Source organism: Gasterosteus aculeatus, chromosome 4 (genome assembly GCF_964276395.1).
Source record: "Gasterosteus aculeatus chromosome 4, fGasAcu3.hap1.1, whole genome shotgun sequence".
Lineage (NCBI taxonomy): Eukaryota > Metazoa > Chordata > Actinopteri > Perciformes > Gasterosteidae > Gasterosteus > Gasterosteus aculeatus.
Genome location: NC_135691.1, coordinates 23,209,585 through 23,331,480, shown reverse-complemented (window position 1 = coordinate 23,331,480; position 121,896 = coordinate 23,209,585). Strand labels below are relative to the sequence as shown.

The 121,896-nt window shown below is 43.0% G+C and overlaps 3 protein-coding genes and 1 long non-coding RNA gene across 13 annotated transcripts; 2 read left to right on the top strand and 2 right to left on the bottom strand.

Moving 5' to 3' along the window:
* Positions 1-1,559: 1,559 nt before the first annotated feature.
* Positions 1,560-42,631, top strand: lmo3 (LIM domain only 3). Of its 6 annotated transcripts, none has more exons than XM_040174608.2 (5): positions 1,560-2,166; positions 3,706-3,772; positions 6,685-6,898; positions 31,686-31,811; positions 40,180-42,631. In XM_040174608.2, the coding sequence occupies exons 3-5, from the start codon at positions 6,693-6,695 to the stop codon at positions 40,283-40,285; spliced, it is 438 nt and encodes a 145-aa protein (XP_040030542.1). In that variant the 5' UTR covers positions 1,560-2,166; positions 3,706-3,772; positions 6,685-6,692; the 3' UTR covers positions 40,286-42,631. The 6 variants fall into 6 exon arrangements, 5 of the variants coding, with proteins under 5 accessions (XP_040030542.1, XP_040030544.1, XP_040030543.1 ...); XM_040174610.2 differs by lacking the exon at positions 1,560-2,166 and adding an exon at positions 3,246-3,462; XR_013467407.1 differs by lacking the exons at positions 1,560-2,166; positions 3,706-3,772 and adding exons at positions 3,860-4,314; positions 39,499-39,599.
* A 435-nt stretch (positions 42,632-43,066) lies between these two features.
* LOC144406210 (uncharacterized) lies at positions 43,067-58,664 on the top strand. Of its 3 annotated transcripts, XR_013467410.1 has the most exons (5): positions 43,067-57,685; positions 57,823-57,884; positions 57,986-58,063; positions 58,166-58,280; positions 58,375-58,664. It is a non-coding gene; the product is annotated as an uncharacterized LOC144406210 (long non-coding RNA). The 3 variants fall into 3 exon arrangements; XR_013467409.1 differs by having other exon boundaries at positions 43,071-57,884; XR_013467408.1 differs by having other exon boundaries at positions 43,073-58,063.
* LOC120817967 (uncharacterized) lies at positions 52,853-101,428 on the bottom strand. Of its 3 annotated transcripts, XM_078101393.1 has the most exons (5): positions 100,481-101,428; positions 99,561-99,594; positions 99,332-99,449; positions 70,201-70,347; positions 52,853-69,541 (listed from the first exon to the last, which is right to left on the bottom strand). In XM_078101393.1, the coding sequence occupies exon 5, from the start codon at positions 68,614-68,616 to the stop codon at positions 68,053-68,055; it is 564 nt and encodes a 187-aa protein (XP_077957519.1). In that variant the 5' UTR covers positions 68,617-69,541; positions 70,201-70,347; positions 99,332-99,449; positions 99,561-99,594; positions 100,481-101,428; the 3' UTR covers positions 52,853-68,052. The 3 variants fall into 3 exon arrangements, with proteins under 3 accessions (XP_077957519.1, XP_077957518.1, XP_077957516.1); XM_078101392.1 differs by lacking the exon at positions 99,561-99,594; XM_078101390.1 differs by lacking the exons at positions 52,853-69,541; positions 70,201-70,347; positions 99,561-99,594 and adding an exon at positions 77,400-80,239.
* Positions 101,429-101,574: 146 nt separating this feature from the next.
* On the bottom strand, positions 101,575-103,885 carry mgst1.2 (microsomal glutathione S-transferase 1.2). Its single transcript, XM_040174665.2, has 4 exons — positions 103,795-103,885; positions 103,390-103,522; positions 103,092-103,183; positions 101,575-101,984 (listed from the first exon to the last, which is right to left on the bottom strand). The coding sequence occupies exons 2-4, from the start codon at positions 103,504-103,506 to the stop codon at positions 101,738-101,740; spliced, it is 456 nt and encodes a 151-aa protein (XP_040030599.1). The 5' UTR covers positions 103,507-103,522; positions 103,795-103,885; the 3' UTR covers positions 101,575-101,737.
* Between the last annotated feature and the right edge of the window lie 18,011 nt (positions 103,886-121,896).

Genomic DNA, 121,896 nt, shown 5'->3' with positions numbered 1-121,896 from the left:
ATAAGAAGGGTCAATACTCTTTGGCCAAGCTATTCTTTAGATTTGGACGGCTCCCTTCTGACCCATTACTGAAGGTGATTCTTCATATTTCTTTTCGGAAAGATGACTGTGGAACTTAGCTCTACCACCTCTCTTTCTGCCAAAAGACAAAATTGGCCTTCGGGGGAGAAGAAAAGTTGTCATTCAAATTACGTATCCCTTGACCCCACTTGAAGGTCGTATACTGGCGGCAATTACCGACTGTGACTTTAAGGAGAGGCGCTGCTGGTCGTTAGTGTAGACAGTCCCCTGACTTATCCCCCTAGGGGGGAAGAGTGTGTGTGTGTCTGTGTGTGTGCATGAGGTGCTGGAGGACCAAAGTGCAGCATCCAATCCTTAAGCTCCTGGTCAGCCTTTGGGGCTCCACAGGAGAGAATGACAGCAGATAGGTGCTGAAGTGTCTTCAAGTAAATGTCAAAACCCTCGGTGAGAAAATTTTGTGGAAGGACAGCCATCTAAAACATCCCTGATGAGACAGACCGTTCACATCTGCTAATCATGACAGGATGATATCAACACGACCACAGCCAGAAGTTGTTTCAGCTGTTTGAAACACCTGCTGCCTGTCTTTTGTTTCCCTTGAATCCTTTGTCATTTTTCTCATGTTTTAAATGAGTGGGGGAGTGTCAAACTGCACACTGAAAAGTTTAAATGACAAGAGAGAATGCACAGAAATGCTGAGCATGGGAAGAGTAAACACATACACTGTACTTATTTGCATTGTAATCATGTAAAAATCAATGGTAGACGTAACTATAGTCTATAGTGGTTTAATATACATACTGCCGCACCACATCAAAGTAGGACGTTCCGATTGCGTTTTCGTGTTGTTATGTTTACTCTATGTTTTTGGATATTTGGAATTTTTCACATTGCACACCTTAAATGACATATCCCCATCCGATGGTTTATTTTAAATCTTACTGACATGTATGTTGTTATTCTTTAGTGAGTTTTCCCAACAAAGAGCCATTACTCTATAAATTAAAGGAAATACTTCATATCCCATCACAAATATTCGTTTTTTATACAACACTGGGAAAATTGTAAAAGGGTGACATTACTATCTCCCAAAGTGCTTTTTGTTTTAGCACTCTGGCTAATCAGATGGGTGATATAAGTGGCACTGATTGACTTCACAAAAGTCACTATTACCCCCCCTCTCTCTATTCAAAGTTGCCATCAGAGGAATATTTAAGAAAAAAAGATTCTCCCCTAACAGAAGTGCTAACTTACCTTCACCCCCCACCCCCCCTTTCCTCTCGGTTTTTCCTCTCCTTCGCTCTCTCTCTCTCTTTCTCTCTCTCGGGGCGGGGAGAGGCGATGGAGAAAAGAATGAGTGAGCTCTGTCAATTGTAGAGCGAGCGAGAGAGAGAAAGAGAGAGAGCACTGCTGAGTCTGACTACACTACAAAGGTTAGCAGATCTGACTGTCAATAGTATCTTGTGGGTGGGAGGGGGGCGGACTTGGGGGCGAGGTGGGGGTAGTTGGGGGGCGGTCGCTTTGAGAGAAAGAGATACTTTGATATTTCGGAATGTTAGAAGGGTGAATGTGGAGAACTGGAGGTTGGGGATCTAATTACCGGGCCATAATTGGGGACTGGGGAATAGGTTGCCGTCCTCTCAACTCGCTGCAGATCAATTATGTTAAGAGAACATCTGTAAGTAGAGCTTAATGAGGTCCATTAGAGCAACATGCGCTGCCTTCCCTAACGGTGCTTGTCAGCCTCTTGGATGAGCTGGAGTGTGCGGCTGACTGGGGACCTGGTGGAGGGGCTTAAATAGGAGAGAGGCTCCGCTTACTGGCGGTTCTTTCTTCTTCCCTGCCAGAGAAGCCAGAGAGAAGCGCCGACGGACAGGGGCGAGGAAGCAGCGAAATAGGGGGAGAGTGAAAGAGAGACGACCTGTGAGCCGGGTGCAGGACGCACAGAGAGCCGCTGGGTTGGGAGCCGAGTTTTAGGTACGTCTGAGAACTTGAGAACCTGTCACCAAGTTTTCTCTTAGACAGGCGGGAGTTGCGCGTATCTCTGAGGGAAAAAGTTGCCTCGTGGACACTTTGGGTCAAAGACGAGCGCTGCTGCAGCGACCCACTGGCCGCTCTGTTTTGGGCATCTCTGGACTGCTAAAGGTACGTGTTCTGTTCGGTTGTGTGCTTCTGGGCTGGGTTGATAACACATAAACACAATGTTAGGTAATACTACATAACTTATCCTCCGCTCGGTCGTAACACGCGAGCTGGTAAGCAGGTGCCCGTTTCCTTTGGAGGCCTACAGCGCGTGTCCCTCCATCCTGCACCGCTGCCTTCTGTCTCCATCTTCCATTCACTCGGGAGGACGAGTAACGGATCAGAAGGGCACCGCGAGAGCGGTGGCCCACACTCCACACACACGCACGTACGGGCGCGCTGCGGGAAAATTGCATGATTACCGAGATAGGCCGCCTTGAAATAATTCAATCCATGACAAAACCTAATTACTGGCAGGTAATACCCTGTCAGCTTTAATGCATCGCATCATTCATAATGGTGCAGAGAGCATTTTATGACCCATCTCATTATCGCTTCGTTTTAGGCTGGAGTCGCATGCCAACTATTGACTTGTCTCCTCCTACCACAGCTCCCATCCAAGATTATTTAACAGACTAACTTCCACTTGTCAAGGCCGCGTCTTTGGGCGCTGAATGGTGCCAGAGATGTATTCGGTATCTGTGTGTGTGAGCGAGAGAGAGTATGTTTGTCGGTGTACGTGTGTTTGTCTGCCAGAGTGCAATAACAAGGCACAAATAATAATCCCATCCTCGAATACCAGACACATTGAAGTAGAGGCTGTACAGTGGAGATCGGCGGCGGCGGCACTCGGGACCTAACATGACCTGAGATTGATGGATTAATTGATTGATTCAATTATCCATGTTGTATATGTGATCTGGTTTTCTGATTATCTGAACAACTTTTGCAACTATTCGTTTTATTATTACAAAGTACGGACCGATTTGTTGTAAGGTGCATTATAGAGCTCCCAATAAACTAGACAGTTGTCTCTGATTTAGCTTTTTCAAATCAAACAAAGTGTGCGTGAGTGTACTGTGTGCGCGTCCTTCTGTGTCACTTCAATACTGTCAGGATTGCAATTGTTAAAACTCTCAACAACCACGGCCTTGTGAGGACGCACGTCGGCAGGTGTCACAATGACTCTCCCAATCACGGGTCTTTGAACGCAGCATGCTGCACCGCCACCATTAGTGACCAAACTTGTTTTGCCCGGTCGGTGTATCACAGAATGAGCGCCGCGCGCACCGAAAGTTCCGAGATCGAACGTAGATGGGCGGAAATGGGCGTTCCGGGGGCGCGCACGCCTCTCCGTCAGATCGAGGAGCGCTTTGTAAGAAGTCAGCGACCTTATCGCGGCGGTGGAATGTTTCTCCGGTGAGGGGTTGTTTTTTTTGGAGATAATAAAGCTCGACTCGACGTACGTCTCTCGCCACTCTCGCTGATACATTGAGGACGCCCGCCGGCCTGAGCCCCTCGCGCACTATTTGTGCACGCTCACACTGCTTGAGCACCTGTAGCTGGTGTACAGCCTCCGATCCACGTGGACCTCATCCTCGCTCCTTGAGAGCGCTGTCAACTTGGTAAAGTTCTTCTCTTGTTTATTTGTGTCCTGTTCAGAGGAGGATCTGTAGCTGAATCCGCCGCTGGAGTTCAGTCGGGATTTCCTCTTAACTTCTTGAGAAAGGTGAGTAAGAATTTGAAACGCTCACCTTTTGCTCGTGGTTTGAATGTTCTCCATCACCAAAACCAAGCTGGAATTATTTCAGTTTCCACGCAGGGCTTGGCTATTTGAACAATCAAAGAGGAACAGTAGATCGAGGGAGCCGTTCGGAGTCCTAAGCGCTGATTAGCGGTGCACTCCGCGGGACAAGAGGAGGTGCGCGGACCGGGAGAAGCGTCTCTCCCCACAAGTACATCTCCGCGCGGCGATGTGAAAAACGTGCACCCACACGCTGCGTGAAAGCTTGCTGGAGCTCATCACATCCGCCTGCATATTGCCACCCCCCACCCTCCCCCCCGACCTCCCCCTTCGCACGCCCTCCCTCCTCTCCTTTACCCACCGCCTTCCTTTTCCATTCCCATTCCTCGCTGGTCGCCGTGTCGGATCGTTCCCTCTAACAAAGCGCCCCCCGATCCTAGCCTGCCTGCAGACAGCAGCTCCCCGGACCTGGCGTGGTGAGGCGCCTCAGCGGGCTCAACAAATGCAGAAAAGGGAGAAAAGTTTCGGTAAGGACGCGTACTTTGCGCTTTGGCTTGTGTGTAAAACGGCACGTTTGGCGTGCTTCGCGTGTGCGTGTGGTGTTTTGGTGTGCGCTGCGGCGTCGCAAGTTGCAGCATCGCTCTGCGTCGTGCGCGACGCGTCCGCGTCCGACCCGCCGTCGTTCTAAACCCAACCGACCCTCCGAGTTATTCGGCGGATGTCCCTTTCATCAGGACGTCACGGAGACGTGCTCGGATGTCGTGTCTGTTGATCGCCCGGCTGCTTGTCACAGCCGCATGGTAAATTTAGTCTCCGTTATTGGCCTTTTACCAGCTATCCGCTACCATGGCAACAGTAATTAAACTGTGAAATGTCAGCATCTTCTTGGACTGAGATAGCAGCTCTTTTCCGCGCCGCTCGCCGTCCTCTTCCATCCGGCTCGGGTGATGATGCGTGTGGCCGCGTACGCGCGGCAACAGCAGCCGCCTTCAAGTCCACAATGAGGGAGAGAAGAGGAGATTGGGGATACGAGCCGGCGCACAAACACTACAGATATCATTAGGGCTGCGAGCAGCTGTGATCCCCTTCCACTCACGGACAAAATGAGGCTTTTGTTCGGCACTTCCCCTCGGCAAGCCGAAAAGCGAAGTGGTCAAATTCCTGCCTTGCTTCTTCTTCTAACCCCTCCGGGTTGATTGCACAGTAAAAAGAATGAAGGGTGAGTCGAAACTCTCTCTCTCTCTCTCCTTTGGTTTGGTAATGAGCAGCGGGGACTTTGTAGTGTTAACGAGGCCCGGGCGGATCAGTGCCGCTCAACGTACGCGCGGCCACGCTCCCAAATCCAGCCAATTAACAAATCAACAGCCAAGCGAGCTGCTCCCACTGTGGCCCGTTTGATACGCCTCTGCAGATGATTTATCTAAAATGGGTGACAGGTGAGACCAATCATCTTGATGTGTAGTGATACTTTATTCAAGGACCATAAAGTGTTTTGAATGCCAATGAGTTCTATTTAATGCAACTGGGTTAGTTTGGAAACATGTGTTCTAGTGTTAACGCTGTGTGTATTTACAACATTTGAATACAGTAAACTTCAGGATGACCCTGGTGAAGCATCAGTCATCCCGCGTTGTCAGCGCAGACTGTAGCACACACGGTCATGACAGCTGACAGGATTTGTACATTTTTGATGGCACAACTTTTCTTCCCAATAACTGTTGTGACATCAATGCAATCAAATGGTTTCCCTCTAGTTAGAGAGGCATGAACAAATCCCCGAAAAAGTACACCACAACAAAACATCCTTTACAAACGGTCCGCCGTAATGATTTCATTGACACTAAACATGTTTTCTACTTTGAAATGGCATGTGCAGAGATTTTTTTTTAGTTGAAATGGTTAAATAGAAAAAATGCAGAAAAAATGAATACAACTAAGATGTTGTGTTGAATGGGGCACAAAAGGGAGTGGGGGTGAGCCTCTCCTCAGGGAATGATAGGAGAATACTAATTCCTGCCCGGTGGAGGCCACATTATCCCCCAAACCCCTCCCTTCTTGCCCCCCAATGGGCCAACAAAGGCTCTCCACGGTCAGCTCAGGCCAAACAATACAGGCTGCTGCAAAGCTCTCGCCTGTAACCACACCCCGTTAAACACAGAGGAGGTCAAAGTAAAAAAGCAAAAGAGAAAAGGTGTCCTGGCATGGATGTGAAACAGTGTCTTTGTGTCTGTGTGGGCTCACAGCGCCGAGGCAGGACAGCTGCTATTGCTGGTTTGTTGTCATCTTACTGGTGACTTCTTCGTCTGGCTTTCTACGGCTTGCTGTTGTTTTATAGGGACTAGGACTTTCCTTTAACACCTGCTGCTAAACACGTTTTGTATAGTGTTGCTTGAATACCACTTTAAATCACAAATAATAATGGTACCTTCCATGACCAACGGGGTAAAGGAAATGATAAAAAAGCTGAAAATGTTTGAAAAGCACAATTTCCTACTATTAGTGTGTACTGTACGGGGGGAAAAAGTCTTTTTTGTTTTTGTTTTTCGGTCCTCCCAAGAAGACTGGCCTCATCACACGCAAAGTGGTTATATTTTTACAACTCTTTGTACAGTCCACCAATATCTCTAGAGTCTGCTAACATTTTGAGTATACTTTCTTTTGTTTCAAACTATCTGATCTGATGGTGTGAGACCCCACTGAATGAGTTGGAGTAGTACAAAATACATAGTGTGTATGAAACATAATTGTCTGTGTGGCAATTCAGGTTCAAATCTGTGTTTATGGATAACAAAAAGAGATTGTCCATGAACTCGTGTTTATTATTTCATTTGAAGTTGGTGCTAAATACGTGAATATTGTTCTTGCTTTATAGTATACTCGTTGTGTGCTTCTCCCAGGTATACAAATGCTCTCCGTCCAGCCGGACACCAAGCCAAAAGGCTGTGCCGGCTGCAACCGGAAGATCAAGGACCGTTACCTGCTGAAGGCCCTTGATAAGTACTGGCACGAGGACTGCCTTAAGTGTGCCTGCTGTGACTGCAGGCTGGGCGAGGTGGGCTCCACGCTCTACACCAAAGCCAACCTCATCTTGTGCCGAAGAGACTACCTACGGTAAGAAGGGCGCCGTCTGGGCCATGGTGGCCAAACGCTGCACGCCGTACAGATAACATGTCTGCTCACAACATTTAAAGGTCATGTTGAACTCTCTTTTATGAGCATGATGAGCAATAAATCATTTTCAGAAATAATCTGAGTAAATACTCCAATTATTTGACTCTAGTTAACCCGTGTCACTAAATCATTAACAAAACTTCTCCTCAAAAGCACAACTAGTAATAAATCAATATACAATAGTGACAACAAACTCGTTTCAGTCTCGTATACCTGTCAGGAAACCTACTCAAACACGTGAAAAGCAAGGAGCCGTTACAACCAATCAAGATAAGGTTCCTCATGACGGATATCTTGATCGACTGAGTGATGTACCAATTGGTTCAAGCTTTAGCCTTTCCTATGGAAGCCCAGCATCTCACTGAGACTCATAGGATTACCTCTGACCTTTTTTGTTATGTTTTAATCTGAATTGATTTGCTAGACTACGGTTCATCCACCTGTTTATTGTCAGAAAGGTTGTTTTAATTCACAGAAATAGAACTTCACGTCTTTCTGCTGCCGTGCAGTGTGTTTTATTGTCAGTGTAATTTCAACCATATTGTAGTCATCTTATGTAATTTCTGTTTCTACATGGTTGCACATTTACAATTCTCCTCTGTACTGCGCACGCAATGCAAGCGTACACACAGGGAAAATACTGTCCGTCCATTGCACCCCACAAAAGTTTTAAAGTCTACACTAAATGATCAAAAATTTAGCCTTTTTTAAAAACAATTCTCTCCACAAGCTCTCATTGTGTGAGTGCATTTTCCACACAAATCCTTTTTTTCCCGTCGCATCACAGGTCAAGAGGGAGATTTATTTTAAATCAGTAAATCATCATCATAAAAAGTGTTTTTCATTTTTTTGTATTGAAATGTGCATGATAGTGAATGCGTGGCTGCGGCGTATGCTGTTCACCGTGTACGGCTCAAGAATGTCTTGTAATGTCTAAATAAATGATCCCCTGTCAGCAGCATCACTAGCGCTCGTACAGGAAGTCATTGTGATATGATAACTGATCTTGGTGATCTCTGAGAACTCTCTCCTAACTAATATCCCTTCTTCATCAATGAGCTGCCCTTTTTTCCGGGGGGGTGGTGAGCTTTTCTAGCTAACTTAGCCTGAAATGTGTTTGTCTATGGTGATTTTGCCAAACTCTCTTTGTGGAACCGAAAAGCTGAATCTATGTAATCTGATCCTGAAAATGATCCAGCTAACTCAGTTAGCCGTGTACTAGGAACAGAGCCCTGGTAGGAAACAAACAGCTGCTGGCCTTAGTGGTGTTTACATAACAATGTATAATTTATAGAGGCCGAACACATGTAAAGCTTTGTTTCACCTCGGTGCAGATAGATTATTTCTGACCGAGGAGCCAAATGTTGCTTTGAAATAAAGCGTAACATCAAATACCATATCAGGTCAGAGGTCAGACTCTGTTGGAAGCATTGTTGAATAGTGACTTAAAATGACTCCATTAAAGTAGTATTAATCGAAATTATATTTAGTGTATATCATCCTACGTAATATAGCTCCTCTCTGCATATTTTTGCATTAAGTTAATTAATTAAATTACTAAAAGCACTTAATGTTATGGTTTGATTTAAGAGCTTCCTGGCAAGTTGGTACAACAATTGGTTGAAGGAGTTTTTTTTATATTTAAAAAAAAAAAAAAATGTTATGTTGCAGATTATGTTTAGTTTGTCATCTAGCCAAACATCACGCTGCTTAGTCTTAGCATCTTTACTGGACCGGGCATGTTCAGAACATTCAGATGACAACAACACAGCTAGTAATCAATCTAATGTGACTTTTATTTTATTTTTTTTCAAGATTTCCTTCGTAAGTGGAAATTAATGGGATCATTAAGAGAAGAAACAACACATCTGCTGTGTTGCTTTTTATAAGATCCGTTGACAATAACAAAATACAGATTCCTAGATATGACTCAAACTGCTTTTGTCTAGGTTTGAGCCAGAAGAATAACGTAACATAACATGGTAGCGTAACAGAACTAGGTAACAATAACGCAACACAATAACTAGTGCTCGGCAATGAAGAAAAATCAGGTTTGCGAGTTATTGCTCAGTTCTGTGCAAAATTCAATAATTAATTGAAAAGTGTATTGCATACTTATTTTTTAAATTGTTTTTTGCAAACATTGCTGCGTAATTGTCTCCAATTAATTCCGACAATTTTATTGTGCGTAAACAGATTTTTATTATAATAGTTTTGAATTCTGATTACAAATATAGACAACCAAAGCGTCACAGGAGGGGGGATGTTGATCAGTATTGGCTTGGGAGGGGTGTCATCACGGTTCTCAACCAATAAGAGTAACCATAATAATTTGGGGGGCCGGCCTAAGACTGCTGCAGCAGCAAAATGGCGAATGGTATCTTACGAAGACATTTTCATTTTAAATCTTTTCCCACCGGAGTTGATCGAACCAAAGTTATTAATAACCTGCCTCACTGAAAGTGTTTTCTTTTTTTTGCTTGACTGAGATTCTCCAAAGGAACTCCAGTACAAACATGGACTTCAGACTAAAGAGTCCCAGCTGTGTACTTAGTGCTGGAGTACTTCATTGTAACAAGGGCAACCGAACATAGATATTGGTGGATATATTAAATTAAGAAAACCGATGTATAAATGTGAACTTGCTTTTTATTTTTTCTAACTATAATAAAACATTAATACCCTGGCAGTGGCAAATAGCTTTGGTAACTTAATGTTAACGCAACTCAAGTAACATAGCATACCTTCAGCATAAGGTCAGAATGTAACGTAACAACAAATACCACCTTTTTAGGTCTTTTTCTTACAATACGTGTAAGTGTTAAGTAACCTTCTGGTCTTAAACAGGACATGAACAGCGGTCTTGTAGGTGGAAATACTGGGTTTGTTTGGTCCCTTATGGGACTTGGAAAGGAATTATGCCGCATAACTTTCAATAACACTCGCTCCATATAGTACATCACTAACTTCACTTAATAATGTCCACCTTCTCACATTGTGTGCTTTGTAGAAAGTACAATGCCAGTGTTTTCTTCGCATCGAGTTGAGAACCATGCCCACTAAAAAGTGTCTGCAGGACCTTCCGGTGGCTATCATATAGCACAGCTCCATAACACAAAACCGTTGATGGCTTCAGCAATCAGCTGATGTGGACATTGTTTTTCCCCAACTCCTCCAATATATTCAGTAGCAGTAAGGGGGGGCTGCAGGGGTTTTAGAACAGCCATGCAGGCTAAGAAGACCAAAGCCAACATAATAATCTTTCATCTTCAAAGTTCAAGGTGACTGAATTGATTTGACGCTCGCTCTCACGCGAGTGTCCCGGCCAAGTGAATGCGCCCTGACATCTCCTCACTGCTGGCTAATGAATGGCAAATATAACGAACCGCAGCACTCTGCATCAGATCTACAGAGCGACAAAGAAAGCCGGGCTACGTCGCTGAGGCAATGGTTTTACAAACGCACACACCCTTACTCAAAAGGCATGTGTTTTTTTATTATTATGTTGGTTGCAGTTTGACAGGACAGGAGAAAAAAAAGATGACCACACATTCTGCCAATTTTTATATTCCCTTGAATTCCACAGTAAATTACTTTACATTGTCTCACACACACACCCTCCTTCAAGTCAATCCTTTTCTGCTAAGCAGGGTGGCATGTTATTAGGCCCCACATAACCAGGGTTAATAGAATTTTTCAGGGGTCTACAACCATGAGCGATGTGATCCCACCAGCAGAGAAATAATAATCCTTTACTGGAAAAACATGCACATACAACTGAAGGGAAGGAGAAAATAACAAATACGGCAAGAAAAAACTTCAGCAGTGATCAAATATGATTTACAGAGTTGTGTGTGTAACTAAGCCATCCCGTCATAAACCTGCGAGTGCAAACATAATTATAGGTATTATCTCCTGGAGCTTGATTTGTGCTTTGCTCTCTACAAATGTAGAGGAAACACTGCAAGAAGATTTTATCAACAAATTATCCCCTTTTGAAACGGCTGCTTCCATTGATGGTAGCAGTAATCGGGCTCCGCCACTGTTTATGCTGATGTGTGATTTTCCCAGTACACAGCGATAATGTTTGAAAGCCCCAAAGGCAGGAGAGCAGGCAAACTGACACGTTGAAGTAAAAAAAAAATGCTGTGGAAATGAAGACTGCTTGCTGAGTGACACACACACACACACACACACACACACACACACACACGGCACTGGTTCTAAGGCGTGAAAAAAGCTGGTGGGCATCAGTTAATGGAAAACTGTAAATTCCAGGCATCCATTTTAAAGACCGCCCCAGCAGAACACTTATTTATCTATCTATTCATTCATTTTTTTTAATCCAACTTCAATTTTCCTCTACAGTGGTTTTACTTTAAGATTGTAAATGCAAGTAAACTCACAGAGCCGTCAACACGGCTGGATTTATTAATGTTTTGGAAAGCTGGCTATCAGCGAGAGATAACCAACATGTAGCGCATGGTTCAGTGCAATAACTTACCCCGGCCCCCCTTTCAGGATCAACTTTGTAATCCACAGCCACCTCATGTAACCACATATGTAAATGTAAGTGAAAAATGTATCTTTTTTTCATCTCACATTATGCTTGTGACGCATTGTCAGTTTGTATGTCAGCATCCAGCGTGACTGTGACATCAAGTCAAGCTTTATCTCGAGGGACCGACAAGGAGTGAGGAGAAAAGGCTCAGGCCGTCTGAAACTCATCTATTCTTTCGGAAATCTCATTTGGATACATTCTTCCTTATGAGCATCTGTCACACCTTTTTTTGCGATTACTCACAAAGTGGCAAAATATTTTTTTTCTGTGCTCAGACGCACACATTCAAATTAAGCATTCAAGGCCAAATTCTGAATCCATTACTCGCATTATTTCTTTTTTTACATTGAGGCAACATTAACCGCCATTTATTAAAATGTTTACTCGTACTGTGAGCTCAAAGTGATGTTAACCTGCACACACATTTTGTAATATATTTGTAATACATCCCAAATTAAACAAGCCTAATGTATACTTCTATTGACGTTGAGGATAATATAACTTTTAATGCAGCTCATGTTTAATTGATGTTTGTAGCCAATGTGTATGCATGTGTTCTTGTGACGTTTGTGGGCCCATGAGCAACATCGGGGTTGTTAATTAATTTCATCAACAATTTGATCCCAGTCTGCATTGGAGTCCTTGGGCGAGGTAATGAACCCCAAATTTCTCTCAAAGCATTTGGCTGGTGAGAACGTTTTGGAATTAGCAGATTTACATTGGAATCTGAAGAGAATGCGGCCTTTATATTAAAGTGTGTGTGTGTGTGGTTAAACTGGTAAGTGTTGGCATTTAGCGTAAAACGCTAGAAAGAGTATATAATGCAATGTTTTACCATTCGCTTGGCCTCTAGATGAACCTAGACGAACTACAGAACATTCTTGTTCTCTGCAGACCCATCCAATTTTTCTTTGACTTTTCAGTCTGAAAACACAGCCACAATTTGTTTTAGAAATATCATACAAACATTGTAGACTTTAAATGTGGCTAAAGAAAACAATACAATTTTGCAATTTCCAAATAATGAAGATCTGTTATACAGCAGCTTAAATTCATGTCAGATACAAAGTTGATAACGTGTATTTTCCCCTTGTTTCCCCTCTATCTGCATCGAGGGGAAACAAAAGTTTAATGTAGTTTAACTGAAAATGATGGATACATCACTCAGTAGTGATGGTTATGAAAAAACGTTATAACAACAGATGAACCAAAAGATCAGTAACTGTCAGACTGAATAATGGCGTGGTAATTAAATGTCCTTTCCTGGCTAGATACAGCCTTGTTCCTCCCAAATTACTCACACATTCATACATTCCTCCGAGCAGACTGGACTCCCAGCTACAGATCTGTAATTATGGCTGCGATGGATGGCAAACGGCTCCACAAAAACCCGAAGGCCCTCTACTTCAGAGCCGCCACAGCACCGCAACCCGCTCACCGACAGGCGCTGTGCTCCTGGGAGATGTGCAGGAAGCTGCGTGTAGTTTGTAATAACCATCTCCCCTCCCTGATTCTCAGCAGGCTGAAAGATTTGGGCCAGCTCCTCTTTTTCTCCCAATATATAGAACAGCCGTTCTCCCAGCAAACACTGAAGGGCACGGGGACCGCTGGTCAATGACACCCGAGCTCACTTAAATGCAGCCTGCTGTAAAGGTCTGCTGAGAGCGTTTAGACGTAGCAGGGCTGTATATCATTTAGTTGATACTTTACATTACTGATGACCATTTGTTTTCTAATTTGAAAAAAGCTTCCACCCCATTGCTAGGAATAATTATCAGATTGAACGAATATCTGGCCATGGAGGTACTGTAGATTTTGTGAGACGGGAGACATTCCACAGTTAATTTTTCCCAAACCTGGATCGTTCCCTACCCATGCGCAGGTATTAAAATAACATTAAAAAACTGATTGGTCTCTGGCAACATGGTCACCTTGCTTTCTTCTTACTTACTCACCTACTTACAGTTGGTAATTCAGAGTTGTATTTATTTAATTGGTACACAGTCGAGAGTAAGACAAAAGTCAAATCTTTTTTGCGGTCCCCTAAGACTGTCCCAACAACGCGAAGTACGCCAAACCTGTAGAAAAAGTGTTTAGGAATAGATCACGGTTTGGGTTAAAAGAAGTATAGGTTTGCTGCATGAAATCTCTATCCTTTTTATATCAAATACGTAACTTACATAAAAGATACTTAACAGTCAACAATGACTTTTGGTTTTGAATGAGACCCCAGCTTCCTGAGTGTCTCCTTATGACCCACAATCTGAAAACAGCAAAGGTATACTTAAACGAGATCTTATACATGAAATATAATGTAGTACGGAGAGGGTTTGATCTCTGCGGTCTGAATCCTAAAGTGGAGTCATTCCCTCACTCACAGACCAACAGGCTTCCCTGTTACGGTCGGTCAGTCAGTGTCATGTAAATGGCGCAAACCCAACATAAAGGTATAAACCCTTTTGAACTAAAAGACCAATATCAGAAGAAGCCGAATGTTTATTTATTTTTTCTTCTTCCTTCGGAACGGCTTTAGCACTTGAAGGGGACAATTTGTGTGGAATGCTTGGGTTCAATCCCGTTTTGGCTGCTTAGTATTACAATAGAACACTCTGCATGCAGAGTGGGCCTCTCCTGCTCAAGCTCCTAATGAGACTTAAAGGTGGAGAATACAGCACTTGGTTCGTCATCTTTGCCACTTTACCTTCTTATCCAATCATCTCTTGCAAACACACACACACACACACACACATCTTCAACCTCTCCATCTCCCTGTTACGTCTCGGCCTTCTTTGATGCTGCTGATCAGGCTCTTCATCATAGGAGGGGCAGTGGATAGATGATTACCTAATTATAATGACATACAAGGGGAAACCTTTATGTGATGTCTGCGTTTCTTGCCCTAGCTTCCTATAGCTTTCACTCCCTCTCACCCCCCCTCCACTGGGGATTCCTCTGTATGAGGCCAGTTATACGCGCTACAAGGTGAACTATTCCCCGGCACGTGTTATTATTAATAACTGCCAGAGAGAAGGGTCACCCAAGACAACTCCTTGAAAAGAACCATGGGCAAGGCAAGTAGGCTGTGGCTGGCGTGTGTTGTAAAACAATATCCTCCCCCCCCGTGCTTAAAGCAACAATAATGTTGGTGGGGAGAAAAGGGACATTTTTCAGGGACTTGAAAAATTGGTCATCGCCTGGCGCTTTTAAGCGTAGCGTCACCACTGAGTTGGCGGTATTAGAATATGGAGAGATTGGGGCTACAACTTTCAACACACTTTTCTGCCCGTCTCTCTTGCTCCCTGCTTTGACGTTAAACTTCCAATGAGGCTGTTAATTTCAAATGGCATGCAAGTCGTCTCCTATTATGGTCGATTTTTAGGGCAAAACCACGAAAATTGTGGTTTTCTTTAAGTGAATTTTCTTTTTGCTTGTTCCAGGTTCACAGAGTGATACATGCAATGATTGCCAAGGAATAAAATGTGGAAAATTCTACCTGGTCCAGTTTTCTATTTTCATGCCTCCAGAGTAAAAGACTTCAATTGGTGCATTACTTTCTGGTGTTTGTTTTGTGGATTTGAATGTGTCCTGTTCAGTCCCCTCACACGTTCAGCGAGAGAAGTCTGGTGGATAGGGCTGTTACACTGAGAAGAATGATGTGGAAGATGTCTGAAGGGAACCACTCCGACATTATTTATTTTGGTAACTCTTGGATCCCTGACAATCGTTGTTGATCCTCTAAGAAACCAATTATTTTCCTTGTATTTTCTACCATGGATATTACAGTGTGGCCTATAGCCAGAGCAGTGATGTTTTCTATTATTACTGTTGGTAAGGAATGAACAGTCCAGTGTTCAAAGAATGCTCCCCTTTTGGAAAGCTATGGTGTTTCTTTAAGATGGGGAATCTGACCGTAGACCGAACTCCCTTGTAAATTTTATTGATTATTACCTCTTCACTCTTTGTTGCAAATTTTCTTTTCTTTGGTTTAAAATAGTCACATTTAAGCAGCTTTTAAAATATCACAATCCACTTTGGAACTTAAGACAATACAACGGACATATCTGTATCTCATCCCCATATTAGTTTAGTTTTTGTTTATCTATTTGCAAAACAAACAAGTAACAGAGATTAACAATACGTGCAGGAAGAGGTAGAAAGACCACAGACCACTCACTTATGCTTTTTCAGTTCACTCATTATGTCATTCTCAAAGTTTCAGGGTTCACCAGAGGTGCACATCTTCTTACGTAAAACTTTTGTTTCTAGTATTATCACTGCTGTATATTATGTGGATTAAATGACATAGTAACTAACTAAGGAATGTAGAAGGTGCACAATTTATTGTACAATGTTAAAAAAACATTCGTTCTAACCTCAACATCTGCATTTTTTGCCTGTGATGCTTCTATTGACATGCCGCAAAGGCCCGCAGGTTGCTCTGCTCAGGACTCCAGGCGAGTCATTGGATGGCATTTTTTTTGTTCTTATGCACCTTTTAAAAGGAGACAGAAAATTAAAATGATAAACTACAGATGTTTAATATTTTATCTGCATCAGGGGACTGCAGGTTTATTTAAAATAAAAATCCTATTAAGCTTCAAGGTTTTTTTCTTTTTTTAATTCTGTGATTGAGTCACAACTTATTTTGACAAACAATGTTTAATGTCAATTCAAAGGCAAGACGATGTTTATTTGTATAGCACATTTAAACAACCATTCAGTGTTTCATTAACCAACAGCAGGATTTTGAAGTCAATCCTTTGTTTGACAGGAAGCCAGTGTAAACACCTGAGAACTGGCATGATGTAATCCACTTTACTGGTCCTAGTGAAGACTGGGCCATTTGTAGCTTTCTGATTGACTTTTTACATAGACATGTAAATATACCATTACAGCAGTTATCTATTTTTTATTCTTCAGTAGACAAGTCTTTCCAAAATCCGATTGAGACCTAAGTCCTCTAATCCTTGATGTATTCTTTAGGTAATAGTAGGGTGATTTTGTAACTCTCTTGATATGGCTGTTCTAAGATGAGGTCTGAATCCATAATTACACCTAGATTTCTAGCTTGGTTTGTGGTTTTTAACATCAGTGATTGAAGCTCAGCGCTGCCTTTCAATCGTTCATACTTTTATCTTTGATTAATGACGGAGCGTTTTGGCACATTCAGGTGATTTGTTCAGTCCATTTACCCAGCCCTTGTATTAGATTGTTGTCCCCTGGTGATATTGTTAGCGTTTAAACCTTTAAATTGTACTCCCATAATCGGGATGAACTGTTTTACTGTCTCTAACCCTTAATACTGTTCATATTGGATACCTTCACAGTAATCGTTCAAGAATCACCTGAAGTGTCTATACCCAATTTTAAGCTACAAATTTATTTATAACGTCTAAATAGCTTATCTCTTATTAGTTAATGTATGATTAGTCCTTGATGTTTCAGAGAGCCGGGAGAGTGGATTTTTTAGGTTTTAAAACATTTGTTTTTGGAGAAAATCATATATTATAACACATCTGTTTTAATATTTTATATATGTATATTATTGTGCTCTAGAAATGATATACATTTTCATGCAAGATTTAGCCAACTGGTAAATGTTACATTAATATTCATACACTCAAAATGACTTAATGGAATGCTTATACAAATGTAGTCTGTCCATTGAAATTAAGAGGTATGAAACGTGTGTACATGTGTAGAACTTGCACTTGTTTCCAACATTTGCAGCACGTTGTCCCTGTTTTGCAGTCTTCCTTTGCAGGGCACAAGTTGCATCTCCTTTTTTTCTGTTCCCTTGTGCTGGCTTCTTGTGAGTTCTTGATCAGGGCCATGATGTGATCGCTGCACAAGTCTCTCGTTGTTCCTCCTGTATCTCTCTTTTTCGTGTTTTTATGTAGCAACAGAGTTACTTCTTTTTGTGAGCTGTACCCAGCATGCAGTTCGGTGGGTAATTTTTTATAAATGTACAATTTTTAGTGTTACAAATTGTTTGTGTCACAAGCTGTTGTACCGTGGTGTTTTACTTATTTGTTGTGGTTATTGAGTTATAACCATAACTCAATCTCAAGACATGTAAAACAAGTAGCTTCGACCGCGTGGTGCTCCTCGACGGGGTTTAAAAATAAATTCTGCCGCCTGCCGAAGGGCAATGTCAGTTGTGATGGCGTCACAATCCGGGTATACCGTGCAGCCCTAGTTGATATGTCAATTATATTGTGGAATATTATGAAAGGCCAGCGGACAGTTCTCCTGGCAGTTTTGTGTCAAGGTGATTGCTTGTTTTCTTTCTTTCTTTGCTCACTTTTGAATTGAGTGCATTTTTACTTTGTTGAATGTTTTATTACATTGCGCGAGACCGTGTTGTAGTGTCTAGTGTCTGTGTCGAGGCACCCTATGACCTCTGGGTTCCCTTTGCGCACCATACTGTATATGATCACTCCAATATTGTTCTACTATTTCACGGTTTCGAAATCCGCCATGGCTTGTACAGTTGAACAATTTCAAGATTGCCTAAAACCACCATTTTCCATGTTTTAACCCACAGTGGGAGATCAGAAATGCCATTTGAATTTAACACGCCATCGGAAGTTTTAACGTCAAAGCAGGGAGTAAGTAAGTAAGCGGACACTGGCACAAACGTGTGTATAAAGTTATAGCACCAACCTCATCTCAATAGATACGGGTCAAATTGGAGCCGAAACAACCTTATTGTATAAAAACGTGTATCTGTACAAAAGTACAATATATTTTCATTTTTTGGCGTCACTTTAGGAAAAGTTACCACATTTCTGTCTAAAAGAACAACGTTTAGGGTATTTTTCACAGCTGTCAAGTATCAAATGAGACAAATTTGACCCGAACAGTAGGTAAGAGTTGATGTCATGGCCCGGTGCCCCACCCCCTAAAAAGATATTATATTTCTGTCCCTGCTGGGCTGCTCCCATTCAGCCCTGAGCTTCGCTTTGAGTGTCATCATGGGGCTTATCTAATTCACTGTCCCAAACACATCAACTGGGATAATGAAAAATTTATTGAGTCAGATACTATCCTTAATTGAACACATCCATCATCATCATCATCCTATTGTAAATCATGTGACCATCCCTGTCACAAACCCCCCTCCGACCTGGCCAACCTATTGTAACGAATATCGACTCGGATTGTGTTAAATTCATTCAAGCAAATGAAGCCATTTGAAACGTATGAAAACCGCCGAGCCCCCCACTCTGGTCACCAGGGCGCCCAAGTTACAGCGCTCAAGCTCTTCATTTCCTTTTCAAACAGTAGAAGTAGATTCTGGTAACTCCATTACCTGCTGACTGCACTCGGTTTAGATATAACATCCCTTGTGGCGCCGGCTCGTTTGGATTTCTCTTGACTATTTGATATCCGCTCTCCTTCCAGATTAACCTTTATGGCCCTAATGAATGGTCCGTATTGACATCAAAGGGATGGGAAGATGATGCTATGCCTTATGGGGAAAAGGAACGCCAGGCTTCCTGAAAGAGCCTGAGCCCGGTTCCCCTTCTCACGAACAGTAATTGTGCCTGTCCTCTCTGAAATTATGCTCTTCTTTGTCTTTTTAATTAAACTCAGGAGCAGTTTGGAGGCTATTTGACCTTTGCTGGCCTCTCTTTATGGGTTGTGCTGCAGGTCATTTCCATGCATATATTAATGGATGGCCTCCCTGCCATTTCCTTTTTAGGCAATGATCCGCAAGGCCATCCAGATTAGGTCTTGCGTATTGCCTGTTCTTAGTGTTCTATGTGGGAAGTTCTTTGATGGAGAAGAATACATGCATTAGACTTAATTTAAAATGGTTTAGGGGAAGTCGATTTTAAGTGATTGCGTCGGTAGTCACGGCTCCTTTAAACACAGATTTTCACTCAATTACCTCTCCACATGAATATACAAATACGCAATCAAGAGGGACGGAATTGAGTCCGATGGCTGGATATTGATATAATATTGATACATTGCCCAGCCCTAGCTGTGGGTTTATAATGTCATCCTGTGTTCTTTCTCTGCTGTGGTGTGTTGTGGATCCATTTGCGGTCACAGTCTCTGCAGCTCGGCCCCATACCACAGCTGGAACACACCTCTGGCTGCCACATATTTGGCTGCCATCTCTCTTCTGCAGGCATGTGAGAGTATGATAACAGCCCTGCTGTTCGACACGGTGAAATGCAGCAGCAGACCCCCCGCCCCTTCGTTGCCAACCCCACAGGTTTTTGGCATCAGGCTTTGTTTAGTTTCGGGGCTATTTGTTTGGGAATCGTCCACAGCTCTCATCCTCACGGGATGTGTTGGGGGGTTCTGGAAAGGTGTTGGTGGTGCAGAGCAAAGTTTAGTGTTCCCCTTACCATTGAACAAGGCGGGCATATTATATTATGAGATGATGCATTTAGCGCACAGTATTGTCAAGAAGGTGAATTAAAAACGTCCCGCTTTTCGCTGTAAAAAGGCTAATGTGGACAGAGCCCTGAGTGAAATGTTAATTCATATAAGCGTCTTTTCTGTTCTGACATGTTCGTACCAAATATTTCTATGTATTAACGTATAACGTTTGACTTTAATAATTTAATGTGTCAGAGATGGTGCTCCACATTGAGGGGGTCGTCTCACAATGTTAATATAAGTATGCACAATGTGGGAGCAAGGGAGGTTTCACGTCAGCACGTGTGTGTGTGTGTGTGTGTGTGTGTGTGTGTGTGTGTGTGTGTGTGGAAGGGGGAGCCTGTGTGTGTGTGTGGAAGGGGGAGCCTGTGTGTGTGTGTGGAAGGGGGAGCCTGTGTGTGTGTGTGGAAGGGGGAGCCTGTGTGTGTGTGTGGAAGGGGGAGCCTGTGTGTGTGTGTGGAAGGGGGAGCCTGTGTGTGTGTGTGGAAGGGGGAGCCTGTGTGTGTGTGTGGAAGGGGGAGCCTGTGTGTGTGTGTGTGGAAGGGGGAGCCTGTGTGTGTGTGTGTGTGGAAGGGGGAGCCTGTGTGTGTGTGTGTGTGGAAGGGGGAGCCTGTGTGTGTGTGTGGAAGGGGGAGCCTGTGTGTGTGTGTGGAAGGGGGAGCCTGTGTGTGTGTGTGGAAGGGGGAGCCTGTGTGTGTGTGTGGAAGGGGGAGCCTGTGCGTGTGTGTGTGTGTGTGTGTGGAAGGGGGAGCCTGAGCGTGTGTGTGTGTGTGTGTGTGTGGAAGGGGGAGCCTGAGCGTGTGTGTGTGTGTGTGTGTGTGTGGAAGGGGGAGCCTGAGCGTGTGTGTGTGTGTGTGTGTGTGTGTGGAAGGGGGAGCCTGAGCGTGTGTGTGTGTGTGTGTGTGTGTGTGGAAGGGGGAGCCTGAGCGTGTGTGTGTGTGTGTGTGTGTGTGTGGAAGGGGGAGCCTGAGCGTGTGTGTGTGTGTGTGTGTGTGTGTGGAAGGGGGAGCCTGAGCGTGTGTGTGTGTGTGTGTGGAAGGGGGAGCCTGAGCGTGTGTGTGTGTGGAAGGGGGAGTCTGAGAGTGTGTGTGTGGAAGGGAGAGTGTGTGTGTGGAAGGGGGAGCGTGTGTGTGTTTGTTAATGAGGCCTTTATGGAGATGAAGTGGGGGGGTGGGGGACGAGGACGTGGAGACAGGGACACTGGAGCTGGTTGCAGCTGTTAAAACCGTGACTGGTGAAGGGGAGGCGTGTGTGTTGGGGTGGGGGGCGGCACTGTTGAAAACAGGATTTCAAAAGGCTGATTGGTCGATGTCAGCACCACTTACAGGCGTTATTTGGATGGTTTAGGCAGAGCTGTGAGGCCTTCGCTGAACCTCCTGAGCGACTTCTCAATTAGTGGGCGGCCTAGCGGAACTACCAGACACACTACTGTGCGCCTCCACCACCACCACTACCACCACCACCACCACCACCCATCCAGCCCCAGTCCCGCAGCTTCCTCCTCAGACCGCATGCCACCTGTACCCCTGAAGCTGGTCGAGTCGTCCTGTGCAGACTTGGTTGGAACATGCCGCAATAGAATCTTTTTGTGAATCATGTTTTTTGGTAAGAACACCACATGGCAGTAAGAAAACAGAAAATAACTTGTTTTAACCGTGTAAAAGCTTTTGCAACCCAAATATGCCCGGAAAAATGTCTCCATGATCAACACATAACCTGGATCTCTGTGATAACACGTGCCCTGTCGAGCGGGGAGAGCTGCGATCTCTGCGTAAACCCAGGCCAATTCAGTTTGTCTGCTCTGAGCTTGTTCTAAAATGAGATGTAAATGCTACAATTTTAACAGCCTGAATTATTCATGAGGAAGCCAAAAAAAGTAGAAATGTGCTATATAATATAGTGCTATATACCGCTTCGCCCTTAGCCCAGGGGCGTGTCAACAAACAAATGAAGGAATTAACAACTTCATTGAGTCACCTGACGGCATTGGGCATCTCACCATCGGGTGCTGCTACATTACAAAACATTTGTTAGCTTAAAATATTTTTTATCATCTCAAGATGTTTATCTAAGATTCTTAAAACTGAAAAGAAACATGTCAGGCCAAATCCATTCAAAGACTCTATATTGAGGAGACATCCAATCTATAATTGGTTTTGGAGGTATAGAAGAATCAATGTGTAGCCTGGGTTATGCCCACCATCTGAGTACGGGCTGTGAGCAGCAGTGACTGCAAGGGGGGCTGCTGCTGCCGCGGCATTGATTGCCTCCTCCACCAGTTTTCCATAGCATTTTAATCTGTGAAATGCTAAAGAAGCAATCAAAGTGATCTGGAGCCTTGCTGCAGAACAGCATCCATGTGTCTCTGGTGAATTTCACAGCCACCTAGGCTGCATTAAGGATGCCTGATCAATGGGTGGGAGAGCCGCGGCCTTCGTCAACAACGATTGTGATGCCAGCTGATTTCACATCACAAAGCCAAATTAACAACTCAGCTTTATTTTCTATTCATTTTCCTTCTATGAAGGAGTGCATCTTTACTCCATGAACTTGCTAATAAAAAATAAGAATGTCAATTGTTGTCTGTGTGTGTGTATATATATATTTCATGCTGTCCATGGTTTTGTCATGCTTTCTATTTGATGGAGCTCTGCTCCTGCTGCTTCTGTCGAAATGTTTAAAGGTTGCTGTACATCAGTGCTAAAGAACACCTCTCATACGCCTATAATGGCTTTTCCATATTTGGGTTGGTCCAGACCTGAGGCTTTTGTAGGCTGTCATTAATTTAATTGGCTGCACTTGGTCAATTCATTATCAAGATCTCCTTTGTTCCAAAGCTTGCCTTCAAGTCCACACTTTTTTACCTCATCACCATGTTTTTCATACTATAAAACCATTACCATTAAACCAATGTGGGCAATCCTGTCCAAAATGCCACACGGTGATACCCAGATGCACTCAGTCCTAAAGCAGGGATACTTTTGAATAACTGATACAAATTTAGATTTTCCAATATTTTCAAGAAAAAGAGTAAATCTCCTTTCATCATTATTCAGAATTACTGTATTAGTGACTAAATGTGTTTGAGTCAATAGCAATATTTCCATATGAAATACTTTTCCTTCCCCTTTTCAATTGATCCCTTAAGAGTGTCTTTGTACTGTCCAGCCGGCCTGATCCAGTAGTTCACCTTCAGTTACAGTATGTCCTCTTACAGTGCTACAGGGATGACATATTTTTGTTTGCCAACCCCAAAGATGGTGTCTCTCTGGTTCCCTCGACAATAAGCCATTTGGATTTAGGATAAGGGATTATTGCAGAAAATAATTCCATGGCAAACAAACATGTATTATACTGATAAGTTTTGTTTAGCAAGATCATTTCCCCAAAAGAAACAAGCATCATGATTTTTGAAGCAGAAATCACTAGAAGCAAAAAGCTAATGTTAAACCAACGACACTCTGGTCACATAACTTTACTCTAAGCAGTTTAACACTCTTGATTAACATTCCCACACTGGTCACAGCTACACAAGCTATGTTGGGGAAGTTTCTTAGCCAAGGACACAACTGCCGATCCAACTCTCCACTAAGCCACACTCATAGAATGATCGTGGTATATGTATCATATGTTTATTTATTTATTATTTAGGATTAATGAAAAAAAATAAGTAAAAGGAAATTGATTCCACAAATTGAAACTTTTCAGTTAGAATAAAGAGAATATAAACAAAACAAGGCTGTAGAGGCGTACTAGTGAGCATCATGATTCAAGTAATTTTCTACAAAAAAAAATCATTCCAGTTGGCATCTCAAATCTTTCACCATCCATGTTAAACTAATGAATTACTGCAATGTTGAACTGGTAATTTTTCTAAACGTATTTATCCAAGAATGACCGTGAGGAGAAAGTTTTGACCTTTAATTTGTGGCAAATTTGTCAGTTTTCGTCCTCTGATGCGACACACATACAATAATAACACATGCAATGAATATGAAAAAGATAGTTTGGGACTGCTGGCTTGGATACATATGTTGGAATATGTATGTTAATCTCCATGACAGTGTTTCAAGGATGTGTTAATCGGCCACATTTCACCTCATAGGGCACATTTCATCCTCCAGATGCTGATTTGGAGATGCAATTACATGCCTCACTCCTAGTTATTGGGCTTTGGAATTGTTCAGCTGCCGATGCATTCCTCTTCTTTCAAGATACCTTTGATGAAAACTGAGCTTCTCAAACCTGATCTTCTGTGAACCAGAGAAGTGGAATAATGCACCACAAGCTACAAACCAATAACAAGAAGTGTTTTTTTGGTGTTTTCTTTCATTTGTTTTGTTCAAAATTCTCAGTCATCCAACTTTTTTATTTCATTGAGGTTAAAATAGCATATAATTTCATACAAATAATTGTGCATGTGTACCTTGTTTAATAAAATGGCTCATAGATGTTAAAAGCTCTGAAAGTACCCTATAATTGTTATGTTGGGCTTTGGAAAGCTTTGCTGCCATTAACCTCTAAACACCACACACAACACCACCACCACAATCACCTCAGCAATAATGCTGAGTTTCCAAATGTGTGTGTGTTCTGAAGCTCCTGTAATTAAATTGGGCTTTTCACATCTAATCTGAAAATACTATGAGGTCAAACTGGTCCCCGCTAATTACAAGTGATTGAGCCTGAAGGAGGGTCACAAATACCGTAGGGTCTTGTTTCCTTCCAGTGCATAATTGTCCGTAAGAGAGGGGTCACATTTCCTCAAGAGGTGTTCAAGAGTGGGTGCCTTTGTTTTGTCTCCCAAAAGCAGGGAAGGCATTTAAAGTTTAGCCTGCATGACGTTTGACGAAATCTATTAACCAAAGCTCTCAAAGGTTTGTCATTTCTAATATCTAGATGAAGCAGCTCTACCATCCATAAATAGCTGAAAACCGTTCAAGGTGAACTCATAACTTATACCGAACAGAAGGTTTTCATGAATTTTTACACTGTAAAAATATAATTTCTTGCAGGTTACTACAATTTAGTCCTTAAAGGTTCACAATATTCCAAGCCTGTTTTTGAGGAATACATGTTTACAACTCTTGGTGTGGTTGCAGATTGCAACTAACCAAGACCACAGCCGCTCAGTGAATCTCTTCCTGTGAACTTTCTAGTTAAAAATGCTAAAGGGTAATTATAAGCTAACAAACATTGTGAGGGATAATAGAACTCGAAAGTGACCCGAAACAATATTAGCCAACATTACCCTAGTGAACATACGGACATCAAACATTTTTGGTCACTGTAGTCTTGTGCCAGTGTGAGTAATTCCTTTAAATATACCAATAATATGACCAACTCATAGCCCAGTTCTCCTATAATTAAACCAGGCACTTCTACGGAATAGTTTAGGATAAGGTTAATGGGTTGCGCCAAAGTCAATAGGAAGCGGTTACACATTTTAGTAGTCAACCGTTTGAATGAGTACTAAAATTCTGAACTAAAATAACATAGGCTGATATAGAGACACACATTCATTCACTCTCCCATTTGCACTCCTGCGGCAATTCAGAGTAACTAATTAACCCTCAGCAGTATTTGGAGTGCCTTACACCTTGTTTGTTGTCAATATTTGAATCGATTTCTGTCGCAATTGTACATCTTTTACGTGTTTCATTCTGTACACATCACATTTATTGCACTCTGTCCATCCCAGAAGAGGGATCCTCCTCTGCCATTCTTTCTACGGTATCTTGATTTTTTACCCTGTTGAAGGCTTATTTCATTTTTGGGGGCGATGTGAGGGTTTCGGGACGAAATATGTTGCATGTGTACAGACTAAAGCCTGGAGGGCAAATTTGTGATTTTGGGCTATACAAAATACAATTAATTCAATTCAATTGGGAGTACGCAGAAAGAACATGCCAACTTCACATAGAAAGGCCGCAGCCGCTGGACAGCTTTGAACACAGGCAAGCCGTGAGGCGACAGCGCTAACCACCACATCCCTCTGCCGCCCAATTAGTCTCTTTCAGTATTTTCCAAAATCTTGTTCCACTCCTTGATTCAAAATGCATTCACTAAGTTATTTTTCAATGGAATCTTTAACCATTCGGTCTCCATTCAAGATCCAACACTGCTATTTTGTTTCTACCAAAACGTTTCAGTTCAGTCGCCTAGACGTATCATTTGCTGGACCATCCCCTCCAGTTGAGATTAGCTAAATTAGCTGTGAAGAGCAATGACTCACGGGACTGTGCGTGTTTGGTGCAGATAATTGCAGGGCTGGTGTGCCATAGCCTGGCACCCAGTTTAGGATTGCAGGTGGGTTGGCATTGGGAAGTGCCTATCAAATTGCACATCTGGCCCTTGGAGGGCTCCAAATATTTTTTTACACCCTCTTCAAAATGGGCCCAAATACTGCAGTGCCAAAAGCTTGTTCCTGGTTACTTTTTATGATGATTTTTGTTGTAAAGAGTTGTTAGTCATTTGAGGACAGTGGGACTTTGATAAGTTTCACCAGGAATGAGATGATGTTGGTGATGAGTAGATGACGGTAAGAGATAAGGCAGCGTTTGTTTAAAGGTGTAGGGTAGGATATGATTTTAGAATTTACTTTGATGATAGTAACGGAGGACAGAACTGCGGCCAGTAGTTTATTTCTTGTTCACACAGTTTCAGAGAAGTGTAGAATGTGGAAAGGCACATGTTTTACAACCTCCAGTGGGTTGTCTATAGGAGCTAATTAGGTAGCACTCTGCAGCTGCTCCCCGGGCCGATAATTCAGGGGAATGTTCCTCTCTATGGTGGGCAGTCACTCAGAAAGCAGGCAATAATTCATCATTAGGATATCAGAGTCCAGGTGCAGATGAGAACTGATAGAACCGGCAGCCAGGCAAGTCGGGGCAGTCAAGGAGGAAAATCTTATTCCAAGAACAATTCACAGGTCATCCCACTGGTAATTGAAATAATTTCGCCCCCAGAGTTGTTTAATCACCGACAATTACGTGTGCACGGATAGACACAATTGAGAAAATCTCAAGTCTGATTAAATGTTCAGCCCTTCTGCCACAGTTTACATTAGCCCCTCAGATTTTTGCAGCCCCACTTTCCTCTTTCATCTCCAAATTTTGTTGAGCTGAAGCACTGAAAGCTAATGGACAAATCACATCAAGTTTTCCTCGCCTCTTTTGTCCTTTTCTTATGGACAGCCTCCAAACACTAGCTGCTCACTTTGATTACATTTCAAGTGGTACACCAGCCTGGTTGGATCATCGAAAGGACAAAGCACTGTCCCATTAAAAAAGCCTATGTTGAGATGCAACAAATCATTTGTCTGTTATTAACCCTGAGCCTGTGATTATGCAGATTGCCATAGATTTTTCCTGGTTGCCTGGAAGTGAGATCCAGGGGTGGTTCTCTGTGTGGCAGGCGGACGAGTGAACAGCCGCGCATTACTGAACTTGCCACATTTATCATGTTGACTGATGGCACAGAGAGTCGGTTCCCGGGTCCCGGTGGTTAATGTACTGGGTAATTAACTGTCATTTGCTTAGTAATAGGCCGATGATCAATGGTTTGAGAGGAAACAAATTCTAATCCAGCAGCTGATGAATGCATGCAGAGGCTGGAGCAATTGAAGTGGTGGGAGGGATGGAAAGGTGGGGGCTGGCGAGGGGAGAAAGAGGAGTGGATGGAATTCCAACTGGAGGGACTGCTATCAATTCACCTTCCCCTCTGCAAAATGGATGAATGCCACAATTCCCAGTCAGGTGAATGATGGAGGAGCTGATTGATCATATTGGTCACAGTTTGTTCAGGCAGATTTAAACAATAGCTGTATTGTTAAAGGGCTGGTTCATCCAAATACCACAAAACATATTTTCTCTTCTGTCTGGTTTGGGTTTTGTCAAATCTGCAAAATGTCCTCTCTCGAAACACTAAGTATGCTTTAATCACTATTTTGGCTTGCATGTAAAAAAAGGAAATTAACTCTTGGCTGAGTATGAAAAGTTGGTGTTCATCACGCGCTTACAGCGCCAATATGTTATTATATTTGATTTGCCTGGAATTGTGGTGTTGCATCGTCAGTAATGGGTATCATATTTCTGATATTAATAATAATCATAATTTTATTATCGTGACAACCCTACCTAGAGCTTAATTGCGTAGCATAGAGTTGAAAAAACTGTTGGAAATACTTAACCACCTTACTCTCAGACATGCTTGCCTTCGTACAATATCAGTGGTGCGATGTATATTCTCCATCATTATGCATTTTACTTCCTACAGCCAGTAATTGGCATTGTATTTTGGATTTAGCTTGACAAAGCCCAGGAAAAGCATGGGCGCAGGCTTGAACATTCAGATCGGGATTTTGGGTCCAGTGGGCTAAAACCTTGTGGAATAATTTAATTGGTGTCTGTTTTCCTCTCATCAAATAGGTACCATTGAGCCGTACCAGGCTTTAATGCACAGTGAATGCCTTTTGACTGAAATAAGGTATCGGCGCTTTGACTGCCTCAATTCTCTTTAAAATTCGGATTCAAGCAAAGCATGAATTTTTTTTTTTTAAGCAGAACCACAGTTAGAAGCCCTCCAGATATGCCAGACAGCTCTAATGTTGTATGCCTGACAGAGATGCATTGAAAATATATATATATTTATTACCAACTATAATATTATAATCCAGTGCTGAAGGCACTGAGTCCCAGGCTCTAAAGCGTCATTCTGATTGTGTGAGCCTACACTTTTGAATTCACTGCAACCAAACCGCGCTTAATTTGCACCCTCCCTGGAGAGCTATTAGCGTCTTCAGCATCAAACTGGCAGAGCGGGAAAAAAAGACGAGTGGCAGGTACGCTCCATCCATCTTCCCTCCCCGCAAGGTAAGCCACGGATGCCGGTTTAAGGAGTGTTTGCAACACAAGACCCAGCTAGCCGGCTGGCTACATGCTGGCCCTGCCACAGACATCAGCCATTTCCCCATCTTTGGCACAGCGTGTCGGAGACACAAAAAAAGATTTGAAGATTTGAGTGTATCATAATAAATGTGTTGTTCCCATAAGGTGGTGTTATGTCATTTATATAGCGCTGAAAGTAGCATAGAAAGGTATGGGATGAATTATGCAACAAAACACAGCCACTATTTGGATGTTCTTTTTTTTCATGTTTTATTCATGTTATCTTATGGAATGGGTCGTTTAGATCAGTGGTTCTCAACCTTTTTTTAGTGATGTAACCTCTAATACCGGGGTCTGCCAACGGTTTTCAGGCCAAGGACCCCCAAACTGATGGCGAGATGGAGCAGGGATCCCCTATTGTACAGAGTTTGGTCCGCCAGCTTTTGTTTTTGAGCTTTGCGCTCTTTAGACGTGAGCATAAACGCGATCGGATTGGCTAGTGCCTGTGCTGTCGTATATGCATGAAAGGTGCTGTGAATGAACCGCTGCCCAGCTTGGGAGAGCTCCTGTGGGTAGCTGAAGGTGTGCATTGCGGACTGAAAGACAACGTATTCTCCATCAATTTATCCGTTCGCTACAATATGTTGGATTCATGTCAATGTGTATTTAAAGACAATGAATACAATTCTGATTCTGAAGAAATTTAAATTTGTGGAAAAAAATTGGTTGATAAAAAAGGAAAAGAAATTGTCTTATCGACCCCCCCTGCAGTACCTCCGCGGACTCCCTGTTGAAGACCTCTGCTCTAATAAATTTCTTTGGTACCCCCTAAGAAAAAATAACTTTTTAAAAGGATTTTTGAATGGATGCTAATTTTCTCACGTACCCCCTGGAGTGCCTACACGTACTCCCTTTTGAGAATGACGGTCTTGGATGGATTCCATTTCCTTAATAAGATAAATTGAATAGCTACTTCATCCGTCCATCCTTGTGAATGGGTGTGACTTTGAGATTAGTTAGTCCTGATGGGAATGTGGCACCTTGCGTGGTAGCCCCTGCCATCACTGAGAATGGTTGTTAATGATGACATGTAGTGTTAAAGCACTTTGAGTGGTCGGAACATTTTGAAATGTGCTATACAAGTGCAGTCTATTCATCATATGTCTATCTGTTCATCCATCTGTCTATCTCTGTGTCCGTCCATCCATCTATCTACCTTAGTTACACACAAGCCCTGTGTTCATAGATTAAAGGATCTTCACCCAGAGTTTTTGGGAACAAAGCAGTGTGACAATGGTACAGTAGCAAGGACAGACACTGTATTTTTTTTTTTTATTCAAGCTGGCATGAAAAAGCTTAAAACATCACCTTTTCACTTGAATACCTTCCATCATTTATAGTACAGAGCCTTGAGTGCATGCTATCTGACAAGAAACCTCTCCTTTACATAGGAAGAGGCCATAAAAAGTGCTGCTGTTTTGCTCAACTACTCACACTCATTATCTCACACTGAAACTAAGTTCTTTCTCTTTAAAAAAACTTTTTTTTTTATAAATTAGTTGGTTTTGTAAAGACACAATCCAATGTTCGAACCAGAGTTTTTCATTGATTATTTGTGCAGAAAACCGAAGAAATGTATCTGAAAGAAAAAGGCATCATTGTTTTAATTAAGTCCGCACTAATCTGTCGATTTGCCCTGCTTTGTTTTCTACCACCTACCATGTTACAAGAGATATCCTTCATTGTCTCAAGGTGTGTTGACAGTGGCTCTTAATTCTGTAGATATTCATGAGGTCACAATCTATCTGCTTCCTTTGCCGCAGGGACACATACTTTCTGAAGGTTAATAAACAACCCTGCATATCCTGAGCCCTGAGATCATTTATCAGATTGTGATCTCTTACAGACTCTGAGAGTGGCATGGCGTTTTATCATTTTAACAACGGCGGCTAAAAGTGCCTGAAGACGTCTGCCTAATAGGTTATTTTGTTATATGATTTTGTTATCAGATTTATTTTCCTTGGTAGTCTGGTCTAGGTCGCTCGGTAGTAACAACCCTGAATCCCTAATGAATACTCACATTAATGTCCCTGGAGCAGGAAGAGAAATAATAGGGTCCTCCATGGGCAGTAGTGCTAGCCATGGCCCATCTATTTCTACAGCACAAGCTGTTGTCTTGCTATTTAGTGCGCTACTGTTGCCTATTTTTGTGCCTGATTCAGAGACTCAATCTGCCTCAGCAGCTCATGTTAGTGTGTTTATCGACAGCTGTCACTCTGGTCCTCAGAGGGAAGCAGCACAAGCAATAGTTCTTTTGTAATTCTAATGGGATGCATGTGGGGGACTTGTTTAGTCAATTTCAACAATGGTGTTAAAGTGTTGTGTTCCTAAAACATTTAGGAAAGCTGAAATATTTTTTTGTTCAGTACCTCTGCCAAGAGTTCCCTTGCCCCATTTTCCTGAAATTTGGTAAAAGGGCTTGTCATATAGCAGAACCCATACTTTTTCTTTTTTTTTTTACATACTCATTGCTTTTCACTTTCTTTGTGAGATCATATAGTGATCATAAAGCCTTGGTGGAGGTCTGCTCTCTCCAGGTGCCCTAATTTTTATTGGTTTGTAACAAGTAATACTAGAAGGCCACACAAACATAATAAGTGTATTCAATGTATACATTTGGATTGGCTTCCAAATGTAACTATTTTTTCCTTGACCAATGCTACAGCCTTCAACCAGTTTACATGGGAATAGGGCCAGTGGTTTTTCAGTACCACAATATGGAAATAGAAATGAATGAAGACACCTCTCAGGCTTTCCGCTCTGTACTGAGGTTTTGGGTGGATGACTAACATCCTGTGTCTTTTTTATGGTATCTCAGGTTGTTTGGCGTCACAGGGAACTGTGCAGCCTGCAGCAAGCTAATTCCAGCCTTCGAGATGGTCATGAGGGCCAAAGAGAACGTCTACCACCTGGACTGCTTCGCGTGCCAGCTCTGCAATCAGAGGTGAGTTATTGGACTGCAGTACCTTCGTTGAAGCAGATGACTGGTCAGGCTCGCTTTTCGGCGAGATTTGCCGTTTTAAAAGTAGGTCATCCACATGAATTGTGTAGATCCAAATAGTTTTTTTTGGGGGTGGGGGGGTCAACTGGCCGCCCAGCATTGGGCTTTGCAAAAAAACATCCCTGATGTGACGTGGTAGACCTTGCCAAACAGCGCTGTTCTTTACGGCGTTTTGATTTCCCTTTCTTTTCATCCTTTCACTCCAACTTTTCTTTTCTGTACCGTCCTGCTCTTTTCTGTACTGTCCTCAGCTTGTCACGCTCACAGGAGCCTCCCCGCTCGAGCAGCATGCCCCTCCCAGTTGATGCCCCGCCCCCTACGCCACATCAAGTCTGAATGTGAAAAAAAAGATCTGAAAGTATATGTTTTAAATCTGAAAATATAAGATTTGTATCTGAAAATATGAAAGCTGCAACCGAAAAATATAATGCAGTGAATATCAAAAAATAAATGAAGTGAAGATTGAAAAAAAATATTTGATTCTAAAAAAAATATAGAGCTGACCCAAAACTATATTCAACCCGAAAATATTTTTTGTGCACTTATTTTTATTTTGAATACATTGTTGTATTTTTCAATGTTCAACAACAAAACTTGGACTTGGATTTGGCTCCAAAGGAAAGGCCTTAAAAGTGTGATTGAAGTGAATAATAATCTTTCAGAAAAAACAATAGCTTTTGCTGAACTTTCAGGCTGCTCCGGCACTAATATTAATGATAATAATTGCTAGAAATACAATAGGTTCCTCTACGACAAGTCTTACAGAGGCCCCTAATTTGGGAACAGAGGTAAGAAGAACATAGAATGCCAACTAACAAGTAACCTTCCTGACGTTCCCCTGAGGTTTTCTATTTGTGTTGTTAACCTTCAAAACACCTTTGATAACATTCTGTTTTGTGCATTTGCTTGAAGGTTTTTGGACGGGGTTCCCTAATTAGTACGTCAGAGCATTAAAATATCTTGTCTCTGCGATGTGAACTCATGAATTGCATGCAAACCGATCTTTTAAAGTCATATTCCTGCACAGAAAATATAGAGAAACAAAATGGAAAACAAAAAGTTGGAGCTGAGTAACATCTGCAATTAAAGCTGGTGCCATGCCATAAATCTTTGCCTGGCCCTGGAGAAATTGTGATGGGCATCTGAATGGTGCTTGCGAGGCCATAGCTAATTTTATTCAATAGTTCATCAACTGGCCTAATGTAAAGAGAAAGATTTGTTCAAGCTTTAATGCGTTTTAATGTGAGAGAGCAGAGTTGCTCTACCTGGACCTGGCTGATGAAGATTAGCTGACTTCTTCCATTAGGAGAGGTGGTCTGGTGCAGTCGGCTGAAGTGGCAAGACAATAACTGAGTGCTAATTGTGCGTAACAGGGTCCTTTGCCTTCAGCATGCGCAATGCGTCTGAGTCGTGTTTGTGTGTGTGGGGTTGCAAATTTGGGAACAGAGGTAAGAAGAACATAGAATGCCAACTAACAAGTAACCTTCCTGACGTTCCCCTGAGGTTTTCTATTTGTGTTGTTAACCTTCAAAACACCTTTGATAACATTCTGTTTTGTGCATTTGCTTGAAGGTTTTTGGACGGGGTTCCCTCAAAGAAACGTGACATGATGGATATTTGAGGCTTTGGACAATGTTCCTCCAAGGCTACATGAACTGTGTAAAACTAGGAGCACTGGATGACAACAGCCTGGCCAGCTGTATTGACACACAGAAAGAATTGTCCAGATTACAGATTAATATTTCTATTCTTTGAAAATTAAAAATCCACTGCTATTTAATTATATTAGAGAGAAGGCATCTCTGCCACGGGTTGCTCAAACACTCAGCATTTCAGACCAAACTATCAAGAATGATGACAGGTGAGAGGAAAAATGTATCTGTTTGAACTGTCTGTGCAACATCACTTAATAAGTCAGGTCTAAGCAAGTTTCTCAACATTTCTATCCAGATGAATAGAATGACCTTTTGCAAATATTCCCAGCCTTAGCCTGAGATCTATCAGGAGATCTCACTTAAGATTTCCTGAATAGTTTCTCAGCGTCTTGCTGCCTGGAAATGAGCTTCTGGTCTTTGTCTGGCATACCTATCTGCTGCCTTGTTCATCTGAGCCCGTTCTGTCCCCTCTCGTTTCCCAGCCTCAAACAAAGATGAAAGCCCCCCTCCCCCTATTAACCCACCTTCCCCCGACGGGCCCTTCAATAAAGCAATCTAATCCATCTCACAAATGGCCCAGAGATTTCTCTGTGGAACATCATCAGAAAATGTGTAATCTGATAAACAGAGCAGGCCATCACAAGGTCAGCAGGGGTCCCGCCGTGTAATTATCCGTTGCTCCGGCGGGTCAGTCTGTGTTGCTGTTTGAAGGTTGGATCGCTACAATTAACTTTGAACACTCCCTGCCCCCGCACAAAAACCTACTCACATATGCATCAATCTATGCCATCTGTTCCTTTACATCCACATCCACCCTACTCTATCCACAGTAATTATTCTGATTTCATCATAAGCTCTCTGCAAGACTCTAATGGTCATTACTAAGCTATTAAGAACCTTGCTTAAGTTATAGGCCAGTTTGTGCCAGACAAAAAGACTGCCCCGAAGGTTGAGCGTGGACATGTCAGGGCAGTCATGACTCACAACCACTTCCCTCTTTTTTGTCATCATCACCATCAAACTGGCAACAATCTCTTACTTGCCTCAAAAGAAGCATTGCGAGCTGAGCCTACTTCAAGTATAAGATAAATGGAACAGTCTCACCAGTTATCTTACTTGTTTATCTGCCAGAGAGCAAAAGTCCATCTGCAACCCTCCTTGGTCCTTTGAAATTGGTATCAAGCTGGGGGAGTGAATAGCTCCTGTCCCTGTTCTATCACTGAACATATAGGATCCCACATTGGCTCTGAATGCTCATGTCTGAACCCAATGTGGCTATACTCTGTTAAACTAGACCGTTGTGACCTTCCCAGCTGCAAGACCTGTTATTTTTCCTCCATGATAGAGGAAGGGAAGCAACAACGTGGTCTCGGAGCCAAAGGGACAGGAGGGCTAGCTCTGAAAGAAGTGGCTGTTGGCATGGCTAGGGGTGTTGGGAATAAGGACAGAGATATGAGACTCAATCCAGCAAGCAGTTAGCCACAGATCAGCCCTGGGGGACAGCTAATCGATGGGGCTGTCGTCCAGCCTCATCATCTAGCCAGTGCTGGCCCAATTTCCCCCTGATGAGCTAGAGGCCACAGTAGGGAGGCTGAAGGAAGGTTAGAGTAGGGGGAGCAGAGGAGAGCAGGATGGGTGACAGTGTAGTGGAAGGTCACTGCTGATAAGGGAGGATGCTCCATACTGAAGCCTTGGAAGGAGAGACTGACACCAATTGGGTTCAGCACAGCTAAGCTCAGCCACTGATGCCTTGTATGTCACGAGTTAGGCTTGTTAGACAAGGCCTAATAGCCAATAAGGGACACAGTTGTCAGTTTGTGTATGATTGGTGTTGAGAACTCGGAGGCTGTGCAGCCAGCCTACTAGAGAACACAATTTCACTGTAATCCTGCCCAATTTCAAGTAGAAATGACATATTTTTTACAAATAAATGTCAATGTCTCTTCACTCATGGAGATGAGAGAACAGTGTTTCAAGCAATAACAGCTAAAGATATTTTTAGCCTTATAAAGACCTCAGCTGTGTTACCGTCAGAGATCATATCCTCATGGTGTCGTCACAATGAGTTGACTATAGTCATTTCCACGTTTTAAGGGCGGCCTGTTCCAAAGAATGCAAAGGGGAAATATATTTGGAAGGGCATTTGGGATAGATGCAAATATGAGGCGGTGTTGATCAGAAAGTTGCAAAAATGTACTTATAGTTTACTGCAGTGGTAAAGGGTCAGCACTATGTCCTGTTGACTATTTGTCCATAGAACAACATGTAGGGACTACATTTTTGTATGATTATTGAATCAAATATTCAAATGAATCCAGAGATTTTTTTTAATATTATTTGTGGAGAATTGGTTATGTTAATATTAGGGCTGTCAAAATGAACCCGTTAATCTATGCGATTAATCTGGCCGAGATTAATGCAATAAAATATTTTAACGCAGTTAACGTGACTTTGCCCAATAAAGTTGACCCCGGAGTCAAAACCGCCGCTAATTGCAGTCAGACAGGATGGAGAGAGCTTTTTGCATTGGAAGTAAAACAGTAGCAACAGTAATACAGCTGAGAACTGTGCAGAGGAACTCCTACACATGTCAAACAAATGGGGATGAGTTGCAAACTGACCACTTTAAAGACTCTAAAGACTGTCTACTGACAGGTTAAGCTAGCTGCTGGGCTACTTCCATCTCAACATCCTCCGTGACACACAGTCTGCAGAGGACCACCACTGTTGTACTAAAAGACAGTGGCTTGAAAAACGTCCTAGCTAAATGTTGGGAGATTGTTGGCACTTCAAGTGCAAGTTCAAAGTGCACAAGAACAGCAGGAAGAGTCGCTTGTTCAGCATGTTCCACCCGGGGGAGTAAAATGTGTCTCGTTTGGTGTAAAAGAAAAAAAGAATACAATTAAACAGTGTCTAAAATGTACACTTTCTGAAGTGATTACTCATTACTTACTACATTAATAGATTTAGTCTTTAGAGGAAAAACTAACTTTTAATCGCGATTAATACATTTCAAAATGTGCAATAAATTCGTTTTAATTAGGGTTTTTTTAATCTATTGATACCCTTAGTTAATAATCATTGCACAGTTATTGCATATTCAACTTCCTTATAAAACTTGTAGTAGTACCATTTGTTAGTCACTGACAAGGCGGTTAACACAACTAATAGTATGGCTTTGTCCATTTGTGTTAATATTGTTTGATTAAAAAATGTTTTTTGGGGGGATAATGTAACCAGACATCTGTTGCGTTGAGCCTCACACACCAATAAATAAAACCAGAGCATTTAGTAACTACAGTTACGAACATTTATATAGACACAGAAAAGAAGTGTTTCTGAACCTGTAAGCACCCTAACTGTAATTATATTTGGTGCAGTTGAGACTATTTTCTCTCCTTGACATCTTCATTTGAGTGGAAAGTGAATATTCTAGTTAACACGGGCCTCCGAGGCAACGCGCTGGCATCGCAATACATCTTTTAAGTGTGCGCCCCGGTGGAAGCCAGTCTTTCTCTTCCTCTTACAACAAGAGGTCTCGAAAGACTCATTAGTCACAATCACCTCCACGTTGAGGAAGGAGGAAAGTCAAGGCAGTACAGGGAGAGGCGAAGAGAAGCTGACTGACTCTGAAGATCGAAACCATGATACTATTGCGTAACTATGTAGCCACAAACAGATGTGGTGTTAAGCGGGACCTTTTGATTAAGGTTGAGGTATAGCTCCCTATGAGCTGCTCAGTTATAGGTGTTAGCACATACGGTTTGGGTGTCAAAATAAAGGAAAAATCTGAACCTGAGTAAATACAAGATAATGAAAGCAGATGCTCCCACACAGCATTCAGGGGCTCACTGAATTTGTTTGTTAATGAATGAAATCATATGCCATGGTCTTTACCGTCGACATATCGCAACCCTAATTGGACACCAATTTCAGATCTTTGCGCAGCATGGCAAGTGCTTCAAATTAACTAGAATGAGTAAAAATACAGTACCGGTCCAAACTTTGAACAGGTACTGTATTTTCTAGTATGTTAAAGGGCCTAATGTGCAAAACTGCATTTATTATGACTCACACGGAGTGAGTGAAAACTGGACCAAAAACCGCTGCTAACTTCTGGATTGTGTCAATCAGTTTGCTCCAATGCAAATGACCTACGGGTATTTATCGGCTGCAGCTCCAAACAGTGATGAAAACATGACCGTGTTGTGGCCACAATAATCCCTGCTGTTTTTTGATTGTATAATAGAGAAAATCAACATATTTGGAAAATTGTTAGAATTTTTTAACATACGACATTGACGTACACAATATATAACATACTAAACCTAACAATGAAATTCTCTTCTCAATGCCACAAGGGTCTATTCGCGGTGATGATACTGTGCCAATCACTGAAGCACATTTCAAACTTACCAGAAACAAAATAAAACTCTTTTGGTTAGTCATCTGTTCCAACAACCACTAACTCTGTTTGGTAGAAATAAGCAATTCTCAGAGTAAGATGTGAAAAGACATACGTTCTCTTTAAAAGCTCACAGACTCCATTGGCATACAACAAAGCAACACAATAAACCTTGTTAAAATCACCTTTCGCTGTTTAAGAGATTACAGACTTTTTGCACACTTGCACAATATATTTTCATACACTATATAGTTACGGACATTTCTCTATTTATTAAAAAATAGAATATTGCTAATATAAAACAAGTCTATACAACCACACCATTTACATGTGTTTTGATGAAGTCCAGTCACTCCAAACCAATATGTTCGAGTAGAGATATAGATATGATGTTAGAGCATAGAGTATGAAAGGTGCAATAGTTTTAAAGTAGGAGAAATGTCTAGGGCAACACTATGTCCTTTATCAGACATGGCTGTGTAATATCCTCATCATAATTGGTGCACAGATGTCACATATGTTGTTGACAGAAACAACAGAGCAGAAACAATTTGGCAGTGTAAAATAAATGGAGGGCTGGGATAAGAGCTGCTAGGAATGGGGGGAGGGGCTGATACAGAGGGAGAGAGTGGCATTGCGACTGGAGACAGGGTGTATCAAACTAACTAAAGGGAGATCAAGTTAAAGTGGCAGTGGGCTGGGCCTCAGTAAAGCCAAACACAAAAAGAATCTGAGGAGAGGTGTCATTTTAACAGGATATTTTTATTACTGGTTGCGTTCCATAAAAAGCATCTCTGCCTCGGCTTAATTGTGTCAAACAGACCGGAATAATGAACATCAATCTTTAGTTGGCTAATAAAGGACAGAAAGCATTCTGGCATTAACCACACTACCGTGCATGTGTGAGACAGGAATATTATTTCTGAATAACTCCCCCACACCTTTCTAAAAAGGTAGCTCATTTTAAATGAGGAATGTCCCCTGAAGAATGGTTCAGCTTATAGAAAGAGAAAAACGACTTTCTTTCTCCAGTCAAAGCTCCACGGACGATAGGAGACATTCTGTCACATTCTTAGGAGTGTCTTTTTTTCCAACATAACTGTTAATGTGTCAATTGTTCATTAATATGAACACATGCATTTCTATTTGTAGCTTTAACAATGTAACAAAAATATGTGAATAAATAAAGAAGCTAGAGAGGGCGGATTTCATGTCCAAAAGATGCCTTTTATTGTCTTATGGCCACAGTTTTAGAAATACTTCCTGATATGTTGGATGTTACAAGGAGTTTTTTTGGCAAAACTTCTGAAAAGAACGTCAACGTTCATTTATTTCTTACATAGTGTGTCACACAGTAAACAGTAACGTTCATGTCCTACGTTGCTTAAATAATACGCAGTTTAAGGAGCTACATCAGTATATGTAACTTCCTCAGCGCATTTGGAAATCATTTCTAGAAACTATTCTCTCACACTTTTTGGTACTTTGTGCCAACACCTACAGTGTAGTTGAATCCTACTAATTGGTCCCAAATGGATACAACAAATAATGCTGTGAATCTGCCCTGCAGGCCTGAATAAATGCTGCAAAGGAGCCTGAGCTCGTCAGGTACCTGAGTTCTACTCGCTCTGTGCCGGTCCCAGCACTGAAGTCGGCAGTCTAAACATCCAAGCAAGTCAAACGTTCCGCGTCCCCTTACACCCCCCCAAACCCCGGTAAACACTGGCATTGCTGCTCGCCCACCTTGTCTAACCTGCACAGTGAGGGAGATAAGCAGCCCTCAGGACAATACAGATACTATACTTTCTGCTTTTACGCGTTCAACATAATCTCCAATCGGAACTGCGCTGAAAGGTCAAGCGTAACTGTACACCCCCCTGTAACTATACACTCCCCCCTGGCTGGAGCAGGACGGGCTGCTGTCGAGGTCGTTGGGTGTTTCTGTAAAAGCTGCAGGTAGAAACAAACCCAGGCTTGGAACAGAGATAATTCTTCCCCTCAAGCACTGCATTTCCCTCCATGTAATTGAGTTGACTGTTAACTGGAGGAGAATAGTCAACCCCCCCTTCTGCTGTGTTGTAGAAGAACGAGGGGGGGAGGGGTGTTCCTACTAAGGTTATGCTTGTGTGAGTAGAGAAGCTAGCAGTAGGCTAGGCCTGCTAGCCTAAAGCTCCATACTGATGATATTATTTTTGCTTTTGTGCTTATGTAAACTGAACCCCCCCTTCACACTTGTCTTTGTGTTGCACAGGTTTTGTGTGGGAGACAAGTTTTTTCTGAAGAACAACATGATCCTGTGCCAGACAGACTACGAGGAGGGGCTGATGAAGGAGGGCTACGCTCCCCAGGTCCGCTGACCCCTTAGGCCTATGAGGAGGAGGAGGAAGAAGAGGAGCGGGGAAGAGAGACCTGAAGTAGAGCTTTCCATCACACAACAAAAAGCACTATTGCCTCCTACCCTGCTCCAGCCCACATGTAAATAACTGAGCAGGCTTCCCCAGAAAGACACACTCTGCTGTACAGAATAGCCATAGAGAAGCCACATGTGGCAGGGAGAAGATCGGGGAGCCTACGGCACACTTCTAGTGTGAAAAAAATAAATAGTTTGTTGATTTCTTTGTTTGTGACGGATGCTGCCTCTTCCCTCCTGGCCAACAGACACTGGCCTCAGAACGATTTCTAATTGACTGCTCATACTGGCCGATGGAAAGAAAAAACAATATATATATATATATATATATATTTACCCACCCAAAAGCAGTCTTTTTATCTGAAAAGGACAGACAACTTCTACTTGAATCTGACATTTACTGAGGTATTGTCAATCAATGTAATTTTGAAGTGATCTTTTTACTGGATGATATCAGATTTAAAACAAAGTGAATGTAAACAAAAGATCAGCAAAACGAACGCTGATCACACATTTGTGTGTGTGTGTGTTCTTCTTTCCCGCGGTTTGCAAGGGTGTGTGTGTGTGTGTGTGTGGAGGTCTTCTTTCTTCTTTCCCGCGGTCTGCAAGGTTTGGTCTGGTCCATATAGAACTACAGGATTTCAAAATTGATCACAAGAATCAAGTAGTAACACTTTCTTTCCAAATCACACTGCTGTATTAGCTCCAGTGTTTGTAATAAAATCTGTGTGTTTCTCTGACTGGATTAAATTGTTCACGCAGCCATTACATCTATAGATTTGACACCATTGTGTCACTAGAAGACAGTTGATCCTTTACGACTGATCACATTTCCTTCTGGAAGCAAAAGGTTAAAGTGTGTTTGGCTGTTTCTATTGTCAGTGAAAAGAGTTTTGCTGAAATAAGTCGGCAACTTTTGAGAACATAAAGGGGGACATATCAAGCTATTTTTCAGGGCCATACTTTTATGCTGTTTTCACAAAAATAAGTATCTCATTATGAATATACCTGTAGGACCTGTCTCTCTAAGCCCCCATCTCAAAATAAAATCTTGTCTGCTCTGATTGGCTTGCAAAGAAAATTGTCTGAATAGAAAACGACACGCATTACCGCCCCACGCAAATATATGTGTAGAAGCACAGAAAAGGACATTTTCAATGATATGTCCTCTGATTTTTCAAACTTCAATGTAAAAGCCGTATCCTTAGTGATTGGGCCACACAAAATCTTTAAAACAAACGAGTGTTGCATCATATTGCCTGCTCAGACGGCAAGCAACATTGGTAACTGGCTGCAGAATTTAGCAGCTAGAGAGCCACATTCTTTTCACAGCAGTTTGTGGAGGCCCCAAAATAGCTAAAACTTCTATTCTTCAGTGCTATAAAGACTCCTGTTCTCCAGGGAAAGGTTGATGATGCTCTGTGTCTGCTAGATGTGTAAATAGACCGCTCACCGGTTGCAATTAAAGGATTACATTTTTTCAGATGTTTCAGCTCTGCTGCTCTCAAGTGGTCAGAATAAAGAATTGAAGCAGCCTCAAAAGTTAAGGACTAGACCTAATGCCTGTGGACAAACATGTGGTTGTGTGTCGTGGGGTGACTTGAGTCACCATTCCATTCCTGAAATGCATTCCAGTAAGCAGTATTTGGGCAGCCCGGGTCTGGACTGGAACTCCAGGCTTCATCCTGAGAGACGGCGGTGTATTTTTTGCTGCAGACAGTCTTTCTATTTATGAAAACCTCGCTCACATTTGTCAAATGGAAATATGGGGAATTGGCAATGGCGCCGGGTTGATTTAGTGGTCGTTAGGAGTGTAGCAATTGATCGGGATGGTGGTGTTGGTTAATTTTTTGTACATTATTTATTTGATAAGCATTCATTTAAAATGTGTAATTTGTTAAGCTGATATGTGAATCCATTAGAGGATTTCTAAATCTACATTTGGCTTATGTTGAGGGTTGCTGTCTGAAGCTTTAAACGGCTTTGGGTTCAGGTATCAGCACCGTGCGGCAGGTCAGTCACCTTCAGGCCTTCTCATCTCGGCCTCGGTAGCTGCCCTGCTGCAGAGAAGTTACATCCAGTAGTACCTCAGCAGAGCTCGGCACTGTATCTAAGTTCTTTAATTTGTAAATTGTGGGTGTACATAAAAGAAATATTCATTTTTGCTTGCTATTGTACAATGATTTCTTTTTATGTGTCATCCAGCATGAGATGTTTATTTTTAGGACAACGCTTGTAAATACTGTAATTGTAATAATTTTAAGCACAAATGTAATACAGTTTTATTGTGTTACTTGTGTGTGGCGTCTTTTTTTCTATGACTGCTATACAGTTTTTTCTGTCACAGCTAATGGGACGCAGTTTGTAAAATATCGCATGTTTTAAAATCCTGCTCAGTTTCGGCAATATATTACACAATATTCATGTCACTTTTTCAAACATTTAGATAGAAATTCATGCAATAACTTTTCCAAGGATAATGCAGTAACTTATTTATATTTAACATTTAGATGAAATATTTAGATTATTTAACAACTTTGTGTTACTGCCAAACATCTTTGTAAAAGCATGAATTTACATGAATTTCTCTCTAAATGTTGTCTAAAAAGTGACATGAATATTGTCATGCTTTTTCTTTCATATGATAATGCTAAATGTACCAAAACTGAGCAGGATTTTAGAACGTGCTGCATTTTACAAACGGACTCATAACTGAAGAAAGTTTAAGCTTTCATACATTATAGCCCTTTAGAAGTCAATTTGTTTTCTCTAATGCTACATTCACGACAAACGCGACGCTAACGTTTCGTGTCGCCTCAAACACCCTAAATGCCGTGAACTCTCAGGGGACCATTTGTATTTGAATCACGTCATTCCTGCCAGACGCAACGGAGAGGGCGTGGCTTATCACCCTGAAAACAGTTAAACTTTCCACCATTGTTTTTCTTTCGCATCAACTGTGGAAGACATAGCGACTGTAACTGTTGTGGAAGTCCTACTCACTTAGGCCACTAACAGCTGTCCTGTTTTGGTACAAAACCGCATCTGTAGGACAGCTCAGTGAATTTCACTTCTACAGGAACTGTGTCTGGAAGACTGCAGATTCCAGCGGTATATGATGCTAACCGTTAGCTTGTTGGCTCGGATTGGGGACCGGACTTCACCGCCTTCACATCATACTTCTCTGCCGAGGGAACCTTCACATGGCAAGACACTGCGCTCAAGCATATCCGAACTTCTCTTTTAATTAATATTGACAAGCAGTATGTTGTTAAACAAAACAATTATCATACACTATAATGTACTTTATTCATTGTACTGATGTGGGATGTTATAAAAAAAGGGGCATATGGTTGTACCTTGTGCTGCGTTACTTTGTTACTTTCTTGGACCGGTCGCAATATAACGTTCGGTACGAAGATGTCTCGTACAGCTCAGGGTACCCACACACAGCTAACATTACTAGTAATTGATCCTCCATTTTTTCTGATTCGGCAACTGTGCTGGATGTCAGTGGCGATCTCAACGCTGATAGGCTAGTGCACCGCAGCGTCATGCTATTTTGTCGTTGGAATATTAAAACTTTTGCGTTTGCTGCGTTGAGTGTTGAAACGTGACTGCCTGAAATCAAGGCGAAACACGCAGCACTTTGCGTCACACCAGTCTCGTCGCATCTGTGCATAGACTGTGTATGTAATCCTGCGTCGCGTTTGGTGTGAACATAGCATTAGAACTAAGGTTAAGTATCTATACCAAGGGCACAGCATTATATGCAATGAAAGCCGCCACAAATAGCCTGCTCTCTATCCATTACCCTAACCAGCAGAGCATGTTGCAGCCTATGATGTGTGATTGATTTAAAGTACAAACATTTCCTCAGTTTGTTGTTTCTGCTGCTTGTGGAATGCTTTTCTCAGTTCTATTCCATCCTTACGGTCCGCCAAAGGCAGTGCTTAACACTGGAATGTCTTGTCTCGCTCTTGTGCGGGTCGAGTCTTAACAAATTCACCTCTGACCATGAATAACCCACCGTCTTTAAGTTCCAGTGTCATCCTGAGATCAGTCCTAATTCATCGCAGATGAAGTTGATGATGAAGTTTAAAGCATACATATGCTGGTGACCACCAGCAATAGAAGAACTACCCTGAATGCTGGGGCACCATCTACCCGCCTGCAAAACAAAAAGAGTTGGAGGCTGTTGTCCGACTGGTGTGCAGTACGGGACAGGGACAAAGTACAGTGCATCCTCTACCCTGAAGGTATACGTGGCCGCTATTTCATGGCAGCACGCTAAAGTTCAACAAAAATACAGTAAGGAGCCACAGACTGGTGTCCCTCTTCCAATGCGGTCATGCGTGTATGACTTTATGGCCTAATGCAGCGTTTCTCCTGAAGGTGCTGACACGCTCACGTGTTAACCAGCCCATTCCGCTCTGCCTCTGGCGGTTTTTAAGGATGAAATGGAGCAAAAGTTACATATGAAACTACGGTTCTATCAATACCGGATGACTGCCCGAGTTCTTGTTCCTGTGAACTCGCATGAAGATTCCAGATTGATCTCAGGATGACACCGGAACTCTGGGATTGGTGGGTCACAGATGAATCTTTTTTATATAAGGACTCGACCTGCGGAAGTGCGAGACAGAAGAAAATCTGGTGTTAAGCACTGCCTCTGGCGGCATCCAGGATTCATAGAAATTGTGTGTCAATGATGGGAGCCAACAAAACCTGACAATGAAGAGCATTGGGTGCAGGGTTTCAATTTCGCATTCAAAAGAGAAATATTTTTCAAATTCATTCTTTGTTTAAAAACACAATGGGCCTTTATCAGGCTTTTTTCTATTTTAGTACTTGTCATGTGTCAGAAGTCAAAAAGAGAATGAACCAATGCTTTAATTATACGTTGCCATCAGCAGCTTTCAAAAAGGGGAGCAGCTTTCTCCTCCTGGGTTGTTTCAGCTAATTACCTGGATTTCAATTTAGAATCATCCGGAATGTCAAAGTAAAACATTTGGATTAAAGCTATTGCTCTAATTAGCAATGTGCTTCCAAAGGGCCCTGTGAAGTTTGTCGACACTGATGCTTCAATCACATTACAGAGCATAATATCTTGGCCAATTAAGCTAATTTAATTTCCTTTTCCAGAGACACATAAGAGCAAGAGAAGGTCTTTGATTAGGCTCAAGCTGCTGGAGGTTCTTTAGTAGATGAAAACACATGGAGGTTACAGTCTAGTCAAAAAAAAAAAAGTGTATTGTTTTTGTAGTGTCACTAATGCCAGACATGTGTCGTTATGGCTAAGCTGTTCTGGAGTTGGATGGAAACCCCTGAATCCGGTTGCTGTTTAAGTAGCATCATTACTTTGTTGCGTTACTTTGTTGCGTTACCTGATTGCATTCTGTGTTGAGTAACATTCTTGAGTTACCGTGTTATCTTATTAGGTTACCTTGTTGTGTTACGTTGGTACATAATGTAAATACTGAAGATTAGCCGTGACCGGTCATCTTCCAGGGGAAACACCGAGCAGTGGGGGGTGGCTGGGAGAAGGTGGTGGGAGAGCCGGCATCCTGGTGTCATGAGCCCCAGCTGGAGCTAGCTATTGCAGGAGTTGTCGACGTGTATTTTCATTGTCGATGCATCATATATTTAAAAAATATTCAGAGCTATCAGTAATTCCCATTTTGCGTTGCAATGCACTATAGAAAGTGCCAGGGCAGTATCGTTTCCTGCATGCAACCAAGGCAAAGAGGAAGAATGTTTTTCAATCGAAATGGAGAGTGGGAGAGCTGAAAAAGTGAGACGGAGACTTCCAACGGTCTTTTCAAAGTATTGTATCAGCAAACTACACAAAACAGTAGAATAAAGCATCTGCAAAACAGGGGGCATTTCAGTGCCATGAGCTACCACTGGATGATTTGGGTGTACTGTATCTTTAACCCATGAAGAGAACTGGTACCTTCTGGAGAGATTGTCGTTGGAACGGTAAAGCACGATGGTATTTCAGTGACGGGTTAGCTAGGTAACATAGTTTAGGTAATAGAGGGTTTACATTCTTAACGTTTGATCGTGTGTTACCTGCCCTCGGTCCTGGTTTGGAATGCGTCAATGGGACGGGAAGAGTGATAGGAAGGTATTTATGGGGATACTGGAATAGGTGTGGTCCTGAAATTACGCCAATTAGCTTTAATTGGCAACTGGTAAAAGAGGAAACTAGTGAGTACCTGTCAAATTTCTGGACACACCCTCTCATTCTAGAAAAATGAAAAACCATTTAATGGGGAGAAAAAAAGGGAAGAAACCTAAGGGAGAATGGCAGAGGAGAGATCCCTCTCCGAGGTTGGACAGACTGCAACGGAGGTCATGTGCACAGAATGAACAGCGTAAAAAATGTACAAATACGTTCAATTCACCACCATTACATATAACCACCCTCCACAAAAACTTGTGGAGAGGGAAGAACCAAAGTTCAAGACGTGCGTTAGTGTTGACAGTATGGGACTAATAATAGTGTTAGAAGCGGTAGGTTTCAGCAGGGCCATGGAAGGACAAGGGTCCAGATATTGTGGCAAACCAGGGGGAGGGGTCAAGCCAAGGCTGCCCAGGTGGATCAGGTTTGGGGAGATCTTAAAATAAATTACATGTAGAAAGTGTAGGATTTTAGTAATTAGAAACAAATGTTACTGTCACTTTAGCAATACTTCATCTAATGCTGTAATGCATTGTTCATACTTCTTGGTCCACTAAAACATTTCTGGAAGGAACGCAAATCATAGTATGAAAAAATTACTGCGAGATTATGCAAAACCTACATGTACGTGTGAAGAAAATTGAATTATGTCAATCTTTGTCCAATTACTATTAAACAGTCACATCAATGGAGTCTACACACGTGGGAGAGGTTAGTATCATTTTACTTTGAGACTGTGGTCAAATATAGGACAAAGGAGTTTGCCAGCAGCGGCCCATCCAGCGCACTGCTTGGAGTTTATCAAGTCAGGAGGCGAGTGGTACCCTTCAGTTAGCGGATAGTCCAATTCCGCAGGCGAATAGCTTGCTGTGACGCCACCACTGTTGTTTGTGCTAGCTAAAATTCCAGTGGCTAACTGCTAAATGATGAGCCCTCTGCCGATGCTAGAAAAATTCTTATTTGACACTGGTGTAAAATCATCAAAACAGAATATTTAATGTTTGCAAACAGGAGATATAGTTGACACACATAGAAGTCATGCGCCGAGCCTACTAAAAGGTTTTCATCTCCGGAGCATGAAAATATATTGGAAGATAAACATGCTAAAACAGGGTGGGGCTCTGGGCAAAACCCAAGTCCTTGGATGTAGACGATTATCTTCGGCACTGCAAGATTATAAACATCAAACATCACAAACAGCTTTGATTATCAGATGGTCCAGAACACCATGTGCCTCTATGTGAAAGAATGTTTCTGACAACATTGAACTTACTTTATATTCTATCGAAAGCTGGCTCTAGTACTTGTTTCCCCTCTTACTCACTTGCGTCCGTCTGAAATTTGGAGTAGTTCTTCACATAAACACTCAGTTTACCAAAGTGAGGCCTAGACGGCCACACTGTTTTATACAATGTTTACAATATCAGGTGCTCGCAGATCCCTAGGCCCTTCAGTGAGAAGCGCACTTGGTTTCCTCTGCCCAAAAAGAGGCAAAAAATGTGAAGGAACCCTGAAAAAAATACAGAAGAAAAACAACTCAGCCAAGTTCCTGTCAGCTGCAGTGAGTTGACAGAACACAAAGCAAAACAGAGATCCCGAACTATCCCACTTTAGGGTTCGCAGTCATTACGAGCGTTTAGAAAAAGCATTAGCTGCCAGGCTGCGTATTATTAGAGTCTTCATCCCTGTGTTACAGCTGACCCTGGAGTTAGTGCTGGGTGTGCAGTTAGCCCTGCTTTTCTTTACCAAACGGCTCTAGGGGTGAAAATAATGATCTTTTGAGACATGCCAATGCTATCTGGACCAGCGCTGCTTTAATGACTGCTTATCCTTCGCCCTTTCAAGAAGATGTGTGCCATGGCAAATATATTTCCCGTTGTTGGGTCATTAGCTCTTTATTGCAGGGATAATAGACTTTTGTATTTTTGGTCTCATTTGAGTGTACTTCAAATGAGTACAGCCCTTTGAAAGATTAGTCACCCCTCAGTAAAAACGCATTACACGTAAGTCACCAGTGCTTCACCAATAAGAGGCCGGCAGCTAAAACAAATTACATTTGATCTATGGAAAGACAATGAACATCAAATAAATATCGTTGTCTGATTAATGACTGTTGCAAAGTTGTAGATCTCTGAAGTTGTTTTAAAAAAACAAGCTCAGCACTAATTATGTAGATACTCCATCTGTGCTGGTAATCTGTATTCAAATTGTAGTCAAAGCCATTTCAACAGAGAGAAAGGACACGGGGCAGTAAAATAATTCCATACAATGCTCTTTAATTTACATATAATAAGAAATACTTAGGAGATAACAGCTATGGTGTTAGGAATATTACATTACATGTCATTTAGCTGACGCTTTTATCCAATGCAATTTACATTGCATTTTTAACCAATGTTTTTTTTCTTCACATTTTGCCCGGGGAGCCATTAGGGGTTAAGTGTTTTGCTCAGGGACACTTCGACGGGGACATGGAGCAGCCGGGGTTCGAAATGCCAACCATGCGCCACCGTCGCTCCAGAAAACAGTTGCTAATACACGTCAATAGTGGCTGTTAAAGCAGCACTTTGGAAAGTTGATGGAAAGCAGCTGCTTTGACATCCCTTACTGAAGAGTAGAGGAATCCAATCATGCAGGAATTAATATGGATATTTATGTGTCTTAAAATTCAACTACCAGATTGCCTTTAACATTTTAAAGTAGGTTTATACTCACAAAATGATGGAACAATGTATTGACCGTCTGTGGTTGCTGTTCTAATGTGTACAGTCCTTTTTGCAATGCAGTGTTATAGTTCACCGTCACACCAGAAATACCAAAATGTAAAGGCTCGTCGTTGCGTCGACGCACTTGTTTCAATTCATGGTTTTAAAAGTCTTGCGTGTGTTGCAGAGCGATTCACCGCTAGAACAGGCGGAGTAACGTGTTTTTGTCGAAGACGTCCTAGAGAGTTACATCTTTGAGTGTGGAAGTTGTTGTTTGTTTATTTATTTATCATAGACTTTATTGCTCCGTGCATCGCCACTGCTGCTTTTCATCGCGGACACATTTGTCCCGTATTTTCCTCCACAATTTTGTGCACCTCTCAACCAGAAAACCGGCGTTTGCGGAGATTTCCCTCCATGAATCCAACCTGCTTATACAACCCGCCAATGACGGCTTGTAGAAGTGGTCATGTTTACGCATTTCTTCCGACAAAAGTTCTTAAATCTGATCCGTTCTCTCGTAAACATTCTTCGTTTTAATAATGGCGGTATCGGGCTATGAAAGAAATGTGAGACTCCATAAAGGATGTAGTTAGCGAACCAATCGCAGCCTTGTGCGCTGCGGTAGGCTTGCGTCGCTTTCGACACAAGCCTAGAAAAATGGGTCGACACACGCAAGGACGCAAGGAGGTGTGAAAAGGCACGCAAGGGACACGCAAGAGGGGCTTGCGTCTGCGTCGCTCTGAAAACGCAGAAGCATAAACTTCTGGACTTAACTGTCCATTCAGGCAAAGAAAGATAATTTTTAACTGTTTAGACCTGGATCTGTAAGAGCAGGTGTAAATGAACCGAAGACGCTTGGTCCGATGGCTAAACAACATTTTACAACAAGATATTCTGGACCTTAAATAGCCAAAGCTCATAGAAATATGTTATGAATGCAAATCTTGGGCAATTTGGTTTGCCTTGAACCCGGCAAGGATTACATGCAGTGTATAGTGTTTTGATTTTGTAACCCATTTTACAAATGCCAAGTGTGAACCACAGTGTTTAGGATCTGCCAAAATCCAAGTTGATGTTAAGTGTGAAAAGGACCTGAATGTGCTCTCATTAGGAAGGATATATGCAATTACCGTGTCCAATAGTAACAGCTGATATGATGTACCTACCTCGATTCTGGACCCTCCACTTTTCAGACTGCAGTTGCTAAATCACGTGAACTCACATCTCAGAGTTAAGTTTGGCAAAGGAGAAAGATGCATACAATAATTGTATTCAATGTTCACTTCAATTTTACTATAATAAATCTGACCTTAAGAACAGTAAAATTAATATGGTTTAACTCTGTCAAACACATATTAGGCCAGAAAATTAAAAAAAACAGACCTTTTTCAGAAGATTGAATTTTATTATGTCTTATTATCATTATCAATTATCTTATTTTTTGCATCTCTACAGTGAAGAAGTATTTAAAAGCACTTTCACAAGCCATCACGGTCACTAACATTGAAACACACAATTAGGGCCGCATTGATTGTGTAGTTGCATCGCAAACATATGTTCAAGTACTAATCTGACCCAGTCAACCATCCACCATTCAGGGAGCGCATTAGGCAAGAATCCTCCCGTCGTTAGCATCAGTGTGGTCAGGATGCATAGCAAGCTGCTAATAACCATTAAGATTTTTTTATGTAACCTCTACCAGATGTCTATTTAGGCCCCAAATCCACCACTCATACACACACAGGCCATGGTCTACAATGCCATTTTTTGTGTTTTAGTGATAAAAGTGAGGCTCTAGTAGTGCCATGAGAAATATTAATACCCTCCTCAGATGGCACGCTGATGTAGTTGCGGTTCTCTCTCAAACACTTTGAACTTGCTTGTTTGTTCAGATATGATTTATGTTGAATCAAAAGCAGCAACCAAAGCCGGAGTTTGTTTACTGATCCAGCCGCAAATCAAACAGCCAATCTGGTCATGCTGCTATGGAAGGAGGGTGCGGTCGCCAGCGTCTCTCCTTCTCCCAGTTAGTCATAGAGATCTGTGGATTTGTTTGTTTGTTGCCCTGGTTTCTGCTACTGACAGTGTCATGGCAATCAAGGCTGGATGCACACAGGACAGGGGGAAACGGTGCCACCCTCCCCATCCTCCACCACCATTGTGCCGACCCTGTGTGTTTACGATGTGCTGTTTCCATATGACCTAATCTCAAACAAATTGGAAAGATGATTGTTATCTACAGGGGGCCAGGAGCAGCATTATTCTCAACAATAACCTTCAGAAAACCTTTCAGAAGGAAAAAAAGAAAAAAAAAATCAAGTGGATTATTCAAAAGACAATTTTCTCTCAGTTTCCAAACCACCCAGTCCGTTTGGTAGAGATGTGTTGTGTGTTGTAACGTCTTATTTTGTTGTGTGAAATGGCGGAGGAGACACAAAGGCACTTCTCCCTCTCCTATTCTCTGTAGGACATGTAAGGAGATGGGGGATCTGAGGAGAACTGTGTATCAACGATAAACGGAGGTGCAGCTTTACCAAATATTGAAAGTAATAGGCCTACAGCATAAACACAAGAAAGTCAAGTAGTAAAATCTTCAAAAATGGAAATCAAAAGGTCCTCTGATGCAAATTAGTAATTTGCGATTTTGGGCTGTACAAAACAAAATGAATTGAATTAAATCAAAGTCTGGGTTCATAAAATAATCTGGAAATTTACCTGATCTATATTCACTGTCCCTGACAAGTCTCTTTACTACAACAGAAAGAGCCGAATAGTCGTCATCTGTGGCGGCAAATGTCAAAATTCGAGAGCACAAACCAGGTTGATGCGCGCGCGTAAATCAAACATCCGCGAGCAAATCTCCGTTCGCAAAACGTGAACTTCCTCGCTCGCGCTCGAAAGTATTTTCCACGCGCTCGCTGTTTTTCTATTTGACAGTAAGGGGGCGGAGCCAGTCACCATGGTTTCTACACCTGATTGGTTACAAACCCCATCTTTGGATTGGCTGGAGTGATGCATTCACCTCGCGAGCGAGGAAGTTCCCGTTTCGCGAACGAGCAAATATCTCGCGCGAGACAAATTTTTGTTGCGTGAGACGGACTTTTGCTCGTGCGAGACGGAGATTTGCTCGCGGATGTTTGATTTGATCAACCTGATTTGCGCTCTCGAATTTTGACAGTTATTTGCCGCCATAGTCATCACAATTCATGTCATTCAAGTCAGGAAAATATACCGAAATCAACACTAAAGAGGCACAAAATGATACAGATATGTAAAAATCCAGCCCGCCGCAGTGTGGATGGCCCGCCGGATGACTTTGCTATTGTGAGAGTTGAGGGACGAGAGGCTAGTTGTGTCTCTTTTTTATATCGAGTCATTTCGAGTCTGTGTAAGATCTTCCCAAAGCTGGCTGTTACCGTAAAACTTCCAGTGGGAGGCGTGCAGGAGGCATCCTAGTTAGATGGCCAAACCACTTTCACTTTCACAAATTCTGTCTTTTGAGTTTTCATCCTTCCTTCTTTTTTAATTAACTCTCCTGTCATTCTAGATCCTATCATCCACACCAAATAATCTCTCATTCTCTTCACCTTGTCCTCATGCCCTTTTTTTTGCGTGCCCCTTTTTGGATTTGTTTGCCTGTTGGACTAACCTGATTTTGATCCTGCCTGAACACAAGTAAAGAACTTTACTTGCATTTCTGTTTCTGAGTTGTGCTTTTGGGTTCAAGTACCCGCAATCCTTACACATCTTGCAGACGCATCTAGCGCACATCTCGCACATGCAGACAAGTGGAGAGGAAGTGGAAAAAAGACAATCTCCAGATTTCTCGGGATCTCCTACGTGATCGCCTTTTTAATTATCAACAGGCTGCTAAAGCTGAATATTTTTCCTCACTTGTCTCCAAAAACGCTCACAAACCTCAGGTTCTTTTTAACGTATTTGACTCACTAGTGAACCCTTGTGATGCTGTCTCTGTTGAACCGTCTGCTTCTCTGTGTGAGGACTTTTTGCAATTCTTTGTCACCAATATTTCTGCCCTTAGATCCTCACCCCCCCAGCATGTGCAGGACCGCGCTAATCCTGCAGCAAGCTCAGCTGTTTTTCACCAGTTTGAGCCTGTCTCACTTTCTGCATTTACTGAAATAGTTAATCACCTACGCCCTGCTAACTGCCCATCGGACAGCATTCCATCCCACTTGCTTAAGCAGGTCTTCAGCTCAGTTGGGCCTTTTATTTTGTTTCTTATAAATCTGTGTCTCAGCTCTGGACGTGTCCCAGCCTCCTTCAAACATGCCACAGTGCAGCCTCTTTTAAAAAGGAAAAATTTGGATCCTTTGGTTCTTTCTAATTTCAGGCCAATCTCCAAACTCTCGTTTATCTCAAGTCTTGGAGAAAGCTGTTTTTAACCAATTGCAAGAATTCCTAGGTCGTGCAAACATTGGTGAACAGTTTCAGTCTGGTTTTTAGCCTCTTCACAGCACCGAAACAGCTTTTTAAAAAGTTTTTAATGATCTTCTTTTAAACCTTGATTCTGGTAACTGTGCCTTTTTAATCCTATTAGATCTCACAGCAGCATTCGACACAGTGGATCACACTATCCTCTTGTCCCGCCTCAAGCACTGTGTGGGCATTAGAGGTTCTGCTCTAGAGTGGTTTAAATCCTGGTGGTTTAAATCTTACCTTGCAGATAGATCCTTCTGTATACAAGTTTTTCTCCTCAGTGGCTCCTGTGACCTGCAGAGTCCCCCAGGGGTCAGTTCTGGGCCCTCTACTGTTCTCCTTGTATATGCTACCCCTGGGATCGATATTTACGAAGCATGGAATCCCTTTCCATTGCTTTGCTGATGATGTGCAGGTGTACTTGCCAATAAAGGCCCCCTCCAAAGAATCCCTTCATGCTGTGTTTAATTGTATGACGGACATTAAAACATGGATGGACCTAAACTTCCAAAAACTAAATGAAAACAAAACAGAGATTGTGCTATTTGGTCGCCCTGACTTGGTCCAGGTCCTTGCCAGGTCCCTTGGCCCACTAGCACCTTACATAGGTTCCCAGGCCAGAAACCTTGGTGTGATTATTGATGGGGCGTTTAAATTGGACAAGCAGGTTAGCTCTGTGGTTAAGGCTAGCTTCTTCCAGATTCGGCTTCTAGCCAAAGTCAAACCCCATCTAAACAGGGCTGACCTCGAAAAAGTCATGCATGCTTTTATATCTTCGTGCTTGGACTATTGCAACTCCCTGTATGTCGGTATAAGCTGGTCTGAACTCAACCGTCTACAGCTTGTGCAGAATGCAGCAGCCCGTCTCCAGACCGGAACAAAGAAGCATGGGCACATAACGCCAGTGCTTTCCTCTCTCCACTGGCTTCCGGTTAGGTTCAGAATTGATTTTAAGAATCTTTTATTTATTTTTAAGTCTCTGCGTGGAATGGTCCCAGAATATTTATCCAGCCGTATTAATGTGCATCAACCCTCCAGAGCCCTGAGGTCAGCTGACCAGCTGGTTCTGAACGTTCCTCAGTCGTTCCTTAAAACAAAAGGAGATCGAGCCTTCGCAGTAGCGGCTCCCAGACTGTGGAATGCTTTGCCGTTTTCTGTGCGGTCTGCGACGAGCCTTTCCACTTTTAAAACTCGCCTTAAGACTCACTTGTTCACATTGGCCTTTGGCTGAGTTAAGTCACCTGCATCGATCGTCTATGTGTTTGCCTTTTACTGTTTATTTTTATTTTATTTTTTGCTTGTTTGTTTTACGTTTGCTTGTATTGTTTTATTGATGCTGATTGTTTTTATCCTGTAAAGCACTTTGGCTGGCCACTGGCCTTTAAAAGTGCTGTATAAATAAAATTGACATTGACATTGACATTGACATCTTAGCTGTTTACAAAGGAGTAGCGCCTCAACTACAAGTTCTCTCCTGATATCTGAGCTCCTTAACCTCTAAGGCTAATCCCGGCCTCTTTTGCTTGTAGTAGGCAGTCACAGCACTATGGCCTCAGATTTGGAGGTGCTAACCCTCATCCCTGTCGCTGCAAATCTCCTGAGTGAATGCTGGTGGTAACTGAGGAGGCAGGACCACATCATCTGCAAACAGCAAAGAGGTGGTCTTGAGTGTCCTGACGTTCCCCCCCCAGCAGAACCGGTGATAAAGAACAGCTCTGGCATCGTTCAAAACTCACCAGTAACATTGAAAAAGCGTGTCAGCCTAGAGAGCTCAAGAATGTCGAGCTCTGTCATCAACGCAGGGAATCTCATCCCGGCAGAGTTTAGGAGTTCCTCAAAGTGCTCTTTCCACCGCCCAGACAATGTCTCCAGTCTGCGTCAACAGTTCCAGCCCCCCCGCCGAAAGCCGCCTTCGGTAAGCCTTGCTTTCCCCTTCTTGACCGCCAGAACCTCGTTGAGGCCAACTGAAAGTTTATTTCTATGGCCTTCTTCTTCACCGGGTTCTCGGGTTTCCATCACGACAGGTGCCGATAGCTTTCCGACAACAACTCCTACCTGCTGCGTCCACAATAGAGGCTTTGAACATGGACTACTCGGATTCCATGTCTACCCAGGGATTTGTGAGAAGTTTGTTCGCAGGAGGGAGTCGAAGACCTCCCAGACAGGATCCTCAGCCAGAAGTTCTCAGTTCACCAACAATAGTAAAACACTACTTGTGTGCAGATTGTTCCTTCCAATGACATCTATCCAGGTTCCCCTTTAATTTTCCTCATGAAAATGTCTCCCAGGAGAACTATAGACTATGGCAGGAGGTGCTCTTTCCAGGACACCTCCCAACAACTCCAAGAAGAATACTCTAAACGGTCGGAGCCTTAAGCTTACTTTATGCTTCTGTCACTGCATGAAAAGTGGGATTTTCGGCAGTATGCGGCACTGTAAATTGTCGTGGAATTTCAGGTTTACGGCTGTTTACGGCAATTTGCGGGCAACGCCGAAAACTGCCGTAAATTGTCAGAAATTGATGTGGGCCTCCCTTGGCAGTTGTCCCCCCATGACCTCCCTCCTCCTAATTCTAGGGGAGGCTTTGACATGTAAATGAAAATGCTGTGAGCTATACAAATGCAAATCAGGGTCGCAGAGGGAGTTTTAGCCCAGGTGACTTTTTTTTAAAAGTTAAGAAAATCTCTGGTACAAATAGATCAGGCTCAGTAGCCTAATTATACACTCTTACATTTGAGCTTGAATTGATTTATTTAATTCAAATATGCTAGATTACTGTGTACGCCATTAGCAATGGCAAATGTTATGTAAAAAAGATACACAAAATAACTTCTTTAAAAAATTAGTTTTAATCAAGGCAAAATGAGCATTCCATGCAAACAACATTTGAATCAGAATGATGGTCTGCAGAGATCACAGTCTCCTGGAGCTCAACTACAGTGCATAGTGGCAGGACTACAGTGACATTTTCTTTGGTCTTACTTAAATGCACAGAGGATGTATTAACCACACATCTTCTAGCAATGCGCTCAACTGGCAGAAATGATGCTGGGTATGACGAGTCTGTTCCCTGCAAGCCCCAAACTTCTATTGGCTTTCCATAAAAATGTCTGTCCGGGTGGAGATGAAGCCAGGAAACTTGTGCAAGAACATGTTTAAATGCCGTACCCTTTGACACAACATTAACAACTATAAACTGCTTTATAATGGCTGGTCGTAGTTCTGCTAGAGGGTCAAGGACGGGTTCCTCAAAACTGTTAGTGTTTCCACACCACTTAGCATGAACACATGCTGACCTTTATGCTCTGCATCTATCGATTGAGCAAGTTACATTCATATATGTTACCCGTTTACATGTCACGGCAAAACATTCAACCTCAGTGACACAAGGGTACATGTGATGATACATTGTCAACATTGCATGTCTGTCAGACTCAAGATTGTCTGGTGGAATGGAGAAAGAGGAACCACTGTACAGTTTTCTAGGGAAAGTCATTCCGCTGACACCAAAACACTGCTTTACATAAAGCATATCAGCTGTTTCAAAGTCCCAACCATTTGTCTTCCTAAAATACTGGTCCTTCCGTATAACAATAACCTCGTATGTGATTGGAGGACCCTTAGACTCCTCGTCCAATCACGTGTGAGGTCATAGGGCATGACTGATACAGCAGTACTTGCAAGACGAGCATACAAAACAGACACGTGTGTTACTATATTCAGAAGAACTGTATCTCCAGTTCCTTTGTTTGGTTTTTGCTGGTTCGCGAATAATGGCGGGACGACGTCTCGCGTTCAACTCGCCTTCAACTCCTCTCCGCGGTCACCAACTTTCGGCCTGTCCGCAGACAGACGAGAAGAAGCTGCTGAATGCTCTCAGTGGATCGTCTCGTCAACTCCAACAACAAACTGCCGATATCAACGAGCGGTTCGGGACTCTGCGGGTTTCTGTCCATGGAGGAGAGGAACCGACTCAAAGAAGAGGAGACGGGCGCACAATCCCACGATAGCGGTAAGAATATGTTCGATGACTGCAAGCTAAGCTAAAAGTAGCATAGCCTCAAGCTAAGCTAAGAGTAGCCTAGTAGCCTTACAAGTGAGCAGAAACAGCTTTATTAAAGTGTGTTTTCTTTGCCGTGTCGTTTACAGGAAGCGGTGCGCCGTCTTCACAACTCCGAGATGAACTACAGGCGCTACGAACCGGAGCAAGGGTCAGATTTAAAGATGCTTCCATTCTGCGCTATAAGGGAATATATACGTATGGATACCATAGGATGGATACCGATCATAACTGTACATGTTGTTTTCACAGACTAATCTCGCCTCATAATGAGGCGGTGACCTCGTATTTGCTCCGGGAAAAGTCCAGATTTAGACGACGTCATTGTGTGTAAGTGACACTGTTTACTGTTTCTCCTTCCTTGTTAAATGTTACTGTGACTTGCGTTTGATTTTTTTAAATTCATACCACACTCATTTAATTGTTTTCCAGCCGCCTGTGAGACGTATTTTGAGACGGGACGCAGGAGCTTCAGGTTCAGCCGGAACACTCACTGCGGGCGGAAGCTGCGAAGGATTCAGCGCGGAGTCGAGCGAGAAGAAAGACGGTCAGAGTTTATTTGCTGACTTTTTTCAGGTGCATTGATCGATGTGTTGTGTCCGTACGCATCGCACAGTACTGATTCATTGTTGTTTTTACAGCTGCTGGAATCGAGACAAAGTGCGCTGGCTGATGACGAGGTGGAAATCCGCCACCGTGGAGCTCACGTCGGACGGAGGTGGATTGTACGGTCGCCACACGCACACGAGCCGCCTGCACAACAGACCTGCCTCGGAAAACACGGCGCCAGTGACGGTCTACAACCCCGAGGAGGCAAACGGACAGTTTACCGAGCTGTAGTTTTTAAACCGCCGTTACCCAAGTGTGGGCAGAGCCTCACTTTGTATGTAGTTGTTTGTGTGTTGTTAATAAAGCTCTTTCTTTGCATAAACGTGTGTCAAATGTTCATTTTCTCTATAAATTCATTGATGTCCTGGTTGGTATCCTAATAATAGTGTAGTAGCCTACATAGGATAACCATGAAATGAATATACAGCATAATATGAATATATAAATAAAATGAGGCGGGTGACCAATAGCGACAGATCTGCCAACCAATCACGAGTGATTGAAAGTTGTGGTTTCATCCAATCATGAACAAGGAAACTCCAGCCTGGTCTGCCCACGTGTGGTTTTGCTGCCAATCATTGGCAGTGATTTTCGCTGCATTCATATGCTAATTCGGGCCATTCGCACCTCCGCCAGCTCTCCGCCTACGTCATGGTTCGTTTCCGACAATTTGTGGCACAGACAAACGCGACGTGCGCGGGTTGCAAATTGTCGGAAATTGTCGGAAATTAGGGAGATTTCCGGGCGTTTACGGGGACGAAAGTCTCACTTTTCATGCAGTGTGTGTTTTCAGAGAGACGCAAGGACACACATTATGTTTAACTCAGTTCATATGGTCCAAAATCAAAATATTTGCTTCGCAGGGCATTCCTACATTCTATTGCTCAAAAATAGCTTACATGAGACAGAAACTTACAAATAAGCTTTTGGGAGAAGAAATCCATCAAGGAAAGCTTAAGACCAGTGGCAGCTGGTGAATTCTTTTGGTAGGGCCAGCCAATCAGTTACAGTCAGGGCTGTAGTGGAGGGTAAACGCCATTTACGCACCTCTGGAATTTTGGAAATAGCGTTTACGCACCTATAAATAGCGTTTGCGCACCTCTAAGTGGCGTTTACGCACCTCAAAGTTCCCTGCGCCTTGTATTCTTCCGTTGGAATAATCCGAAATAAACTTGGTGTAATTTTAAAACAGCTAAGACTACGTTTCCTATTGTTGAACATATAAACGCCGTAGTCTGAATCATTTTTTATCTGCGCTGTATTACGGTCTGACCATCCAATCAGTGCCTTGCGGCTGCAGCAGCGACACCAATCACGATCCAGGAGGTGTGTAAACACATACACGTTGTGGATCAGCCCAGTGGTCCCCAACCTTTTTTACCTCACGAACCGGTTTCATGTCAGACAATATTTCGCGGACCGGTTGAGAAGGTCCGACGGGTGGGGGGGGGTGTAGTAGTCGTTGCGGGCGGAACGACCGGCGGGGGGGGGTGTAGTAGTCGCGCGCTCTGTGTTCGCTGGTCGTGCACGGTAAAAGGACAAGAAAAACGTGATGCGTAGATTAGAAAACAAGTCAGTTCTCAATGTGAAAAAAAACATGCTGTATAGGCTATTTATGTAATTGGTAGTGATGTGATTGGTAGAAAGAGCTTTTGGCAGCAGAGATAGAAGCAGAAAACGAGGAGAGGAGAGATTGAAATTTAAGCAGGTCGTCAGGTCGTTTATATTTACGCCATCTCCTTTCCGACGCTCGCATGGTGGCTCTCATGGCACGCACCGGTTGAGACAGCCACGGAGCCGGAGGGGATTTGCCAGTCCGTCGTGTCGTAAGAGGGCAGAGAGAGTCTAGAGAGGAGGAAAGAGTTGAGAGGAGAGTCTCTGCAGCAGCGTTCGGATGCAAGAGTGAGAAGGAATCCGTTGAAGGGAGAGCTGATATAACAGAGGATGCCAGCGAGGAGGGAGAGAGGGAGCGAATATTGCGACGAGCCGGTACAGAGTTAGTCAATGAGAGAGGTTTGTTAGTGAGAGTAAGAGATGAAGAAGTGATCAGACACATGAAGACACCTTTATTTCCAGCTACAGCTGACGGTAAGCGTGTTGCGTCACCGTGTTTGATGTCATCGAACTTTTCACAGCTCTAGCTATACTGAGTTGACTGTAGCGTGATATTTTTCATCACAAACAGTGAATTCTTATCTATGTGAGGCTTGTAAAACACCTCACCGTCTAGCAAATTTTCGCTTCATCGAATAGTTGCTTAGACGTTGTTTAGCGTCAACGTTACTTCTATTAGCGTTAGCATTAGCTTTGCAGCTAACCTGGTGATGTCTTCCCTCCCTACCTCTCCTGCTCTTTCTTGCTCGGTGTGTCACATGTTTAGCTATTCCTCTGCCTCCCTTACGGATAATGGTACATGTAAGAAGTGTAGAATATTTGATAAATTGGAGGGGAGGCTTAGTGAGCTAGAAGCACGGCTCCGCACCATGGCTCCGCACCAAGCTCAGTCAGCCCCTGTAGTTACCCAGCCCACCCCCGTAGCCGGTAGGGGCCACATAGACGTAGCGTTCGCTCCTGCTAGCCGTCCCCCGGCAACCCCCGAGCAGCCGGGAGGCTGGGTGACTGTCTGGAGTAAGCATAAGTCGAAGTCGAAGCACACGGTTAACCACCAACACTTCACGTTTCAAACCGCTTCTCCCCACTCAGCTACACACCCGCTGAGAAGCCAACTCTGGTGATAGGTAGCTCCATTCTGAGGAACGTGAAGTTAGCAAAACCAGGGACCATAGTTACTTGTATACCGGGGGCCAGAGCGGGCGACATTGAGTCTTATCTTAAACTGCTGGGTAAGAATTAACGTAAATACAGTAAGATTGTAATACATGTCGGCGTTAATGACTCCCGATTACGTTGCTCGGAGGTCACTAAAATTAAGGTGGAATCGGTGTGTACATGCGCTAAAACAATGTCGGACACCGTAGTTTTCTCTGGCCCCCTCCCAAACTTGACCAGTGACGACATGTACAGCCGCATGTCGTCATTCCGCCGCTGGTTGTCGAGGTGGTGCCCAGTAAATAATGTGGGCTTCGTTGATCACTGGAAGACGTTTTGGGGAGAGCCTGGTCTGATTAGGAGGGACGGCATCCATCCCACTTTGGACGGAGCTGAACTTCTTTCTAAGAACCTGACCCAGTTTCTTAGTGGACTTAATCCATGACCCAGAGTTCAGACCGGGGAGCAGAGTCGCAGTCTTACACACTTCTCTGCGCTTCAATCTGAGCAGTCACTCAGCATAATGAACCCTATAGAGACCTTGTCTGCCCCATGGACACAGTTATCTAAGTTAAAGGTAAACAACCGAGGAGTTATAGTAAATAACTTAATTAAAGTTAAAACTAATAATGCAATAGTGCAACAAAATAGGAGAATTAAAGGGGGTCTTTTGAATATCAGATCTCTGTCATCTAAAGCTGTTTTGGTAAATGAACTAATATCAGATCACCGTGTCGATATATTTTGTCTTACTGAAACGCGGTTGTTGAATGGGGAATATTTCTGTTTAAATGAAGCGACTCCTCCGAGTCATGTTAATACTCATATTCCCCGAGGCACAGGCCGAGGGGGGGAGTGGCAGCTATTTATGACTCCTGCCTTTTAATAAACTTTAAACCTAAGGTGGATTATAACTCATTTGAAAGCCTGGTTTTCAGTCTTTCGCAACCGACCTGGAAAATAATCCAGCCGGTTCTCTTTGGCGTGTAGTGTACAGGGCCCCAGGTCCTTATTCAGAATTTCTTTCTGAATTTTCACAGTTCTTAGCGAGTTTGGTCCTTAAAACGGACGAGGTAATTATAGTGGGTGACTTGCATTCCTTTCATTGTTAGATTCAATTGGTTTCTGTCAGTGTGTAAATAAACCAACTCACTGTTTTAACCACACTCTCGACTTGGTTCTTGTGTATGGGATTGGGATTGAACATTTAAAATTTTTTCCACAGGACCCTCTCCTGTCGGACTATTGTCTGATAACCTTTGAATTTCTACTATCAGAACCACCTCCTCCTGCCAAGGGTTTCTACAGTCGACGCTGATCGGATACCGCTGTAGCCTCATTTAAAGAAGCCATTCCTTCTGCTACAAGATACAAGAAGACTCCTGTGAGAACCTCAGTCCGTCCCAGATCGATAATTTTGTCGATACAGGCTCTTTGAGAGTGGCGCTGGACGCTATTGCTCCTCTGGAAAGAAGAATAGCAACAAGAAGGAAGTCTGCTCCGTGGTATAACCCTCAAACACGGAACCTAAAGCAAACTGTGCGGAAACTTGAACGATTGTGGCTTTCCCCCAAATCAGAAGGATCTAGGCTAGTTTGGCAAGACAGCCTTAAAACATATAAGAAGGCTCTCCGTAACGCAAGAGCATCTTATTACTCATCATTAATAGAGAAAAATAAAAACAACTCCAGGTTTCTCTTCAGCACTGTAGCCAGACTGACAGAGTCACAGCTCTGTTGAGCCGTGTATTCCTTTGGACCTCACTAGTAACGACTTCATGAAATTCTTCAATGATAAGATTCTGACTATCAAAGAGAAAATTGATGGTCTCCTGCCTTCAACCAGTGCCGACCTGTCCTCCGATGTAGGAACCTTGGATGCAGCAGTGGGCCCTGATGCCTGTTTGGATGCCTTCTCTTCCATCAACCTTGATCAACTGACTTCTTTATTTTCAAAGTCTAAATCTTCTACTTGTCTCTTGGATCCGATTCCGACCAAGCTGCTTAAGGAAGTTTTTCCTTTAGTTAGCACATCCTTATTAGATATTATGAATCTGTCTTTGTTGACAGGACATGTACCACAGTCCTTCAAGGTAGCTGTAATTAAACCTCTTCTTAAGAAACCTGCTCTTGCTCCAAAGGTGTTGGCTAACTACAGACCTATCTCTAAAGATCCTTGAGAAATCCGTCGCAAATCAATTATGTGACTTTCTACAAAACAATGCTTTGTTCGAGGATTTCCAGTCAGGACCATAGACCATTGTATCCTGTTGCAGAGACTAGAACATTTAATTGGTATCAAAGGAACTGCACTCAGCTGGTTTAAATCCTACTTATCGGATCGATCCCAGTTTGTGCTTGTAAACGGTGAATCCTCAAAGACCACCAATGTTGGTCACGGAGTCCCACAAGGTTCTGTACTTGGACCGATTTTATTTACCCTCTATATGCTTCCTTTGGGCGATCTTATCAGGAAACACCGCATAAACTTCCATTGTTATGCAGACGATACTCAACTGTATCTGTCGATCAAGCCAGAAGAGACGGACCAGCTAGTTAGACTTCAAGAATGTCTTGGAGACATCAAAACTTGGATGACCGGCAACTTCCTGATGCTAAACTCAGAAAAAAGTTATCCTGATAGGCCCAGAGCGCCTTCGAAGCCAGCTGTCACGTGATACAGTTTTTATGGATGGATTTACTCTGGTACCCAGCAGCACCGTCAGGAATCTGGGAGTTCTCTTCGACCAGGATATGACCTTCAACTCGCATATAAAGAAGACTTCAAGGACTGCCTATTTTCATCTACGTAACATATCAAAAATCAGGAACTTCCTGTCTCAAAGTGATGCAGACAGTTCATGCGTTTGTCACTTCCAGACTGGACTACTGTAATTCTTTGTCATCAGGCTGCTCTTGTAAATCTCTTAAGCCTCTCCAGTTGATTCAGAATGCTGCAGCACATGTATTAACAGGAACTTAGAAAAGGGATCATATCACTCCTGTATTAACTTCTCTGCACTGGCTCCCTGTTAAATCAAGAATAGATTTTAAGGTACTTCTCCTCACCTACAAGGCACTTGCTGGTGAGGCACCGTTGTATCTTAAAGAGCTTGTAACACCTTATTGCCCTACAAGGCAGCTGCGCTCCATAGATGCTGGGTTACTTGTTCTTCCTATGGTTTTAAAAAGTAGGCTGGGGGCCAGAGCCTTCAGTTATCAAGCTCCTCTTTTGTGGAACCAGGTTCCACTTTCAGTCCGGGGGGCAGATTCGGTCAGCTCTTTTAAAGTAAAACTTAAAACTTTCCTCTTTGATTCTGCCAATAGTTAGGGCTGGCTCAGGTTAGCCCGGATCAGCCCTTAGTTAAGCTGCTATAGGCTTAGAATGCCGGGGGAATTCTTAGGACACACCGAGCTCCTCTCTCACGCTCTCGTTCTACCATAATTCACGTTTTATTAATGCACATGACTAATTCAGCTTCTTTCCGGGAGATTTTTTTGCGCTTTCTCCCCTAGCAGGTCTCCGTAGATCGTGGTTCCTTCGTGACCCTGGTCCTGACACCTACCGTGGCCATGCTGACACCTGCTGCTGCCATCATCATTATTATTTTTGATATTAATCATATTACTGTACTCGTAAACCAACATTACCCTCTCCTTAAGTCTCTGTGCTCTCCCTCCCCACAGGCTTCTGTGGATGGTGTTCTATCTGATGGTGGTTCTATCTGATGGTGGTTACCCCTGCAGTGGTCCTGCTGTGCGCCTGGCTTACTACTCACAATTACTTTAATCATTTCTGTCATAGGAATTGCATGTATTATATATTGTTCATTCTGTACACATGGAATCCATTGTAGTCTGTCCATCCCAGGAGTGGGATCCCTCCTCTGACGTTCTCCCTAAGGTTTCTTCCCTTTTTTCCCTCTTGGAAGGGTTTTTTCATTTTTTGGGGAGTATTTTGTATAGCCCAAAATCGCAAATTACAAATTTGCCTCAGAGGGCTTTACAGTCTGTACACATACAACATCCTCTGTCCCGAAACCTACCATCGGCACAGGAAAAACTCCCCAAAAAAACGTCATATATATGTGTGTATATATATATATATATATATATATATATATATATATATATATATATATACACACACACACACACATGTTGAGATGCGTTGTTGTATGTTGATGAAAGACCAACTCAAACGCCCCACAAAACTTCACACAACTATTTATTTGACATAAAATGTCCCTGTTTTCATCCACGTCCTGGTTGTGTGTCCTCGCCGCAGTCCTGTGTGTGTCACAGGTAGGTAGCGGTGTTAACTTTAACGCAGCGGCGTGACGGAGTTCACGGTCAAGCCCATATACAGCGTTAGCATGTTAGCATCTAAACCTGCTGGTGTAGCATCTCTAAGGAAGCATCAGGCTTCCCTTTCCTCATGCCGGTCCTTTGTCTGATTGTGAGGTCAGGCTAAAATGTATTTTTGGACTCTGAAATTAGATGTCACTCATTAACTTTAATCAGTGATTGGCTAAACTGCTTCTTAGACCCGCCGCATTGGGACACGGCCCGAGCCCAGCTGAGACATGCGGAGAAGACGTGCAGGAAAAGCAAATACAGTACATTGCACAGATATCTTAATTTACAAATAATACTGGGTATATTCCATGTTTCAAAAACCCAATAGACTCATTGACACATATTGAGAGGCTATTCCAGCAGCAGATTGTTGCAAATGGTTTTAAAATTTTAATATTTTCTTCAACTATTGTATCTGCTATGTTCATGTATTCACAAACGTTAGTAAGGTTTTACATACTCAAAACCACACAATGCATTTACTTGTGCAAACAATAAAAAGATAATACTTTTAACCCTCAGTACAAACCTTCTGTGTATTTATTTTAGCTGCAAGACAGCTTCAATGGGTTGTGAATGGAATATAAATCCAAACTATCCGTATAAATGAACAATGAATAATTACAAAGCCTGCAGCCAGCTTTTTCAGTAACTGGTACATTGCACCACAACATCCGGTCTCTTTACCAATCAAATCTCGCGTAACATCACATGAAAGCCAAAACCCTCATCCGCTCATTGACCTGCATATCCTGTACTATTGGCTGCTGGTGGGGGTGCTCCCACGACTGAATATGTTATTAGGGAGACGGTGGACTGAGGTGACGCTAAAAACAAGTGAACTCTACAGCTGAGCAGGCCTAGCTCTAATTGTGGAGTTGAAGTGCAGAGGTGGCTTGATCAGGGACACTGGGACTTTGTCCTAATTGGTCCTCAGGAGACACTGGAGCTGGTGCTCCTTCTGCCAATCCAGCACAGTCTTCCCAACTCCAAGGGATGTTGACGGGGAAACCGCCCTTGCCGTAATTACTGTTCACCGTCCTTCCTTACGGAACCTGACATCCCTAATAAACCGGCCTGAAAGACCAGGTGGTCCACGGAGGCCGAGTGTGTTTCATTTTTTGATCAGTTGGAAAAAAGTCAGTTAGATTGTGGGTCGGTCCCCGAAATAACACAGAAAACTGCCGCATTAGCTCTTATTAACATCGGTTTTAAAGGTGTAATTTAGGGGATTATGTTGTGACATTTGTAGGCTTTGAATCTCTTTGGATTGAATACGTGGGTTGAGCAAGAGAGGAGCAGTACATGAGAGAAAGCAGAGGCGGCAGTCACGCGAGTGCTGATGGATTTCGGAGCATTCATGTTTGCCTCTGAAGACAGAGCGGATCAGTAGAGCAGGGCTATCTCTGTAGAGCGGCTGGGCCGAAGTCATTGCCTGAGGCTCTACCCCAGGGGCCCCTAGCCCCGAACAACCCGACTGAGTCACAAGGACTTACTTGAAAATGCCTGAAGGGACAAAAAAAAAAAAAAAAAAAACTGAGCTTGAATTATAGATATGTGGCATATCTGTAATCAACATCTTTATACCGCACATTGATGGAGTAGTAGTTCAAGTGGTCAGGCTCAAATAGGAAACAATTGGCACACTGTTAGGCTGTTACCTTGGACAATTACTTATGGCATTCATGTATTTTTGAATGCCATATTTTTCATGATGCTAGACTGGACTTCTGTCATTTTGAGTTATTTAGCAACACATATCCTCCTAAACATTCTTGACACAGATTTACACTAAAGCCTGTATCTCATATGAAATATTTATTTTCATTACCTTTGACAGGTGCAAAATTCAATTAGTTTTTGAGCATCCCAGACTATAGAAAAATCTTTTTTTCTGGCAACTGTGTGCCAAAGCAGCAGCGTTCAACATTTATTTTACTCTTGCCAGTATGTGGCACGATGATTTTGGGAAAGACTTTGGTATCAAAATATGCTCAGGCTTGAACTATCGATATTTTAAGAAATTCTGAGGTGGTTTCATAATTTACCTTTGACTTCTAATTTACCACAAACTTACAACAAGAAATGGGTACCCTGCTGCATCAAGGTAGTTCAATGAAAACTCACCATTTTGATGCAGACGTAAAACTGAAAACTTCGAGTAAAAGAATTTAGACATTTCAGGGAGAAATCCATTGGATTTGATAATAGCCCTCTGAGGCTGTGATTTGTGATATGCAAAATGAATCTCAGGAATCAGGAAACATTTATTAGCCAAAATATGTCAAACATACAAGGAATTTGTCTTGGCGGTTAGTGCGCGACAGTAGACAGACAAGAGTGCACAAGTAATAAAATAAAGTGGAATGAAACGCTAATGCAATGGGTTAGTAGAATAAGGCTAAGGGTTAGTATAAAACAAGGGAATAAAGTTAAAAAAAAATTAAATATTAAAAAGAAAAATATTAAGCATGAAGTGCACTAACAAACAAGTAACAGACAAGAGACAAAGTGACAAAGTGATGAATTACAGTTAAAGTGGCATGTGCAGTGTGAGGGGGAGTGACCGGTGGAGTGTTATAGTCAGGCAGTGGGGGACCGGGCTCTGTTGATGAGCCCGACTGCCGACGGGAAGAAACTGTTCGTGTGGCGGGAGGTCTTAGTCCTGATGGACCTCAGCCTCCTGCCAGATAGAAGGGGCACAAACAGTTTTTGTCCGGGGTGGGAGGGGTCGGCCGCGATCTTTTTAGCTCGCTTCAGAGACCTGGAAGCGAACAAGTCCTGCAGGGACGGCAGATTGCAGCCGATCACCCTCTCTGCAGAGCGGATGACCCGCTGAAGCCTGCCCTTGTCCTTGGCTGTGGCTGCAGCGTACCAGACGGTGATGGAGGAGCAGAGGATGGACTCGATGATGGCTGTGTAGAAGTGGACCATCATCGTCTTTGGCAGGTTGAATTTCTTCAGCTGCCTCAGGAAGAACAACCTCTGCTGAGCCTTCTTGGTGATGGAGCTGATGTTCAGCTCCCACTTGAGGTCCTGGGTGATGATGGAGCCCAGGAAACGGAAGGAGTCCACAATAGTGACGGGGGAGTCACACAGGGTGATGGGGGAGGGTGGGGCTCTGTTCCTCCTGAAATCCACAACCATCTCCACTGTCTTTAGAGCATTGAGCTCCAGGTTGTTCTGGCTGCACCACCAGATGGTCAGACTCCCACCTGTAGGCGGACTCGTCGCCACCAGAGATTAGTCCAATGAGGGTGGTGTCATCCGCAAACTTCAGGAGCTTGACGGACTGGTGGCGCAGCTGTTGGTGTACAGGGAGAAGAGCAGAGGGGAAAGAACGCAGCCTTGGGGGGAACCGGTGCTGATGGTCCGAGAGGCTGAGACATGTTTCCCCAGCTTCACGTGCTGCTTCCTGTCAGACAGGAAGTCTGTGATCCACTTGCAGGTGGAGTCGGGCACGTGCAGCTGGGAGAGTTTGTCCTGCAGCAGAGACGGGATGATGGTGTTGAAGGCAGAGCAGAAGTCCACAAACAGGATCCTGGCGTAGGTTCCTGGGGAGTCCAGATGCTGGAGGATTTAGTGGAGGGCCATGTTGACAGCATCGTCCACAGACCTGTTGGCTCTGTAGGCAAACTGCAGGGGGTCCAGGAGGGGGTCGGTGAGGGACTTCAGGTGGGTCAGGACTAGCCGTTCAAAAGACTTCATGACTACAGAGGTCAGGGCGACGGGCCTGTAGTCATTGAGTCCTGTGATTCTGGGCTTCTTGGGGACAGGGATGATGGTGGAGGCCTTGAAGCAGGCTGGTACGTGGCATGTCTCCAGGGAGGTGTTGAAGATGTCAGTGAACACCGGAGACAGCTGGTCAGCACAATGCTTCAGGGAGTGAGGGGAAACGGAGTCCGGACCGGCTGCCTTACGGGGATTTAGTCTTCTAAAGAGCCGGTAACGTCTCTCTCCAGAATAGAGGGTCGTTGCTGGTGGGGAAGGGGAAGGTGATATAGTTGAAGAGGCGTGAGCACCTGATGGGCTGGGGGAGGGAGGGGAGGGGGACTGCAGCAGGTTGGTGGAGCTGTGGGGGATGGAATCGGGACATTGTCTTTCAAATCTTTCGAATCTAATTGAATACAAATGTTTGAATATGCTATTATCAGTGGTATGTCTGAGAGTGGACACTTTTCAGTACAAGAGTCCCATATGTTACTAAACACAATGGTGGATCAAAATTCCACAAACTTTAGATAGGTGGGAAAACCTAATCAAATTAGGGGACATGGACATAGCTCTTTCACCGGGTTTAAACCCAGTTAGAATTGTGGCATCACTTACACACGTTGAATACGAAGCAGTGTGTTGCTACTCCACATCAAAACTTTGTCTTTTGCTTTCTAGAGTTTTTTCAAAAGTGGATGTGCAATTAAATCTCTACTGAAATATGTTACGTTAAGTCGACCACCAACTTTTTAAACAACCTTGGAGTGAGCTTTTTTTCGGGGGGGGGGGTGTCTTTGCTACAGCTATTATTATTTTTCATGGAATTATTATGATTTCCTCCAAGGAATTTTCACTTTTAGGAGGCCTTTATCATATTCAAAAAGTTGTTTAAATTGGGCATGCACATCAGAACTGGTGAAAAATTTGATAATTTTGGAGTCTCACATTTGGATATCAAGAAATATCCTGTCACGGGAGGAGTCAGGACGCTACCACACGGAGAGTGTAATTAGTTACCTCACAGGGTTTATTGACATTCCTTCAATACCAACACATGCAGGTAGACGGTAGTGCTCCTCTTGCGGTCTGTCGTCGGGTGGGCCGTGGGGTCAACGACGAACCCGGGTTTCCTCGTCGTGCGGGCTGGGCGTCAGGCACTGGTCTCTGCAGACGGACCAAGCCGGGTTAGGATACATCTGTCTCACTCGCCCTGTTGTTTGGTGTGAGCCTGCCGCTTAAATGGGGTTGGGTTAAGTGGCACCAGCTGCCGGCGATCAACCCGTGATTGGTGGTGCGGCCGGTTTCCATGGCGTCTGATTGCAGACCTCAGGAGACTCCTATAGTACCACACTAGGTCAGTTTTTTCCCCCGTTGCCCGATTGACTTGAAATTTGGACATGCTCTACAAAAAAGTCAATCATGGTATGCAAATGCATCTAACTAGATTTTTTGCCATTTTGAATTATGTGAAAAATTTTTTTTGGCCATTTCTCCTAAATGCTGTGTCAGATTGAGACAAACTTTTCTGTGGATCATTATTCCTTCCCTAAAATGTATTGATATCTTATTGCGTGGTGGTTAGCACTGTCACCTCACAGCAAGAAGGTCCTGGGTTTGATTCCGCCCAGTGGCCTTTCTGTGTGTTCTCCCTGTGTCTGCGTGGGTTCTCTCAGGGTACTCCGGCTTCCTCCCACAGTCCAAAGACATGCTCTGGGGATCAGGTTAATTGGGGACTTTAAATTGCCCGTAGATGTGTGAGTGTGAATGGTTGTGTGTCTCTGTGTTAGCCCTGCGATTGGCTGGCGACCAATCCAGGGTGTACCCTGTCTATCGCCCGAAGTTGGCTGGGTACCCCCCCCGACCCTGTGTGCAGGATAAGCGGTTTGACGATGGATGGATGGATGCGCTAATGAACTTTGCAAGCGGTGTGGTTAATCTAGCAAGACACATAACTGAAGAATTAATTGGCCTGCCCTCACCAATATTGTAACATATGTAAACATTGAACCCCTGAACCCATTTTAATTTCGTTCTAACTCTACTCCACATGATTGGATCCTTTCCAATTTACACATGTTTGATGAGACTCTGGGCCTGAAGAGATGTAAAGAACGAAGGTGGCATTTCGAGAGGCTTTCATTTCTAAAATGGTACATCAGAATGTCGTGGTTATCACCAAGTCACAAATCATGTGTACTCTCTGCCTGAAGTGGAAATACCGTGTAACTATTGATTTTTTCCCATTAAATCTGCATTTTAAATCTGAAATTGTAGATGTAGTCTTGTGATTCAGATTTTGGCTCATGTATGGTATTTTGAGAGGCATTAATTGTGGAAAGGTACATCAGAATGTTCTGGTTATCTCTCAGCGACACCTCAGGGATGTGTACTATCAATCTGAAGTGAAATAATCATGTAACTATTGATAGTATCCTTTTAAATCTAATCTGAAATAGAAAGTTAACTGGTGAAAGATTTTAAAGGAAGTTGGCCCATGTATGACATTTTGAGTGGCTTTAACTTTAAGAATGTCCTGATTATCACTGAGTGACACCTGGAGGTGGTATACTATCAACCTGAAGTGGAATTGTTATGTAACTATTGATTGATACCATTCTCCTTAATCAGATCCCTCTCAAATGTTGCGCAAAATATATGCTTTTCCTGCACATCATCTCCGCTTGTCTACATGTAGCGGCTGGGCTGTGGCCAGGCCTAAAAGAAGTATGTCTAAGATGCAGTTTAGCCAATAAATGAGTGACATATATTCTCAGTGTCATAAAATAGATTCAGCCTTGGGATAGCCTTAGGTCTAGCTTGGTACATTCTCTACTCTCAGACCTGTTTAAGAGATGAATTTGGCCAAAGAGGTAAAACAACTGGACCCAGATCAGCCTGACCTCACAATCAGACAACCGACTGGCATGAAAGGGAAGGATAATATACATCCTCTAAACCGGTGGTCCCCAACCTTTTTTACCTCACGGACCGTTTTCATGTCAGACAATATTTCGCGGACCGGTCGAGAAGGTGTGCCGTGCACGGTAAAAGAACAATTGTAAACGTGAAGAAAAACGCCTGGTGACGCGTGGGGAATATGTCAGAGGGACGAGCGCACATAATTAGGAGAAAATCCGGTCAATTTTCAAAATAAAACATTTTTCCGAAAAAAAAAGAAAATATAAGCTTTCTGTGGTGCGGCCCGGTACCAAACGGCCCACGGACCGGTACCGGTCTGCGGCCCGGTGGTTGGGGACCACTGCTCTAAACCAGTCGGATCACAAAAATCTGTCTTAAGACATCCATCTTTCTAGAACTGCAAAACACTGAGAACCAGTGACGTGCGGGGAGGTCCGTGGGTGGGCAGGCACTGACTCTCAGTCAGATTCACAAATATATGAATTCAACAAAGTAGCATAAATTCACCATTCAACTGGCTGCTTGCACTTCGACTACTGGTTATGTTTCATATGCCGTATCGGATATTCTTTTATAATACGGGGAGATGTAATCAAGCTTTCTGATTGGTTGAGAGAGATCCACGGGGTGTACTGAATTGAGCCGTAAAATGTAATCGCGCCGATGATGGCTGCCACGGTGCTTCGGTGCTCTTCGTTTTTTGTTGTTTTTGTTGTTAATTATGTTTCCTCCTGCGATTCCCGGAGCTCTTTCACCAGAGATGAGCTCTTGAACATCAGTGGAACAACTCCAGCGGAGTTACTTCCAACTTTCCTGCTTTCTTCCGTGGAATTACTGGACATTATTATCAAAGGTGCGCTCACCCTTCGTCACGCGGTGAGAGAGCCGTAGGAGAGGAAAACGGGCCGGCTCGCTGGTGAGACTCTGCAAGCGTGGTTCTCGCACTACGCTGCCAGGCATCTTTCTCTCCAACGTGCGCTCACTGTGCAACAAACTGGACGAAATTCAGCTGTTGGTGAGGAGAGACTTCTCTACATCCTCCGTTTTGTGCTTCACAGAGACGTGGCTCTGCGGATCGATACCGGACTCCACGCTCCAGCTGGCGGGCTTCCAGCTGCTCCGAGCGGGCCGCGACACGGAGCTCTCCGGCAAGACAAAGGGTGGAGGAATCTGCTTTTACTTCAACAACAGCTGGTGCAACGACGTAACGGTGATCCTAAAACACTGTTCTCCTGATCTGGAAACTTTCTTCATCAACTGCAAACCATTTTATTCCCCCTGTGAGTTTGCTTCATTCATCCTGGTCGGTGTTTACATTCCGCCGGCGGGCAACGTGCACGAGGCACAGCGGACACTCGCCGACCAGATACGGCGCGTGGAGCAACCAACCCGGACTCTTTAGTTATTGTCCTTGGGGACTTTAACAAAGGAAATCTCATACACAAACTTTCTAAGTACAGTTTATTAAATGCCCCACCAGAGAGGAGAACACGCTGGATCACTGTTACACCACAGTAAGCAGGGCTTATCACGCCGTCCCTCGTGCTGCACTGGGACACTCTGACCACGTCATGGTCCATCTGATTCCTGCATACAGGCAGAAACTAAAGCTCTGCAAACCTGTGGTGAGGGAATTCGACCAGTGAGGCGCTGGAGGATCGTCGTGCGTGCTTTGACTGCACAGACTGGGATGGTTTCAGGACTGCTACTGACAGTCCGGATGAGTTCACCGAGGCTGTAACTTCCTACATCGGCTTCTGTGAGGACAGCTGCGTACCATCATGCACCAGGGTGAGTTACAACAATGACAAACCCTGGTTCACAGCGGAACTCAGAACACTACGCCTGCAGAAGGATCAGGCATTTAGGAGTGGGGACAAAGACTTGTACACAGAGTCAAAATACAAGTTTAGCAAGGCGCTAAACGACTGTACTCTGAGAAACTCCAACAACAGTTCTTAGCAAGTGACTCTGCTTCGGTTTGGAGAGGCCTCAAACACCTCACTAACTACAAGCCAAAAAAAACCCACTCCATGAATGACCTCCGCCTGGCAGATGAGCTGAACGAGTTCTACTGCAGATTCGAAAGACAATGTCCTGATCCCATCCCCCACAGCTCCACCAACCTGTCCCAGTCCCCCTCCCCTCCCTCCCCCAGCCCATCAGGGGCTCGCCTCTACATCTATATCACCTTCCCCTCCCCCACCAGCAACGACCCTCTCTATTCTGGAGAGAGACGATAACCGGCTCTTTAAAAGACAAAATCCCCGTAAGGCAGCCGGCACGGACTCCGTTTCCCCTCACACCCTGAAGCACTGTGCTGACCAGCTGTCTCCGGTGTTCACTGACATCTTCAACACCTCCCTGGAGACATGCCACGTACCAGCCTGCTTCAAGGCCTCCACCATCATCCCTGTTCCCAAGAAGCCCAGGATCACAGGACTCAATGACTACAGGCCCGTCGCCCTGACCTCTGTAGTCATGAAGTCTTTTGAACGGCTAGTCCTGACCCACCTGAAGTCCCTCACCGACCCCCTCCTGGACCCCCTGCAGTTTGCCTACAGAGCCAACAGGTCTGTGGACGATGCTGTCAACATGGCCCTCCACTAAATCCTCCAGCATCTGGACTATCTGGAACCTACGCCAGGATCCTGTTTGTGGACTTCTGCTCTGCCTTCAACACCATCATCCCGTCTCTGCTGCAGGACAAACTCTCCCAGCTGCACGTGCCCGACTCCACCTGCAAGTGGATCACAGACTTCCTGTCTGACAGGAAGCAGCACGTGAAGCTGGGGAAACATGTCTCAGCCTCTCGGACCATCAGCACCGGTTCCCCCCAAGGCTGCGTTCTTTCCCCTCTGCTCTTCTCCCTGTACACCAACAGCTGCACCTCCAGTCACCAGTCCGTCAAGCTCCTGAAGTTTGCGGATGACACCACCCTCATTGGACACTTCTCTGGTGGGGATGAGTCGGCCTACAGGTGGGAGTCTGACCATCTGGTGTCCTGGTGTAGTCAGAACAACCTGGAGCTCAACGCTCTGAAGACAGTGGAGATGGTTGTGGATTCCAGGAGGAACAAAGCCCACCCTCCCCTATCACCTTGTGTGACTCCCCCGTCACTATTGTGGATTCCTTCTGTTTCCTGGGCTCCATCATCACCCAGGACCTCAAGTGGGAGCTGAACATCAGCTCAATCACCAAGAAGGCTCAGCAGAGGTTGTTCTGCTGAAGAAAGATGATGATGGTCCACTTTTACACGGCCATCATCGAGTCCATCCTCTGCTCTTACATCACCGTCTGGTACGCTGCAGCCACAGCCAAGGACAAGGGCAGGCTGCAGCGTGTATCACAACGTCGTGATACACGCCACCACCTGGGAGGACCATCTGGCCTGTCTTCGGAGGGGGATGGAGCTCCGCCGGGCTGGTCTCACCGCAAACCCCCAGAAATGTCCCCTCGGCCTGGCAGAAGCAAAGTACCTCGGATACCTGGTAGGAAGGGGTCTAATCCAGCCCCAACCAAACAAGGTAGAGGCGGTCCACAAGGCACCCCGCCCACACATCAAGACGCAGGTACGAGCCTTTCTGGGGTTAGCAGGGTATTACCGGTGCTTCATCCCTAACTTCTCCTCTGTAGCCAGTCCCCTAACAGACCTGACCAGAAAAGGACGACCTGAGACGGTGGCTTGGAGTTCCGAGGCGGAAAAGGCGTTCCAGAACCTGAAGGAAGCTCTCATCTCCTCGCCGCTCCTGTATGCCCCGGACTTCACTCAACCTTTCATCCTCCAGACCGACGCCTCCGATACCGGACTGGGGGCCGTCCTGTCCCAAACGAGGGAAGGCAAAGAGCACCCAAAAGTATACATCAGCCGGAAGCTGTCCGGGGGCCGAGACGCGATACGCCGGCGTGGAGAAGGAAGTCTTCAGAGACCAGTGCCTGACGCCCAGCCCGCACGATGCAGAAACCCGGGTTCGTCGTTGACCCCACGGCCCACCCGACGACAGACCGCAAGAGGAGCACTACCGTTGTGGGGTAAAAAGAACAATATTATGCTTTGGTATGTAGTGCAATAAAAGCTCTTATAAAATTATAGATACTTGAAAAAAATACTTAAAGTAAAAATGCTTTGCTATGCACTTGACTAGTTTGGCTAGACCTACTACGTTGTGTGTTCTGTATTTTATCTCAACCGCATTCTTGCCGTTTGTGTAATTAACGTGACTTGTGTAACTTTTCAGTTGAGCATCCTGGCTGTCGGGAGGAAATGGAACCCGAGGTACTTGGTGAAATTTCCACCCTTAAAAGCGCAAGTTCGCCTGTCAGGACTTCAACACCGACACCACCACCACCAGAATCTGCTCCATCAACTGCGAGTGAACCTCGGCGTATTACAATTGGTAAGACATGAACACCAGAGTGAAAAGAAATTTAATTAATATATATTTATTGTAGTTTATTGTATTGTTGTTGTTGCGGCCCTGGCTGAGATGCAGGCAGCTGATGAGAAGCAGCAGGAGTGGCTGGAAAAGATGGAGGGCCGCCGTGACCGGCGCTTCTAACTTATGATGGAGGATGCCCGTGAGGCAAGGCGGCATGAGGCTGATATAACTCGCCTACATATGGAGCAGTCTGCGAACTTTAATCAGGCCTTCCTTAGCACGCTCACTCGGCTGGTGCAGGCGTTTAGTCGCCCCTACTCTGTGCCATGATCGAAATAGTTAGTAATGTTACTTTACATTTGCAATAGCTGATCTTCCAAGGTTTTACCCTAATCATATGATTTTTAAAGTAACCTATTGCAAAACAAAAATCTGAATTTAATTCTTTAGCGTTTACATATTATAAATTGTTCTCCTAATTACACGTACATAATTTATAAGTACACTAAAATTACCAAAGGGTATGCTGTAAATTGTGTACGTGCACTGTCACGGTGTGGTTCACTTCCTGTTGTATTTTGTAGTTTTCTGCCACTCGTGTCCCCGGGTAACTTCACTTCCTGCCTTGTCCCGTCATCCCCGGTGATCGTCTAATAGTTTCCACCTGTGTCCAATCACCTGCACCTCCCTTGTGTATTTAAGCCGTGTGTCTCTTGGGTCACTTGTTGCGTCATTGTCTATTGTCGTGGATGTCCGTAGTTTCCTGCCTGCTGCTTTTTCCCCTGGTTCCTGTGTGTTTTTGCCCCTTGGCCTTTTGTTTTTGCCTTTTGACTATTAAAGTCTTTTGTTTTCCGAGAAGTCTGCGTCTGAGTCCTGCCTCCTCCACGCATCCCCTGACAGAATGACGCGACCAAAAAAGGACTCAGCGGAGTTTTTTCCCCTGGAAGACTTCAGGGGAACCTGTCTGGCTATGGGTGGTCCACGCAGTCTCCAGCGGGCCGCCCGTAATGGTGGAACGGTCCTCCCGGGGGTTCCAGATCAATTCATGTACTACTCGGTCTCCCCTTCCGGAGCCCTCCGTAGGCATCTGGGTCGCCGCTCTCGCCATCCGCCGCCCACCACGTGGTCTCCAGAGGAGGAGGCCATTTCGTTGTCGTCCGGCGGCGAGACCCACTGGGAGCGGGTAATGGACCTTGCGGTCCGACTCCAGGCCACCTACGCTCTCCACGCTCGGCCGCAGCGCACAATTTCCAGTGCTGGGCCGCAGCAACATCCCGACCCCGCTCGGTCGCAGCGCACAATGTCCAGCGCTGGGCCGCAGCGATTCCCGGCCTCCCGACCCAAGCCCACGACCCCTGATCCGACGCCCCGATCCAGGTCCACGACCCCTGATCCGACGCCCCGATCCAGGTCCACGACCCCTGATCCGACGCCCCGATCCAGGTCCACGACCCCTGATCCGACGCCCCGATCCAGGTCCACGACCCCTGATCCGACGCCCCGATCCATGCCCCCGACCCCCGAGCCAGCAGCATGATCCATGCCCCCGACCCCCGAGCCAGCGCCACGATCCATGCCCCCGACCCCCGAGCCAGCGCCACGATCCATGCCCCCGGTACCAGTGCCACGATCCATTCCCCCGGTACCGGCCCCACGATCCATGCCCCCGACCCCGGTACCGGCCCCACGATCCATGCCCCTGACCCGACCAGTACCGGCCCCACGATCCATGCCCCCGACTCGGCCAGTCCCCGCTCCGAGACTCTCAGCCCCGACCCCGACTCGGCCAGTCCCCGCTCCGAGACTCTCAGCCCCGACCCCGACACGGCCAGTCCCCGCTCCGAGACTCTAAGCCCCGACCCCGACACGGCCAGTCCCCGCTCCGAGACTCTCAGCCCCGACCCCGACTCGGCCAGTCCCCGCTCCGAGACTCTCAGCCCCGACCCCGACTCGGCCAGTCCCCGCTCCGAGACTCTCAGCCCCGACCCCGACTCGGCCAGTCCCCGCTCCGAGACTCTCAGCCCCGACCCCGACTCGGCCAGTCCCCGCTCCGAGACTCTCAGCCCCGACCCCGACACGGCCAGTCCCCGCTCCGAGACTCAGGCTCCCTCCCTCCCATCCCATGGTCCTCTCCCACCCTCCCGTTGCTGATTTGAGGGCCGTCTGGGATCCGGCCCTTGAGGGGGGGGCTATGGGGTGGGTTATGGGGGGGGTTGAGCCGACTACTGCGGACGTGTTCCGTGTCCCCGAGCTGGAGCCGCCGTCGACTGCGGACGTGTTCCGTGTCCCCAAGCCGACGGCGACTGCGGAGGTGTTCCGTGTCCCCGAGCCGCCGCCGAAATCCGCGGACGTTTCCAGTGTCCCCGAGCTGCCGCCGAATACCGCGGACGTTTCCAGTGTCTCCGAGCCGCCGCCGCCGACCCCGGAGGTTTCCAGTGTCTCCGAGCCGCCGCCGCCGACCCCGGAGGTTTCCCGTGTCTCCGAGCCGCCGCCGACCCCGGAGGTTTCCCGTGTCTCCGAGCCACCGCCGACGACCCCGGAGGTTTCCCGTGTCTCCGAGCCACCGCCGACGACCCCGGAGGTTTCCCGTGTCTCCGAGCCTGCCATTCCAGAGACGTTCCGTGCCCTGCAGTCGCCGCTCCGGAGCCGGCCGTATGACCGTCCGCCAGGCCGACCACCGGAGGCTCCCAGGCAGTGTGCCTGTCCGCCGGGCCGCCCGCCAGAGGCTCCCCGGTCGTCTGGCCGCCCGCCGGGCCGCCCGCCAGAGTTTCCCGGGTGGTCCGACCAACGTCTCGGGTTTCCCTCCCTCCCACCCCTTGTCCGCTCTCTAGTGTGAGCCGTCTGGAATTCGGCCCTTGGGGGGGGGTACTGTCACGGTGTGGTTCACTTCCTGTTGTATTTTGTAGTGTTCTGCCACTCGTGTCCCCGGGTAACTTCACTTCCTGCCTTGTCCCGTCATCCCCGGTGATCGTCTAATAGTTTCCACCTGTTTCCAATCACCTGCACCTCCCTTGTGTATTTAAGCTGTGTGTCTCTTGGGTCACTTGTCGCGTCATTGTCTATTGTCGTGGATGTCCGCAGTTTCCTCCCTGCTGCTTTTTCCCCTGGTTCCTGTGTGTTTTTGCCCCTTGGCCTTTTGTTTTTGCCTTTTGACTATTAAAGTCTTTTGTTTTCCGCGAAGTCGGAGTCCTGCCTCCTCCACGCATCCCTTGACATGGACAGTATTATGTAAAGCGTTACCAGATTGTCCATTTGATATAGCCCCCCAAAATGAATTATACCTCATGTTTAAACACCATCTACATAAGATGCAGCGGCAAAAATATGAAGAGGCAAGGTAAAAGTAAAAATTATTTATTCATTTTCAATAAAATCAAAACTTAACATTTATACAGGTGTACAACAGATTTAACTGTTCAAATAACGCATTAGACCCTCGCGTACATCCCTGCCCTCCTCTGCGCCCTGTGCCTGTGGAACCACAGGCTCCGCAGCAACAGGTGAATCCCATTCGTGCTGGTAATCCTCTCCATGCCTTTCACAAAGATTGTGCAGAGCACAACAAGTCAACACCATGGACTTCACCAATTCGATGTCGCTGTCATTCCTCTTCATAAGGCACCGCCACCTTCCTTTGAGTCTCCCAAAAGCATTTTCCACCACCACTCGAGCCCTGCACACTTTTTTGTCAGATCAGTTGTTCTGTCAGCCGGCCATTGTCAGGGAATGGTTTTAGGAGCCAATAACAGATGTATTATCTAGAAAACACAAATCAATGTTAAGGTTAAAACTAGGGCTTAATTTCCAACCCTTTATTCTAAAACAGAACCTCAAATTCGTCAGAACTAGTTCTCTATACTACACTCAAAAACACACCCTCATGTTCACTTGAAGCATATTCATTAAATTATTACCATCATTGTAGTGCAAGTTATGTAAATGCATAGAGCTAAAAAAACAACCAAGTGCTATGAGATGAATTTAAAATGGCATTTGTAAAATGCATTAGAGGCTTCTTAGTTGATTTAATGGATCACCATGTGTCTCCCTTTACAGGCATAACATGAACTACCGTATAACCCACAGTATATGCGCAAGCACAGTGGACTATCATATATGACAGCATTAAAAAGTATAACACACACAAATATATTTGTCAACAATAACCGATATGGGACAAAGCACAAAGTATCAGACAACATATTGAAAAATGAATGGTCCAAAAGAGGCGAGTAAATAAAAACATGTCTTGCTAACTGCTTTACTGCTGTTATTAGCGAGCTAACGCTAGCTTGATCAGCTGGATGACGAGTAAACAGGAGGCTTGTTACGTCCCTCACGTCAAAACGGGACAACGTGGACCGGGACCTCCCCACGCACACCTTAGACGACTAGTCGAACAGACGTCTCTCCCTGCGTCATGTGACTCACAACAACTGCCGGCTGCTCTTTCCTCTACGTTGGCTCGGCGCCTTTATTTTTATTTTTGCTCCGCGCGCATCTCCGCAACTCATTGAGTGACGTAATAATCGCGCGACACAACGAAACGATAATGAAATTCGTTGCTAACGCTTTTAATAATCGATTTTAATCGATTTTATCGATTCGTTGTTGCAGCCCTAGTTAAAACAATGTCACTGTGATGGTGGGTGTGTTCAAGTCATTTAATTATTAGGGCAACTATAATACACCAGATGAAAAAATACATAAAGTATTATATAAAGTATTATAAACATTGTAAGTGTTACCCTTGGACACGAAAGAATATATAAATGTGTTAAAATATCTAATATACCGCACCAGAGAGGGAACTTTGGTGTCATTAAAGTACAAAGAAAAACTAGCTTAAAAATATAACTATTTTCTCAAAATAATCAATCATTAACCACAACCAGTATTGCACTTGAAATAATATAGGAATCAACACATTCATGTGAGAGTTTAATAATCTTAATAAGTAACCTTCATAGTGCGTAAATGATGAACAGACTGTAGTTTACAGTTAGCACAGTTAAAATTTGGTTTCACAGGCAGGGCTTATTGTACTTATTTTTTTAGTTTAGGATTATTTAATTTATAATAATGTAGTTAGCACATACGACAAAATACATTAATACATGACATGAAAAAGATAGCTTAGCTCAAGCTTACCCTCTTGCGCCGTCGTGTTTGTCTTGCCTTGTCTTGACTAACGCGGTTGTCTGTCTCGTCCCAGCTCCTTAAAACTTCCCGAATTCGCTTGTATTTTTCCGCTGTGTTTTTCCTTGCAGCATGTAGCCTTTGCTCAAACAAAGATTGTCGTCTCCTTTTTGACAAACAGCCACATATCGAGAAGCAAGAACAGGATCGGCTGTATGTCCTCCATTGTTGTTTGCGGTTAGCTTTCAGTTTTCGCGCGATCGAATGACGTCAATGTACTTTCCGTCATATACCACGCCTATCATGTGACGTTATCACTACTTTCTGGAATACACCACGCCAAGTAAGGGTACTGTTGGCGGTGGAAACGCTCGCCAAATCATGGTTAACAGACCCGACCCGTACCGACCAGACCCGTACTGTACCGTACCGCTCGTGGAAACGCACCATAACATTCCACCGGTCACTCTGCTTCATACTGCACATGTCACTTTAATTGTAATTTTTCATTTTTCTGTCTGTCACGCACCAACCGCCAAGACAAATTCCTTGTATGTTTGACATATTTTGCCAATAAATGTTTCCTGATTCCTGTTACCTGTTTACATTGATCTGAGCATTCCATATAAGTGCGGTGATCAAAATAACAGTTGGTTGTCATTTGTCATTTCAGTTTTCAGCTCAGTGGCGATTGCCTAAAAACAGCTCGGAAGCAGCACAAATGAGCAGTTTTGAGAAATGCCAATCATCAACCAAATTCTGGCGCTTGTGCTCACACACGCCCCCTTCAGGCAGGCCGAGGTACTGGCTCTGCTTCCGCAGCAGTGAGGAGGCAGGAAGGGAGGCTGCCAGTCCAGCTGCCTCCCTTACTGCTTTTTAACTGCGCCATTATGTCAGATTAGCAAAACATACGTGAAATACAGGAACCAGACTATGGGATGTGAGGACATGTGATAAAACTATGTACAAACCTGTACAAACATTACATTGGTGACATATAGAGACATTAATTGCACATGCTCAAATTATTAATAAATTAATTATGACGTCGCTGCCGCCTCCCCGTATTTGAACAGGAAAATACACAAATTCAGCGATTTTGACTGTAACAATCAGCGGATCGATTGGAATCTAATAATCACACTTCTATCACAGATCAGTGGATTTTTTAATAATTTCTTTTCACATTTCATGACACAAGGGGAGGCACTGCCTCCAGTGACCGCACGTCACTGCTGAGACAGTACAAACTGTCACTCTTCTTACCAAGTAACTCAACCATGTAGTTCTGTTCAGCTGCAACAAACCTTCCAAATATTCAGCGGCCCGCTAAATTTACTTTAAATTTAATCCGCTGCTGTTGTCCTATAAATAATTTCCCGTGGCTCTCATTGGAAACATTTTACTCTAAATTTGGATGGAAAAAGGAGCTGTCCCATAAGACAGCACTCACCCCTCAAAGTACCCCAATCAAAGCAAACTCCACCAAGACCTATTTATTGTGGATGGCGTTACAAAGGTATTCCGTTTCTCCCCCCCTCCCTAAACTTAATCAAGGGATGGAGTTAGGAAACAAGGGCTAGTAGATAAAAGTGTTGCGAATGGTAATGATGCCAAGTAATGATTTCCCTGGAGGAAATTTGATCTATTGCCACGGGGGAAAGATGGAGAAGAAAGGCCTGGGGGCGGGGCGGCGTGGGGTGGTGGGGCACCACATCAGCATTTCATGCAGCAGCACCTAAGCCAGAGGGGAGAGACCAAATAATGGAGACGAAAGATTTTCTGGCAGCCTGGGTGGCTCTCTCTCTCTCTTCATCCCTCTTCTGTACAAGGAGCAGATAGCAAATACAAAGGCAGAATGCTTCGGGGGGTAATGAATATCTGGCGCAATTTGAAATTAAATAGCTGAAAGGTATGATTTAACAATGTTCAAAACACAAAGTGCAAAGTAAACAATAAATAAGACGTGTTTGTGTCAGGAGGACCAAAAAAGGAGGCAAAACTCTTCTTTCTTTATTGATCCACTCATCAAAATGAATGAATGAATGAATCTGCTTTTCTGCTCCTTCTGACAAGGCTGGAAAGAATAGAAATCAAATTAGTTAAAGGAACAGTCCTTGTAATTGCAGCTTTTCAACCTTTTTCCTGTTCCTTGAATGCAATACTAAAACTTTTCTTAAATGCTAATTCTTAGACTTTTTTTTCTCTCCTATATCTCTACTGCTAGCTAAATAAAGAAACAAGATGGGTATTGATAGATTGTTGTTGTTGGTTTAATGCAAAACAAGTAAGGAATCACACACTACTACTACTAGATAAATATTTAGTATTTCTTCCAACATGAAAAAAGCAGCAAATTTGTCACCTTCACTGGCAATTCAGTATAATATCATATATAATCAACAGTGGTGGCTGGACGATAGAGGGCAATGGGGCGTTGCCCCACCTGGAGCCCCCCCCCCCAAAAAGGAAAGATGAAATTACATTTAAAAAAATGTCAATATCTGTTGAAATATGGAATGTACTCACTTATGTTTGTAACTGCACACCCCTGCCTGTCATACGCAAGTCCTGTCTTTATGCCCACAGAAGGCATGTCCAAGAAGCATTTTAGCCAATTAAATTAAATTAAAAAAAGTTCAGGAGTTGGTGGTATATGAACCTACTTCTAACTTGGTTAATATGATGGTGACTGCTTCTTATCAACAGTCAATGGTGGAAAGATAAAAGGGAAGTTGTTACTAGACTTTTATTCATCAGCTGGATACAGCCACGAGGCTCCTGTTAATGTTGCTCTGTGTTTGCTGCTTGTGTCACCACCCCAACTAAAATGTAGCGTTTTGCCTTTTAACGAAAAGACAACGACTTTGAATACTGGATGAGGAATGGAGCATTTTCGTCCTTTTAACTGCATTTTGTAAAAGCATGTGTCTAGGCTTATAGCATGTGACATATAAGTAGATTCACTGTAAACTGCTCTACAAATCCCTAAATGCAGCCACTCATCCCAGAAGAGCTAAGCGTTTCTCTTCCAGTGTCGTCTTGATCCCCAAATACAGCTCAAAAATGTGCCTGCCTTCGAAAAACTGTATTTTACAATCTCAATAAGGAATGAATTCAGCAAAATAAACCTTGGCACAGGTATCTCCAAGACATCTGTCTCCAAATGTTACTTTTCTGGTTTGTGGGACATGGGATCAGTTCACACCTTGAAGAGTTAATATATCAGGATGTGGGAGAGGAAACAGATCAGTGCCTCATGAGTTGGGAGGACATGTAAACCATCCACAGAAACTCCAGCATGCAAGAAAATTTGTACGCATCCTGGACTACTCTCCATCCATCCTTCACAAAGGAGACAGGTGATGAGAAACTCTGGACCACAAGCAGCAATTTATTTTCGTTCCAAATGAGTTTTCCTTTCCTTCCAGAATTCCTCACCATGCTCAGAGTGTGTGTTGTGTGCAGTGGCTATTATCCTTGCTCTGTTCAAATATTGAGTTGTGAACGCCATGGGGTGAAAACCAAAGCACACCACGTACAGGCCAAATAAATCTGTAATTTTTTGGCTAGGTCTAAATCTTTCTGTCCTGACTGCTGCTGTTTCAACATCCCTGTTTTAGCCAGCAGGCTCGAAACCGCAGTAGATCTGTTTTTCCCCAAGTGCAGCCTTGCAGTCCCACCCGTAGCATGAATGACATCTCCACAGTGTATATAAGGGTAGTAGTCTTGACAGAAACGCCACCAACCCACACAACCCCCCTGAGAAACCTAAAATAATGACATGATCAACTTGACTTATATCAAAGGAGCACAGTACCCATGAACAATATTAGTATTAGTGTAGTATTAAAACACTACTACATCACTGCATTTCTGCATTTGGAGGATGGTCAATTTTGATTATACACTGTAGATATGAATATGTTTGTCAGTCTAAAGGCTATACATAAAGGTGACATTCGTAGATAAACCACAATATATAAGGTGAAATGTAACAAGCAGAATCTTCAATACAATTACCATTAAATAATGATAATTTTTCAAAATATGATAATTTTTCAAAATATCAACTATTGAAAGTTGTGAAAATGTCCAAAGATCCAGGTGATTTTATTATTGGGTGATGAATTATGGCCCCGGGGAAGACAGGTGGAGGGATTACATCTCCTCCCTGGTCTGGGACACCTTGGGATGCTCTAGTCAGAGCTGGTAGATGTGACCCAGGAAAGGAAAATTTAGGATCCCCTGCTAGTGCTCTTGCCCCCCTCGTCTTCACCGCAGTCCTGTGTGCGGGTAGCAATGTTAACTTTCACACAACGACAGGACGGAGTTTATCGCTGCAGTGAAGCCAGCCTCCACTTCCAAACACAGTCAAGCCAGCATGTTATTCACGGTGCACCTTTATACTAGAAATTATGGTAGAGGTGTTATCCGTGTGTGTCCTGGTGTCCTAGTTTTCTTTTTTTCCGACAGGTGCCTCATGTTCCTTACTCACATATCTGTCCATGCTGGGTTCTGTCCCCGTTGATTTAGAAAGTGGGCATGGGAAGCTAAACACAGCGTTAGTACGTAGCTAACAAGCTATCTAAACCTTCCGGCTGCTCGTGGTCGCTCTTGTTATGTTGTTAAAACGGCACCTCCCGAGACTCGACCCAGCCTTGAGAGCGCAGCGAAGGCCGGCAAAGGGATATCCCTAAGCTGAATGTAATTCAGGACGCTAAATTTATATTATATGTCACTCATTATCTTTATCAGTTATTGGCTAAACTGCTTCTTAGACCGACCGCTTTGGGACCCGGCCCGAGCCCAGCTGAGACAAGCAGACAAGCGAGAGGAGGACGTGCAGGAAAACCATATATTTTGCACAGATATCTTAATTTACAAACTATTTGACAAATGTATTTTTATTATAATAAAAAAAATGATTATCTTCTTTTTTTTTGTGGCTCAAGGTGGGGCCATGCCCCATGGCCCTCTATGGACCAGCCGCCACTGGTGCTGAGGTAGCTTTAGAAGATTGAATGGAAGGATGTCTTTTTGTACGTCACAATTGCAAATGTAAAAAAAGCCAATGCTGGAACCACCTAAACACATATAGGACAAAGGTCTAAACTAACTTCTGGTCGACGGGGGAGACCGGGGGGACACCGTCATTTTCAAGCAGCCGCTGCTGCCTGGAGTAACGCCACGGTCGAAAAGGTTGCAGGGGACCCCACACTTTTTTGGCTTGCCAAGATACTTTTCAATCCAAGTCATGGCGATGCGTTGTTCAGTGCCGGTCAGCAAGCCTCTTGTTTCTCTCAGCTGTTCTCAACAGCGCTGCCTTGGTGTCCCTCCAAATCTTACGACCGCATCGAAGATGTTGCACAGACAGAACAGCCAACTCCTCCTCCTCTCCTGGGAACAATGGAGGTTGACAGCCCAATGATCTGTCCAGTGGCAGTGGAGGAGAGAGAGTTGTGTGCATACTCTATCCAACTTAGTTGAGTATTCCAGGAAGTTGAATTTGAAGCACCGACACAACGAATGGGAGACTCCAGATCGTTATTTGCGCTCTCAGACTGTCCTTTAGTCTGTGGGTGGAACCCAGACAACCGTCTGACTGTGGCTCCTAGGGCGTGGCAAAATGACCTCCAAACTTGCCAGATGAACTGAGGGCCACGGTTTGAGACGTTGTCCAACGGAAGGCCATGGAGGCGGAAGACATGTTACGTCAAGAGAACTGTAGTCTCGCAAGGTGAAGGAAGCCATGAAATGGGCAGCCTTGGAAAACCAGTCTACAATGGTAAGTATTGTGGTCATCCCAACAGAAAGACGTAGACCAGTGAAAAAGTCCACGCCGATGTGGGAGCAAGGATGACCAGGCGTTGATAAGGGGCGGAGCAATCAAATAGGGAGTTGGTGAGAGGTCTTGCCCCGGGCACAAGCCAGGAAGGCAAGGACGTATCCCTTAGTGTTCCCATCCATGGTAGGCCCCAAGAAGTGTTGTCTGTGGAGAGACAATGTCCGACTAATCCCTGAAGGACAGGTGAACCGAGAGGCACAAACAGCTAATTTTCAGGTCCTGTGCCGGGGGTCGGGATCCACGTGTTGCGCCTCGCAAAACACTGACTCCACCTCCAAGGTCAGAGCTCTCAACACCAACAATGTAGGCAGAATGGTATCCAATCCGACTCTATTAACGCCATCTGGCGAGACATTTGGTTTGATGTTCTTTGATACAGAACGATAAGTGATGATAAAGTTGAAACGGCCCCACCAGGCTTGACAGGAATTAAATTCTGTTTAGCTGACAGGATGTAGGCAAGATTGTTGTGGTCCGTCCACACGATGAAAGGGATCTCCGATCCCTCCAGCCAATGTCTCCACTCCTCCAGAGCCAACTTCACTGCCAGAAGTTCCCGGATACCAACACAGTTGGTTTCCGCTGGAGACAGGCGTCGAGAAAAAAACACACATGTGTGTTGAGAGAGAACAGCCCCCACCCCACTGTTCGACGCATTAACCTCAACCACAAACTGCAGAGAAGAGTCAAGTTGCATCAGAATGAGTGCTGAGGTGAAGCTAATAAGGCGAAAGCTTGATCCGCCTCAGGCGACCACTGGAAAGGAACAGCAGAAGAGGTGAGTCAGAGGGGCAGCAACTCTACTGTAGTCCTGGATAAAACGGCGATACAAGTTGGCAAAACCAAGGAACGATTGCAACAGATTCCTGGAGGTAGTTCAATTACCACATAATGGGAGTCAGACTGTCTAGAAAACCTTCTCGTAACTCGTCTTCCCATCCTGACTCTGCTGCCACCACCCGGAACTCAGAGTACTCTTCACTACTTCTTTAGCTCGGTCTGAGATTGAGCAAACGTTTGGAGGGATCTCCAGCACAAACGGGATAGTCAAAAACCTCTCTCAGTTCCATCATAAAAGGAACATAGGTAACCAATCTAACTCTTCCCTCTCCCAACAAAGTGTCAGCCCAGTGTAATGACCTTCCACTTAATAGTCCAGTGACATCTGATATAAGTTTTTCAGGCTAAGGACCCCCGAACTGATGGCGAGATGGAACAGGGACCCCCTATTCTACGGAGTTTGGTCCACCATCTTTTAATTTTGAGCTCTTTAGACGTGAGCATAAACGCGATCTGATTGGCTAGTGCCTCTGCTGTCGTATTTGCATGAAAGGTGCTGTGAATGAACCGGTGCCCAGTTTGAGGGAGCTCCTGTGGGTAGCTGAAGGTGTGCATTGCGGACTGAAAGATAACGTCTTCTCATCAATTTATCCGTTCGCTACAATATGTTGGATTCATGTCAATGTGTATTTAAAGACAGTAAATACAATTCTGATTCTGAAGACAGAAAAAATTGGTTGAAGAAAAAAAACAAAAACAAATATTTTGCGACTTCCCTGTAGTACCTGTTGAAGACCTCTGCCATAGCCTCATCAGAGGTGAAGGTGAAGGGTTGTTGGGCAAATACCAATGAGACCCAATGTCTTTTGGCAGTCTAACTTTTTTTACAGTAATTTCCGGCCCACAAGTAAATATCATATGTCAATCATAACTAGCCCGCCGGTCGATAGGACGCACACCATTACATCACATTACATGTCATTTAGCTGACGCTTTTATCCAAAGCGACTTACAAGAAGTGCATTCAATCATTGTACACCACGGATGTTAAAAGTCCCAGAATGCACTGCAACAGCTACTCGCAACAAATCTTAGGCGGGGCTGCCTAGCGCGCGGGGCATCGCAGAGGTAACATAAAAGGGGTATTATATTGAATTTTAGTATCGTAAGTATCGGATATCTTGATATTTATGTCAGTTTTAATTGCCCCTTTCTGTGATTGAGTTTGACACCACTGCTCTAGCCTACTCAACACTTCGTCGCAGACAAATCTCAGGGAGAAAAGAGGTGTTAAGAAAGCTGTGACTCATTTTCACGTGTGTTTAGTTGGATTCAATAGGATCAGGATTTTAAAAAGTTGGCTGAAAGGGCATATGGGCCAACCAGAGCTGAACTTAAGCATCAAACGGAAAATGTAACTTAAATTTATCTTCAGAAACTGATTTCCGGAGTGCCATGCATCCTAACATTGAGCTGAACAATTGCTGATGTATTTTTTCTAAGCAACATAACTTGTTAATTTCAACAGTTGTATGCCTGTTTACCTAACACAGCCTCTTTGTGAAGTTATTTGTTGAAGTGATAGCTAACTCACACATTAATCCTGCTCAGACACTCCCTGTGGTTCATGCCATGCCGAAGCTTCAGGTGAATGATGATGCTGAGTGCTGGACAGTTTGTCTGCTACACTAATCATCACCATGGTGTGACATGTGTCTTAGTAGGCCAGTCTTACACCTGTGAGGACCAGAGGATGAAATATGGCTGTTCAGTCTTTCCACAATCCCAAATCATCTGCCACCGAGGTGGGCTGCCTGACAAGCATAAATTATGTTAATAGAATTTAATAAAAAACACTTTATTTCAAAGGTTTCAGTACTTTGAAATGTCAAGATGATCTAGTGTGCTACCTGCAGAGAATTCTGAAGCTTAAGTTAGAACACTAAAATATTAAAACAAGAAATTGTGATCCCTCATGGGGAATGACAAAGCGTGATGAAAAATGGAGAACGTACAAGTGTGTCTCCCAGGTAGTTTTTTCTCTATGTATTAATTGATCTGAGTGTTGAATCTAGTCCTCCATTCACGGCTCCGTATAATGAAGAAGATATTAAACAGATTTGGGAATATTCTAATGAAATAATTGCCTCTTTTTGTTAACTCCACTCTGTAATTTGCAATCACATTGTTATCTAAAAACAGCAAAATTGTAATTAAGTAAAAAAATTGGGGTTTTGTGTTTAGTTTGGTGATTAGTAATGACGGTCTATTGAAGAGTGAAATTATCAGAAAATGATTCTTATGAATACAAAAAAGCACAGCTTTGTGTGCCACCTCCCCAGCCCTCTCCAACACACACAGACACACACAAAACAGTAATGATGGTGAGACTGTAAATTATCCACTGCTGGTTGTTAATTGAACATTTCCATTGTTACCATGACAGACTGCCTATTGATTGGCCATTGGTGCTCCCACTAGTCCCTTTGGCCTGAGGACAGGCTGACAAGGAGTACGACGACAGTTTAGTGTTGTAGACCGTTAGCACATGAGCAAAGGAGGAACAGAAAGTGGGGAAAGAGACTGAAACAATAACAGAGTGGGATGAAAATGCAGACAAAGATAAAGAGAAAAACCTGGGAAACCGATTCAGAGGTGGGGGAGTGGCGTCTGGTGGTTGGACACGGTGTTCAATTACAGCATGCATGAGGTTAAATCAATAACATTTAAATTGCTTATGGTAATCTCCTGCAATGCATCTCCAATCACTGGGATCAGCATAAACAATCTGCTGACCCCAGCCCCACTCAGCCGCAGACTAAAACATATGAGGAGAAGTCAGCTGGCTGGAATGATATACCTGGAAAGTGAGTATGAGTGAATGTGGGTGTGCATGGCTATTTTTTAGTCAAATTATTTAGATGTTAAAACACTAATATTGCTTTGTGCAGTGAATGTTTAAAATACTTGTTCTCCCACGGGAGGGAGTGAAGAGGAGGACACCTGCTGGAGATGTTGAAATGTGGAGACAGGTCAAAACACAGTACCTTCACGAGGCGCCTGCTGATGTCCTATGAGAAAGCAATAATGACTTAATATTGATCTACTTGGATTTTGTGTAACTCAACAACTCAGTGTCAGCTTTGAGGCAATTCAATTCAATTAATTTTATTTTATATAGGCCAAAATCATAATTTACAAATTCGCCTCAGAGAGCTTTACAATCTGAACACATGCAGCATCCTCTGTCCCAAAACCCTCACATCAACACCGGAAAAAAATCCTATTTAATAAATTGTCAGAAGTGGATAAAAACAAATAGTTACAGGCATCTCCATTTAGAGACATAATTGCTGGAAAACTCATTTAAATAAATAAGCTTTAAGAGAAAACCCAACTTTGCACACCTTAACAGTAATTTTATAGAGGAAGAGAGCATATTTGGACAAAAATAGTTGGACACAGCCTCCCCAAGCCTATCTAAAGCAGGGGGCTCAGAAGCTGTTAGGCAATACTGAGGCCTCGGTCCGAGTTGTACTCATGTAGTACTGAAAGCGTTACCGCAGCGGAGACAGCTTGCTTTTATCGAGACTTGATAAAAGCAAAGTGAGAAAAGTAGGCTAGATCTCCTTTATCATCGCATTATAAGAAAAAAGATAGAAGAAAATGTTGTCTCTATTGTCCATCTGGTGTTACCCAATTCATTCACAATCCTCTCTACCAGTCTTAGAGTTGCATTCCGTCAAACTATTCATTAATATTTAAGGACAATGGGTGCCGTTGTTTAATATGAATATCTGGCTCCCCTCACCCTCGGTGTGCAGTGTTAGTTTGAAGTTGTGCCTAATGAAGCAGCTAACCAGCTGAACAATAAGGCACAGGGCACATCTTAGGCATGTGCATGTCAGCAAATGAAACACAGACCAAAAAGCAAAGAGAACATCTTCAACCGGAGACACTACTGTTTCTAATCAGGCTTAATCAAGATAAAGTTATCTATTATTGTAGCCACTCATTGAGTACAGAGATACACATACAAAAATGTTGTGTACCCATACAAACTTCTGGACCAAAGTGGTCAATGATGTGATGCTCATAATATGAAGCATAGAGAAAGGGTGTGTACTCCAACTAAGTGCAAAGCAGCAGGAACAGATGCACATACAGTTTCTCCTGCATGCAGTGCGTGGTCATGTACTTTGGGCAGTTTGTGGACCCACTGTGACAATGGTCATGGACATAAGCACCTTATTAGAATGTATATACTGCCTATACACTTGTACCAAAGCATGTGCTGACCTGGTTTTGTTTTAACATGAGGGGGCAAGAGTCTCTCTCTATCTCTATCGGAAATGGAATGGGGGGTTCAAACCAACACAGGGTGTGTAACGAGAAGACCGCTATTTGTGTCACATGTGAAACCAAAAGGTAATGTTGACTTATTTGAATGTATACACCTTTAAATAACATAAGCTACATACTTATTTTAAGCTGAAACCAATGTGTTCATATTGTTGAATATTCCATTTTTTTCATTTAACATTGATCACGGTTTATTGAGTTTTACAGCAACTGAATATTTTGAAGCGGTGGTTGCTTAAATGTGAGATTCCTTTTGCTGCAGAAAAGAGTCAAATTATTATTATATTATCTTATTCGGTGGGAAGGTGGGGTGATACATTTCTTAATTTTCAAACAAAACTCTAACTATGTTCCCCCTAACAGAATAATGGGGATGTATTTGCTCCAATTGCTCTATTGCTCAGGCCCCAAGGCCTGAATATGATTACTAATGTATATACTCTTTTACACAGTTGAGAAAGAATTGCTTAAACAACTTTTGCTGAAGCAAAAAGGTCGATGAGCGTTGTTTAATGCGATGGGGTGTCCTGTATACCCTGCATGCAGCATGATATGGGGTAGTTCTGTGGTTGTTAGTTATAGAAGGCGTTCCTCCCCCTTCACCACAGCTGTGAAATGCCTGGCTTGTCTGAGGAATGAGAGACCCTGAAGGGCTGAGGGTCCCAAACAAATGAGCTCCCATAAAATTCCTCTACTTATGCAGGGAGGGGGCACAATGCAGACAAGCAGCCTTCCAAAGCAGCCTTCATGGTGATCCCACTCTAGTATTTACAGTGGCCATCCATGGGTGTTACTGCTCCGCAGCTGAACCAGTCACCTTCACAAGAAGCGTGACTGTATTCATCTTATCAGTGTACTTTACTTCCTAACAAGTGGGAATCTGCAATCATCCTATACACAAACATTAGCAAAGTGGCTTAAATGTTACTGAAGCTGTGTGCTGCTCCTTGCATGGAGCCCCTGCATGAGTATGTGAAAAAGCTTGCTTGTGCTCAGCTGAAAATAAAATGGCTATATTGTGGGATTTTCACTGGAAATGTTTATCAGCAAGGCAAATAAAGATAATTGTCTGACTTAGGGTGGGGGTGGGAGGCTTTTTTGAGGTGCACCTAGTCCATAAATGACTCCTAATAGGGTAGCACCTCATTTGACTTTAACATGCCTCCCTCTAGTGGAAGACAAACATGATTCTAAAGTAAGGTCCTCACTGTCCCGTCTCCCACTAACAAAAGAAGATTATATCTAAATAAGACTCCCCGGCATGCCAGACTGAATAGAACTCTGTATTAATTAACTCATGTCTAATGTAAAACATGAATTGTAGATTTCACAACAGCTTTAATATTTTCATTTTTTTGCTCTTTCTCCCGCAGCTTCATCTTTTGTTTGTTTTATCGGATGGCAGCACATTGCTGGACATTTTTAATTCTGTGGTAAGCTGCTGAGGTAATCAAACTGATTAATTTTATATGCGTTTCAGTGAATTTTGATAATGGACATAAAACGTATTGTGATATCGTCAAAAAAATTACAGATAAATTAAATGTATATGAATTTTTAGTATGCTTCAATTAAAAACTTTAGATTAAAAGTGTGGAGTTACTCTTATGGGACATTGTTTCTCGTTAAATTTAAATACCCCATGAAAAGAAAATGAAATGAATGAATGTCATGATTTTCAACAATGATATAATACTAGGGCTGTCAATAAATACAGGTACAGATAAAAAAAAATAATAATTAATTTCACATTTTGAAATTCACTAATCACGATTATAAGACTAAATCTTAAAAGTAATGACTTGCATCATTTGACGGCTGTGTTTGTGACATTTAGCCAAGCATTTTTCAAACCACGGTCTTTTAGCGGCACAGTGGTGATCCTCTGCAGACCGTGTGCCGCGCAGGGTATATGTTGTGATGGAAGTACATGGCGGCAAATCACTGGCAAAATTCGAGCGCGCCAATCAGGTTGATGCGTGCGCGTCATTTAAGTATTTTCCACGCGCTCGCTACCTAAATATGATACCTAAATTTGGATATCGGCCGATACAGATAATATTCCGATACCAGAGCTGTGTTTGATAAACAGGAAATCCTGTTAACAGAAAGAATTCTGAAAACAAATTTGAAACTGTAAGGGTTTCAGATTAATTGTCATGTCAATATTTATTTCATTTCATAAATGTCAAATACTTGAGTCTTAAAAATTTAGAAATATGAAAAGTGCAAGTGTGAACATCTTAAACATACACACTTGACACACAGTCTCACTCACTCTCACTGACTCTTGTATTATGAACAACATGTCCAATATCTGAAGAAAAGTGCAATAAAATAACTGTAAACATCTTACACACTTGACACACAGTCTCACTCACTCACTCACTCACTCATTCACACACGCAATCACACTTACTCTCTCTCACACACACAATAAGTTTTAAAACAGTGTGCATCAGAACAGCACTTAAGATGACTTGGAATAAACTAAACACCAGAGTCTAACTATTCTTTAAAAGAAAACAAAAATCGAATGTCTCAAAGTTGGAACTTCCATTGCAGCCTTCATATCACGTGCATTGTCCCGTAGAATGGCATGCACTTTTTCCAGAGGGATCTCCCAGTGATTTAACATCTCTGTAATGGAGGCTGCGATTGTAGCTTGGTTGTGTGAACCCCTGCACTTTTTTACCTGAAGCACCGCACTACAGAGGCCATGTGTATCCGAGTCAACCCAGTGCACTGTGAGGCTTATTAGCGACATTGGGCAGACATCTGAGGTCCAAATATCTGTAGTAAAGCTCAGGACTGGAACTCCTTTTAATTTCTCAGCTAACCGGGTTGACACTCGGCTGTATAGTTCAGGTAGCGCAGTCTCTGATAAATATCTCCTGGACGGTAAACTGTACCGTGGTTGCAAGTGTTCCATCAGGCTGCGAAATCCAGCGTTTTCCACCACTGATAATGGTTGGTCATCGAGTCCAATGAAGTTGAGCAACTTTTCGGTAATCCCTTTAGCCTTTACACTATCTGCCTGGAATTTACCTTGCTTTTGGAATGACTCCAGAAGTGATTCTTGACGGATCCTGTTGTCTTTCTGCCCACTGCCTAAAAAATCCTTGTGCTCTTTAACGTGGTGTTTTTTAAAATGTTTGATCAAACTTGTCGTATTGTACAACGCAAGGGAGCTTCCGCCTCTTGGAATCACGGCTTTGCAAATACTGCAACTAGCCGCCCTGCTCTGTGGCGTTTCTATCATAAAGAATCTCCACACAGCGGACATTTTGTCTAGCCTCAGTGCTATCCTGCTAGCCCAGTGTTTGTCAACCTTTTTTTGCGTCAAGGCACAATTAAGACACAGAAAAAATCTCACGGCACACCAACAACCGGAAATGATATGAAAATCAATCCCAAACATAGTTTCAGCATGAGCATAATATACTCTAAGAAATCAGGGAAACGCGTGTTCTATTTGTTGTGTTTTATTAAACTTAACATCATCCTAATGCCAAAATGGCACTGGCTTTATGCCCAGGTATCTCTTAAGCCTAGTTTATGCTTCTGCGTTTTCTCTTGCGTCGCTTTTCACACCTTCTTGCGTCCTTGCGTTTCGAGCCATTTTTTTAGGCTTGCGACGCAGCCTCCCGCAGAGCACCAGGCTGCGATTGGTCCGCTAACTACGTCCTTTACGGAGTCTCTCATTTCCGCTTTCATAGCCCGATGCCGCCATTATTAAAACGAAGAATGTTTATGAGAGAACGGATCAGATTGAAGAACTTTTGTCGGAAGAAATGCGTAAATATGACCGCTTATACAAGCCGTCATTGGCGGGTTGTAGAAGCGGGTTGGATTCACGGAGGGAGATCGCCGCAAACGCCGGTTTGCCGGTCGAGAGGTGCACAAAGTTGTGGAGGAAAATACGGGACAAATGTGTGCGCGATGAAAAGCAGCAGTGTCGATGCACGAGGCAATAAAGTCTATGATAAATAAATAAATAAATAGACGTGACTCTCTAGGTCGTCAACTAAATACGTCACTCCGCCTGTTGTTCTGGCGGTGAATTACTCTGCAACACACGCAGAACCATGAATTGAAACGAGTGCGTCGACGCAACGACGCAAACGCAGAAGCATGCGCCGGCCTTAAATCTCACTTTTTTAAATTGTCGCCTCAGCAAATCTGCCTATTAATTACGCTGCGTACCGCCACCCACAGGCAGAGGGGAGTATTGAGCCTTCATTCCACCAACAGCACGACGACACACACACACAAACACACAAGTTGGCTCTTTTTTTTTTTTTCACCAATGAAGTGACAGTATGTAAAAAATGATTTTTTTTCACGGCACACCTGACAGCCTCTCGCGGCACACACGCTGGTTGAAAAACACTGTGCTAGCCTGCTAGTCTGCTAGCTGGCTGCAAACTGTGGAATGGATTCCTGAACGGAGGCGCGGCTCAATGAGACACAGTTATGAGACACGCTCAGGAAATCCATTCCACAGTTTGCAGCCAGCTAGCAGACTAGCAGGCGGGAATCACTTTTGGAGTCATTTCAGCAGACGACGTTTAAGCGCAGACATGGCTCATTGATATCGGAAATCTCCAAAGGTTGTATCGGAAAATCCGATACCCGAATTCCTCTGATATCGGGTCCCGATATCGATACTGGATCGGATCGGCCCCATCCCTACCTGTAATGTATAAAATATTTAACTAATATACTGAATTGTATGAAAGATGCCCACATAGTGATGATGCATGTTCGATACCTTTTTTTTTTTGCATTGAATCCCACTGGGACAAAAATTCCACCAGTCCTATAAAACGTGGAGATACCTATTAAAGTAGATTTGTGTCTTTATTATGCAAACAGACAACTGTTTTGAGAGCAAATTTCTTTCATTGCAGACAAAAATCAAGATCGTAAGTAAAAATATATAAACTGAAAAATTAATAATGTATTTTTTCTTATGAAACTAGAATTTTTGGCTGCAAAACAAAAACTTTAGCTCTCAAAAAATAAAGTAGTCTTTTATTAAGGAACGATATTGACTGCTGTGTTGACGTGAAGCCCCGCTTTCTACGTGCATGTGGGCTGATGTTGCAAACTGTAATGTTCAAGTGTCTCCAATTACTAACAAAGATATGTTAGCTTAGTTAGTGGTATTATGTAGGTGAGGCGAAAGCTATTAATCATTTCTTGTTCTTTTTTTAATTAATTGATTACACTCAAACATTACATTGATTCTGTCACCTACACTATGTCAGGTAATGGCTTAATTGCTTTCAAAACAGCCTGTGCAGTACACTGTAACGTCCCTTTACCATATCCATACATTTAAAATCCCTTTCCAGTATGATGCACGTGAAGCCACGGAGGCTGCATGACATCTCCTGTCCCTGATTTCAAGGGCCACACCTGAAGAACCTCAGGGACAGAATCAGGTGATTGAGAGATCCTCAGTGCAAGCTGAAACGGCAGGCATGTACTCATGTCAATGAGCCAGTTAAATGTGTCATTAGTCTGGTTTCTACCTTGATGGCAGCAGTGCAATTACATAACTGTCATGTAATTACACTGTCTACTGTCACGCACCAACCGCCAAGACAAATTCCTTGTATGTTTGACATATTTTGGCAATAAATGTTTCCTGATTCCTGATCCTGATAATTGAGCACTTGTAATTTAGAACTTGTAGGTATGTCCAACCATTTATTTAAATAGTTTGGGATGGAAAGTTTAGATTTCCACAGTAGTTCTATAGCATACAACTGTCGTAATGAGCATTATATTTAACTGTGGATATAAAATGACTGGAGAGATTTATTTTGGTCTACACTTTGTATTTCTCTTCAAGATCCACAACCTGATGGGGACAATGCAGAAGAGGCTTTGACTGTAGCCTCATTAATCCAGTGGATGACTGGTCAAGCATAAAAACTCACTGTAAAAAGGTATCATTGGTGTCTGAACATCATGCCAAACCACAGTGTATGTTACCCATGTGTCAGTGTTTGCACAGACACCATCACATTCGAAGTAGCCCACATTAAATATTATGAATATTTTAAACAATCCTGCAAACTGCCATTAAGTCTGGTGCAGGATTTGATAAATGTGTTAAATAGTTGTTGGCAAGAGCATAGTTCTGTGTTTAACGTGCTTATTCAATGTTTTTCTATTCTTTAGAAAAACAATGTTCCAGAATAATTTTATACTATAGCTTTTTATGCCACCTTGTTATAACGTGAGTAAGCAAAATAAACACAACTATTTATTGTGTATCATGTTCTGCTTGCAGGATCTGAGATGGACCAAACCCATTAATTATGATTATAGCAATTGCCTCGTTTCTTCATAGTATAGAGACTAAACATTACATTTCATTTCTTTGTTATTGTGCTACATGTAAGGTACACACAGTACCTCCTGCAGATCTGATTCTGGCACAGGTAAGTTACCTGTAGCATCCCACTCCTCCAAAGCTGACTAGTGTAGGGTCAGCGAGAACCAATTTAAATTGTGTAATTGATGCGTAGGTAACATGGACACGTCCAGGTGCGTGTACCCACTGTTAGCACACGTTAGCCCGCAGTGGGCTAGTAGAAAGTGGGGCTTCATGTCATTCTTTAATAAAAGACTCTACGACACTAACAACATGAAACATCTCAACACATGTTTTGGGTTTGTATAATAAAGACACAAATCTTCATACCTGCTGTGCTCATGTTCTTGGAGACTCCACAGTCCCAGAAGGGACTGGTTTCCCTCCTTGCTCAGTGGGGCTGGTTTCCCTCGCAGGTCCAGCCATCCTGGATAACCTGAAGGTGTTTCTGTACGTGGAGAACAAAGCACCAGTGCAGAGCACAGAGATGAATTTTGTTTTCAGGATTGAGAAGGTCTTCTCCCTCAAGGTTGGTAAAGGTGTAGAAGAGATCAAGTACCCTGTTATAAACGTCTCTCCAGAGCCTTTCCATCCTGATGGGGAAATAAATCATTTAGTCTGCTGACAATGACAGTTTGTTACAAATATCTGTGTTAATCTCCTGAAAAGGATAAGATGACTGCCCGCCACTCAGTCTACTTTAGCAAAGCTCTTCTTCAGACCCCATAATAGAAATGGGTTAGTCTAGGGTTAGCACTGTTGGAATCTCAGATGATCAGTTTAAAACTGTGCACAAGTAAATAATCGAACAAATAATGACAGCTGTCACTTAACTTGCACCTTGCGTTGTGCATTCAAATGTCCAACCATCATTTGGTATCCAGTGTTGGGATGTTGCTGTAGAATTTGAGTTTCATCCAAATCGTGGTCCTCTAATGGAGTTTATAGGGTCATGGAGTCAGAAGAGACAACAAAAAAATGTGACCTGACTCACAGTACAAACAGCCCACGTTGATCACAAGTCAACGTCGATCTGTTGTAAACTGCAGTTTAAAATTGAGATTAAGATTGAGACTGTGTTCCTGGGTTAATCTGAACCCAGCTATGTGCTGTAGAAATAAATGAAATGTAACCAGAGCTTCAACTTGAACCTGCTGCCTAAAGACATGTCATATAGCTTTTACATGTTTATATTTTAAGTTTAAAATATTTCACTTGTTGAGTTTATGAATGCAGCACTATCATAAGGGTCAAACTGATGCAAATGTGCATAATTAAAAATCTGTCAAATCGGACCCCATTCAACTTCATTTGCTCAAGTAATAGGGTTATAAATTATATATTGAAGAGTTTATTCCATGGCAACCATGTAAAACGTTCATCAAAGTTACAGTAAATATTAATACATTTGCAAAACGATATACAGCCACTTTTAAAAGATAATAAATTAAACCAGAAAAACACACTTGACATTATTACCTTATTCCGTACTGCACCATCCTCCAAAGGAGAATAAAATATACGAGGAACATCGATGGGTCGCTCCGGTGGTTCCAGGAGGATCGAACACTATCGGCATTGAGCTGATCCAAGTCCTCCGTCACTTTATCCAGCCAACACTGAAGAGTGTCTTTCTTAACGTGCTTCTCTAAATCGTTTGCTAATGATCGCAATTGATTTGAAATGGTTTGTAAAAACAAAACCATGTAGCCAAATGCTAACAACAACTTCTGCTAAGGAGCTAACTTCAAGACATAAGTAGTAGACCAGGAGCGATCACACTCCTCTGACCAATCTTGCTTGAGACCGAGTTTAGAACCGCCCACTTCATTACCATACAGACACACATAAATAAAAGTAGGTTAACAGAAATAAAAATATGATACAGAAACATAAATAAATAAATGAAGAAATGTAGGCAAACAAATTTAGAAATATATGTATCTATGACCTGTTTGATTATCAACTTTTATTTATTTATGGATACGTTCATTTACTTATTTCCATATTTATTTCAGCATTTATTTCTTTATTCATCTATAAAGTTGTTTATTTATTTACACATTTATTTATTCCTGTATTTATTCATACATTTATTCAGTCAAATATGAGATGTGCACTTATAGCAGGCAGCATGTACATCAAACTGTTTTTTTTTTTTGCACAGTCATTGTGAAAAGCAAAAAACAGTCCAAAGATCAGAATGTGTGGAATCTTTACAGGGCTGTAATCTCTGGGTGCGGCTGAGCTGAAACTTCCTCTTAGGTGTTACAGTCATTGCCCAAGACAGCCTCAGATATACTATAAAACGGTACTCACACATTTTAACCACTTTAAAGTAAATATTTGAACATAATTATTTTGATTGCTGGTTACATTTAAAGTCACATCAATGTCTTAAAATCCCATAGAAGGGCTGTTGTGTTTTAAATATTTGGTCGATTTTACTTTAACATTTTCTTCATATGAATTACCTTCTTCCCACTGCCAGATTAAATCTCTTGCAAAGAATTTCATAGTTGCATTTGAGTTTTACCACCTGTGCCACCACCTTAAAAAATCTGAGACGAAGATAATGTCAAAGTTTATTCACAATCATTTGAGAGAATGTATTTATGAACTGCAAATGATGTTTCATGATCAAGCTCATAGATGGCTGTAGCCAGTGTTAGCTGAGAAACCAGGCGTCATGTAGGAATTTGAGCTTGTGCAGAAACCTCTGGGACAGTATTGCCTCTAAAGGACGAAAACTTTGCTGAGCACCCTGTAAGCCATGGAGAAGGTGACCAGCATTCCCACTACCCAGGACAGTCCTCTGCTGGGTTGAGGCAGAACGGTGATGTAGGCGATGGTGTGGAAGATCCGACACCCGGCGAAAACGCGGAAGTGAAGCAGAGCGGTTGAGAGCTCAGGTCCAGTGAGAGCGTAAAGCAGGCCGATCAATACAAAAGGAACAATGTTCTCAATGTCGTTCTGATGACATCTGGAGAACGGAAACAGGGATTATTTAAACCCTGCTTCCTGCATAATAACATTACCACAAAACTGCATTCTTAATCATGTCTCAGAAACATATTGTATTTTGAAACACGTGGCTAACGTTGTCAATTTAAACAAAAACTTGGGCAAAAGCATTTTTTGTTTTGAAAACATCTTATTTGACTGCACAGTCTGGCAGTTTGTTTCCTGGTGACTGTGTTGGTTCACGTCGAGGCAAAGCTCTACTCCGTGCTAATTGGAGGCGGTAAGTATGAAAGCTTCTGTAGATCTGGTTCTGTCTGTGGCGGGGTCGTAGCTGCTAGAGGTTGATCGGACCAAATGATAGGATTTATCAATACTGATTAGTAAATAGCAAGTAGTCTCGCCAATGGGTCTTGTTTGCTTATGTAGATCATATATAGTTATGAAAATGACGTTGAGACTCATAAAGAGTTACATTATTTTAGAATTTTTTTAAGTCCTTATTGACTCCTTGATTCCCAAGGGACACAAACAGCAGTCTCCTTGGTGAAAGTTGTGTGTTTGTTTCTCCTCCCTACATAGACCTCCACACAATATGATTAGAAATGTGTTTCTGATACGTCAAAAATAAAACCGGTGCAAAATGTGTTTCCCTCGAAGCTAGTTGGCAACCCATTTTTGTGGAATGTACACATTCCAATATCTGTGTCTATTACAACTTGTAGCCTTAACATTGGATAGTTTACAGCATGCAGTATTGTGCATGGAATTATTTAGTCTCAAAATGTATATGTTTTATACATATCTAATTATCTATTACAGTGATCTTCCATTTAGATATTACCCCTCCAAAAAGCACAAGTATCATTCATATGTAGACAAAAACAGCACTGTGTCTTGTCTTTCATTATATGATGAATCTATTTAGCTTCCAATAAGAAACTACACCAGGATTTCTCACCCTCTTCTGGAATTGAAACCTGTTTTAAGAGCTTGTAACTGTCCAGACAGTCAGATTTGAGTTTGAGAATTGGATAAATATGTATTTCTCCAATTATCTGTTTTGTATCTTAATAAAATACCAGTGTATCCATCATTGACTTTAAGTGTAAAGGATCGATTATCTCACCTTCGAACTCGCTCTACATCGGTGTGAGTTCTCAGCAGCTTCTTCCTCTCCTCTACAGGCTTTAGGGCCACGTCTTCCTCATTTGCAAAAGCCTGAATGAAAGAAAGCCTAACTTATCATTACATATTTTTGACAAGCATGCAGCTATTATTTTGTGTAGTGGTGGTTTTTGGAGGCGGATAGGCATTGAGGTTCTTCACTTCTTGCACGTAAATGAAACCACAAAACAGGTCTTACAGGCTGGAACTAAGGTACCCATTGCCTATCATGAAAACAAAATGTAAAACCGACTACCTACCCCCCTGGTCAAACGGAAGAATGCCGTCATGGGGGACATCAGCATCATCTTCAGAATGACAATTGCTGAGTAGGTGGCAAAAGCCATAAATACCTCATCTTCTATCAGCTTTGCCATCTCTGCTGGTTTAAAACTGAATTACAATGAAAAAGAGACAAGATTCAGCAACGATTTGACAAACAAAATAACATGGAAAAGAGTTATACCAAAGTGCATTACTAATATTATGCTAGGAATGTGAGGCAGTGTAGTCAGTTTAGTTTTGCCTCACACCTCCATAGCTTAGGATATATACTCTAGAATACTGTTTACAGATCAAGTGACAAAACTGACACATACTGAAGAAGACAAAAATATACAAGTCATTACATACAGTTTTATTTGCAGTTTAACTATTCTACTTACGAGCTTTGGTGACTCTGCAGGAAAGGATCAAGTCTGTGCCCGTTCCACGAAAAACAAACACCCAGAAACTCAGGGGGCGGGACGTTAGCCACTGCAGAACAAAACACAACTTCCTGTTTGTGGGAGTGTAATGGTTTTTCTATACTTATGAGGACAGCATGAATTCCTACCCAAAAAACACTATCCCCAACACATTTTTCTGGGACAATAACTTACAAAGTATAACAGTTTTTTTCAATTCTAACAACATTGATGAAGTCACTACTGTCTAAAATTAACAAATATTATATATGATAACAAAGCTAGTGTAAGGAATTGATGTCCGGTCTGGACAAGTCGGGAGACAAGCCCCTTTTCGGAGGTCCGATGTCAAAATAAATCTGAAAAGCTGGTTCAATTAAAATCAACTCAATGTTTATCCTATAACTTTAATCTAAAACAAACCCCAGTGCAGTCACAGTGTGAATCACAAACAACAATATTCAACTGAATAGAGCCTCAACGTGATTGAAACCAACAGGATAGCATTATCCAGTCTAGCTGCCTGACCTAATCCTAGAGAGACTCACAATATTTTCCCAATATAAGTCGAGTATTTATATTTCAGAGTAATCCCACCATTTTATCCATACATCCATAAACCACACCCCCTACGGGATTAACTGTTTCCTGCCCGTCTCTACTTCTTGCACTATTGCACAACACATGTAATGCCTGTAGAGAAAACCAGCTTAGTTACTTGGAATGCTTTTGCAATTCCATTTCTCCACACTAGTACATAAAACCACAGGCAATCAATCAAGTGCAGAGAGAGAGAGAAAGAGAGAGAGAGTGTCTGTGTGAGAAAGAGAGAGTGTGCAAGGGGGGGAGCTGGAATAACTAGAAAAATGGCAGATGCAGTGGCGATGAGGGACAAGAAAATGGTGGCGAGGTTGCCATCTTCACACCATGTGTTTCCGAGAACAGGATTCGGATCAATACCTATGTGTCGGCTCCCGTTCGCATAATAAAACCTATATGTCTGGATTAGCAAAACAATAAAGGAAATCGGAATAATCAAAGCAGATCTTCACCAGTAAGATGCGTCTTGTTCATTGGACTTGGATCTAACTTTGGTCCTCCTTATCTTGATTTGGTCACAGACATGGTTTGTCTGGACTTGGGATCTCACTTTGAGCCGGTTATCTGGACCTGGTACCTGACTCCTGAGATGGGTCTTGTTTGACTGGACGTAGGATGTGACTTTGGTTTTATATGTCTTTATTGGGGATTTTTTATTTTACCTCTGGATCAAGTACACTACATTTTTTTTTTAAATAAAAGAGTAGGTAATATGAAAAATAGCATCACTATGCTTAAGTCTAATCTTTGCTAAATCATTCTTGGACATGGTCATATTTTGTTGCCCCACATATTATTTTATTGAGATAATGGACATTTTGGGCCAAAAAGTTTGGAAACCAGGAAATTAATTTATTCTTATGAACCATTAGTTGACACTTGTTTTTGTCAATGCAGCTAGCCTCTCTGCTCTCTGTCCTTCCCCCTCCAATCAAAGCTGAGCTTCTGCCTCCTGTCTGCGTCTCCAGTCGGTGACTAGAATTCATCTGCGTCCAGTCAAGATCACTTTTTCCACTGCTGTCATTTCTATTTAATCAAACTGACGTCACATTGGTGAGATACTTGAAAGACTCAGCCTAAACAGAGAGCCATGTTTTACCAATATGAGGTGCTTTTGATAAAGGAATCAAAAACACCTGATTTCACATGTGACTTCACTTGTCACTTTCTGTTCGCTGGTGCACTTTATTTTTAATTTCTAAATATTTTGTACTTTAACTTTTTATTCCTTTATTTTTAAACTAACCCATAGCCTTATACTACTAACACATAGCATTATGTTTTATTTTATTCCTCGTGCACTGACATATTATGGCAATAAATGTTTCGTGATTCCTGATAGAGGTACCAAGATTGTTTTCTTTTTCACTAGTCTCTCTTGCTGTCACCTCCTCAGTCCCATTGCTAGGTGGGTACATATCTGTTTGGGAGGGCCTTTAATGTATGTTCTGTAGAATTGTAAATGAACGGGGTCTGCCTAAGACAAACCGAACGTTCATACTGTGTCTGTTTGACAGAAGTCAAAGTCAAAGTGTTTTCCATGATTTCGCATACTGATACATGTGAAGGCGTGATACAAATGACAGGTGACATGCTCACAGATGATGTCAGCCTTCTCACTTTCTCTCACTCCTCGTCCGCGGTGTGCTGCAAAGGCCTGTCTTTGCAGCAGTTGTCTGACAGAACAGATTCTGTTTTATTTATTATATTGTCCACAGCAGTCTATGTTTTTCTCATTCTAGACACATGTGTAAGCCAAAGCAGATTTTTCAATTGTGTTTCTTTTGTGTGTTGTCAGTTTATGGTTGTCAAAGTGCAGGGGTCAGTTTCAAGAAGCGGGTTTAGTGGAAAGTCAGAGTTGGTTAACCCTGAGATGAGGGGAACTCTGGCTTGTCTGTTTCACAAAGGGAGGTAACTAAAGCTCAGGGTCAGTCCCCATGGTAACTGAGCCTGTGAACATAACCTGGTCGGGAGCAGGTTTTCTTCAATAAACCTAGAGTTTCTTTCACAGTCTCCTCCCTCTGACAGCAGCCCAGCCAATCACACAGCGCACTTTCATTTCCTCATTCATTCAAGTACTCTGTATCAGGCGTATTTTAGCGCAGTTTCCACATATGCACAAATATGATCTGTGTTACGTTGAAGACTAAAGTGTTTTCTGGAACATTGCACATCCTTTTCTGTACAATCCAGTTGATGAAGCGGTTTTACTTCGCAGGGTGTTAAACACGTCGGGAGAATATTGAGGCCCCAATTAGATACATTGTCATGTCCAGATGACTACTTGTTTAAACGGTATCGTTTTTCTTCACAGTGCATCAAATATGTACATAACCTCACCCGTCCTCATATAACTAACGTCCCCCATCGTGGACATACTCTCACATACAAGCACATCCTTTGTGTATTATTACGTTTTTCTGCAAACGGCAGATGGCTTTACAACATTAGAAAATTAGTAAAGCTGGTGTATGCAGAGCCATGAGAAACATGTGCGTCGCTCTGAAACGTCTTTTTAAACCTTTTTGGTCCCTGGACACAAACCAGTGAGAGCCATTAAAGAGAAGTTCCACAGGATGCACCTGAATAAAATATATTATAGGTCCAATACCATTGTACCAGTTTTACCAGCAATATTATTCTTGTGATTAAATATGAACTTGGGTGTGTATTTCAAGCCAGTGTGTAGTGCATTCTAACAAACAGTGTAAAAAATTAAATTTTCCCACTGGGAATTAGTAAAACGTATGGATTATGATTAGTGTGTACATTAAATATTAACTAACAACACTATATTGGAACTCACGCCGTTTCTCTCTTTTGCTGCATTAGCGGTGTTGATTTTTCTTTCTATCTATCTCCATTTAACCAACCTAAACAGCTGTTCTGAAACCCAAAACTCAGTTTCCCATCTCCGGGTAAATCAACTCAGAGTTTAGTGTTTGACTGAGAGTTTGTTAAACCTCCTACTTGAAACGGACCCCTGAGTGACCAAAACTCAATGTTGTGTCTGAATGCATCCTGTGTTGACAAAGGACTGAACTTTCACTGCACAACTAAACCAGTGCCAAGCAAAGAAAAGAGACAAAAAAACTAAAACTAGTGATAGATTAAAAACATTATGTTAAAGAAGCTTCACTTGTTCATCTACAGATCTTGAATTGTTACAGAACATTTGGCGATATATCATGAAAATATTAGTAATAATATTAATAATAATAGTTGCTTTTTTTATTATGTTGTTATTATTATTGCCAAATACGGTTCAAGGGAATGTTGGTTTGAATCAGCGTAGGGAGGAGGTCAGGGTTTTGTACTTATTTTAACCCAACTTGATATCGACATGATCACTTACTAAACGCAACATGTGCTTTTTGACACAGTGCTTTAACTTACGATACTGGCAATTGTGTCTTGTGGGTTTTGTGTTGTGCCGTTGTCTGAACTTTCCACAATGTAAATCAAAGGAGAACCTTCTGCGTTAAGATCCTACGCAAAAGGAGATCATTTTTCACCATCAGGGGGGTATTCCAGAAAGGAGATTTAACAAACTCTGAGTCTATCCCTGAACTCTGAGTTGACTTACTCTGAGACGGGAAACTCTGAGTATCCGGTTCCAGAACAGCTGATCTGCGTTAGTTAAATAGACTCGGAGTATGTTCACCTTGAGTTAAGCGCGTGCATGACGATTATAAAAGCAATCATCAATGGAGCCCTGATAGCACGAGTCACCACGACAACATTAAATAAAAGAGCAAGCTATTTCACTGCGATGGAGTTGGAGGTCCTTCTGCAGGCCTACGGTGAGCATGAGGATGTAGTTCGCCGCAAATGTAATACAGCTGCAGCAGCGAATGAGCGAGAAACTGCATGGGGGAAAATCGCTGCCCGAGTCAACGCGTAAGTTTGAATGTACTGTTCCATTGACATCACATTTAACCGTAAGATCGTCACAGCCTATAGTTATGAATATGGGGAAACAGGGGAAAAAAGGACCTTGAAGCAGCTAAAAATGAAATGTAAAATCATAATTCAAAAAGGTATGGCATCTATTGCCAGGCTTTGATTGCACTTCACTTTAATTTTAATTTATTTTTTTTAAATTGACTTAGGCTATTAAACAAAGTAAATATAAAATTCAGTGGCTACTTGAAATATTGTAAATTAAACCCATAATAAAATGTTCTTTTTACACCTTTTCACTTATAAAAAATAATAAAAAAGTGTCTCCTATCAAAGTCATTTAAAATGTGATGCTGTAGCCTACACCAACACTCATTAAAAAACAAAGAAACACTGAGTTCTGCTCAGCCAACAGAAAGACGGCAGAGGCCCAAAAAACAGGTGGAGGGCCACCTCCACCACCTCTGACAGAGGCTCAGCCTAAACAGTGGTCTCCCGGTGCCTGAAGGTTTCCCTGGGGGAAGCTCTTCCGAACCGGTCACCCCCCCAGGACACAAGTGACTACATCAGATGCAAGTATACACTTCTTAAAAAAAAAAAAAACTAATATATACACTACCGTTCAAAAGTTCAGGGTCACTGTTACGACCCCCTGGGTGGTCTAGGGGTGAGGGGACCATAAACATATGGGCAGAACCTGGTCGGTTGTAAAAGGGTAGTATTTATTGGCAACCAGAGGTAAACAGGCACGTAACAACAAACAAAAGGAGGGTGGATGAGGGTGCTGTGAAAAGACAAACCAAGTTAAATAAAAGGGATCCCCAAAAGGAGGACTATGCCTGAATATACATTTAAACAAACAGTAGGCGCTTACCGAAAAACACAAAGAGCACAGCACCCACTACACCTATGAAGCTAACAGGCACAAAAACTATGTGTGGTGAATCAGTACAGACTCTTGCCCTAACTCACCCCCTTTTGCCAGCTCCGTGCTGGTAAAAACACACAAGAACCAAAACACAGTACTTTACTCAGTGGCACTCAAATACAAACACAGAAGGCACACAAGTCAACTGGCCATGACGAGCTGCCCCGAGCCACTGGTGGGCTCTCCTTAAGAGCTGGAGGTAAGGCTGCGATGGTGACGTGCCATTGGGTGCGCTGGGACAGGGTGGACCAATGGGTGGAGCTGGAGTGAGCCTGACAGAGCTCCACCGAAACCAGGAAGTAGGCGGGGCTTTAGTCCACAGGGCCGCACAGCCTACTTGGGTACAGACAAGACAAGACAGAAATACAGACCACGGTGACAGCCGTAACAGTCACCCAGACAATTTTGTGTTTTCCATGAAAAGTCACTTATTTATCAAATGAGTTGGAAAAATGAATTTAAAATATAGTCACGATATTGACAAGATTAGAAATAATGATTTCTATTTGAAATATTAATTTTGTTCTTCAAACTTTGCTTTTTTGCTTTTGTGTGAAAGGATTTTCTATTCACATATTCCCCTTCATCGAGTACAGGCGCAGTAATAGGAATATGTGTCCCATCTATGCATCCTATCACATTTGGAAGCCCTGCAAAATGACAGCTAATTAAGCTTCTGAGGTCGCGACAGAATGTACATCATAATTTAAAAAAATGTAATATATGATTTCTACATCAGTCACCTGCAATCCTGTGGAATTCCTCTTTGATGGTTCTAAGAGGTTTGTGTCCGGGTAACAGGCGTTTCAGCGCGAGGGGAACTTTCCTCACAGCTCTACAAACTGGTGCCTTGCCAAAGTCCCTGATGTTATAAAGAAAACTACCATTGGAAAAAAAACGTAGCGCAAGATTTGCTCTGATGTGAGTGCACGTCCGCGGTTGTGAGGTTGGTGATATACGGCCAGAGAATGTTAGTGAGATAAATGATACCTTGTGAGCAAAAGCAGTAGCGTTCTAACAGAACCTCCTCTGGAAATGATAAAACGTCTAATCTGGGTCGGAAGACTCTCTCGCGACGTAAAGCATTTCGAATCACGACGGCTTCGATGTCAATTGGATTTGGTAGGACTGGGCAATCCATGTCTACCAGCTTTCTTCATGTGGGAGGAGACGGTAGAAACTCTGTGTTTCTTACAGTAAACCTGTCAGCGAGCAGGTCATGTTCACAGAGTCTGTTACCATGGTGATTGACTCAGAGTTTCAGTTACCTCTCTATCTGGAACGGATAACTCAGTTTCCCTGATCGCAGGGTTAACTCTGAGTTTTCACATAACCCGCTTTGTGGAATACCCTCCAGGAGAGCTTTGATGTGTCAACAAACTCTTCCACGAAGAGTTTGTTGTTTAAATAGTACGTCACCTGACTTTGTCCTTAGCTTCTGTCAAACTTACTGAAGTTTCCGATGACATATTTGTGGTTTACAGAAACAAACAATAGCGACATTCTATTCTTCCAAGGATAAACCTTGGATAGATCTCCAGACAATGCAAAGCATAATTAAGACGTTGATTATTATTGATATTTGAAGTGTTATATTCAATATGACTCTGTTTAATTCAATTTGTTACCCCTTGTATACTTTGTTTTTTCCAAACCCAAAATTAAACAAGTCAAACCAAAAAATTAATGTTATTTTCAAAAACAAAACTCCCAAAGGATGTTTAATGCATACTTGTACACAGATTCCAGCAATTCTTATGCTTGACAGGGCCTCTCCTTTCTTTGCAGCAACCGGTTTACTATTTTAAATGGATTATTTTTCTTGTCAGGAGGTACCAGTGATCAATACATTATGATCACATATCATGTCATAAGACAGCAAAACATCTGGGTTACACCCTCCCTGCTTTAGTTGCACGAATTTGAAGCAAAGCACCTCAGATGGATCAGATGAATATCAGCAGCCAAGTGTCATCTTTTATGCAGCAAATTCCCCAAGAAAAATAATGTCCTGAGCTTTCTCACAAGGAGTGGTAATGGCAAAAAAGTTGCATTGATTCCTCACCAGTCCTGCCGGTAATTGGGATGCTGCCTGTGATACACTGCAATTGATTTCTTGTGGTAGCCAGGTTGTGCTGCTGGTGTAGGACAACAATGACTAAATAACAGCCTGGCCAATGATCTTAATGGCACAAGCCAAGCACAGCTATTGATTTCATTACAGAATGCCTCCTAGGTTCTAGGCACATACATTTTTTTATTGATCAGCAGCAATGTCCAAATTACTTTCAGCACTGTCAAGTGCGGCCAATCAATAGCAGCAGAATGCTGAGTGCATGGAATTGCACAGGTACAGTGGGTCGCAATGCATTTGGCAGCACATAATCAGGGTGCAAAAGGTGACCCCCACTGACAGGATTGATAAGTGTGAGCATTCTCACGGCAACCTGCGGAATATACCACAGATATGTTGTGATTAACTTGTCCAATTGGGTTTCATTTGACCCTATTCAAAACCCTGTGGCCCAAGGGCAGCAAGAAAATAAGAAATCAGACCGGCATCCTGGAAGGAAAAACTGCTCAGATAAGACTGTATTGATGGTAGAGGTTGGCAGTAATTTGTTGTTGCCTGAACTACAAAATACGGGATTCATATCAACTGGATGGATGGGCGGCAAAATAATGGCCGAGGACACAATATCAATAATTGGTAGATTTTTGTTGTATTAGAACATGATGAACAAGCTGCCAATTTCCATGAGCTTCAAGCGGCAGTTTATGATATGAGATCCCAAGATAAACCCAAACATACTTTATCAACCACAGAAGCAGAACAGACTTGCCCTCTTGAAAAACAACGCTACGGATTTGTTCTTTATTTATTCCGAGTTTAGTAGTATCTTTATACCTATGCTCTAAAATTGAAAGCAAATATTGCAGCATCATTCATTTTTATATTGACATGGTAGACAAATTCAATAAATCAAAAGGATGAATCCAAGACGCAGGAAGGAGTATAACAATACAAGTGCCACCAAATCCTCATATCATAACAATTGTGGTTGTGAATTTGGATAAAAATGTACCTTTCATAAAACAGTACATCAAGTACTGTTCAAGTAAAAACATGATTTATCTTGTATAATTACCCAGGAAACATGTGAGTAACAGCTAATTACAACTAAAAATGAATGAAAAATAAATCAACAATTATTATGAACATCCAGCAACATTCATATGGATTCATTTCAATCTGAAATGTATTAAATGCAGCAATAGTTTTGCAACAATAGCATTGATATTTACCAATTTAACAAATACATCTGGCTAACCAGCACAGAGCTACTTTTTTGCCTCAACAGTAGTTTTATTGATTATCAAATCCTATTATGGGCTTTGGAAAGTCATAACCACTTTACTGATGGAAATTCTGTATCCTCACTTAAATGCAATACAACATTGATGAATTGTACCAAACAACCAACCAAAACCGACAGTTACATTTTCCTCTTTGAAACAAAGAGTAAGTAATATTAGTGTGGAGTAACTTGAATTGGAAACAATTAGTTGAGTCTAACATGCACACACATTTCCCCAACATGCACCCTGTTATCCAGTGTCTTGTGTATTTGTATAATGGTTTTCCCGGGTGCCTGCCCTGGTGCTTCGGGTGGAGAGCGTAGATGCCTCACAGACCTCTCCCTTCCAAATAGTTCTTAATGAAGGAGCTCATTAAGGATCAGCGGTTGCTCTGCTTTCTTAATGAGGGCCACACAGCTGCTCATTAGGCTCAGGCTTCTAGGCTTTGTCTTTTCACCAACCACTGATAGCAGCTCAGCACCTGCTTTACATCCATTCTCCTTGAAAGCTTTTCTGTTAAGGTGGATGAGCGAGCAAGTTAGCATAACTGGCACCATTTACAATCTTTGTAAAGGTTCAGATACATTTTGACAAGTGAATACGTCAGATGGCCCTAAAACCATAGTACAAAGAGATAGAAATTCTCTCCTCAGGAATGGGTTTGTATGATATGATATGATCGTGTTACTCTTCAGCTTTGTTCCCTCAAGTAGGCAACAAAACTACTTGTTTGGGATTAGAAAAATATTGTAGTTTTAGTTCAAATCACTACAGACAACTGAACCTTGACTTATATTTTCAAAAGGGCACAAACAGGTCCCGTGTCAAAGACCAACCACTTCCCCTCCCATCCAGCATGTGTGTGATTTAGCAGTTTTTATATTTCCTTGTCTATGATTCTGTGGAATACTTACAAATAGATTTTTGTTGGATAGCTAAAATAAATGGTAAATGGACTGTATATGTACATGTATTTCTCTTCTCTAGTCCTCCAATCAAAGCTTTATATTAATGGGCATCATTATTTGGCATCATTCACCCACTCCCACCCATTCATACACTAATGGAGGGAGCCACAGTACACAGTTCCACCTGCCCATCAGCAACCAACATTTGCACACCGTAGTCACAGCTGCAGGAGCTTATTGGGGTCAAGTGTCTTGCCCAAGGACACATGGACATGAGGGTTAGCAGAGCTGCATCAAACCGCTGATCCTAAAAGACGAACCTGTTCCCCACCCACCAATAGATACACCCTCCCTAAAATTACATCGTGTTGATTTTGGTCGTTATAAACGCTATGAGAACACCCCGCTGCGTTTGTAAAGCGGACATTCCAAATAAAGATGAACTTTCAGTTTGTCCTAATAAAGTGCTTTAGATGATCCTATCAGTCCTATGTTGGCCTGCTGACCCATCTCATGTCGGTTTGACGTTGATTTAGTGAGTAACCTCCTGCTGATGTTACTTTAGGAGTCACAGACTGCTAACAGAAATGGTCAGGATTCAATTAACTTCACTTTGTATAGCCCAAAATCAGAAATAATACATTTGTCTCAGAGGGCTTTACATACTGTACACACATCCAATAAAATATTCTTTGCTATTGCAGTTCCAAAATACAATAAGATCTATTAACGCTGTGAAAAGACATGACATGCGGGATTTGTAGAGATGAAACGTGCATTATCACTGAACTATAGAGGACTTTCTTTTTAACTTTATTAATATGAATTACAATTTAGCGGATCTTTGTTGAATACTGTGTTTAAAGTCAAGACCAGCTAACAGTAGTATCAATATTTAACATCAATGCAACCCAGTATCTTTTCACAAACAGGATAAATTGTGGACGGCATTCGACACTGAGCTCTTCATGGCTTGTTCACTCAGCAGCAGCTCCCTTTTTCTTGCCGTCAATTGGCAGAACAAAAGCATTGCACTCTGGGTGATCAGACCAGGCGAGATCCTGCACGGCAGGGAGGGCCGGCTGCTCCTCATTAGGGCGCTGTTTTAACAAAGCACTTTCCCACCGCGCTGCAGAGAGGCCTGTAGCCGCGGCTCCACATCCCATGCGTTCCCTCTCAGCTCTCACAAAGAGATATTAATCTCCTTTGAACAGGATAATTACCGAGATAATTTTATCCATAATGATGCTTGTCAGTCAGGAGTGCTGATGAAATTAAAGAACTTCTCCTCTGTGAAATTTCTTCTGCAGATTTATGCATCAGTGGGAAAATAGAAAAGGAAAAAAAGTCTGAAAAACTTTATAATAGGCTGATTCCATAAATCCCTGCGGTGTGAGCGATCTGTTCATCCCTCACCCGGCCTTGATGACGGAAGCCACACGATCAATTCAATTCAAAACAAAGGTTACAGGCGAGTAAACGGTCATCATCGCATTTATATCATTCACAATAACAAACCCACCGCAAAGCCATTGTTGTATGGCTTCTGTCATCGGAGGACATCATTCAACTTGACACTTAATTTGCTGTTCACACACATGCTGGTAAATATGCAGACTTTTGTGTTGCGGGCAGATCTCGGGGAATCCAGGACAGGCCTTTTAACAAATCAGCGTACTTGATCATAACATATAGTCAGAGAGCAGGAAGATGGCAGCCCTCACCCTCGTAGCTCACCTTGATCTTGAATCTGAGTTCTTCAGACTTGTCTTAATGTTTAAAAAAATAGGCTACTTAAATTATTTCTGAGATGCTGTTATGCAGCTGGCAAAGGTAAAGGCCTCCTGTGGATAAGAGGAGATAAAAGGGAAAGACATCACTGCCTGAATGTTACAATATTTAGCATAAGCAGCGCCAAACATTTCTTCAAGGAATACATGTCTTGTGCTTTCTTTTAAAAAATGTACGTGGAGGAAATGGGACCGTTACTCGTTGTATCACTCTACAAAGCCGACTGAACAATCGCTTATGTCAAAGTTTGACAATGACAGAATTAGAGCAGGGTTTTTCTCCGCTCCCTGTCCCCCACAGGGAACCTGGCTCACACAACTCATAAAAGAAGTTTACTTTGTCGTTTGTCATTTGAAATTACACTCATTTGCATTTTTCTGGGAGAATGGGGCCACATGAAAAACAACAATGCCACCAAGCGGGGCACGAAGAGACAAGATGCGACTTTTAAATGGAACCTCGGAAGACTTCAATGGGGACGAGCTGTCTGGTGATCACCCCTGCAGCGTTTCGTTAAGAATCTGTAACTGAGGAGAAAGAAAAACTTTCCTCCACTGCTTCACCAACGCTAGTTGAGGAGTGGACCATGGTCTAATGTCCACTTTATGCAGCTGGTTATTAATCTCCATCAAGTCTTTAAGAAGACGCTGTTAGGAAGTATAGCTTAGTTAGCAAAGCTTATCACACCAACTGGAAGGAAACAGTTAGTCTGGCTGACAGGTTCAAAAATACACCACCCACCAACACTTTAGCTGTTGTGTTTAATTTTAGACTGAAACTGCAGTTTGCTGTTTTAGATTGAGTTATACTGTGTGTTGGAACTATTTCTTGGCAGACCAGACCCTCATTTTCAATACAAAGTGAATCAATAGACTCGTTCAGCTCTGCTGTCACGTCTGATATCATTCCTGCCCACTGCAGAATAAGACTAGTAATGATGATAACCCTCTGGCCAAATAATTCACCATACGGTTACACTGTTACACTGCTGTTTGACTGTTTATTTATTTAAATCTTGTTAATTTCATTTATTACTCGTGTGTATATATTGGGGATTTTATAGCATGTTGATTCTTTACACGTGTACACACTAATGCTTTTGTAGGAAAATAATTTGACTCCTTCGGGTGTTATCTATGCATCTATCTATCTATCTATCCATCCATCGCCATCTAAAGTCAGCAAAGGGACGTGTAGGCCAACAGGACTTTCACCCTAAAGGAAGCTGTGTGTCCTGTGAAATGATTATATTTTTTTGCTTTTCGGTTACATGTGTTCATCTACATTACAACCATAACACATGCACCACATTACAAAGGAATCTTCATGTGCTCTCCACACAGACATAACACCTCTGCGCTCAGAAGCACATTAATATGCAGTAGTTAAATCATTAATTACCAAGCGCAACAGCCATGTTGCATTGTTTTCACCTTTTGTGTCTTTGTGAGTGTTCAAATGTCATGTCTATTAGTTCAATGAGATCACTAAAATTTTAAATGTTTAGTTTTAAATCAGTTACCTCCTCTTAATTAAGTTTATCTGTATCTCTATCCTTTCATTTTTGGGGTTGATGTTGTTGGTTATTTCTCTCACATTTAAAAAAAAGGTTGTACTGCAGAAACGTAAATGTAAACGATCACTAAAAGTGACTCATTATTTGAAAGCCTCATGTTTTGTGGATGTGGTGATTTAACATTTTTGAAGATAGGAATTTATTCCGAGATAGCGTCATTGACTGCTGACTCCTCACTACTCTTAACTGGCCGCAGGTAATAAACAACTGCTTCGGTAGCAAATGGCATTTCCCTCCGTGTGCTCGGGCTAAATACAACCTCGACAAAGTGTGATGGAGGCTTGAAGAAATCTGCCCTCTTTCTGGGTTTAACTTTCCTTTCACTGTGCACTGTTATGTCCCAAAAACACACAGTTGTGTGCAGAGCTACAAAACTTTCCTCAACATGGATAACATTAGAACAGAAGGAATATAAAAAGAAAAATCAATGAGGGAGGAGTTTTTGTCTGAGCAGGCCAGTGTGAAAAATACAGTGAAGTATTTCACATGCTGCGGAGCCCGACGCTGACCTCCATACCGTCGGCAGATCAATGGGCAGGACTGAGGCCACCGGGGTATTGATTGATTAATCAAAGCTAATGTTCTTTTGATCCGCACTGCCGTCCTATTAACCGGCAAAGGCAAAGTGAAGCAGCATGTTTTATTTACTCTTTCGGGCTCCCTTGTTGACTCATGCTGCAGACTTTAAACACATTGGGACAATTGTGTCATCACTGAGATTGATAGAAATGTTTCCCTAACAACTGCATGCAATTTTTTGCTTTGTGTTAATAAATGTATGCATGGTCTCTTTAAATTAGCTGTTTTCTCCATACAGCTACAAAACATTGCTCATTTGAAAGCACAGCCTTTAAAATGATTTATTACTTTCCTGGTTGTTTATATGTGAAGATTTATTGTTCCTAAAAGAATTCTTGCCAAAACGCAGCAGTTTCTATGGAGACCACAGAAGCCATGGTGGGAGTCTTTTAATGGCTTTTTAATTTCCTCACATTCCAGAACATTCACAATGCAGGGTTTGAACATCTAGGTCACTGATGTGTATGAAGAAAACATCTGTGCAGTCCTCACTTACTTTACACTACCGATTCTGTCCCTCTGAACAGAGCCATTCTGTGGCCCCTATTCACAGTCCTTATACGAAGCCAGACTAACCTTTCTGAGTCCAGCTCACTGTCTAAATGCACAAAAGTGAGACTGAGATCTAACTTACTCCCAAAAAACCATAAAGCGTATCTTCCAATCTTCCAAAATTCTGAACCTCTTATTAGATATTCAGCTTATGGCATTTTGGGAACTATATTACCAAAAATGGAATGGGATATTCAACACAGATTTTTTTATATTGTAATAACACATGAATTTAAGAAACATTGTGTTGATTCCCCTTCATATCTACTTAGGGAGCAGTTCCTCGTCACGGAGCCCACTATGTTTCTAAAGAAGCCCAGAATGGAGACAAAGCAAACACTGTGAGCTGAGAGCGTTCATACCTTCTTATGTATAAAATATGGTAAAGCCAACTGCCCTTACAATGTTTCGACAGTCAGCCTGGTTTCATCATCAAACGTAAGATAATGCTATTTGTAGATATCCCAAGTATTATCCAAGTTATCCACGTGATCATGAACAAGTAATTGTAAAGGCAAGTGAAAACAATGACGAAAAAAGCAATCTTTCAGCTAGGAGACAGATGTTCCCTCCACATGTGAAACTCGAATTCAGTGTTGATGTTTTATCCTTTAAGAGTTACTTTTTGTTGGAAATTATAGGACCTGTTGTAGGAGGATTAGCCAGTCAGTCAGTCATCTTCAAATCCGCTTCTTCTTAATACAGTTGCGGGGGGGGCGAGAGACGGGGTACACGTAAACAACCATTCACACTCACATCCACACAACAGCGGGCAATTTGGAGTCACCATTTAACCTAAACCCCACAGGATGTTTAAAGGTCTGAGTAAATTAATGCTATTGACAAAAATGTTCTAGGCAGGAACACAGAAGTATCAGAAAAACTCTCCAAATGTGGCCAATCATGGAATCTTATTCTAATTTAATTTTTGAGATATAAGAGTCAGTATCTGGAAAAAAATAATTTGATGTTTTGGGTCATGGGACTTATTTCCATTTCAATGTTGTATGTGCAGCGTAAGGCCAATCTTGTCCTCATCAGCCTCCTAGGTGTTTCTCCCAGCATGCACCTGGGGCTCCTGGCCACAACAAGGCAATCAGCATCACGCAGTATGTGCTGCATGCTGCATGCTGCACCCCAGGGAATCAAGGTCTTGAATGTATTCTAATTGTGTTTTCTAATGGAGGAATTTGCTTCCCTTCATCTCCCTGCTCTGTTTTGTTGTGCCTCTCTAAATGGACTAACAAGGTTCTGAATCTCTGCACCTCTCCTGTTTAGCAAACAAAACAATGGTTTAATTTTTAATAATCTCAAGTGCAGATATTCTTCTTAAAGAGGCCCCCACCCCCAGCCCTCCCCCTTCCAAACTTGACGGCATCTTAAAAGAGCTGCTTATCATTTCTAAGGTGAACGAACCTCCATCTTTCTGCCCATCTTCGCCTCCCCGTCCTTGAGTTTCTCCAATGTCAGTGCTCACTTCAAAAGCCTCAGACGGAGTTCTGAGGATTCCGGCGGGATTTCCCATTGCAAACACTTATTCAGTCCATGCTTCTCTGACACCGATTTCTTTAGATTTATATAAGTAGGCCATGAATCAAATATCTTTCTGTCTCAGCGGTGCTGCGTGCTTCACAGTGGTTATGCTATTGACCAAAACCTTGAGCTGAATGTAGATTATTCTCTGCAGAAGGGATCTGGGAGCTGATTTAATTCACAACAGCTCTGTCAGGAGTGAGATGTGAAGAGCAAATTTAGAAGAAAGGGAGAGTCAGTTTTTGGGTTGTTGACGTTCAGCTAACTTTTTGGTCACTATTTCTAGTCCTTCCCTTCTCCCACCTTCTCCTTTCTTTCCCTGAAATCATACAACCTGTCTAGCCGGTGTACTTGGAATATCCACCTCGGCCTGGTGGTGGTGGGGGTGGTGGGAGTCTTTCATGGTGTACCATCCAAAATAGATAAGACAGCCTCTCTATAGCCACAGGAAAGGATTGGGGATTCTCCCCAGCAGTGGTCCTAGTGAAGGCCCCACATAGGGAGTTAACAAGAACAAGAGAGTGGTGGTTTAAGATGCTTCGCTCCAATTCAGCGCACCACCCTCAGGTAACCACCCACACCGAGGAGACGCACCGATGTCCTGGAGGGGAGGAATGAATGTGAGTAAACAGGCACAAATAAATAAATGAATCACCTTTCTTCATTCTGAATTTCAGATTATTGCTGTAGGGCTCTCGAGTAAAGTTTGAAACCCAAAAGGGCCCACCAGAGAGACGTTGCATTTCAAGCAGCCTCATAAATCCAAACAATAGTAGCAAAGCAAAGCTCATTCATTCCGTACTTGTTTTCAATTCAATTCATTTTCATTTTGTATAGCCCAGAATCACAAATTACAAATTTGCCTCAGAGGGTTTTACAGTCTGCACACATGCAACATCCTCTGTCCCGAAACCCTCACGTCGGCACAGGAAAAACTCCCTCAAAAAATGAAACCCCTTTCATGGGAAAAAAAGGGAAGAAACCTTAGGAAGAACGTCAGAGGAGGATCCCTCTCCCGGGATGGACAGACTACAATGGATGCCATGTGTACAGAATGAAAAATATAAAAGATGTACAATACATTCAATTCCTATGACAGAAATGATTCAAATAATTGCAAGTAGTAAGCCAGGCGCACGGCAGAACCACTGCAGGGTCCGCGGGGCCCGGCAGGAGTCAGGACCAGGGTCCAGACAGAACTACAATCCACGGAGACTTGCAAGGCAAGAAAGCACAAAAGACTCTGGGACAGAAGCTGAATTAGTGATGTGCATTAATAAAACATGGATTATTGTAGAAGGAGAGGGTGAGAGTGAGAGAGGAGCTTGGTGTGTCCAAAGAAGTCCCCCTGGCAGTCTAAGCCTATAGCAGCTTAACTAAGGGCTGGTCCAGGCTAACCTGAGCCAGCCCTAACTATAAGCAAAATCAAAGAGAAATCTATGGAGCGCAGCTGCCTTGTAGGGCAATACGGTGTTACAAGCTCTCTAAGATAAGACAGTGCTTCACCAGAAAGTGCCTTTTAGGTGAGGAGAATTACCTTAAATTATATTCTTGATTTTAGGGAGTCAGTGCAGAGAAGTTAATACAGGAGTAATATGATCCCTTTTCTTAGATCTTGTTAATAGCTGCAGCATTCTGACTCAACTAGAGAGGCTTAAGCGTTTTACAAGAGCAGCTTGATAATAAAGAATTGCAGTAATCCAGTTTAGAAGTAACAAACGCACTTTGAGACAGGAAGTTCCTGATTTTCGATTTATTACGTAGACGATAAAAGGCAGTGCTTGAAGAGACCGCCAAGATTCTTGACGGTACTGCTGGATAGCATTTGACAGCTGACTTCGATCATGATAACTTCTGTTCTTTCTGAGTTTAGCATCAGGAAGTTGCAGGTCATCCAAGTTTTGATGTTTCCAAGACATTCTTGAAGTCTAACAAGCTGATCAGTTTGCACTGTTATTTTTTAAACAGTACAGATGTATAATTCTTTGAGTGTAAAAATGTATTCTTTTGAATATTTAAGCTGTATTTTATAACATTCAGTTTGTTGTGTAAAATAACATATTTAACACATTAGGGAGAAAACCTGGACTCAAACATTGATTTTCAATAGAATTTCATTAATGAATTAACAGATCAACACTTTTTTTAATAGAACATTTGAATTTCCTATTCAGAGGGTGAAAGATTGGGCTGCACAAAGCCATATAATCCTCCGACATACTTTCTTTATTGTTTAGTGTCAGGCCATTCATTTACTTTACACGATGTAAGTGTAGAGAGAGCAACAAAGTGGGAACTTTGTGGTGAATAGATGTATCAAACAAACATAGGACTTTTACCCTGTGTTTCCT

Bases quoted from the DNA above. Each gene is read 5' to 3' on its own strand.
- mgst1.2 (XM_040174665.2), bottom strand. From the start codon at position 103,506: ATGGCAAAGCTGATAGAAGATGAGGTATTTATGGCTTTTGCCACCTAC. The intron at 103,184-103,389 runs GTAGGTAGTCGG...TCTTTCATTCAG, and splicing joins TCTTCCGTTTGACCAGGGGG to GCTTTTGCAAATGAGGAAGA. The intron at 101,985-103,091 runs GTGAGATAATCG...TCCGTTCTCCAG, and splicing joins GATGTAGAGCGAGTTCGAAG to ATGTCATCAGAACGACATTG.
- lmo3 (XM_040174605.2), top strand. From the start codon at position 4,290: ATGCAGAAAAGGGAGAAAAGTTTCG. The intron at 6,899-31,685 runs GTAAGAAGGGCG...ATGGTATCTCAG, and splicing joins TGCCGAAGAGACTACCTACG to GTTGTTTGGCGTCACAGGGA. The intron at 31,812-40,179 runs GTGAGTTATTGG...TGTGTTGCACAG, and splicing joins TGCCAGCTCTGCAATCAGAG to GTTTTGTGTGGGAGACAAGT.
- LOC120817967 (XM_078101390.1), bottom strand. From the start codon at position 79,088: ATGGCAGGCTCGGAGACACGGGAAACCTCCGGGGTCGTCGGCGGTGGC.